Source organism: Populus trichocarpa, chromosome 1, assembly GCF_000002775.5.
Source record: "Populus trichocarpa isolate Nisqually-1 chromosome 1, P.trichocarpa_v4.1, whole genome shotgun sequence".
Lineage (NCBI taxonomy): Eukaryota > Viridiplantae > Streptophyta > Magnoliopsida > Malpighiales > Salicaceae > Populus > Populus trichocarpa.
The window spans coordinates 41,935,559-42,079,737 of record NC_037285.2 but is presented as its reverse complement, the minus strand read 5'-3'; the positions used below and the strand labels follow the sequence as shown (position 1 = coordinate 42,079,737).

Genomic DNA, 144,179 nt, shown 5'->3' with positions numbered 1-144,179 from the left:
AATTCTGCTTTTAATTTATCCCATGTTTCCTTGGCAGATTTACACGCCATGATCCTTGTGAAAATGTCTTCACTAACAGCATTATGAAGACAGGTAAGAGCTTTGAATCGCTTTGCCTTTTCTTCATTAAAAAACTTCATCTGTGCGATCGTAGGATTGTTTCCTAGTGGAGTTGGTTGCTTATGGCTCTCCATTATCTCCTACAAGTCAAAAGCTTTGAGATAAATTTCCATTTTCACAGCCCACACACCAAAATTCTACCCTGTGAACACTGGTGTTTTTGCTGGAAAATTTGCAGAATCCATTTCTTAAAAAAAATAATCACTTAATCTCTCGTGTTTCACTCACAATCCCTTCAAAGAAAAATGCTTTGATTAAGCCTCACTAATCTCTCGTGTTTCACTCATAATCCCTTCAAAGATCAAAGAATGCTCTGATACCAATTGTTGATAATCGGTATATAAAGAACTGAATGTTGATGATAACCAGAAAAACAAAGAACAAAGAACTTGCAACAAAGAACAAAGAGCAGAATGTTTTTCATGTAGGTTACTGCCATCCCTTAGCTTTTATTTATAGATGAAATCAATCACAACACAATTAAGAAACATAACTAACATAAACTCCTTCATTTATGGAGCTATGTAACTTATCTTAAATAAGTTTCATATCTAAAGAAGTAAAAACTGACTAAACAACATTAAGATAATGATGTTACTAATAGATAAACATTAATGAAAGATAACATATGGCTGAGACATTAATTTCAGCTTTGGTGCCATAACTTCAACAACCTCAACATTGATGTGTGCATTGTATCTCAATAATAACTCTCTATTATATAAGACAACATATTCATTGTATAGTTGTATTCCATCTTTAAGGATGAAATTATCGTGCTGATGACAACCCTTGCAGTATACAAAACCATTATCTTCAAAGGTTGTTGCTCTCTTGAATAGCTTTGGGAAAGATTTTGAGCATTTACCTTTTTTCATACACTTAAATTTTTAGTTTGCTAGACCACTTACCCATGCATCATAAACTTTGATATAATATCATAACAAATGAGATCATCATTCTTGTTAGGAATTTCTGCTGAAACAATATAATCCATATCTTTTGCATTCCGAAATTTAAATTCAGCATCTAGCCAAATAAGAAGGTGGGTGTGCGGAAGTCTCCTTTTTTTAAAAAAACTCAACTGCACAAACATCTTTTTTTAAAGTAAAAAAAGAAAGATAAGAAAGGCTAAAAATGACATTCAATGTATAATCTACTAACTCGAGGAACAACAAACAACAAAGTTATAAGCACCTGTAATTGTTCTACCAAATGGTTTGCTTGATTTTATATAGGCAATCATACCAGTTACTTTTATTTGAAAAATTCTTGTGACAATGTCAGGCTTGTCTTCTTGCTTGTAAAGCCTATTTTTTTAAGATCTCTCTGAATTTCCGACCAATTTATATTGCATGTAAATGTAATGAAAAGATCTGGGTTTCTATAAGCTCTTTAAATAGCTATTGCATCTTGATAATTATTTATCATATAACTTGGGCTACTTGCAGCATTACTTTCAACATCTCTGAGTATTACTTTATGTATACCTTTATAGACTCCTGATATTAGATCACCTTGATTAGGCCTTATATAATCAAGCCGATCTTCTTCTACATTGACAAATGCATCAACCAAAAACTATTGATACAAACGACCAACTTTTATAATGGTGTTTTCAATTCCTACCCTTTTATTAATCAGATAAGCATAATATGCTCTCATTGGAACTTGTGAATGTTTTCCCTGTGGCTGGTGATCTTGGTCAGCAAACATTATGTTACATTGATATCCATCATCACCGTAAGGAAAAAGCAAGGGATATTGTAAGGACATAAATTTTGGGTGTAGCTTAGAAATTCTTTGTAAAGAACCAGAGCTATGTTCAATGATAATATCATGTTCAGAGTGAAAGTTACCAATATCTCCAACAACCAACCCGCCAATGTCATTTGATGATGGATCATGCTTGTATGGGGAAAGCATGCTCATTGATTGCATATCTATTGCTAGAGTCAAGCAAGTTGGATGTGGAAACCTCTGAAATTGAACTGTGATGTGAAGTTTAGGAAGTATTTGATTGTGGCGAACAATCAACATGTTCGTTGTCTGTATAGTTGTGCATAAATGCATAAAACATGAAAGGTTCCATTGAAATATGTTCTTGCATTGTAATAGTCTCATAATTGTTACTTCGATGGCAACCAATGTCATAAAAAGTTGTTATAGACTTGTGTGCTAAAGAGAGGCCAGTGCCAGTGTGTTGTGACGGTTAAAGCCTTTGTCGACGACTAATCATTAAACTATTTGTCTATATGTAGAAAAAAATAACGAAGGAATTGATTATTTTAAAAAAAAAAGTCTAAAAAAGGGAAATGAAAATCATATTATTAATTCAAGGGAAACAAATGAGGAGCGCGCACAATATTGTTACAACTTAAAATGAAAAAATGAAGGTTTTTTTTATTTACCATTTAAAAGTAATAGCATAGTGGTTTAAGCTGAAACAACCGCTCATAAAAAAACAACAACCATGGTTTTATCGCAACAAAACTAAACAAAAAACTATGAAAAAATGAATTGAAGAATAGTAAATGAATCCAAATGCCAGTATAAGCCATCAACAAATCAAACAATCATGAAATAAAGATACTTTAAAGTAGATGTAAGTCAAACAATCCATCAAAATACTCATCGCAAGATTATTGACTTGGGCAAAACGTTCATTGCTAGGAAATTTTAAACACTCATTGTAAACATTGGCCCATACATCACTTAAATTGCTATAAATGTGTAAGTAAAAGATCATAAAAGTGAAAAGTAATATATTTTTTTAAATATCATAAATGACCTTCCAAGGTCAAAATAAAAATATGTAGACAATTTCTAAAAAGGCAAGTAGTTGCGAAAAATCAAAAGGAAAGTGAATTATGAAAAACATGATGCTCAAATCATAAAGAATTAATGTAATTTGATTTTGGATGGAGAAAAAAATAACCCGATTTTGATGTTCAATAATATAGTGAAAAAGGTTTAATTAAAAAATCTATAAAAACATATAACTTTCCATAGCCTAATAGTAGGCTTAAAATTTAATATAAGAGTTTGTTGTATTATATAAGATCACAAAATCAGCTAAAAAAAGATTGCTTAAGTTTTATGTTCAGACCTATAAAACTATCTCAATTTATTACATAATTACATCAAACATCATATTAAAAATGTTATTTAGGCATTAGATACAAATTAAGCTAAGAGTAAGACATGCAACTAAAAACCAAACTACCAACAAAAACAAAATTCTATATAGTATGTAAAACAAATAAAACCAACTTATCCAGCAGAAAAAAAAAGTGTCTAAGACAAAAAAGTCTTTAAACAACAACAAAGAACACTGCACTGCCCAGCAAAGCAAAAGAGGTACCTTTATAAAACAAATTAAAGCAAGCAGCATAGGATAGGAAGAGCTCCAAACTCCTGAAAAGCATCACAAATCCAACACAAACAGAAAGAAAGAATCAGTAGAGAAAATATTGTTGAAAACAAAAAAAGTGCAACACAACAATTAAGGAAATGAAAGCGTACCAAACTGAAAAAATACTTCAATAATTTCATAGCCAAAGAACAACACAAATAGCATATAAAGATCAACCAACCACATAAAAACCTAAAAGACAGTTATGCAATCACAAAAGGCCACTATAAAATCTGCAAAAGTAGACATAATAATGCAATAGTAACACCATAAAATTTTCAAGCATTTGAAAAAAAAGATTCAAACAAAACAAAACATTGCCTTGCTGGAATAAAAAGCACTCTAAAAATGCTAGCCAAATTGTGTAAGCAAAGACAAACAACACAGTTGTGCCAAGCAAAGATAAACTAAAAATAAAATAAAAAAGCACGTGGCAAACCGACAAATAGGTTATACACAGTAACCAATATAAAAATCAAGACATATTATTTATTTATCTCTATAAGAGCAAAAAGAAACCAATTCTTTATTATTAATATCGACGCATAATTATCCAAACAGAACACATAAAACAATAATCATCTATTGAATTAGATATCATTATCAGCAAACTCAAAAAAAAAAACCCAACTCAATCCACTAAAACTAACAACCAATCACCAGAGTCATTAACCCATACAACAAGCTTCATCACTCAACCTAACAATTTTGAAAACCAAAAAGAAATAACAAAAACCAATCAACTAAAATCAACATCAACATAAAATGAACAGACACACACACACCCACGCCCACGCCCACACACACACATTGAGAACAAACAAAAAAACAAACACCTCAAAATAAGAGCACTCCAACCCCTATGCAAAAAAAAAAAAAAAAAAAAAAAACAAAACTAAGAACATCACAAATTAGCCTAGCAAATCAAGTCGAAGACAAACCAATGCAAATTAGAAAAAAAGACAATGACAGGGTAACAAAGCTATGAACATAGAACGTCTTCCTGCGCTAAAAAGAAAGACATAAACAACAAGCAAATGTCAAGAACAACATACTAACCTAAAACCCACTAATTCAACTCCAATAGACAACAATAAAAATTGCAAAGCTTTATATAACAAGCAGCCCAAATCACACCTAATATGTCAAAGAAAATATAAAACATGAATACTGTACAAAAGCCATTCTAACAGTACAACTGGTTTAATACAACAAGAAGAAAATGCCCTAATATTTTACCAACTACATCACAAAGCAGAAAAAAATCTCATCAAAAACAGTAAACTTATCTCGCAGCCTTCTCTGAAATGAGACATCACGAAACAAACGCAGATCCACAACAAATCAAGATATTGTACAAAAACTAATCATATATCAAATCCACAACTTCCCAGGACATGGCAAGTAATTAGCACATACACCCTTCCAAATAACAGAGACTATGAATGCTCGAACATCGACTGTGCTAAGACATGGCAGGTAGATTGTGCATTTAATGCAAATTGTTGCACACAAACCAACTCTTCCATAAAACAGACGACCAATTACACGTGCTTATTGCCATACTAAAGCAACCCTTTACTACCAAGATACACAATTGAGATGAGCCAAACACCCGAACACAACAGCTTCCAGCCACGCGAAAGGAAGCCTCCACTGCGAAGGCACCCAAGAGACAAATCCATGTCAAGTGATGCGCAAGCCAACCTCAAAAACCAAACACAAAAGTATTATCAGAGCCTAAGAAAAGAGACACCATCTATAAATCCACAACAACAAAGAAAAAAAAACAATTGAATCCAACACTCCCTCCCTTCTGGTTTTTAAATTTGTGGTTTCTCTTCAATAATAATAATAATATTTATTTAAAATTTAATAATAATAATAATAATAATAATAATAAGACCCATACCAGACCCAATAGCCTTGGGCCAGACGAGAATGCAAGACCCAAGTTACTTGGGTCAGGCGTCCATGTCAGCCTAAGCAACTTAATTCTGGAGCCCCTTTCCAGCCCCAAGTTACTTGGGTCTCGAAGGGCATCCCAAACTCAAGTTAATAACAATAATAATAATAATAATAATAAATAACAAAAATTTTCAAAAACTTTATGGTTGTTTTTCAATATTAATAATTGTTTTTCAAATGTATTAATTATTATATTAATAATATTAATTATAATAAAAATAACGATATTTATAATAATAATAATAATATATTTAATACTAATTATAATAAAAATAATAATATTTTTAATATTAATACTTTTAATTATAATAAAAATAATTATATCTATAATACAAATAATAATATTTATAAACCTAATACTCAAGAACCTTTAGTCTTGACCCCAGATCCAAGAGAATTAGGTTTTGACATAGCACCCATTAGCCTTGGATCCTAACCCAGAACCGAGAGTCTTGGGTCCTCACGCGGACCCTAGAGTCCTTGGTCTGCACGCCGGACCCAGTAGCCTTAGGTAGGACGTGGGACCCGTTAACATTGGGTCCAGATTCCTAACACAAGTGTCTTAAATCCTGACACCAGACCCACTAACACTGGACCAGGACCCCAGACCCCATTGCCTTGGGCCAGGCAGACTACAAGATCCAAGGGGCTTGGGCCTGCGCCATGCCACACCCAACAAACTTGGGTCAGACGCCCCTTTCCAGTTATAAGTTTCTTGGGCCTCAAAAAGGATGTCAGACCCAAGTTAATAATAACAACAACAACAACAACAATAATAATTGATTTTACCCTTCAAATCAAATCTATATATATTTTTTCCATAGCAATAATATTAATTTCAAATTTAATAATACAAATGAATCTTCGATAGTAATAATATTTTTTTAAAAATTTATTGATTATGATGATGATGATAATAAACTCGTCTACCCCAAATTCTTATAGTTTTTAATCACTTCAAATCAAGTTTATGGCTTTTCTTCAATAGTAATAATATTTTTCCAGCCTCAACTTACTTGAGTCTGGAAGAGGATGTCAAACCCTAGTCAATAAAAATAATAATAATAATAATAATAATAATAATAATAATAATAATAATAATAATAATAATAATAATAAATAACAACAATAATTGATTTTACCCTTTAAATCAATCACTACCAGAAATTCTCTCAATAGCAACAGATTTACTGACGGAATATTTCTGTCGGTAATTTGAGGTTGAAATTACCGACGGAAACTTTTCCGTCCGTAATTCAGTCGGTAACTACCGACTGAAAGTGTCCGTCGGTAGTTACCGATTGAATTACGGACGAAAAACGTTCCGAATTAAAAAAAAGGTTGGTCACTGACATGGAGGTTTTGGCGGGGTTATTTTTACTGATGGAATCACCGAGGGATTCGAAATGGCAGATCCATACGGTGACGTGTTGATTTTTTCGTCAAAATAGCCGACGGACTCACCGACAGAAAATCCATCGGTGAAACCGTCAGAAAAAGTTAATATATGTCCTTTTTGCCGACCCTCTCCTCCCCTATTTCTCCTTCTTCTTCCTAATCCCAACTCTCCCCATCTGCAAACAACCAGCCCCCCCTCCCCCCAAACAAAAATCTCCCTCATCTCAGCACAACAAGATATATTTCTTGAAGTTTTGTGGTCACAGCATCCGTGTTCTGATTTACCGACGGATTTTATCAATTTTTGTAAGTAATTCTATCTTTTTAAATTTTAACATTTAATTAAATGTCAATTTTATTGTTTTTTTAGTATATGTATTTTGTTAACGGGTATTTTGTCAATGGATATGTTTTCCATACTGAAGAATACGGGCAAAGAAGAAAGACATACAACAGCGGTGTTTGTGTTAAGGGATCCACTAGTAGTGAGTTAGAAGTTGACTACTATGGTAGATTAGAAGAGGTTGTCAAACTGCAATATCATAACGAGTAGAATAAAGTGTTTTTATTCAAATGCTATTGGTATGATACGACTGACAGAGGAATCAAAGTTGATTCGCACTATGGTCTGGTCGAAATCAACTCAAAAGCTAGACTCCGCAACATAAACGATGTCTTTGTTTTCGCAAAGCAATGTCAACAAGTTTATTACACATACACCCCTTCATTTAGAAAGGATCGATCAAGAGTGGATTGGTTGTCCGTTTTAAAAACGAAACCCCGGGGTCGTGTCGAGGTTGTTCAGGATGAGAACGAAGACACAAGTGTGCAAGATGAAGTCTTTCAAGTTAGTGAGTTGGTTGAACCATATCGAGTTGCTCCTTCGATTGAATTGGAAGAAAATTCAAATTTTCATGTTTTCGATGATAGTCTTGTTGATGTTGACGCAGAGGAGTTGAATGTTGTTTTGAGGTCTAGCGGACAAGCAAATGTCGATGAAGAAGATGATATCTATATTAAATATTGCGATGAAGGTGATGACTATTCAATTGATAACGAAGAAGAAGAAAATTCTGACTAACTATCAAAATGAAGCCCTGTGTAAAACCCTTTTTTTCATGTAATTTAGATTATGGATGATATATTTTGTAACATGAAATATTCATTACTTGAAATGCCACAATCACCGACGTCCATACCGACAGAATAGGTCCGTCGGCATTTCACAGAGAGTTTGAAAATAATTACTTGAAATGCCACAATCACCGATGTACATACCGACGAACTAAGTCCGTCGGCGTTTCACAGAGAATTCGAAAATAATTACTTGAAATGCCACAATCACCGACGTACATACCGACGGGCTTAGTCCATCGGCATTTCATAGAGAGTTCGAAAATAATTACTTGAAATGCCACAATCACCGACGTTTATACCGACGGATATATGTCCGTCGGTAAGTTGTCGGCGGGTCAATATTACCGACAAAATTACTGATGGACCGTGCAAATTCCAAAGGGTTGTGCATTAAATGCATCTCTGACCGCGTCATCTTGCCGACAGAATTACCGACGGACCACGAAAAATATGGAGGGTCATTAAAAATTTTGGTGCGAAATTCAAAAATTACCGATGGATTTTTGACACTTCATCGACGGAATAAATTAAAATAATAATTAATTTTATATCCGTCGGTAAAACTACCATATAAGTTCCAGCGACCGCCCCTTCAATTCATTTTTTCTTCTCCTCCGTTTTTCACCTTAAATTTGGATTCTTTTCCTCTCCATTCTTCAAAGCTTTCACCTACAATCTCTAGCAAGTTTTCTTGTGAATCTTCTTCATCAGTTTAAAAGGTATGTGTTTCTTCTATTTCATTTTACTTTCAGGGTTTTTTTTTTCCTATTTTTGTTTTGTTATGTTTTTTGTTTTGGTGTATTTTTAGTAATGTAGAAAAGTATTGAATTCAACACATTATTAAAGTAAGAATATTTCATTCCTAAAGTCTATAATTTTTTTTTTGAATTTATTGAATATTTTTTATTGTTGTATTGGCATAATTATTATTAGTTAATTTGTTGAATATTTATTGTTAATGTTGAATTTACCTTAGAGTTAGTAATTGAATATGTTGGAATAATTATTAATTTTACTCTATTATTGCATGATTTGTGTTTAATTTTGTCCATTTATTTTGATTGATAGTCTAGAGTTTTTTTTTTAATTTATTGTTTTGTTGTATTGGCATAATTATTGAATAATTTTTTGAATTGTAATTGTTAATGTGAGTTTACCTTAGTATTAGTAATTGAATATTTTGGAATAATTGTTAATTTTACTCTATTATTGCATGATTTATGTTTAATTTTTTCCATTAATTTTAATTGTTAGTCTAGAGTTTTTTTTTTTTATTGAATATATTTTATTGTTGTATTGGCATAATTATTGAATAATTTGTTGAATTGTAATTCTTAATTTGAATTTACCTTAGGATTAGTAATTGAATATGTTGGAATAATTAGTATAGATTGGGTCAATTGGTTGTGGCTATTGTTAATATGTGCATGTTTGTGAATTTAGGTAGTATCTAGTATAGGGGAGGTGCTGCAGAATTTTTTTTTAACATTTGAATTTAATTATATAATTATTTGTATAAATTTGCGTTGATGCGTAGAATGAAAACTAGAGCTGGTCGCTCATGTATGGTCGCAGCTAGTTCGTCTAGCAGCGAGGATGATATTTCATTAGGTGTCTCTCAAGAAGAGGCACCTACACCACCTGCGCCGTCAACCGATGCTGCCTCTTCCAGCGCTACTTCACAGCGCAGAGGCGGCGTGCCTTCGCAGCGGAATCAATTTACCCGCAAGTACGAGGCACAGTGGAAGGACGACCTTTCAATGTAAGTTTGTTAAGGTTTTAGTTTTTTTTTTAAATTACAACATAATTTATAAAGTAATCACTATTGAATTTATTTCATTTATTTTTAGGTTCACAAACATTGAAGCCGCCCGAGTAATATCATCGGCGTTCACAAACATAACCGTGCTCAACATTTCGTGGTATGTTTGTTCAACCATTTTATTTTTGTAAGTTATTATGTTTATTGAATTGAATATGATGATTACTTTTTTTATTTTCAGGAGACCTATAATAATCGGTTGAGGGAGAGATACGGGGACGATATTTTGACCCATCCGGAATTCGATCTGGATTTGTGGATGGAGGTTGGATCGTCAGGTGGACCCGGTAAAAATCGGGTTTACGGGCTCTCCAACACTACGGCCGACAACTTGCGGACGACCCGTAGTGTTTCAACTTGCGGAGCTCCCAATCAATATCGAGCTCCCAATCTAAGGAGTTCCTGGCCTTGCAACAACGCACAACTCATCTCACCAAAAAATACGACCACCTATCAGCGGAGTACGCACAACTCAAAGCGTCTCATGCACAACAAAGAGCGGAGTCTGCACAACAAAAAGTGGCTTATGAACAGCTTCGCGAAGTGGTCATGAACATGGCAACACAGAGTGGAACATGTGCGCCTAATCCTTTTTAGCCGTATAACCACCAGCCTCCTCCTCCAGGATCTCCTCCTCCTCCTCCAGCTCCACCTTTCTATTAATTTGTAATAAACATTATTTACCTTTAAATTTTCATTTAATATTTTTTTTGAAACACATTCAATTTGTAATGAATATTATTTAACTTTTATTTGCATAATTGGTTTTTATTACCATTAATTTATATAATTTTATATTATATATTCTAAATAATTTTTAAAAAACAAATTTAGAAAAAACTATTACAAAGGGTTTTACCGACGGAATGAATCCGTCGGTATTTGATAATAGCATTCACCGACACATTTACAGACAGATATATTCGGTTGGTATTTCAAACACTCATCGACAGCTTTACCGACGGATAGAATCCGTTGAAATTAGACAGTAGCTGCCACAATTACCGACGAATTTACAGACGGATATATTCGGTCGGTATTTCAAACACTCACCGACAAATTTACCGACAGTACGTAGCCGTCGATAAATCACGATATCACCGACGGATTTTATTCCGTCGGTATATTTCAAGCAGGAAACTTTTTTTTGGCGCGCAAATTCCGTCTGTAAAACCATCGGCAAATGATTTTTTTGTGTTTCCGACCGATATAGCGACGGAATGGGGAATCACCGACGAAGGGAAAGCCGACGGACGTAATCCGTCGGTAAAAAAATCACCGACGAACTGCTAATCACACGCCGACGGAATATTTCTGTTGGTAAAACTGTGAAATCTTGTAGTGAATTCTATGTTTTTTTTTATAGTAATAATATTTATTTCAAATTTAATAATATTAATGAATATAATAATATTTATAATATTATTAATGATATTAAATTCATCTGACCCAAGTTCTTATAGTTTTTAATCTCTTCAAATCTAATTTATGGTTTTTGTTAAATAGCAATAATATACCAAATTTATTAATGATGATGATTGTCGATGATGATGATAATAATAATTTTTAGTTTTACCCTTCAAATCAAATCTATGGTTTTTCTTTGATAGTAATAATATTTTATTTTAAATTTATTAATGATAATAACAATAATAATAAGAACAATAATTTTTAATTTTATCATTCAAATCAAATATATGGTTGTTTTTCAATATTAATAATATTTTTTCAAATTTATTAAGTATTATATTAATAATATTAACTATAATAAAAATAATAATATTATAATACAAATAATAATATTAAACTTGTTTGACCCAAGTTTTTATAATTTTTAATCTCTTGAAATAAAATTTATTGTTTTTCTTCGATAGTAATAATATTTTTTTCAAATTTATTAATTATAATAATAACAATAATTAATAATAATTGCTATTATATTTTTTTAAATTTGTTATTCTTCTCTGCGGGGGTCTGCAGACCCCAAGCGCAGATCAGGAGACCAAGGCAAACCCAGCCGCGCGGGTCAGCAGACCCAGGCGTGCAAGTTTGCACCCAACGCGCGCTTCTGCAGACTGACCGCAGGCACGTCGCTCTGGTTTGCTACCTAGGCGAGCAGGTCTGCAGACTCGTTTGCTTGAGTCTGCAGCCAGGCGTGCGGGTCTGGCCCTGGCGCTCAAGGCATGACAGCCCCAATGCCAGGTGTCTACAGCCTAGGTCCTACAGCCTCACCATGCAACGGCAAAATCAAAACTGATCATTTTCTTCTCAACCATTTCTTTAATGCCAAATATATTATAAAAAAAAGACAACCCCACCCCTATTAGTCTTTGCAAATCTTTGTGGCAAGTGTAGCTCTGTTATTATACTGCTTTAATACACAATGATTTATATCTAAGTAAATAGTGGGAGGGATAATTAATCCTTTTAGTATATTGAATAATAATTGAATGTAAAGTCTCACCCGGCTTGGTGAAGACCCCAAATCCAAATATGAAGCCCAAATGATTTGTTGATGTCACCCCAACAAGGCTCCTTGAAAGTTGTGTCTCCCTGCCTGGGTCTAGTAGAGCTTTCGATCATGTAGAGTGACTAAGCCCAAATGAAGAGTTGAGTGCACGTCCTAGCCCACTAGTTCTTAGGCTCCAGTTGCATTTCTTGTTTTGTGTCTTGGATGTGGCATGCGTTTCGTACTCTATGTCTTGTACATGGTGTTTCATTGCATTTAATTCTCCATTGATAAAGATCATCAGATCATCAGCAAAATGTAGAGTGAGAAGGATGGATCTATTAAACCCTTTTAATATATTGTTTAATAACGGAATGTAAAGTCTCATCCGGCTTGGTGAAGACCCCAAATCCAATTTGAAGCCCAGATGATTTGTTGGCGTGCAATTGGACTACTTGGAAGTCATGTCACCCCAACAAGGCTCCTTGAAAGTTGTGTCTCCCTGCCTGGGTCTAGTAGAGCTTTCGATCATGTAGAGTGACTAAGCCCAAATGAAGAGTTGAGTGCACGTCCTAGCCCACTAGTTCTTAGGCTCCAGTTGCATTTCTTGTTTTGTGTCTTGGATGTGGCATGCGTTTCGTACTCTATGTCTTGTACATGGTGTTTCATTGCATTTAATTCTCCATTGATAAAGATCATCAGATCATCAGCAAAATGTAGAGTGAGAAGGATGGATCTATTAAACCCTTTTAATATATTGTTTAATAACGGAATGTAAAGTCTCATCCGGCTTGGTGAAGACCCCAAATCCAATTTGAAGCCCAGATGATTTGTTGGCGTGCAATTGGACTACTTGGAAGTCATGTCACCCCAACAAGGCTCCTTGAAAGTTGTGTCTCCCTGCCTGGGTCTAGTAGAGCTTTCGATCATGTAGAGTGACTAAGCCCAAATGAAGAGTTGAGTGCACGTCCTAGCCCACTAGTTCTTAGGCTCCAGTTGCATTTCTTGTTTTGTGTCTTGGATGTGGCATGCGTTTCGTACTCTATGTCTTGTACATGGTGTTTCATTGCATTTAATTCTCCATTGATAAAGATCATCAGATCATCAGCAAAATGTAGAGCGAGAAAGATGGATTTATTTGCATATAGGGTGATACGTTATGGGATAGCACTCAAACCGTATTATCTATCAAACAAGTGAATACTTCCCATGGCAAAGACAAATAAGCGTGGGAAAACCCTGCTTATTCTTACAGAAAGGTCTTGTATTGCCCACGGGGACTAATTTATCAATAACTCTAAAACGCGTGGGGTATCGCTTTCCCCACATGTTTTTTTTTGTTTTCGCTTTTGTTTTTTTTTATATTTTTTTTTAAAAATTGACTTTTTTTTTTAAATTATCTTTACTAATTTTTTTAAATATTAAACTGGTTGAAGATTTAGCTTAGTTTTTTCTTTAAAATATTGTGGATTGCTACAATATTTCCCTACATAGTTTTTTTTCTTTTCTTTTTATGATTTATTTCTTTTTTTTTCAAACTGGTCTTTATCGATTTTATTTTTTTTATATCGAGCTGGTTGAGAATTTAGTTTCGTAGTTTTTTTAAAAATAACATTGTGGATTGCTACAGTGTTTCCACCACGCACAGTAGCTTTCCCCACATGTTTTTTTTTTTTGCTTTTGTTCCCCCTTTTTTTTTACATGTTTTTTTTTTTCTAAAATTGACTTCTTCTTTTTTTGTTTTTTTTAAATTATCTTTGCCAATTTTTTTAAATATTGAACTGGTTGAAAATTTAGCTATGCAGTTTTTTTTTAAAACATTGTGGATTGCTACAATATTTCCCTACATAGTTTTTTTTTCTTTTTATGATTTATTTCATTTTTTTTCAAACTAGTCTTTATCGATTTTATTTTTTTCATATTGAGCTGGTTGAGAATTGAGTTTCATAGTTTTTTAAAAAATAACACCGTGGATTGCTATAGTGTTTCCCCCACGCAATGTAGCTTTCCCCACATATTTGTTTTGTGCTTTTGTTCCCCTTTTTTTTTACATGTTTTTTGTTTTCCAAAATTGACTTCTTCTTTTTTTTTCTTTTTTTTTTAATTTTTTTTTGTTTTTGTTTAAAATTATCTTTGCCAATTTTTTTAAATATTGAACTGGTTGAAAATTTAGCTATGTAGTTTTTTTCTTTAAAACATTGTGGATTGCTACAATATTTCGCTACATAGTTTTTTTTCTTTCTTTTTATGATTTATTTCTTTTTTTTTCAAACTGGTCTTTATCGATTTTATTTTTTTCATATTGAGCTGGTTGAGGATTTATCTTTTTATTTTTTTCAAAAATAACACTGTGGATTGCTACAGTGTGTCCCCCATGCATTGTAGCTTTCCCCACATGTTTTTTTTTTTTTTTTTTACTTTTGTTCCCCTTTTTTCTTGCATGTTTTTTTTTTCAAAATTGACTTTTTATTTTTTTTTAATTTTTTTTGTTTTCGTTTTTTTTTAAATTATCTTTGCCAATTTTTTTGAAATATTGAACTGGTTGAAAATTTAGCTATGTAGTTTTTTTCTTTAAAACATTGTGGATTGTTACAATATTTCCCTACATAGTTTTTTTTTTCTTTTTATGATTTATTTCATTTTTTTTTCAAACTGGTCTTTGTCTATTTTATTTTTTTCATATTGAGCTGGTTAAGAATTTAGCTTCGTAGTTTTTTCAAAAATAACACTCTGGATTTGCTACAGTGTTTCCCCCACATGGTTTTTGTTTTGTTGCAGTGTTTTCCCACATGTTTTTTTTTTAAAATTAACTTTGTCGAATTTATTTTTTTAATATTGAGCAGGTTTAGAATTGAGCTTTAGCTTTCTCCATATGTTTTTTTTTTCTTCAAAATTGTCTCCTTTTTTTGCTTTTTATTTTCAGAATTATTTTTGTCGATTTTATTTTTTTACTATTGAGCTGGTTGAGAATTTAATTTTTTAGTTTTTTTCTTTAAAACACTATGGATTGCTACAGTGTTTCCCCACATGGTTTTTTTAAATGATTTTTTTTTTCAGAATTGTCTTTGTCGATTTTATTTTTTAGCTTTGTAGTTTTTTTCTTTAAAACACTGTGGATTACACAGTGTTTCCCCACATGGTTTTTTTCTTTTTTTTATGATTTTCTTTTTATTTCCAAAATAGTCTTTGTCGATTTTGCTTCGTAGTTTTTTTTTAAAAAAAAACACTGTGGATTGTTACAATGTTTCCCCACATGGTTTTTGTTTTGCTATAGTGTTTCCCCACATGTTTTTTTTCCAAAATTATCTTTATCAAATTTTTTTTTAATATTGAGCTGGTTGAGAATTCAGCTTTAACTTTCCCCACATGTTTTTTTAAATTTTTTTAAATTTTTTTGCTTTTTTTTCCAAAATTGTCTTCTTCTTCTTCTTTTTTCAATTTTTTGTGTTTTTTTTTTCAGAATTGTTTTTATTGATTTTTTTTTTAATATGGAGCTGGTTGAAAATTTAGCTTTGTAGTTTTTTTTCTTTAAAATACTATGGATTGCTACAGTGTTTCCCCACATGGTTTTTTTTGTTTTTTTTTTGTTTGTTTTTTTCCAGAATTGTCTTTGTCGATTTTATTTTTTTCATATTGAACTGGTTGAGAATTTAGCTTCATAGTTTTTTTCTTTAAAACACTGTGGATTGCTACAGTGTTCCCCACATGATTTTTTTTTGTTATGATTTTTTTCAAAATTATCTTTATCGATTTTAGTATTTTTAATATTGAGGTGGTTGAGAATTACAACTGTAGAATTCCTCATGAAACACTATAAATTGCTACAGTGTTTCCCTACATTTTTTTTTTCCTTTCATTATTTTTAATATTGGGCTTGTTGAGAATTACAACTGTAGATTTACTCATGAAACACTATAGATTGCTACAATGTTTCTCTTTCGTTTTTTTTTAAATTATTTTTGTCGATTTTATTTTTTTAATATTGAGCTGCTTAAGAATTTAACTTTATAGTTTTTTTAAAAAAAATATTATGAATTGCAATAATTTTTCTCTATATAATTTTTTTATTATTTTTTTCACAAATCCACAATGACACATAAACCCGCAATATCGCACGGGCACGACATCAAGTCATGTCCTAAATCTGGAAACGTCTTGTGATGCCCATGGAAGCGTACCGAGAACAACAGGAGTGCGTAATTGAACTTTGAAGAAAAGTCTCACACTCTTCAAGGAACACTCCTAAAATCCCCGTTACTCTTTGAAAAAACATTTTTTTTCTTCTATTAGGGTAGTTTTGGAAAAACAATAATCTTACAGAGCCCAAGGTTTCCGCGTGCAACCTGCACTCATTTGCATGTTACTATAAAAATAAAAATTGCTTCGGAAGATAATGATTGTAATTAACCTTTCTTGCTCTGGATCCCTTTCTCTCGCCAAACACTAAATATATCCTTGTTGGAGAAAAGGGATTTGTCCTGTGCTGTTGATACCTGAGGAAAGAAAGATAAAAGTAGACGAAAAAAAAAAGAAAAAAGAGAGAGAGAGAGAAGAGAAGATTATATATTATGGATGATTGCAGGCCTTTAGGTTTCTTGATTGGATTGCCCTTTGCTCTTATTGCTTTGGTTTTGTCTCTCATCGGAGCTGTTGTTTGGGTTATTCCCATCTGCGTTGTTAATTTTTTATTTTTTTTATGAATATACTCTGCATTTCTTGTGTACTTCATGCCAATGTATCTTTGATATATAAATAAACCATTTAAGAATACTCAAATTCTTCTTAATCTCCTCAACCCGAACAGAAAAAAAGGAATTTGCTTTCATTTCTTTTTCCTTTTAATTAGTTCGTGCTTCTTGCATTATATTTTCCTTGCTACTGATCTAGACTTGTTCCTTGTCCCCGGTTCCTTAGAACTGGATCTTATGCCAAGTTAATAAATCTCTTAATCTATTGACGATTTTTTTTTCTGTTTATTAAATAGATTTGATGAAATTATTGTTAATTAATAACCATTGAGGCAATGAATGATTTGATGATGACAGTTCTGTGCTGAGTTGCCTCAGCCCTTGTTGCGTTTGTTGTGCTGGACTCGCAAATCTTGCAGTGAGCCTGGTGAAGTTGCCTGTGAATGTCATTCGATGGTTTATTGATCTAATGTACAAATATACTTAGTTTATCATAACAAGATTGTTGTTAAAAAATAATTAGTATGAATTGATAGTTTATCATCACAAAAACATGCTAAACAAAAAATATCCTAGGAAAGACTAGTATTTATACATGTTTAAATCTACAAACTCAAGACAAAAAAGCTTAAATCAACTATATTTTAATTAAAACAAGAATAATAATTATTTGTTAAAACACTTTAAAGTAATGAATCTTTTATTGTTATAAAGGATAAATCCTTTGTCCTTATGACTTTTTCGCTTATCACTTGTGCAACTAGGATGTACGCAATACGCCTCCCAAGATTCCAATAACATCACCTTGATTTAAATGCACTTTTAAATCAAAGGTTTTTGAAAAAAAAAATTGAAACTCAAATATCTCTCAACAATATAAATATAAGCTCTAAATTTAAGAGAAAATATAAAGCATAAAATGAGAATAAAACACTAAAATATGAGGTGAGGAAGAGTGAGTAACATCTAAAAAATTCAAGTACTAAACTATTCCTCCATCCCTCATTTTTTATTTTGAATTTTAGAAGTTAAAATGTTGAAGAATTAATAAGAATTGATTACCACCATTATCAATCATTGATTAACTACCATAAATCAAGAATTAAATTAAGATAAACCAAGAGTATTTTTAGTGGGAAAACCAAGGGTTCTTTGATATTAATTTCTCATTCACCTATAATTTGTTTATTTAAAAGAAATTTCCAACAATCCCCCAGATGAAAGGAAATTGTCTAGCCAGTTTGAAAACGATTTAAAAATTAGTTAAGCGATACTGATTTGGTAGATTACTACATTAGAATATGTAGCTTTTGGCTTTGAACCTTCCTTGGTGAAATACTATCGGATTTACTTGACTAAATAGTAAATGAGATGTCTTGAACTATTCAACCTTTTATGTAAACCAAAACAATAGTACTCATATAGTTTTCTACCTATAGATTTCCTTTGTTCTTGGTGTTGTGTTCATTTTGGCCCTAAATAACTCCTGAATTTATAAGTGTTTTAGAGAATTAAGCTTTTATTAAAATTCTTAAATAAACAACCATATTTCTCATTCACACAGGTGATCTTTCATTAAAAGTATTTTGCTATACTCTATTTGGTGTACTAAGATATGAAAATCATTAAGAGCTCAGCTCACTATTTATCACGCTATAATCAACACTTATTTCATCATAAGAATAATTAGAAAATAATAATTTCTTAGCGCTACTGAGAATGTTATATAACTTAGTTTTCCATTTGAACCTAGATCATGGAATCTCTAATCAACTAGGTATGATTACTATCATTACCCTCTTTCATCTTTAAAAAACTTTAAGCTTATTCCCCTTGATGAATTATACACAAGATATCTTGACAAACCTTTGGTTAACGGATCCGCAATAATTTTATTTAAGAGCAAGTGTTTAATGATATTATGTCTACGACATATATATCTACACTTGCTATTATACATAATACTTTATGCCATTCTAATTGCTGACTGACTGTCATAATGGATATAAATAGTTGACACTAGTTTTATCCAACATGAAAAATCCTCTAAGAAATTCTAAATCCATCTGGCTTTCTTTACACCTTTATCAATTTTTATTTGATCATGGATCTAGTGATACATATTTGTTTAGGGAATTTTCATGAAACAGTTGATCCACCAAATGTGAAGACATATCCATTTGTGGATTTTGAATCCTCATTGTTAGATATCCAATTAGCATAATTATACCATTTTAACACGGCTAGGTAACCACTATAGTGTAGCCTATAGTCAACGGTATACCTGTTGCGATGTCGCGGTTGCACAAATTAATTACCCTAGCTTCAAACACAACACACAAGATAAGATAGAGCAAGCAATGGGTCGATCCCATGAGGAAGATTCAAGTCAGATTTTTATGCTAGATGATATGCAATTTAGGGGGGGTTTGGATGTTATCTAGGCTAAAGCAAAAGAAAACAGAAAACTATCAACCAAAATTTAATAAAATCAGAAAATTATCAAGAGAACAAACCTTGGTTGCAAGCACACATCCACCTATAGAAATCAGAACTGATCATGGAAACGAAACATCAATTTATATTCTGAATATTTATCTCTTCTTAACATTGATTAATTAATGGATCCGCCATATAACTAACCCTAACCATCAAACAACCACAGTGTCCGCACTAGTAATTTAATTCAATGGCAGCCTTAAGAACTAGACAAGTTGATTAATCAAGAAAACATAATTGTTTGCAGTCTATGTTTGATTTGATTGAATGTTCTCCCTAAGATTAATAACGTAGATCCGCCACAATTATTAAACTCAGTTGCTTCACAAGTTCATATACCACAACTCCGGTTTTGATATCAAACTTAGTAATAGATTGTCTATAATAATAACTTAGAGTCCGCTCTAGCAATTAAAATAAACAATAATAGGAAAATAAGCATAGGAGAACAAACATATTCATCATATAAACTGAAAAGAAAAGGTAAAATAAATCTCACAGTTCTTGAAATCCGAAGGTTTCCGTGTCCTTGCAACCAAGAAAAAGTGTTTAGCCTTACATGTTTGTTGAACAACTAATAAAAAAGAAGGAAGAATGCATAATTTAGGATTTCTTAGAGGAAGGGGGTGTTTTTATCTTCTTGGCTGGCTGCCCCCCTTCTCTTCTCTCATTCTTTTTATATCCTAGGAAACCCTAGGTCTCTATTTTACAAAATAGTCCTCCATTAAGTAGACTGTTTATATTTAAGTACTTCAATAACTATTTTCCTAAAAACGGAGAAATAGCCTTGTATGAAATCTTCAAGCTTTGACTTAGAGGAGCTAAATTTCTGAAATAAAAACTTGGATATCGGTTTAGATGCTTTGGAACGTAATTTGGACTCGTTTCTTCACGAAACCTGTTTGCTGGTAGAATTCAGATGTCATCTTTGAAAAATCATATATCCCTCATATGACATTGTTTTTGGCTGAAATTTGGAGCGTCTATAGAAATTTTAGTCATGAATCCACAACAATTGAGTTTGCATCAATTGGACTTCTGTAACTCCAGATATTCAAGTTGGAATGACCGAAGGTCAACATTGGCAGATTGCGAGATTTGACTTTGAAGGCTGTGATTTCCATGCTCTTTCTTATTTTATTTCTTGCCTTAGATTTCCAGAAAGGAATGGGTGTTATATTTTTAATACCACTGGAATCACTTCATTTCAACCTCTAGAGCTCACGCTCTGCACAAAACATCGACTAAAGGTCAAATCTGTCAATTATCTCCAATTTACTCCTTTTTGCATCTTTCATCCAAAAGTGCCTTCAAAACATAAAACAAAGAATATCAAGGCATTTTATATATAAAACATAGGCAAAACACTAGTTAAATGTAGGTGAAACTATCGAATAATATGGTTGCATCAATACCTCAAATATTTTAGTACCCTTTGTATTGCTTCCTAATGATCCTTAGTTAGATTACTTAAAAATCTACTCAGTTTGCTAACTAAGTAAACAATATCAGGTTTTGTGCAATTCATAACAGATATTAAGCTCTTAATTATCCAAGAATATTCTAATTGGTTTATTCCATTGTCTTTATTTTTGGACAGATAGACATTAAGTCCATTAGTATTTTCACAATACTATTGTCACCTTTAAAACATTTATCGAGAATTTTCTCAATATAACCAGATTAAGAAAATACCAATTCATTAGATGTCCTAAAAATATTTATTTCTAGTATGACATTTGTAACACCCAAGTTTTTCATGTCAAACTTATTTAGTCAATATTTTCTTAGTAGACTTGATAATGTGATCATTACTGCCTAAAATAAGCATATCTTTCATATAGAAATATACAATGACATAACCTATATCTGTGTTTTTCACATAAACAAATATATCAACTTTGTTGATTTTAAATTTGAGAACATAACCTTGTTAAATTTTTCATGTTATTTTTTAGGTGTTTATTTCAAACCATATAATGATTTGATATGTTTACAGACTTTCTTTTCTTGTCCATTGACAGCAAACCCCTCATATTGTTCCATGTAAATTTCTTCACAAAGGTCATTATTTTAATAAAGTTGTTTTTACATCCATTTGATATATTTCTAGTTTATTAATAGTTGTAATAGATATTAACATTTGTATGCAATTTATTTTTGACACAGGTGAATATATGTCAAAATCATTCATACCTTCTTGTTATTTAAAATCTTTAACAACAAGTGTAGCTATATATCTATCAAAATTGCCATCAGCTTTCATATTTCTTTTCAAGATCCACTTATAGCCTAATGACTTATTTCCAAGAGGAAGATCCATTAGTTCCCATGTATGATTATTTATAATGGACTCAATTTCATTGTTGAGTGCCTTTTTCCAATAAGAAGCCTCTAGACAAGACATTGTCTAGGAATAGGTTCGAAGTTCATTTTCTAACAAGTATGTTAACAAATCAAGACTAAATGCTTTGAGGACATTAAAAAATTTTAAAGCTTGTGGACAAGGGATTTTTCATCTTTTCATTATGTTTTTTTTTTGTTATTATCAAGTTGATTGAGGATAATTTAGTCTTTTATTGGCTCGTGGGATGCACACTCCAATGTATGAGAGGTGCCCATATCCTTTTGGTGGTGAGTATGGTGCCTCCTAACGACCAAAAACTCCATTTCACAGCGTCCTCTTTTTATTGGGGCAGCGTGTAGTGGTAGAAATGGCATAGTTTGTCGCCGACGGGGTTTTTCCCCCCTCTTTTCTTTTCAATCTCTCTTTTCAATAAAAGATTTGTAGTTGTACTCTGAGTTATTTTTCATTTCAGTTTTGATCGTCATTCTTTTAATTGTTATTTTTAATTTTGGATTCTTTTGTATAATTGAGTTTTTTTTTCAATTTCATTCTTTAATATTTGATTAGTTGGGGATTGAACTTTGTGGTTTTACTAGGTATAGTACTTCTGATTTAATGATCGAGGTCATGGGTTTGAAAAGTGAAGCGGGTTGACATATGTATTTCTTTTTAAAAAAACTTATTTTATTTTCTAATTTCATCATTCAACATTGTTTTTTTTTAAAATAGGCTTTGTGATTTCCTTTATTTTCTTTTCCATCAGATTATCTCAATCTCATGACTTGGACCGCTAGCTTAAGGTTAACCCGAGTTGGCTTGTCCTTTATTATCTAGGTTATAGGTTTGTCATGCTAACTCTATTTGACTCAGGTTAGTTTTTTTTTTTTTGTCATTTTTCTCAAATTTGTCCTTCCATATTTAATTGACTAATAATTAATTTGCATCGTTTTTCCTTTTTTGGTAAAAACGTTTTCTTCCCAAATTATCATGATATTGTTTTAAGAAAAACAAAATTCATTTAATACCATACCCTATTTTTTATCATTTAATTAAAATAAAAACGACTTATTTATTCCGTTCAGGTCTATAACTCGAGGCACAAATCTTCTTCTTTTTTTAAAGTGTGCTTGTGACACTTGAACATATTTTTTATGAAATACATTGGTTTTACGGTGTAGCGCGGACCCATATCTACTCGTGAACCATCACATGAAATCCTATTACTATGACTAATCTTTTATTTAGTCACATGAAAAATTGGCCCAATCTTTTATTTAAATGGTAATATAGCCAATTGCATGTTGGCTTTTTTGCCATCTCAGATACCAAGTACAAATATCTTTGTAAAACCATAAACAAGTTAAGAATACCTTACAATAATCAATCCAAAACTCATTCTTAACAGTCATGTTGAAGTTTGAACTTAGTAACATCAGTCGATGCACAACCACCATTTTTTGACCTAATTTTGTATCGAAGTAAGTTAGGGTTTTTAGAAAGAAATAAAAAGTGGTATTTGTGGAAAATAATTTTCATTGTCAGTTATAATTGAATTCTATTTTACCAGAGTTAGAATATCACTGCTACACTCTTCGATCATCTATTCACTTGCTGCTTAAACTATATTATTTTTTTCCTTCTTTCTTTCAAAGACGACAATATCTTCTGTTTTGCTACTAGAAGCACAATGTTTGGGATCAATATTTGTTTAGTTTGCTTGAATTTTATTTTCTTAAACGGGCCAAAGCCCAAACACAAAGAGTTTACACATGCATTTATAATTCATTAATGTTAATCTTGTTATTGAATATTTCAAATAACAACAAAAAAAGAGAAGGAAAGATGGAGATAAAAACATCTCATTCATTCACTCATGGAAGAGAAATCCTTAGCTTTACCCATAATTAATAAATAATTAATTATAGACATTGTAACTCATAAATCACAATAAGACATTGAGTGTGTGTTTGGTAATGCGGTACATGATACTTTTGTAAATGTACTTTTTAATTAAAAATATATTAAAATGATATATTTTTGGATATTTTATTGGGATAATTACAAAAAACCTCTATACTTTGGTCTGTTTTTCATTTTCATTCTAAGATTTGAAAAATTTTGGTTTTTCTCCGTGGTTAATGGGACAAGTTAAATTAGTTGAAAAAATATTTTTTTCCTTGTATATAATAAATATAAATTTGCACACTTTCCTCACAAACCTCATTTCTCTCTCCCGAACATGATTTTTCTCTCTAATAACCCGACACACTCATACAGAAACATTAAATCTAAAGTAAGGTCTTTATTTTTTATACTTAATCTCTTCGCATGAGTATCAAGAGCAAAAAACCTCTTGTTAATGTTATTTTTTTCAACCTTTTTTTCTTGGAAACAATGGAGAGGTAAGTTTTTTAAGTGAATCCCAATTGAATGACATGTGTGTGTGTTTATTGTATGTTAATTCAATGGGTAATGGTTATAATATTAAGTGTTGTAGTAATGTTTAAATTAGATTTTATACTTGTAATGCATGTCTTATGAAGAAAATATAAAAACTCCTAATTTGATCAATTAGGGTTACTGTAAATAATAACCTTAAAAATTATGTGCTTTAGTCTATCCAAGTTGTTGCAAGTTTTAGGCTATTAACATTTAATTAATTTTAAATGTATAAGCTATTAATTTTGGGTTGTGTTTTACCTTGTGTGTTGATAGTTTTATGGTTGTTTTTGGCGGTATGTGTATTGGATTGGTGTGTGTGTTGGATTTATATGTTAGTTGGTAATTTTAGATAATATGTGTTTGCATGACTTGTAGTGAAGAATTATTGTTGCAAAGTTTTTGATTTTTTTTTACAAATTGGTGTAAGTAATGATAGTTTCAGTGGTGTTTTTTGTTGGGCTAAAAAGGTGAACAACACTAGAGATTTATTGTATTTGGTTGAAACTGATGAATAAATCTTTTATGTGAACTTTATGTTTTTAGTTGTTTTTTCCTTGATCAAGAATTGTTGTTGGATCTATTATATTATGCATGATTTTAGTGGCATTTTTATAAATAGTAATGTAATGTGCAACAACAAGTTTTTCAATAAAAGGCCGAAGGCAACACAATCTTTTCCTCTTATTTTTTTTGTCACTAAAGACACTTTAGTCATTAATATTACTATAATGGCAAACGTATAAATAATAATTGACTTTTATTTTAGAGTCAAAATATGAGATGTAAAGTGTAATGAAGTTACTAATATTTAAGAGGAAATTGTATTCCTCAAACCATAAAAAGAAAATTGTATCCCTTAAAGTATAGGTTTTGTAATTATTATTTTAAAATTTTTAACACTGACATATAAAAAATATATCAAAGACCTAAAAAGCATCAATTTGATGTTTTTTTTTAGATGAAAAATAATTTGAAAACACTTTGAAAAACAGGTTGAACTATGGTATTAAACGGAGGTTAATTCTTCTTAATACTTAACAATAAGCCCCTAATTAAGTTATGTTCGATATGATTTTTAGATTTTGAAAGTTAAATTTTAACTTTTTATTTTGAAAAATCATCAATATATTTAATTAGAAAATAAAATTTGACATAATAAATTAAGTAAGAATTTTGATTTAATCATAAATAAAAAAATAACTTTGATTTGTGAATTATAACTTAGGTTTCTTTCTTACTTTAAAAATAAGAACTTTAAGTTTTTTCTTACTAAACATACTTCTAACATAACTCATTACTATCATAAATAATAAATGAAAACCAGTGATGAAGTCGTGAAAACTTCAGACTAGATTGGGCTTTCCATGAATGTATTTTGGACTAGAGTGTGTCGGTTTAAATGTAGGTTTTGTCCTTAAGCTCGGTTTTCATTGCACAATCAATCCCTTATCAAAATAAGAGACCATATGATGTTTAAGTCAATAAATATAGGAGAAGTAATTTACAAAAAAGAGGAGGAGAATAAAAAATATAGGCAGTGTGTGATTGTTAAAAATTGGTGGGAAGTTTTTGAATGAACTTCCAATACCTAAATGTTTACCTAGTGATTTGAGAGATTTATAACACATTAGCATGTCAGCTTACCTCGTGAAGAGAGAAGAAAATAATTGTTTTCCCTATAAGCAATTCTTTGATTGCAACATGAACAATCAAATAAAAACGATAATGTCCATGATCTTAAAACTTCATGATTTTTACATTCAAATAAATATTTAAAGAATTTGTACCTTGATTCATAGCAAACTCTTCTACATAAATTTTTGATGAAATAAAACTATAGTATATGATAGAGAGAGGACTAGTTTGAGTTTTTTTTTAATAGACTCTTTATATCACACATCTATCAAGTAAGCAATTATTTGATACAAAACAACTTTTAAAATTGACCAATACAGTTTTAATATTAATATTTATTAAACCATTTAAGAACCCATCATCTCATTGTGTGGGTCACATCTTACATTCTCTCACTTGACTTACATGACATTATCTTTTTTCATGATTTATTAAATATATTAACATAATACGCATAGCGTAATGCTAAAACGTTACATACAATGATGACATCATTTATCATAACTAAGTAAGAGAACTAATACGAGTCATGACGGTTTTATATTATTGATTTGACAAAGTCCCTTCTATGTACTACAATTTTAAGTAACAATTCATGTTATCATCATTCTAATTGATAAAAAATTAATTTATTATCAATTCAATAATTGATTGAATTATATTTGAAGATGAAATACAATGTCTAGCAACCTGTCATAATTCCCTAAATATTAATAAAATCATAAGTGATTTGACTTAATATTTTAATGACCAGTTTCTTAGTGTAATTATTATTCATTCATCAACAATGTTTCAATTTAGACAATATAACATAAAATGTGTCTACTCTGTCAAATTATATTTTTTTTTCTCAACACCATAGTCATTGATTATTTGAATAAGATTTGAAATGTTTTTCAAAGCTCTTTTTACCTTGTGCAAGGATTTATAATTAATACTATTTAAAAACAAATTGAACATTTTTATTAATTCACTTAGGGTAATGGATCCTCTATTTATTGCTCAAATACCTTTATATACTTATGTTATACTCAATATATATCTATTTGTTACCCTTAATTAGGACAACATGTAATAGGATCAAAGCATAACATTTCATATATAAGATAACTTAGTGATCTTAAATCTAAGAATTAGTTACACAATCATCATATAAGTTTTTCCATAGATACAAATGATCTCTTCATATAGAATTTTCATACGAGCGAGTTCAGTGTACATGTTATCTGATAAGCACCTATATATTAGTTTTAATTATCTCTCATACCTCAGCTTCTAAGAATAGTTGCTTCTTTTTATAAAAAAAAAAACATAATATGTATCAATATCAATAACTTTAATTAATGTTTAATCTTAGTAGAGCATTAACGTATTTATGAACAATACTTTGATGCAATAAAAATATCATGATTATAATAACTTTATAATTTCTTTTAAGTATTTTTGTCATGATATCTTTATTTTTACTCTACATTCATTAATAAAATATTTAATAAATATTAAAAATAAACAAAACTTTTAATTAAAAATTAAATTTGATTATATAAACAAAGTCAATCAATTATATAAGTAAGTCATTGGCTATAAAGTTTGTTAACCAAAGTGAGTAATCTTGTTATAATTGTTATCTTCGTAACACAAAGGTAATGTAGTGGACTGTTAGATGTAGGGGTGATCATTTTCGGTTCGGTTCGGTTTTTATCTATAATAACAATCAAATTAAAATTAAAAAAAAAACAAAAAAAATACCAAAACCGATTCAAACTAACCGGTTTCGGTTCTGTTTTTTATGTCAAAAACCCAAAAAAATCAAAACCAAGATAAGCAATGCAATATCATTAAAATATGTACTTAATCACAACACCATCTTCACTGTTGCCTTGCATCTAAAAAAACAACCAAGATATTTACAAGAAATTAACTATTTGAATAGGCTCTTAGTATAATTCACTGCAACTTTTGTAGATATACCTGCAGCCTTGGTAGCTGAGGCTAATAAAGCTTTATATGGTTGTTGCTCGACAGCTGTCTCCTTGGTAAGGATGACAACCCCGACCATGACTTGCACAGGGAGTGCTTTCCCTATTCTATGCCCACATACAGGGTAGTGAGGTGGTAGCCACACCTACCCCAGGAATATTTATTGAACTGGAGCATAACCAAAAAAGATAATCTTGTTGTTTCTGAAGCATTCTCAAGGTACGGACAAAAAACAACTGATAAACCTCATCCACAATTACAAAATAATAGAGAAAGAAATTTTATTGTGAAGAACTGAAAAAGAGCGCTTAGAGCCTTAGATGGACTCCTGCTAAGTGCTGAGGTTTGGGAGTATTGCTGAGATGCTAGATTTGAAGAGTGGAGATACAAATTGAAGAATAAAAAGTGGAAGGAGGCGTGTCTATGTGTCTTTAAGGGGGGGCGACTGCTAGGGTTATTGGGTTTAGGTTAGAATATAAATCATGTTCTTTGCTTTTCTTTTAACATGAACCTGGTTTGGATTTACCGGTTTCAACAGTACAAAATCAAAATTAAATTGAATTAAAAATTTTTTAAAAAATTTTAATTGGTTTAATCAGTTTTTTTATTGGTTAAATTTTTTCAGCTATTTATTATTTAATTTTCTCAATTTAATTAATTTATTGGTTTTTTTCTCACCCGATAGAATAAGAAAATAAAGAGTTTCTGGATGCACTTACTTTTTTGTCGGTGGATCAACACGACAGCCTAACTTTAAATGGCATGAATCAATTGACTTACAGGTACATGGATGACTGGAGAGAAGTACCAATCAGTCAAAACGAGAAGAATTATGGATGACTGGAGGTTTTGAGAAGAATTATTGGAGGTTTTGAGAATTATTGGAGGTTTTGAGAAGAATTATGGATGACTGGAGAGAAGTACCAATCATTCAAAACGAGAAGAATTATGGATGACTGGAGGTTTTGAGAAGAATTATGGATGAGGTTTTGAGAAGAATTATGGATGACTGGAGAAAAAAAAAAAAAATGATGTGACTCTATGAATTGATATTGTCTCTCCATGGCCTTGTCGTTCGAGAAATAGGATGGAGAATCTTTTATGAAAGGAGGGATGGTTGTCGGTGAAAGCTTGATTAGTAGACGAGTTCAATCTGACAACTATTGGTTGCCGAGTTCTATAGAAGGAGCAAGAGCTGAAACGAAAAAAACATATCCCACTCTCAATCTCTCTCTCTCTCTCTCTTTCACTCTAGCTATCTCTATGGCATCACCGAACCCTGTAAAGATACTTGATATCTGCGAAGTGGCTGCCGCTTATGACTCTACCAAGTCAGCCACCGAAACAATACTCTCTCCTACTTTTTTTGAACTGACATATCTCAGATTTCCCCCATCTGAGTGCCTCTGCTTCTTCAAACTTACTGATTCAAACCCTACCTTCTTTCACTCTGTAATTTTCCCCAGTCTCAAAAAATCACTTTCCCATGCACTCCTCCACTTCCTCCCTATCGTCGGCAGCCTAACATGGCCCCCTGAATCCTCCAGACCCATCTTTGTTTACCATCCTAATAACGATTCCGTTTCAGTTACACTTGCCGAGTGTAATGGTGATTTCGATCGCCTTATAGGCAATGGAATCCATGAAGCTGTTGAATCACATCCTTATGCTCCCCAATTCGTCGCAACTGAAACTAGGTCACCATTAGTGGTTTTACAAGTAACATTATTTCCTAACAAAGGCTTTTGCATTGGTATGGCTATGCACCATGCAATATTTGACGGGAAAAGCGCATCTATGTTCCTCAGAGCTTGGGCTTATACATGCAAATATATTGTCGAAAAAGGTGAAGCCCCACGTTTATTGCCAGCAGAAATCACCCCGAGTTTTGAATGGAAAAGTATCCAAGACTCCAAAGGTTTGGAGGAGGCGTACATTAACTTGTGGGCAACCATGGGGAAACGGTTAGAATCAGGTTCAGACTCGAACCCAAAAAGTGTGAAGCCGTTGACGAAACTTGAAGTGCAACCTAACTTGCTTCGAGCAACCTTTCATTTATCTAGTGAAGCCATTAAGAAGCTTAGAGAAAGTGTGTTGCGTTATCACCCGGAAGCAACAGACCCTACAGAACGACTTCATCTCTCCACTTATGTTCTGGCATGCTCTTATGTATCGATCTGTCTTGTCAAAGCAAGAGGAGGAGATGCCGACAGAGAGGTTTATTTTTCGTGGTCAGTGGATTGTAGAAGTCGTTTAGACCCTCCTCTTCCACCAAATCATTTTGGTGACACTATTGTGGCTCATCACATAGTTTCTAAAGCCGGAGATTTTATGCAGGAAAATGGATTAGCTATTATAGCCGAGAAGCTTAGCGCTTCCATAAACGGATTGGAGAAGGGACTCCTTGAAGGTTCAAGTGAGAGGTTTGAGATGTTGTTAAGTTTGGGACCAGAAGTGCGACTAATTAGTGTTGCTGGAGCGACGGGATTAAAATTTTACAACACTGATTTTGGATGGGGAAATGTCGATAAGGTGGAGCTCACATCCATAGATAGAACTGGAGCGTTTTCAGTGTTGGATATTGGAAATGGAAGTGACCGAAGAACTGAAATTGGCGTGGCTTTGAAGAGGCCTGAAATGGAATCTTTTGCTTCTTTTTTCTCTAATGGCGTAGAAGTTATGCCTCTCAAGCAAATTTAATGAAAAGAAAGAAAAGAAAGTTTTCTGTGTGAGATTGGTTTTTGTATTTTCAGTTGAAGCTCCATATCAATTACCTAGTTTGGTGTTAAATAAAGGAGACTAGTTTTGGTCAGTGGGGAGAGATGGAAAGACTGATTCATAAGTTTAAGCTTGTGATTGTTGCACGGACGTAACCAAGAATAACAAAAACAACCAAAAACATGGAGTTTGGAGTAGTTTGGAACGTCACCAAAAATGGCTTGAAAAGGGGAACGATCACTACCAGAAATTCACTTAATACTAACGGAATTACTGACGGAATAATTTTGTTGGTAATTTGAGGTCGTCATTACCGACCGAATTTAATCCGTCGGTAGATACCGACAGCCAAATTCTGTCGGTATATACTGACGGCATTATAGACGGAATGTTGAGAATATAAAAAAAAGGGTGGTTCGTTGACGTGGAGGTTATTGTGGATATTTTTTACCGACAGAATCACTAAGGGATTCAAAATGTCAGCTCCGTACGGTGACGTGACCGATTCACCGATGTAAATGCCGACGGAATCACCGAGGGATTCAAAACAGCAGCTCTGTACGGTGACGTGCCATGTTTACCGTCAGACTAGCCGACGGAATCACAGACGGAATATGACCGTCGGCAAAAGTTAATATATCCACTCGTTGTCGATCCTCTCCTCCCCTATTTCTCCTTCTTCTTCCCCATCTCAACTCTCCCCAACTGCAAACAACCAGCCCCCCCAAAAAAATCTCCCTCTTCTCAGCACAACAAGTCATATTTCTTGAAGTCTTCTCGTCACAGCATCCGTATTCTGATTTACCGACGGATTTTTATCAGTTTTTGTAAGTAATTCTATCTTTTTAAATTTTAACATTTAAATGTGAATTTTATTGATTTTTTAGTATATATATTTTGTTAGTAGATGTACATGTTTTATTGTTATTTCTCAAACAAACTTGTAGTGTATATATATATATATATATATATATATATATATATATATATGAATGTATAATTTTATACTTGTTATGGTTTGTTTTAGATTTTGTAAGATTGTATTTGTTTGTAAATTGTTGAAACTTTATTGAATTACCGAATTATATGTGTTGTTTTGAAATAATTAATAGCTTGTTTAATAGGTCCGTTTTAATTTTTATCATTAATGGTATTGCGGAGGTGTAATTTTCATAAATTGATATATATGTATTAACTTGTATGGACGTTGATAATTGATAATGAATATTTAATATTTATGAAAAGTTGTAATTGGTTTGTTGGGTAATCTCGAAGTAAACCAATATTTTTGCAAATTTATTTACCTAACATAATTAATTAATACATGTTGTCATTATACTTTTATAGAGGTTCGATAGAAGTCATGGATGATCGTTCATGGATGTATCGAGATTCACCCCAAGGATTGCGGAGGATGGATTATTGTAACGGGGTTCAGGGTTTTATTAATTTCGCAACATTTATTCCTAGAAATTTTACTAGAGGCGGTATTAGGTGTCCATGCAGGAAGTATCAAAATAAAAAGTATCTGCATCCAGATGTTGTAACGATGCATCTTCTACACAAAGGGTTTATGGAGAATTACCAGTGTTGGTATGCACACGAAGAAGTATTTGTTAGTAAGAGGAGAATGAGAGAAAGGGTGGTTGGGTCAACTTCTAGTGCTAGCAACGTGCATGAAACGGCAAATGACAACACTAATCCTTACATGAATATGGTTATGGATGCAATGAGAATGAATCAAGGTAATGTCAGTCAATGTCCAATTGTAGAAGAAGAACCTAATGTAGATACAGCTAGGTTTTTTGATTTGTTGAAAGATTCTGACGAACCATTATGGGATGGCTGCACGAACCACGGTAAATTATCGGCCGTAGCACAGGTGTTCATCATCAAGTCAGATCACGGGTTGAGTGAGGCCGGGTATGACAAGATTATTGAATGGGCGAGAAGCATTTTACCTGAAGGGAACATGCTGAAAGAGAACTTCTATGCTGCGAAGTCCATGATGAAACCCCTCGGTTTAGAATACTAGAAAATTGACATGTGCCCTAACTTCTGCATGTTATACTACCTTGAAAATGCTGAGATGACCGAGTGCATGACAGGCGGGCATTCCCGTTACAAACCCAGAACTGGTAGGGGAAAGACTCTAGTGGCATATAAAAAACTTAGATACTTCCCAATCACATCTAGACTGTAGAGGTTATTCATGTCATCAAGGACTGTTGAACACATGACATGGCACCAATCACATGATGTGGATGATGGAGTGATGGTGCATCCTTTTGACGGCGAAGCGTTGAAACACTTTAACAGTGTGCATCCTCACTTTTCAGCTGAATCAAGGAACGTGCGTCTTGGGTTGTGTACAGACGGATTCAACCCATTCGGATCATTTGCTGCTCTTTATTCTTGTTGGCCGATCATACTGACGGTTTATAACTTGCCACCGAGGATGTGTATGAGGCCGGAGTTCATGTTTTTATCTATGGTCATACCAGGTCCGAGCAGCCCGGGCCGGAATATAGATGTTTGTCTTCGACCATTGATTGATGAGTTGGCACAGTTGTGGTCCTCCAGAGCTTTGACTTATGATTTATCGAGGAAACAAAATTTCCTTATGATGGCGGCTTTGATGTGGACTATCAATGATTTTTCAACTTATGGAATGCTTTCTAGTTGGAGCACGCATGGAAAACTAGCATGTCCATACTGCATGGAAAACAACAAGGCATTCACGCTAAGAAACGGAGGTAAAGCTTCTTCTTTTTACTGTCACCGTCGTTTCTTGCCACATAATCACAGGTATAGAAAGAACAGAAAAGATTTCTTTGTTGGCAGAGTTGAAAAGGATGTTGCACCCCTGCGTCTTTCTGGTGAAGAATTGCATGATGTTGTATCAGATTACGGTGACATTGTGTTTGGTCTCCAATCAGGTAAGCAGAAGTTTCCTGGTTTTGGTTTAACCCATAATTGAGTAAAGCGAAGTATCTTTTAGGAGCTTCCTTATTGGAAGACCAATCTTCTCCGTCATAACCTTGACGTCATGCACATTGAAAAGAATGTGTTTGAGAACATTTTCAACACCGTCATGAATGTGAAGGGGAAGACAAAGGACAACATCAAGGCTAGATTGGATGTAGCTTTGTTCTGTAACCGTAAAAATATGGAGTTGGTTTGTGATGAGTCACGGGTCGCAAAACCAAGAGCAAGCTTTGTGTTAGAGAAAAATGCACAACTACTAGTCTACAAATGGCTTAAGAGTTTGCGTTTTCCGGATGGACATGCCTCGAACATATCAAGGCTGGTTAATATAGAGGAATGCAGATTGTATGGAATGAAGAGTCATGATTGCCACGTGTTTATGCAAACACTCATCCTATTAGCTTTTCGTGATTTGTTGCTGATTAGTACTTAAAAGTGCATTTTTATCATGATTTTATATCATCATTTTGCACTTGAAGTATCAATAGCTCCTTAACTAAAGTATGTTTTATAATAACAAGTCTGATACCATAAGATACCTTTAATTTATGGTAAATGTTCATCTTAAATGCAGGCCTATCACATAAATGAAAGGATTGATTGATGAGTTTAAGTACGAAAATTGAAAGGACAAAGAGAGGGCCAAACTTAGAAAAGAGATGCTGGTTCAGTCCAAACTGGAACACTGTTTCTATATGGTACAAATTTGTATTTAAATAGTAACAAGTATACTGTCAGAGCAATAGCTCTAACGAGATTAACACGATTCTTTTTCATTCTCTGTTCTCTTCATGGCCGACAACAACTCTTCCACACCAGCAACCCCTACAATCACCACCTCGTCCAATGATAATGTCATTCCTCTTGTTGCTCTTACCAGTGGCCAACTACCTCTCAAACTCACTCACTTGAATTATCCTTCCTGGCGTTCTCAATTTAATTCTCTTCTCTTTGGCTATGACTTGCACAGTTTCATTAATGGAACTCATACTTGCCCAGACCGCACCTCTGCCAACTTCTCTCCATGGATGCGCCAAGATCAGCTATTGCTACATGCCATCCGCATTTCCGTTTCTGACTCCATTGCTCCTCTCATTGCATCTAACTTCAACTTCAAAAGAGGCATGGGACAAGCTTACTCGTCTTTATGCTAGCCGATCTCGGTCACGTGTCATGAGTCTTAAGGAACGTCTTGTTCATCCTCGTGACTCCTACTCTCTCAGTGAATATCTTTGTTCTATTAAAACCACTGCTGACGAATTAGCACTCATCGATACTCATGTCTCTGATGATGATATCACCATTGCCATTCTTAATGGTGTTGGTCACGACTTCAAGGAACTTACAGCAGGTATTCGTGCTCGGGATCACCTAATCTCTTATGAAGAACTTTATGATAAATTGATTGATTACGAGGCATATCTGAAATGAGAGGATTTACGCACCACTCCATCAGTCCTTTCTGCCAATACTACTCAGCGTCACTCTTATAATTCAAATCGTGGGCATCAATCCACCTGATCCTCTACTCGCAAGGTTGTTTCACCACATCAGTTTTTTCCTCAATCCTCATGGTCATCTTCTCGTCAGCCTTTTTCTCGCTAGCAGAATTCTCCTTCGATCTTTATAACCTTTCACTTCACACCTCATATTATGGCCCTGATTCTATACTAATTGGTGATGGTACAGGACCTATGCACGGGGCAGACACTTATTCAAGGCCCGAATAAAAATGACATCTATGAATGGCCACAGACTATGCATGCTCAACCCTCTGCTATGGTTGGTGTCAAGACTTCAGTGCATGAGTGGTATAAGCGTCTCGGTCATCCTTCTTCCCGCACTCTTCAGTCCTTTCTCTAGACTTTTTCTTTCCCTGTCTCGTCCACACATGTGTGTTCAACATTGTGCTCATCTTGCCAATGCAATAAAAGTCACAAGCTTCCATTTACAGTGTCGTCTCTTAAAAGTCATAGTCCCCTTGAAATCATTTATACTGATGTCTACGGTCTTGCCCCCATTGCCTCCACTGATCAAAATAAATATTTTGTTATTTATGTGGATCATTTCACTAAATACATTTGGCTCTATCCTATTAAATACAAATTTGATGTGTACACTATTTTTCCCACCTTCAAGAATCTTGTGGAAAACTACTTCAAAACAAAAATCATTTCAATTTATTCGGATAGTGGGGGCGAGTTTCAAAAACTCAAACCTCTTTTTGCCAACTTTGGCATCTCTCATCTCATGACACCACCTTATACCCCTCAACATAATGGCACCGCCGAACGTCGTCATCACCATATCATTGAAACCGGTCTCACACTCCTTCATCAGTCTGGTCTCCCTCTTAAGTTTTGGTCCCATGCTTTCCAAACTGCCACCTACCTTATAAACCGACTTCCCACACCTATTCTAAACAATTGTTCCCCCTTTAAAGCCATTTTTGGTGACGTTCCAAACTACTCCAAACTCCGCGTTTTTTGTTGTCTTTGTTATCCTTGGTTATGTCCATACAACAATCACAAGCTTGAACCTCGTTCACGTCCCTGTATCTTCCTTGGCTACTCCCTAACCCAAAGTGCCTACAAATGTTTCGATCCATCCACAAATCGTCTCTTTATATCTCGTCATGTGGTCTTTGATGAATCAGTCTTTCCATCTCTCCCGACTGACCAAAACTAGTCTCCTTTATTTAACACCAAACTAGGTAATTGATATGGAGCTGAAACTAAAAATACAAAAACCAATCTCACACAGAAAACCTTCTCTTCTTTCTTTTCATTAAATTTGCTTAAGAGGCATAACTTCTACCCCATTAGAGAAAAAAGAAGCAAAAGATTCCATTTCAGGCCTCTTCAAAGCCACGCCAATTTCAGTCCTTCGGTCATTTCCATTTCCAATATCCAACACTGAAAACGCTCCAGTTCTATCTATGGATGTGAGCTCCACCTTCTCGACATTTCCCCATCCAAAATCCATGTTGTAAAATTTTAATCCCGTCGCTCCAGCAACACTAATTAGTCGCACTTCTGGTCCCAAACTTAACAACATCTCAAACCTCTCACTTGAACCTTCAAGGAGTCCCTTGTCCAATCCGTTTATGAAAGCGCTAAGCTTCTCGGCTATAATAGCTAATCCATTTTCCTGCATAAAATCTCCAGCTTTAGAAACTAAGTGACGAGCCACAACAGTATCACCAAAATGATTTGGTGGAAGAGGAGGGTCTAAACGACTTCTACAATCCAGGAATGAGCCATTTCTGTGCCAGGAAAAAAACAAAAGGATAGTAGGTGAGCTTGCTACTTAGCATGATGTTCTTCTTCTCGTTTTGACTGACTGGTACTTCTCTCCAGTCATCCATAATTCTTCTCAAAACCTCCAGTCATCCATAATTCATCCATGATAAAAATACTTAATAAAAAACTATATAAAATTATTATAATTATAATATTTTTATTATATTAAAGTATTGTTCATAAATATTTTTAGTTAATGTTTTATTAATATTAAATATTAATTAAAATTGTTGAAATTAGTACAAATTATATTTTTTTTTATAAGAAAAGGTTAGAGGCTTGACCTTTAGTTAACCAATCATTTTCTATTTATATGTGTAGGGCAATATATATTAGTAAAGATAAAGATTATAACACTAAAGTAGTGCCTATAATATTTCCTATATATATATTCTAATGTTTTTTATATATATACATTCTATAAATGGATAGAAGTTGCATTCAAAGTTTTTTTTTGTCCAGAAATGTATTAAAATAATATTTATTATTATTTTTTAAAAATTTTATTTTTAACATTAGCACATTAAAATCTTTAAACACTTAAAATATTAATATTAAGTAAATTTGTTTTTTAAAAAATTAGCTTTTAGCCAAACGGCCCCTTGATCCTTATCTCTACGGCTTCCCTCTATTTATATTGTTTAGATCCCTTAAAAACAAAAATATTGCTAGGAAATTTTTTATTGTTTTTTATTGATTTGTTGATTTCTAATTAATTAAATTTTTTATTTTTAATGTGCATGATATCTTTCCTATAATTTTCCAATTTTTTTTAATTTCTTATCTATTTTTCATATTTTTCTTTTTTGCATAGTCTTCCACTATTTTTTAGTCCCTAATCATTTTAGACTATTTTTTTAGTTCCTATAATTTTCCAATTTTGTTTAATTTCCTCTACTTTTTCATGCTTGACTCCAATTTGGCTCCCTAAATTATTTATATTCTGTTTCTGTTATATGTATTTACCTATTCTATTAGGCAAAGAAAGTAACAACAATCCAAAGTAACAAAATTTTTTTTTCAGGAAAAAAATTATCTTTAAAAATACATAGAAAAGCTAGAAGTAAAAAATAAATTATCACATCTTTCTTTTGTTTTCCACAATTTTATTGTGTAATAACTTTTTTGTTATTTATAAAGCAAATCTCGAATAAATGAATCATTTAATTATTATTCAAGAATATTAACAAAATGGATAATATAAATTATTAATACACGGCTCTTTATTTTTTAAAAACACAAAAAGAAATTAAATGTAATTTTTCTAATTATCATAAACGGATTTATTTTTCTTTTACTCGTAGCTTCATCCTGAAGTCTCCAGTGACACTTTCCTTGTCTATGTAATTATTAAGAATAGTAGAAAGTACACATTGATTAACACTTTTGTTTGACAACAATCGTATTAGACTTTTATTACACATTGATTGACACATTAGTCTGTCGTCTACTTATCATGCTGTCCCACTTCCATAAAAGATTCTCCATCCCACTTCGCTAGAGGAACGACAAGACCATAGTTAGTGGTGTGATTTTGTCATGTGAATTATTCACTAGATATAAACATGCCTAAAATTGTTTTGAGCATCCAATTATGATTGGAAGATATTTGAGAGTTTATTTGATTTTATATTTTAAAAATATTTTTAAAAAAGATTAATTATTATTTTTTATTTCAAATTAATTTTTTTGATGTTTTTCAATTGTTTTGATGTGTTTATGTAAAAAATAAAAAATATGTTCTAATTACGAGTAATTTTTTTTTTGAAAAGCAACCGTTATTACAGTCCTAAACACCCATTTAATGTTGATTAGTAACTTCACAGAGAGGGGGGTGAACATCTTCGGGTCAAGCTCTTATGTTCAGTAATGGACGTCTTCTAGATATGTTCTAATTACGTGGCCCCTGCTACATTGTAGGTCAACCTTTTATTTTCTTAAAAAATATCAAAAAAATCTAAGACTCAAGAGCGTTGGGTCTGGCTACAACACCAGACCCAACAGTAAATATTTATAATATTAATAATAATATTTAACTTGTCTGGCCAAGTTCTTATATTTTTTAATCTTTTTAAAAAACAATTTATGGTTTTTCTTCAATAGTAATAATAGTTTTTTTTGTTTTTTTACTAATGATAATGACGACGACGATGATGATAATAATAATAATAATAATAATAATTGATTAGTGGTGGTGGTGGTGGTGGTGGTAATAATAAAAATTGATTAGTGGTAGTAGTAGTAGTAGTAATAATAATTGATTTTAATCTTAAAATCAAATCAATGTTTTTTTAAGCGAGTCAAGTCCAAGATAGTGTGGGTCCACCACGTATGCCGAAACCACTACACTTGAACTTGGCAGCGGTCAAGTCCAAGGTAGCGTAGGTCCAATGCGCATTCTAAATCCACTACACTTAGACTCCAAGTTCACGGTACATGGACTTGGCTATTGGCCAAGTCCAAAGGACTCCTAGACTTAGTAGACAACCAAGTCCAGGGTATCGTGGGTCTAGCACGCATGCTGGACCCACTACACATGGACTTGGCAGACAGCGAAGTCGAGTTTGCAGTTGGCCAAGTCCAAGGTAGCATAATAATATTTATACCTTGGACTTGGCCAACTGCAAAGTCTTAGTACCTTGGACTTGGATGATTGCCAAGTCCATGACCACATGAGTTCAAATTTAAGTTTTTTTTCAAAGTTTTCATAGTTTTTAATTTTATCTTTGAAATCAAATTTAAGATTTTTTTTCTAATAGTAAAAATATTCTTTTAAAAAAATCATTAATAATTTTATATCTGAACGGTAAAAAGTCCCTCAACACATGCATATTCTCCCCCTTCAAGGACATGGTAGTATTTTCATTTTTTTTTTAAAAAGACAAAGAAGCCCCTAACCAAACGGTTAAGAACGGATGTGAAGAAACAACATACTCTAAGATTGAAGCATGACAAATAGGTTCTTAAGATTAAGCGCAAAGTGGACAGATCTATTGAAAGGTATATGTGACTAAGGGCTTTACATAAAAGGAGGGAATCCATTATGAGGTTCGTAGACCAGTTCTTACATTCGTCTCCATTAGGCTCATTCTAGCCATTGTCGCACATCTAGCTAGATCTAGAGCTCAACCAAATGTTAAAACTGAATTTCTTATTTTAATGGGGATCTTTATGAATAGATCTAAATGGACCAATCCGTCAGCTTATTGTTAATTCTAAAATAAGATTTACCATTTTTACTGCATGATGCAAGATTTAACATAATTAGAAGACAAAATACATAGAATAGTAATGTATGCTTGTTGCGATGTCGCGGTCGCACAAATTAATTACCCTATCTTCAAACACAACACACAAGATAGTATAGAGCAAGCAAGGGGTCGATCCCACGAGAAAGATTCAAGTCAGATTTTTATGCTAGATGATATGCAATTTGGGGGGGTTTGGACGTTATCTAGGCTAAAGCAAAAGAAAACAAAAAACTATCAAACAAAATTTAATAAAATCAGAAAATTATCAAGAGAACAAACATTGGTCACAAGCACATATCCACCTACAGAAATCAGAACTGATCATGAAAACGAAACATCAATTTATATTCTGAATATTTATCTCTTCTTAACATTGGTTAGTTAACGGATCCGCCATATAACTAACCCTAACCATCAAACAACCACAGTGTCCGCACTAGTAATTTAATTCAATGGCAACCTTAAGAACTAGATAAGTTGATTAATCAAGAAAACATAATTGTCCGCAGTCTATGTTTGATTTGATTGAATGTTCTCCCTAAGATTAATAACGTAGATCCGCCACAATTATTAAACTCAATTGCTTCACAAGTTCATATACCACAACTCCGGTTTTGATATCAAACTTAGCAATAGATTGTCTACAATAATAACTTAGAGTCCGCTCTAGCAATTAAAATAAACAATCATAGGAAAAATAAGCATAGGAGAACAAACATATTCATCATATAAACTGAAAAGAAAAGATAAAATAAATCTCACAGTTCTTGAAATCTGAAGGTTTCCGTGTCCTTGCAACCAAGAAAAAGTGTTTAGCCTTACATGTTTGTTGAACAACTAATCAAAAAGAAGGAAGAATGCATAATTTAGGGTTTCTTAGAGGAAGGGGGCGTTTTTCTCTTCTTGGCTGGCTGCCCCCTTTCTTTTCTCTATTTCTTTTTATATGTTAAGAAACCCTAGTCCCTATTTTACAAAATAGTCCTCCTTTAAGTTGACAGTTTACATTTAAGTACTTCAATAACTATTTTCCTAAAAAGAAGAAATAGCCTTGCATTAAATATTCAAGATTTGACTTAGAGGAGCTAAATTGCTGAAATAAAAACTTGGACGCTGGTTTAGATGCTTCGAAACATAATTTAGACATGTTCCTTCACGAAACCTGTTTGCTGGCAGAATTCAACTGTCATCTTTGGAAAATCATATCTCCCTCATATGACATCTTTTTTGGCTGAAAGTTTGAGCGTTTATATTACTGTTGGTTAGGAATCCAACAAAATTAAGTTTGCATCAATTTGACTTCTGTAGCTCTAGATATTCAAGTCGAAATGGCCGAAGGTCAACACTGGCAGATTGTGAGATTTGACTTTGAAAGCTGCGATTTCCATGATCTTCCTTATTTTATTTTCTTTCCTTAGATTTCCAGAAAGGTATGGATGTTAGCTTTTTAGTGCCACTAGAATCACTTCATTTTGACCTCTAGACCTCATGCTCTGCACAAAACATCGACTGAAGGTCAAATCTTCCAATTATCTCCAATTTACTCATTTTTGCATCTTTCATCCAAAAGTGCCTTCAAAACATAAAACAAAGAATATCATGGCATTTTATATATAAAACATAGGCAAAACACTAGTTAAGTGTGGGTGAAACTATCGAATAATATGGTTGCATCAATGCTACTGTTGTATACCAACACACCGAACAATAAAAACACTAATACAAAAGCCTCATGATTCAACAAATGGAAATGAATAAGCGCTTCCAAATTTTTTTTAATACAAAAGTGAGGAATAGAATGTAGCTCTTCCAGCAACTATAGCAACATGCATGTTGCCTTGGACCTGACAATCTTGCATAATAGAAAAGGTGAATGTTATTGTGTTTATAAATTGTTGGCTTAGCCAATGTTGTCATATTGGTGGAACAATACCTTTGATTTGGTTGAAGCACTTGTCTTTTGTTTCTTTGGAGGGTCATTAGCTAATTGACTTGCTTGTGCTTGGGCAACTTTGCTTAATGGCTTGCTTGGCTGTGAAATGCAGCAAAAGGACATTCCAAGCCATATTGGTGTTAGAATAATTTATGATGGACAATTAAAATGTGTAAAGTAGCAAAAAATTAATTAAAATGATGTTTTGATTTGGAGTGGAAAAGAGACAAACCTTTGTTGAACATAATTAGAATCAAAATGAAGTTTTCTTTTTATTTTCGCAACTAAACTAACATTATATGCCTGCTACATCCCAGGTGGAGTGATTGTCAATGGTGTAGTTGAGAGGCTGGATTGTTGTGCAATATTTGTTGGGGTAAGGGGATTAGATGGAGTGGTACGTGCAGTGTTTGACATAACAATCGATGTATTGGAAATTGCACCAATATTTGATGTTTGTGGTTGTTCTTGATGCATGTCTACTTGCTCAATTGGCACATCATCGAATACATTTGTCACAACAACATCACAGCAGTTTGTAGTTGATTGGAATGCTTTAAATCACAATTGAAAAATATATGTTTTGTTCAGCTTGCTTGCCATGGGTAGTGCGATAATTGAAGGGTCCCTATCATAAACATAGTGATGTGTTAATGATCCAAAAACATTTTATGCAACTTTACCAATCATGAGAAAGTTTGTAACATCCTTTTCATCAGTGACAACACAATTAAGGTGAAACCTACATAAATTGTAAAAAAGGTGTGTGAAAGTTAATACGTTTGAAAACATGCCACCGTGTGTGTATGAATCATGAATTGATTAGTACTTAAAAGTGCATTTTTATCAAGGTTTTATATCATCATTTTGCACTTGAAGTATCAATAATTCCTTAACTAAAGCATGTTTTATAATAACAAGTCTGATACCATAAGATACCTTTAATTTATGGTAAATATTCATCTTAAATGCAGGCCTATCACATAAATGAACGGATTGATTGATGAGTTTAAGTCTGGAAATTGAAAGGACAAAGAGAGGGCCAAACTTAGAAAAGAGATGTTGGTTCAGTCCAAACTGGAACACTGTTCGATCACTGGGTCATATCTGGAGCTGTAGATCTTGGATTTAGGTCTGTCTTATATGGATGGAAAGCTAAGACATAGGCCTAAAACTTTCATGGGAAGTGCAAGATTTAAAAAGGCCGTTTTTAAGTCCAAATTGTAGCAACAACGGAGAATTTCGAATCTGTCCTGCAGCCCAAACATTGTTCAGTGTTTAGGCCATATCTCGAGTTCTAGAAGTCCAAATGACCTCAACTTTTTTTTCTTGGAAAGCTGAGACAATTTCCTATAACTTTCATGATTTAAATCTATTCAAATTATGACGTTATCAATAATTTGTTTGGCAGACAAGAAGATAAGGATTGTCACCAAGTCAAGATGTGGTCACCCACTCAATAATTATTCAACAAATCAATAGTTCCGAATTTTGGCCTATAAAATGAGGCATTTGCCATGTATTTAGGCATCTTGGTTTTCAAATCAAGATCATGCTCTTGCTCTCTCTTTATATTTTGTAATGCTTAAGTTTTGCTTATATTAATCTCTTGTTTATGCTTTTCATTTCCTTTCCTTGTTTATTTATGTTTCTCTCTTTCATTATGTTTAGCTAAGTTTATCATGTCAAGGTGAAAATGTTACACTAATGGTGTAAGAATAAGTATAATATAAACTCAACATGGACCTTAATGTTTGATACTAACATGTTTTATATTTGTTATCTTGTTCACTTTTAATACTTTGCTTGTTAAATGGTTAATCTAGATTTATGTTGTATAACCCTTGGTACAACAAATACTTAGCACTTTCATAGCCCAACCGTATGGTATAACCGATACTTGTGCTATTCGAATAAGATAATTAATGTAATCATGTTAACAATTTATAATCTGATTGGAACCTCCTTTGTGTGTGGTTTCCAGTTCAATAATAAGAGTTTATGTTATACTTGTTTGAAATACCATTAGTGGATCCTCTAACCTTGACAATTGTTTTTATCATTGTTTAATCCTTATATCAATATCACATCTCAAAGCTCTCTTTATTATTATTATTAGTATTACTATTACTATTACTATTACTATTATTACTATTATTATTGTTGTTGTTGTTGTTGTTGTTTATAATTTATACAATTAACCTCCCTGTGATTCGACCCCAGTCTTGCCGGGTTATTTATTACTTCGACACTCCTGCACTTGGAAAAAGACATCAATCTTTTGGTCGTGTCATTTATCAATTAACATTAGATCGTTGCTTTATCCCGGATATGGGGATGTTACAATCTAAATAAAAAAAATAAGTGCAGATGTTAGTTTTAAATGGATATACTTGGATAATGAACAACAAAGTAAAGTTGTGTATAGGTTACATATAATATGGAAGTCTTGAACCCTTTCATAGAGAGAGAACATGTGTAAAGTCAATGAACCTGAGGTAATATCATGACACGGCAAGAGTGAGAGGATCAATGGCTTTGGTCTTGACGTTAGACTTAAGTTCGACAACCACGTCATTATCAATGACTATATTTGTTGATTTGTTTTCAGAGGTGTAAAGACCCTTAACTTCATAGTAGAGACCTTCAACTATTGCGCTAGTGAAATGAGCAACATCTCTTGCCTTTGATGATCCTTGAATAGCTCCACCTTTTAAAAAATAGTGGCAATTTAATGCAGAAAGAGATAAAAGTGCAATGAAAATTGAATTTGAAATAGATGACTGCATTTGCATTGTGAAAAAAACTAAACATGAAGTGAAAAAAAAGGAAGCATGAGTCAATATAAAACAAACAATAAAGTAAACATAACATTTAGTTTCAATGTTCATTGCACTTGAAAAAAACATGTATGTCAATTATTTTCTATTCTCTATATAAATAAATCATAGAAATATATGTTAATGGGAAGATAACAAAAAAAAAATAATCATACTTGATTGTCGATGAAAAGGCAATTAAAACTGATGACTTGTTTTTGAAATTTTGCAATCCATACACAACAAACTCGTGCTCTCATTAATGGATAAAAGGTGTAGTTCTTGATATCCTTAATCGGTTATATCACTCTCTTATGACAACGTTAATAACATCTTTTTAAACAATGTTCTTTGTATAGTTAACAGGTTTTTTTTTGTCATCAAGTGTGATTATCTTGAGTCCTTTTTTCAAAGTAACTCTTGAAAAGGCTATATAAAATTGGCCATGAGTGAAAACTTGGTCTTTAAAAAAAACCTCAGCAATTTTTAATGACTGTCCTTAGCTTTTGTTTATTATCATTGCATAGCATGGGCGAACAAAAAATTGTCTCCTCTTGATTATGTATGCACATTTCCCATCATTTACTGGGAATATAATTCTTGGAATGAACACATTGTTGCCAATTTTGGAACCTGTTATTATTTGCGCTCCAATGACTATCTCGGCTAGTTGTGTAACTAAAAGCCTAGTTCCATTGCACAAACCTGGTGACGGATTTAAATTCCGTAATAACATTATTGGCGTTCCTATTTTCAAGGAAAGTTTATGTGAAGGAGCGCCATTAAATTCAAGTTGATTGATAAATTCAACCGGGCACAGTAAATCAGCATTCTCAGCATTGCTTGATGATATGCAGACATCGTCATTATTTAGATAAACATGCTTGCTTTCTGGTGACATGTCAAGAATAAAATCATTAATCACAGAAACTGTAGCATTTTTTAGTGTGACTATTGCTCTCTTTTGAAAATAGACAGGATCTAGGTGATGGTTGTTGATGTAAGGGTAAACTGGAGAAACCATGGATGCAATGGGGTTGAAACCTATATCTAGAAGCAGTTTTGTTGGTATTTTGATCAAGGATGCATCATAGTCATCTTTAAATGGGATGTAAGATATTTCTTCATTACTAATCATAAGAATCCATTTGGCAACCAACTGCAGCTGTTTTTTCTCGTTATCACTTAGCCCATTTGATGAGAGTCGCATGTTTTCATTGAGCGTGAAAAGTTTAAATTTATTCCATAGTGGTGAACTGCTCAAATAAGCATGGATGATTTCTTCTCTTGTCCCTCCTGGAATAACCGGCAAGATTTGCCTAAAATCCCCACCTAATAAAATTGATTTGCACCAAATGGTTGATTTTGATTGTGTGGACCGTTGCATTATTTAATACCTCAAAGCAACATCAGTTATTCATTGGAGCTTCATCCCAAACAATAAGAGATGTCATTTCAAGGAGACGTACGTTAAAGGTTCATATTCTTTATTATCTCGCGTGATGAGGTTTCAGAAATAGTGAGTGGAATCTTGAAACGTGAGTCCATTGTTCGACCACCTAGCAACAATAATGATGTTATTCCAGATGAAGCAACTGTAAGGACAATTAAACCTTCAGATCGTATTTTGCTTATTATAGTATGCCATAAAAAAGTTTTTCCTATTTTTCCATGTCTATGAACAAATATTAGAGCTTGTTTTCTTTCTATGACAGCTATACCAACATATTCATAGACATTTCTCTGGCACTGGTTAAGCAATGGGAAATTTATTTAATGTTGTGATCTAAGATCGACAACATCATAATTAAGTTCCTCCTTTAGTAATCTGTTTCTTATTTCTACAAGCAATCTTTCATCAGGCATTGAAAGCTTATGTTTCTCAAGAGATGTTGATGTTGCATTGAAAAGCAATTCAAGTTTGTAAAGCACATAGTTTCTAAGTTCATCATCAGACATTAAAAGATTTGGCATGTTTAAAGTTGATCTTAAACGACATACAATATCATCATGCATGGATCTCCAAAACTGAAAAAAAAAAAATAACCATTTGGGTCACCAACTTCGCAGAAAAGAACCAAACTAACAAAAAGTTATCTAATTTGTGGAGATGTTGTTGTTGCAATTGCTTTGTATAAAGCATTTGCCCATTCTTTATCGTCTCCTAAAAGACCCAAAGACTTGCAAGCAAGCTGGAATGTAGGATGCACAATTCTAGAAACTTTTTTAAGGTCATCAAAACTTAATGCCCCCTTGACATGGTTTTTAAAAGCAATGTTAGAAAATATAACTCCTCTATTGCAGGATGAACATATGTTAGACAACCAAGACTAAACCTTTTTGGTCTTGTGGTGCACTGCTTCTGCTTGGAATCCCAAACAAATTTGTTTGGAAAATCTGTGTAATAAAGGTCTCGTGCAACTAGATCATTTTTATTGTATTCAAATCATTTTGTAAGCATTGTTTTATGAACACCAGGTCTCCTTATTACAAATATCAATGATTCACTTCTTGAGTAGACAATAGAGGATTTCTACTGTAATGGTAAATGAACCTGCAGACGTTCAATTAGAGGATTTCTTGAATGAATAGGAAATTCTAAGAGCCGCTAGACAACTTCATATAGGTAGATAAAACAACTATGAAGATAGGCCTTAATCTTATCGTTGTTCTCTTTTTCGACAAGCATTCTACACCTATCTAGTCCTTTACTAACATATTTGAAAAGATACTTGATTTGATTGACAACATACCTCAACATTGATGTGTGCATTGTATCTCAATAATAACTCTCTATTATATGGAAAATATAGTCATTGTATAGTTGTATTTCATCTTTAAGGATGAAATTATCGTGCTGATGACAACGCTTGTAGCATACAAAACCATTATCATCATAGGTTGTTGCTGTCTTGAATGGTTTTAGAAAAGATTTTGAGCATTTATTTTTTTTCATACACTTAAATTTTTGGTTTATTAGACCACATGGCTTATACATCATAAACTTTGATACAATATCATAACAAATGGGATCGTCATTCTTGTTAGGAATTTCTGATGAAACAATATAATCCATATCTTTTATATTCCGACATTTAAATTCAGCATCTAGCCAAATAAGAAGGTGGGTGTGTGGAAGTCACCTTTTTTGAAACTCAACTGCACAAACATCTTTTTCAAAGTAAAAAAAAAAGATAAAGGCTAAAAATAACATTTAATGTATAATCTACTAACTCGAGGAACAATAAACAACAAAGTTGTAAGCACCTGTGATTGTTCTGCCAAATGGTTTGCCTGATTTTATATAGGCAATCATAGCAGTTACTTTTATCCGAAAAACTCTTGTGACAATGTCAGGCTTGTCTTCTTGCTTGTGAGGCCTATTTTTTAAAGATCTCTTTGAATATCTAGTCAATTTGTATTGTATGTAAATGTAATGAAAAGATCTGGATTTTTATAAGCTCTACATATAGGCATTGCATCTCGATAATTATTTATCATATAACGTGGGCTACTAGTTAAGGAAGAGGGAACAATAATCTTTCCAACAACATTACCTTCAACATGTCTTAGTATTGCTTCATGTATATCTTTATAGACTCTTGATTAGATCCCTTGATTAGCCCTTATATAATCAAGCCAATCTTCTTCTACATTGACAAATGCATCAACTAAAAACTATTGATAGAGACAACCACCTTTTATAATGGTGTTTTCAATTCCTACCCTTTCATTAATCAGATAAGCATAATATGCTCTCATTGGGACTCGTGAATGTTTTTTCTGTGGCGGGTGATCTTGGTCAGCAAACATTATGTTACATTGATATCCATCATCGCCATAAGGAAAAAGCAAGGGATATTGTAAGGACGTAAATTTTAGGTGTATCTTGGAAATTCTTTGTAAAGAACTAGAGCTGTGTTCAATGATAATATCACGTTCAGAGTGAAAGTTACCAATATCTCCAACAACCAACCCGCCAATATCATTTGATGATGGATCATCATATTGTTGTCAGTCATTAACTCTTTGACCAATTAATCGTAATTTGTAACTTGTTTGGTTATCCTCGAAAAAGCTTTGCTTAACACATCTAAAGACTTTCACCAGTTCATTGATTTCATCTAACATATGCATTATATCACCAATAATAGTTGCATCCAAAGAACATTAACCACCATCAATTGTGAATGCATCCATTCAAGAGCCAATTTCATCTGCTATGTCGTAGACATAGAGCTATACAAATTTAAATGCATCACCCTCACCTATTAAATGATGAGAACGTCCATTAATCTTAAAGATATATGGACTGCATCCATTATTAATAGAGTGGTCAAGTTTTGCTCCCATTGATGTGCAAGCAAACATAGAGTTGTACGCTTGTATATTATCTCGAAATTTTCTTGATAAAGAGCCATTTGTTGGGTTAAGAAGTTTTGGGGTGGGTTGCACATCTGCCAATGAAACCTTGCCACCAAGACAATAGAGCAAGAAAGCTAGGTTCGTCGTTGATGAACGAGCAAGACATTCTTGGAACCAAAAAAAAGCTTTATAGTGATGACACACAAATTTCTTGTCACCAAAATCAATATAATGAAGAGAAATTCTTAAAAATGGTTAATAGTCAGAGACAATTATAAAAATTTAAACAATGGGCAAAGGTAAAGAGAAGCACCATAGAAAAAAAAAGTGATAGAAGCCAAAGCAATAACATACCTTTTCTTTTACGCTGATATTCAACTTAACCACATGACAAAAGTGATGTTGGTTAAACATTAGAGTTGTGATTGCTTGTATGGGGAAAAGCATGCTCATTGACAACATATATATTGCTAAAGTCAAGCAAGTTGGATGTTGAAGCCTCTGAAATTGAATTGTGATACGAAGTTTGGATAGTATTTGATTGTGGTGAACAATCAACATGTTCGTTGTCCATATAGTTGTGCATAGATGCATAAAACATGGAAGGTTTCATTGAAATATGCTACTGCATTGCAATAGCCTCATAATTGTTACTTCGATGGCAACCAATGTCATAAAAAGTTGCTATAGACTTGTGTGATGAAGAGAGGCCAACGCCAGTGTGTTGTGATGGTTAAAGCCTTTATCGACAGCTAGTCATTAAACTATTGTGTGTGATGAAGAGAGGCCAACGCCAGTGTGTTGTGATGGTTAAAGCCTTTATCGACAGCTAGTCATTAAACTATTTGTCTATATGTAGAAAAAAATAATGAAGGAACTGAATTTTTTTTTGTAAGAAAAAAGTCTAAAAAGAAAAAGGAAATGAAAATCATATTGTTAACTAAAGGGAAACAAATGAGGAGCGCGCACAATATCGTTACAACTTGAAAGAAAGAGGCATGTCCATCTTACAAAGGTTAACAACTTGAAAAAATGAACCTTTTTTTTTATTTACCATTTAAAAGTAATAGCATAGTGGTTCAAGCTGAAATAACCAGTCATAAAAAAAATGACAACCATGGTTTTATTGCAACAAAACTAAACAAAATGCTATGAAAAAATGAATTGAAGAATAGTAAATGGATCCAAATGCCAGCATAAGTCATCAACAAATCAAACAATCACAAAATAAAGATACTTTAAAGCAGATGTAAGTCAACAATCCATCATAATACTCATCGCAAGATTATTAACCTAGGCAAAACATTCATTGCCAGGAAATTTTAAACACTCATTGTAAACATTGGCCCCACACATCACTTAAATTGCTATAAATGTGTAAGTAAAAGATCATAAAAGTGAAAAAGTAATAATATTTTTTAAATATCATAAATGACCTTCCAAGGTCAAAAAAATGTAGACAATTTCTAAAAAGGCAAGTAGTTGCAAAAAATCAAAAGGAAAGTGAATTATGAAAAACATGATGCTAAAATCATAAAGAATTAATATAATTTGATTTTGGATGGAGAAAAAAATATCCCGATTTTAATGTTCAATAACGTAGTGAAAAAGGTTTCATTAAAAAATCTATAAAAACATATAACTTTCCATAGTCTAACAGCAAGCTTAAAATTAAATGTAAGAATTTGTTGTATTATATAAGATCACAAAATAAGCTAAAAAAAAAGATTGCATAAGTTTCATGTTCAAGCCTATAAAACTATCTCAATTTATTACACAATTACATCAAACATCGTATTTAAAAAGTTATATAGGCAATAGATACAAATTAAGCTAGGAGTAAGACATGCAACATAAACCAAACTACCAACAAAAACAAAATTCTATATATTATGTAAAACAAATAAAACCAACTTATCCAGCAGAAAAAAATCTAAGACGAAAAAAAAGGTCATTAAACAAAAACAAAGAATACTGCACTGCCCAACAAAGCAAAAGAGATACCTTAATAAAAAAAAAAAAAAGCAAGTAGGACAGGAAGACCTCCAAACTCCTAAAAAGCATCACAAACCCAACACAAACAGAAAGAAAGAATCAGTAGAGAAAACATCATTGAAAAAAAAAGTGCAACACAACAATTAAGGAAATGAAAGTGTAACCAAATTGAAAAAATACTTCAATAATTTCACCATCAAAGAACAATACAAACAACATATAAAGATCAATCAATCGTATAAAAACCTAAAAGACAGTCATGCAACCACAAAAGGCAACTATAAAATCTGCAAAAGTAAACTTAATAATGCAACAACAACACCATAAAATTTTCAAGCAATTGAAAAAAAAATCCAAACAGAACAAAACATTGCATTGCTGGAACAAAAAGCACTCCTAATAGTAGTAAAATTGCTAGCCAAATTGTGCAAACAAAGACAAACAATATCAACTGTGCCAAACAAAGATAAACTAACAAAAAACACGTGGCAAACTGACAAATAGGTCATATACAACAACCAACATAAACATCAAGACATATTATTTATTTATCTCCATCAAGAACAAAAAAAACCCAATTATTTTTTATTAATATCAACGCAGAATTATCCAAACAAAACACATAAAACAATAACTATCTATTGAATTAGATATCATTATCAACAGACTCAAAAAAAAAAAAAAAACCAACTTAATACACTGAAACCAACAACCAATCACCAAAATCATTAACCAATACAACAAGATTCATCACCTAACCTAACAATTTTGAAAACCAAAAAGAAATAACAAAACCCAATCAACTAAAATCAATAGCAACACAAAACGAATATATATAACAAAAAAAAAAAACAAACACCTCAGAATAAGAACTCTCCACCCTCTATGCAAAAAAAAAAAAAAAAATAGAAAACAAAACTAAGAACATCGCAAATCAGCCCAGCAAATTAAGTCGAAGACAAACCAATGCAAAATAGGAAAAAAGACAATGACAGGGTAACAAAGCTATAACATTGAACGTCTTCTTGCGCTAAAAAGAAAGACATAAACAGCAAGCAAAGGTCAAGAATCATATACTAACATAAAACCCACTAATTCAACTCCAACAGACAACAACAAAAATTGCAAAGCTTTATATAATATGCAGCCCAAATCATACCTAATCTGTCAGAGAAAATATAAAACATGCACACTATATAAAAAATATCATATATAATATGCAGCCCAAATCACACCTAATCTGTTAGAGAAAATATAAAACATGCACACTATATAAAAAATATCATATAGTAACAAAAGTCATTATAATAGTACAACTGGTTTGATACAGCAAGAAACAAATCCCCCAATAACTTACCAACTATATCACAAAGCAGAAAAAATAAACAAATCTTATCAAAAATAGTAAACTTATCTCGCAACCTTATCTAAAATGAGATAGCATGAAACAAACACAAATCCACAACAAATCAGGATATTGTACAAAAACTAATAATACATCAAATCCACAACTGCCCAGGACATGGCAAGTAACTGGCACATGCACCTTTCCAAATAACAGAGATTGCAAATGCTCGAACAATGACTATGCTAGTACATGGCAGGTAGATTGTGCATTTAATGCAAATCGCTACACACAAACCAACTCTTCTAGAAAATAGACAACCAGTTACACTTGATTATAGCCACGTTGAAGCAACCCTTTACTACCAAGAAACCTATTTAAGATGAGCCAAACATCCAAACATAATAGCTTCCAGCCACGTGAAAGGAAGCCTCCATTGCAAAGGCACCCAAGAGACAAATTCATATCAAGTGATGCGCAAGCCAACCCCAAAAACCAAACACAAAAGTATTATCAGAGCCTAAGAAAAGAGACACCATCTAGAATCCACAACAAACAAGAAAAAAAACAGTTGAACCCAACACTCCCTCTCTTCTGGTTTTTAAATTTGTGGTTTCTCTGCAATAATAATAATAATAATAATAATAATAATAATAATAATAATCACAGCAATAATTACAATAATAATAATAATACCCATATTGGACCTATTAGCCTAGGGTCAGACAGGGTTGCAAGACCCAACTTCCTTGGGCCTGGCACCCCTGCCAACCCAAACAACTTGGTTTTGGAGCCCCTTTCGAGCACCAAGTTACTTGGGTCTGAAAGGGTATGCTAAAACCACGTCAATAACAAAAATAACAACAACAACAACAACAACAACAAATTTCAAAAAAATTATGGTTGTTTTCCAATATTAATAATTTTTTTTTCAAATGTATTAATTATTATATTAATAATATTAATTATAATAAAAATAAAATATTTATAACATAACTAATAATATTTTTAATATTAATTATAATAAAAATAATAATATTTATAATACAAATAATAATATTTATAGCACACATAATAATATTTTTAATATTAATACTTTTAATTATAAAAAAAATAATATCTATAATACAAAAAATAATATTTATAAACCCAAGATCAAAAAACCTTGGGTCCTGATGCCAAAGTCATTAGCCTTTAATTCGAACGCCAGACCTAAGAGTCTTGAGTCCTAACCCCAGACCCAAGAGCCTTGGGTCCTCACGCGGACCATAGAGCCCTAGGTCTAGATGTCAAACCCATTAGTCTTGGGTAGAATGTCAGACTCGTTAACATTGGGTCCAAACGCCTGACCCAAGTGTCTTGGGTCAGACATCGAACCTATTAACATTGGGTCAAGATGCCGGACCCTAGTGCCATAGGTCATGCGGGCTGCAAAACCCAAGAGATTTGGGCTTGTGCCATGCCACACCTAACCAACTTAGATCAAGCGCCCCTTTCCAGCCCCAACTTTTTTGGGTCTCGAAAGGGATGCCAGACCCAAGTTAATAATAACAACAACAACAATAATAATTGATTTTTACCCTTCAAATCAAATCTATATTTTTTTATAGCAATAATATTTATTTCAAATTTAATAATACTAATGAATCTTCGATAGTAATAATATTGTTTTTGCAAATTTATTAATGATAACAACAACAACAATAATAAACTCGCTTGACCCAAGTTCTTATAGTTCCGGACCCATGTTTTTTAGGTCCGGATGTCGGACCAAAGAGCCTTGGGTCCTAACCCCAAACCCAACAACCTTGGGTCCTCACGCGGAACCTAGAGCCCTAGGGCGGGACGTTAAACCTATTAGCCTTGGGTCCTAATATCGAACCCAAGAGCCTTGGGTCCTCACGCGGACCCTAGAGCCTTGGGTCTGTATGTTGAACCTATTAGCTTTGGGTAGGACGTCGAACCCATTAACATTGGGTCTTGATGCCGGACCCCAATGCCTTGGGCCAGGCGGGCTGCAAGACCCAAAGGACTTAGGCTTGCGCCATGCCATACCCAACCAACTTGGGTTAGACGCCCCTTTCAAGACCCATCCAACCCCAAGTTTCATAGGTCTAATGAATCTTCGATAGTAATAATATTGTTTTTTAAATTTATTAATGATGATGATAATAATGAAGAATAATAATAAAAAAAAACTCGTATGACCCAAGTTCTTATAGTTTTTCACTTCAATCAAATTTATGGTTTTTCTTCAATAATAATAATACCTTTCCAGCCCCAAATTATTTGGATTTGGAAGAGGATGCCAGACCCAAGTCAATAACGAAAATAACAACAACAACAACAACAACAACAACAATAATAATAACAACAATAATAATAATTGATTTTACCCTTCAAATTAATTCTATATTTTTTTGTAATAATAATATTTATTTTAAATTTAATAATATTAATAATAATATTAAACTCATCTGACCCAAGTTCTTATAGTTTTTAATCTCTTCAAATTAAATTTATGGTTTTTCTTCAATAGCAATAATATTTTTTTTCAAATCAAATCTATAGTTTTTTTTATAGTAATAATATTTTATTTCAAATTTATTAGTGATAATAATGATAATAACAATAATTTTTAATTTTACCCTTCAAATCAAATCTATGGTTGTTTTTCAATATTAATAATATTTTTTTCAAATTTATTAATTATTATATTAATAATATTAACTATAATACAAATAATATTATTATAATACAAATAATAATATTTATAATATTAATAATAATATTAAAAAACTTGTCTGGCCCAAGTTTTTATAGTTTTAATTTCTTCAAATAAAATTTATGATTTTTCTTCGATAGTAATAATATTATTTTTAAAATTTATTAATGAAAATAATAAAAATAATAATAATTCTTATTATATATTTTTTATTTTTTTTCAAATATGTTATTCTTCTCTACGAGGGTCTGTAGACCCTAAGCACGGGTCAGCAGACCAAGGCAAACCCAGCCGCACATGTTTGCAACCCCGGGGGGGTCTGCAAACCCAAGGTGTTGGTTAGTAGACCTACACAGACCCAGGCATGCGGGTTTGCACCCAACGCGGGCTTCTACAAACCCTAGGCACGTCGCCCTGGTCTGCTGCCCAGGCGCGCAGGTGTGCTACCCAGACGCGCGGGTCTGCAGACCCTAGACGCGCAGGTCTGCAGACCTGCTCACTTGGGCCTGTAGCCAGGCGCGCGGGTCTGGCCCTAGAGTCCAAGGCATGACAGCCCGAGCACCAGGTTTCTGCAGCCTTACCATGCCCCAGCAAAATCGAAAATGACCATTTTCTCCCTAACTATATCTTCAATGCCAAATACATTCTAAGGAAAAGACAACCCCATCTCTAGTAGTCTTTGCAAATCTTTGTGGCTAGTGCAACTCTATTATTACATTACTCTAATCTATAATAATTTACGTCTAGGTAAATAGTGGCAGGCTAGTGAGCCCTTTTTAATATTATATAATAACGGAATGTAAAGTCTCATCCGGTGAAGACCCAAATCCAATATGAAGCCCAGATGATTTGTTTGCGTGCAATTGGATTACTTGGAAGTCATGTAACCCCAACAAGGCTCCTTGAAAGTCGTGTCTTCCTGCCTGGGTCTAGTAGAGCTTTGGATCATGTAGAGTGACTGAGCCCAAATGAAGAGTTGAGTGCACGTCCTAGACCCACTAGTTCTTAGGCTCGAGTTGCATTCTTGTTTTGTGTCTCGTTTCGTACTCTATGAGTGTGTTTGGCAGTGTGGTTGCGGGTGCTTTTCAAATAACTTTTCGTGCTAAAATACATGTTAATGATGTTTTTTTATTTTTTAAAAATTATTTTTTACATCAGCACATTAAATTTTAGCAAAAAAATATTAAATTTTTTGAGAAAGCAGCCACAGCCGCGTTCCCAAACATTCCTTATGTCTTGTACATGGTGTTCCATTGCATTTAATTCTCCATTGATAAAGATCATAGCAAAATGTAGAGTGAGAAAGATGGATTTATTTGCATATAGGGTGATACGTTATAGGATAGCACTCAAACCGTATTATCTATCATACAAGTGAATACTTACCATGGCAAACACAACTAAGCATGGGAAAACCATGGAAGCGTCTTGTATTGCCCATGGGGACTAATTTATCATGTCCCAAATCCCGAAAGGTCTTGTGATGCCCATAGAAGCGTACCGAGAACAACAGGAGTGCGAAATTGAACTTTGAAGAAAAGTCTCACACTCTTAAATGAACATTCCTAAAATACCCATTACTCTTTAAAATAACATTTTTTCTACTTGGGTAGTTTTGGAAAAACAGTAATCTTACAGAGCCCAAGGTTTCCGCGTGCAACCTGCACTCATTTGCATGTTACTATAAAATTAAAATTTGCTTGGGAAGATAATGATTGTAATTTGATATACATATAAACCAATTAAGGATACGCAAATTCTTCTTAATCTCCTCAACCCGAACAGAAAAAAAGGAATTTCCTTTCATTTCTTTTTCCTTTTAATTAGTTCGTGGTTCTTGCATTATATTTTCCTTGTTACTGATTTAGACATGTTCCTTTTCCCCGGTTCTTTAGAACTGGATCTTATGCCAAGTTAATAAATCTCATAATCTATTGACGATTTGTTTTTCTGTTTATTAAATAGATTTGATGAAATTATTGCTAATTGAGACAATGAATGATTTGATGATGACAGTTCTGTGCTGAGTTGCCTCTGCCCTTGTTGCATTTGTTGTGCTGGACTCGCAAATCTTGCAGTGAGCCTGGTGAAGTTGCCTGTGAATGTCATTCGATGGTTTATTGATCTGATTCCTTGTTGATTGATTTCAACAATAGCCCAGCAAGCTCGGGAGATTCAATCACTTAATTCTTTCTTTCTTTTTTGTTGGGTCCTGCCTGTGAGTGCAGGCCAGGAGTTTTAATCGAATAATTGATAGTAGTTCTGGTTAGGAGAGCTTGCAGTGATTGATTTTTTCTATTTGTATGATTAATGTGCAGATATTAGCTGTGTGCAGTTTGACGGTGTTGTCGGAAAATCCTTGTGCTCGAAGTTAATTTCCTGGTGATTTTGTGCTATATTTGCATTAATTTTCTTCACCACAGAAATCGTGTAATGCTCATCATCTGGTAAAATCTTATATTCCATTCCCTTCCATTTTATTCTGCCAAGGTCAATGCATTCTGGTAATAATTGACTAATAAATTATTCGACTCGGTTAATTTTGTTAAGATTTCCATCGCCTCTTTCATGCCCGCGCGTGTGTGTTTTGGTGTCGAGAGGAGAAAAAAAATGTAAAACTAAAGTTTGTAAATATATTAGACTAGTGTGCAAATATGTTTAGTTTATCAAAACAAGATTAAAATAATTATGTTTGAATTAAAACAAGAAGAGTAATTATTTGATAAAACACTTTAAAGTAATGAATCTTTTATTGTTGTAAAGGATAAATTATTTGTCCTTAAAACTTTTTCGCTCATCACTTGTGCAACTAGGGCTCCCATTTTACATGGACAAATGGTAATATCTGGACAAAGATAGATAGAGTTATGGCAAACAACCAATGGTTCAATTTACAGCAACGGGCTCATGTACACTTTGGAAACCCGGGAGCCTTCTCAGACCACTCACCTTCTACTGTCCAGTTGGGTTTACGTGAACTTTGTGGAAAAAAAAACTTCAAATTCTTTAACATGTGGGCTGCTCATCCACAGTTCTTGGAAACCATCTCCCAGCATTGGTCACTGGATATTTACGGGTCTCACATGTATATTCTATGCAATAAACTCAAGCACTTAAAGGGAAGGCTGAAAACCTTGAACAATCTCCACTTTAGTCACATTTCAGAGAGAGTTGCAAGAGCAGGGAAAGAACTGGATGCTACTCAGCTTCTCCTTCAGAATGACAGAGACAATGGTAATCTTCTTGAGCTGGAAAAACAGCAGAGGCTAAACCTTGTTAATCTCAAATCAGCTGAGAAGATGTTCTTCGGTCAAAAGCTGAAATGCTCCTTCTTCAAAGACTGTGATAAGGGAACAAGGTTCTTCCACTCTTTGATGAGTCAACGGCATAGAAGGCACCACATTTCAGCCATTGTTCGAAGTGATGGCATGCTAACTTCATCGGCTGAAGAGGTTGGTAGAGTGTTTGCCACTTACTATAAAGAGCTCCTTGGGACTTCCAAGCATACTATTCCCCCGCGTGTTGATATAGTTCAAAACGGCACCTGCATTAATTATGATTCCCATGATTTCCTCCTTGCCCCAGTTTTGGCTGATGACATCAAACGGGTTCTCTTCAGTATGGATGATAATAAAGCGCCGGGGCCAGATGGTTACACCACTGCTTTCTTTAAAAAGGCTTGGAGCATAGTTGGTGAAGATTTTTGTTCAGCTATAAAAGATTTCTTTGCTTTCGGTGAGATGCTCAAGCAGATTAATCACTCTACCATAGCCCTTGTTCCTAAGTCAATCAATGCCAACTCTGCTGTAGATTACAGACCTATCTCTTGCTGCAACGTCACTTACAAAGTTATTTCCAAGCTTCTTGCAGAGAGGCTAGCTCATGTATTAAACGATATCATCAGCCCTTCCCAAAATGCTTTTCTTGGTGGGAGATTAATGGTTGACAATATTAATCTCATGCAAGAGCTGCTGAGGATGTATGGAAGGAAACGTGTATCGCCCCGCTGCACCATCAAGATTGACTTCAGGAAAGCTTTTGATACAGTTCAATGGTCATTTCTTCGCGATCTCCTCCACCTTTTGGGGTTCCCTGCTAGGTTCGTTCATCTGGTTATGAAATGTGTGGAAACTGCCTCTTTCTCTGTTTGTGTCAATGGCAATCTATTTGGGTTCTTCCAAGGCAAGTGTGGTGTTCGGCAAGGAGATCCATTGTCTCCCTATCTCTTCATTATCTGCATGGAGTACCTCTCTAGACTTCTAAAAAGCACCACCCAGCATTCGAGTTTCAATTTCCATCCTAAATGTCAAGCTTTGGGAATCAGTCATCTTTGTTTTGCTGATGACATTCTCCTGCTTTGCCGTTGTGACATGACCTCTGTTAACATCCTCCTCCAGCAGCTTACAATTTTTGGGGAGTCTTCTGGCCTTGAAATTAATACATCCAAATCCTCTATCTTCTTTGCTGGGGTATCGGAGGATACGAAGCAGGCCATCCTTAGCCTCTCCCAGTACACTGAAGGAAGCTTTCCCTTTAAGTACCTCGGTGTCCCTCTCAGCCCCCACAGGCTTCTTGCCAGCCAATTCTCCCCTCTCATCCACAGGTTAGAATCTGCTATTCAAAATTGGATGGGAAAGTACCTCTCTTATACAGGTCGGCTGGAGTTAATTAAGTCTGTCCTGCATGGCATGGTGCAGTTTTGGATTAGTATCTTCCCTATCCCAGCTGTTGTTATCAGCAAGATTACTAGTTTGTGCAGGAATTTTTTATGGACTGGCACTATGATTAGAAGTAAATCGGCTCTTGTAGCTTGGAAACAGGTGTGTCTGCCAAAAGATGAAGGGGGTCTGGGGATTCATGATATCAAAGCTAGAAATGACAGTTTCTTTGCAAAGCATCTTTGGAATATTCATTTGAAGGCGGATTCCCTCTGGATTAGATGGGTTTGCCATTACTACATAGCCCACGCCTCTATTTGGTCCTTGGATGCCAAGAAAACTGACTCTCCTCTGTTTAAGTCAATCTTCTACCTTCGTAACAGAATGCTAAGCCTTTGTGGAGGGGTAGCTCAATTGCAACAGCTGCTCTCAAGATGGTACTCAGATCAATGTCCTTTTGCAGCCAATGCATATGATTTTTTCAGACATAAAGCTGAGCCTGTCCACTGGGCAAATGTAGTTTGGGAGCAGTGGTCCCTTCCAAGACATAGTTTCTCCCTATGGCTGGCAATGCTGGGCAAGCTGCGAACGAGAGATCGTCTTCCGTTTCTATCCCCTGATCCTAAATGCCCTCTTTGTCAGAATGCTGATGAGTCTCATGCTCACCTCTTCTTCAATTGTGACTGGTCGTCTTCTCTTTGGAGAAAGACCAGACTCTGGCTCAAGATTCATCACAATATGCCTTCCTTAAGCAGAGCTACCCAGGTTTTACAACACACCAAAAAAGGGCTACAACCAAAAATGAGAAGAGTATCTCTTGCTGTTCTTGTGTATTTGATCTGGGAGGAAAGAAACAGGAGAATTTTTGACAACACTAGCAAATCGGTTGAGGCTGTTTTCAGAAAATTTCAGATTCTATTTTACACTATATTGTATTTTCATGAAAAAAATCCCCTGGCTTACAATGTTGCATTCTGATTGGATTGGTTGGGGTAGTTTAATGTGAATGCACGTTTATCTTGCCCCTGCATGGTCTATCCTCTGTTGGCTTCGCATAGTTAGCGGGTCCTTATTTCAGGGGGAGTTTTTGATGGGCCCTTGGGGTTGAGTTCTTTGCAGCTGTGGTTTGTTGAATTATGATGGCTTCATGTTGTTGACTTGGTTCGGCATGGGAGAGGAGCAGCTGGATGTTTTTGTTGGATTTCGGCTGCTTGTTTTTGGCTCTGCTGGCAGTAGATTGACTTGCCTGGCAGTACATTGGATTGGCTGGTTCAGTCCCTCATGTTTGTTATATGTGTGGCTACTTCTGGCCTTAGGGATGTTTGTTTTATGTTTCTTTTCAATGGGAGCATGTTCCCGGTTTTGTTTAGGGTACTGGTTACCCTCATCTCTGTATATACTTTTTCTGTTTGCTACTTTTGTGGCTTTGTTACCTTTGATCTTAATATATTCTTACATTTGATAAAAAAAAAAAAAAGATGTATGCAATATACCTCTCAAGATTCCAACAATACCACCATGGTTTAAATACACTTTTAAATTAAGGTCTTTAAACCAAAGAATATGAAACTCAAATATTTCTCAACAATATGAATATAAGCTCTAGATTTGAGAGGAAAATTAAAGTATAAAATGAGAAAACAAAAACTAAAATATAAGGTGAGGAAGAGTGTGTAACATCTAAAAAAATTCAAGTACTAAACTATTCCTCCATTTCTTCTTTTTTATAGTGAATTTTAGAAGCTAAATGTTGAAGAATTAATAAGAATTGATTCTCACCATTATCAACCATTGATTAACTACCATAAATCAAGAATTAAATTAAGACAAACCAAGAGTTTTTTTAGTGGGAAAACCAAGGGTTATTTGAGATTAATTTCTCATTCACCCATAATTTGTTTATTTAAAACAAATTTCAAACAATCCCCAGATGAATGGAAATTGTCTCGCCAGTTTGAAAACGACTCAAAAATTAGTTGAGAGATACTGATTTGGTAGATTACTACATTAGGATAAGTAGCTTTTGGCTTTGAACCTTACTTGGTGAAATACTATTGGATTTACTTGGCTAAATAGTAAATGTGATGTCTTGAACTATTCAACCTTTTGTGTAAACCAAAACAATAGTACTCATATAGTTTTCTACCTAGAGATTTCATTTGTTCTCGGTATTGTGTTCATTTTGGCCTTGAACAACTCTTGAATTCATAAGTGCTTTAGAAAATTAAGCTTTTATTGAAATTCTTAAAGAAACAACCATATTTCTCATTCATATAGGTAATCTTTCATTGAGAGTATTCCGTTGTACTTTATTTGGTGTACCAAGATATGAAAATCATTAAGAGCTCAGCTCACCATTTATCACGCTATAATCAACACTTATTTCATCATAAGAATAATTAGGAAATAATAATTTCTTAGTGCTACTGAAAATGTTATATAACTTAGTTTTTCATTTGAACCTAGATCTTGGAATCTCTAATCAACTAGGTATGGTTACTATAATTACACTCTTTCATCTTTTAAAAACTTTAAGCTTATTCCCCTTGATAAATTATACACAAGCTCTCTTGACAAACCTTTGGTTAACGGATTCACAATAATTTCCTTTGACTTTACAAAGTCGGAAATAATTTTATTTAAGAGCAAGTGTTTAATGGTATTATGTCTACGACGTATATTTCTAGACTTACTATTATACATAATACTTTATGCCCTTCTAATTGTTGACTGACTGTCGCAATGGATATAAATAGCTGACACTAGTTTTATCCAACATGGAATATCCTCTAAGAAATTCCAAATCCATATGGCTTCCTTAACACCTTTATCAATTTTTTTTTATCATGAATCTAGTGATACATATTTGTTTGGGGGATTTCCATAAATTGATCCACCAAGCGTGAAGACATATCTATTTATGGATTTTGAATCCTCATTGTTAGATATTCAATTAGCATAATTATACCATTTTAGCATTGTTAGGTAACCAATATAGTGTAGCCTATAGTCAATGGTGTACCTTAAATATTTTAGTACTCTTCGTATTGCTTCCTAATGATTCATAGTTAGATTACATAAAAATCTACTCAATTTAAGACATTGTTTAGGAGTAGGTTCGAAGTTTATTTTCTAACAAGTATGTTAAAAAATCAAGACTGAATGCTTTGAGAACATTAAAAAATTTTAAAGCTTGTGTCCAGGGGATTTTTCATCTTTTCATTATGTTTTTTTTTTTTTTGTTATTATGAAGTTGATTGAGGACAATTTAGTCGTTTATAGGCCCGTAGGATGCACACGCCAATGTATGAGAGGCGCCCATATTCTTTTGGTGGTGAGTATGACGCCTCGTATCGAGTAAAAACTCCATTTCACAGCGTCTTCTTTTTATTGGGGTGGCATGTGGTGATAGAAATGGCACGGTTTGTCGTCGATGGTGTTTTTTCCCCTTTTTTCTTTTCAATTTCTTTTTTCAATAAAAGATTTGTAGTTGTACTCTTAGTTATTTTTTATTTCAGTTTTGATTGTCGTTCTTTTAATTGCTATTTTTAATTCTGAATTGTTTTATATAATTGAGTTTTTTTTTTAATTTCATTCTTTAACATTTGATTAGTTGGGGATTGGACTTTATGGTTTTACTAGGTATGGTGCTTCCGGTTTACTGATTGGGGTCATGGGTTTGAAAAGTGAAGCGGGTTGACATATTTTGGTTTTTTAAAAAAACTTATTTTCTTTTCTGATTTCATCATTCGACATTGTTTTTTTTTTTAAATAAGCTTTGTGATTTCCTTCATTTTCTTTTCCATTAGGTTATCCCAACCTCATGACCTAGGCCGCTAGCTTAGAGTTAACCTGAGTTGACTTGTTGTCCTTTATTATCTAGGTTACAGGTTTATCATGCTAACTCTATTTGACTAAAGTTAAGTTTTTTTTGTAATTTTTCCCAATTTTGTCCTTTCATATTTAATTGACTAATAATTAATTTGTATCGTTTTTCCAAAAAAAAATTTCCCTTTTTGAAAAAAAATTTTCTTCCCAAATTATCATGATATTTTTTTGAAGAAAAAATCGGTTCATTTAATACCACACCCTATTTTTTATCATTTAATTAAAATAAAAATGACATATTTAATCCATTTAGGTCTATAACTCGAGGCACAAATCTTCTTTTTTTTTAAAAGTGTGCTTGTGACACTGTAACATATTTTTTATGAAAAAAATTGGCTTTACGATGTAGCGCAAACCTATATCTACTCGTGAGCTATCATATGAAATCCTATTAGTATGACTAATGTTTTATTTAGTCACATAAAAAATTGGCCCAATCTTTTATTTAAATGGGAATATAGCCGATTGCATGTTGGCTTTTTTGCCATCTCAGATTCCAGGTAAAAAGATCTTTGTAAAACCATAAAAAAGTTAAGAATACCTTACAATATCTAACCAAAACTCATTCTTAACAGTCATGTTGAAGTTTGAACTTAGTAACATCAGTCGGTGCACAACCACCATTTTTTGACCCAATTTTCTATCAAAGTAAGTTAGGGTTTTTAGAAAGAAATAAAAGGGGGTATTTGTGGAAAATAATTTTCATTGTCAATTATAATTGAATTCTATTGTACCAAAGTTTGAATATCATTGCTACACTCTCCGATCATCTTTTCACTTGTTGTTTAAACTATAGCATTTTTTTCCTTTTTTTCTTTCAAAGATGACAATGTCCTTTGTTTTGCTGCTAAAAACACAATGTTTGGGATAACATTTATTTAGTTTGCTTGAATTTTGTTTTTTTAAATTGGCCATAGCCCAAACACAGAGAGTTTACATATGCATTCATAATTCATTAATGTTAATCTTGTTATTGAATATTTCAAAGGACAACAAAAAAAGAGAAGGAAAGATGGAGATAAAAACATTCCATTCATTCACTCATAGAAGGGAAATCCTTAGCTTTAGTCATAATTAATAAATAAATAAATAATTATAGAAATTGTAACTCATAAATCATAATAAGGCATTGAGTGTGTGTTTGGTAATGTGGTACATGATATTTTTGTAAAATTACTTTTTTATTAAAAATATATTAAAATGATATTTTTTGGATATTTTATTAGGATAATTACAAAAAAAAACCTCTATATTTTGGTCTGTTTTTCGTTTTCATTCTAAGATTTGAAAAATTACGGTTTTTCTCTGTGATTAATGGAACAAGTCAAATTAGTCAAAAATATATTTTTATCCCCGTATATAATAAATATAAATTTGCACACTTTTCTCACAAACCCCGTTTCTCTCTCCCAAACATGATTTCTCTCTCCAGTCTCTCTCCCTCTCTAATAACACAACACACTCACACAGAAACATTAAACTTGAAGCAAGGTCTTTATTTTTTTTATACTTAATCTCTTCGCACTCTTCGCACGAGTATCAAGAGCCTTGTTAGTGTTATTTTATTCAACCTGTTTTTCTTGGGAACAATGGATAACAGTGGAGACGTGAGTTTTTTAAGTGAATCCCGATTGAATGACTTGTGTGTGTGTGTGTGTGTGTGTTTATTTTATGTTAAATCAATGAGTAATGGTTATAATATTAAGTGTTGTAGTAATGTTTAAATTGAATTTTATACTTTTAATGCGTGTCTTGTGAAGCAAATATCAAAACTCCTAATTTGATCAATTAAGGTTACTGTAAACAGTGACCTTAATGTTTAAAATTAAGGGTTTAAAATTGTGTGCTTTAGTCTATCCAAGTTGTTGTAAGTTTGTAGGCTATTAACATTTGATGAATCTGACGATATTATTTCAAATGTATAAGCTACTAATTTTGGGTTGTGTTTTACATTGTGTGTTAGTAGTTTTATAGCTGTTTTGTACAGTGTGTGTATTGGATTGGTTAGTGGTGGGTTGGTAATTTTAAGCAATGTGTATTTGCATGATTTGTAGTGAAGAATTATTGCTAGAAGTGAAGAATTGTTGTTGCAAAATTTTGCAATTTTTTTACAAATTGGTGCAAGTAATGTTAGTTTCAGTGGTGTTTTTTGTTAGGTTAAAATGGTGAACAACATTAAAGAATTGTTGCTTTTGGTTGAAATTAATGAATAAATCTTTTATGTGAGCTTTTATGTTTTTAGTTGTCTTCAACTTGATCAAGAATTGTTATTGGATCTATTATATTATGCATGATTTTAGTGGCATTTTTATAAATAGTAAAGTAATACGCAACAATTAGTTTTCAGGAAAAAAAAAACCAAAGGCAACACAATCTTTTTCTCTTATTTTTAGTCACCAAAGACATTTTAGTCATTAATATTACTATAATGGCAAACCTATAAATAATAATTGACTTTATTTTAGAGCCAAAATGTGGGATGCAAAGTGTAATGAAGTTACTAATATTTAAGAGGAAAATTATATTTCTCAAACTTTAGATGGAAAATGAAAAACAAACCAAACTATAGGTTTTGTAATTATCTTTTTTTATTTATTTTTGACACTGGTATATAAAAAATATATAAAAGACCTAAAAAGCATTAATTTGATGTTGTTTTTTAGGAAAAAATATATTTGAAAAGCAGGTTGAACCATGGTATTAAACAGAGGTTAATTCTTCTCAATACTTAACAATAAGCCCCTCATTAAGTTATGTTCGATATGATTTTTAGATTTTGATTTTAACTTTTGTTTAAAAAATTCATCAATATATTTAATTAGAAAATAAAATTTGACATAATAAATTAAGTCAGAATTTTGATTTAATCATAAAAAAAAAGTAACTTTGATTTATGAATTATAACTTAGGTTTCTTTCTCACTTTAAAAATAAGAACCTATAGTTTGGTTTGTTTTTCATTTTCCTACTAAACATACTTCTAACATAACTCATTTCTGTCATAAATTATAAATGAAAACTAGTGCTGAAGTGGTGAAAACTTCAAACTAGATTTGGCTTTTCATGAATGTGTATTTTGGACTGAAGTGTGTTGGTTTAAATATAGGTTTTGTCCTTAAGCTTGGTTTTCATTGCAAAATAAACTCCTTATCAAAATAAAAAACCATATGATGTTTAAGTCAATAAATGTAGGAAAAGTAAAGTATAAAAAAGAGGAGGAGAATGAAAAATGTAGGGAGTGTGTGATTGTTAAATGAATAGGGGTTTTTTAATGAACTTCCAATGCTTGAATGGTTACCTAATAACCCAAGATATTTATAACACATTAGCACGTGAGCTTACCTCGTCAAGAGAGAAAAGAATAATTGTTTTCCCTATTAGCAATTCTTTGATGGCAAACATGAACAATCAAATAAAAACCATAATGTTCATGATCTTAAAACTTCATGATTTTCACATTCAAATAAATATTTAAAGAATGTGTATCTTGATTCATAGCAAATCTTCTACATAAGTTTTTGATGGAATAAAACTTACAGTATAGGATAGAGAGAGGACTAGTTTGATTTTTTTTTTAATAGACTCCTTACATCACACATCTACCAAGTAAGCAATTATTAGATGCAAAACAATTTTTAAAATTAATCAATACAATTTTAACATTAATATTTATTAAATCATTTAAGAACCCATCATCTCATTGTGTGGGTCATATCTTACATTCTCTCACTTGACTCATATGACATTATTTTTCTTCATGATTTATTAAATATATTAACATAATATGCATAGAGTAATGTTAAATCGTTATATACATTGATCACATCATTTATCATAACTAAGTAAGAGAACTAATACAAGTCATGACGGTTGTATATTATCGATTTGACATAGTCCCTTCTATGTACTACAATTTTAGTTTTACTTAACATGAGTTGTAAATGAGAAGCACAAAATTGGTCAATCAATAATGTCTTTGTCAAAGACAATTCATGTTATCATCATTCTAAATTAATCATGTATATCAAATATAAAACAAGAAATATCATAAACATATTCATAAATGAGCTTAAAGTGTCAAATACATAATCATCATATAGTCATGATATAATATCAATAATCATGTCCCATGATACCCATTCTTTCAACATAATCGACAAATGTTTTGAGTGACTATTTTTTGGTTAATGAATCAACAATTATAAGAATTGTGCTAATATATTCAATTGACACTCTATTTTGAGTCAAAACTTAAATACATAATACAAATTCATAAAAATAATTCACATAAACATTGAATATACATCGATGATCTCCTTTGGGCGATGCAACAATATAATAATAATAATAGGAAATTTTGATTTAATTTGAAGATTATATATTCACTAATTAGATGCATTTACTATCTTTGGATATGAAAACAACTAAAAGAACATTTTAATTACTAACAATTATGCTCATTAATCATATAGCAACTAATCAATATTTGAGTGATCCGGAAATGTCTTATACCTATGAACTTCAATTTATTCATAAATAAATAATCATCATGATATTTATATAAGCATTGAAAATAATGGGTAATTGAAAAATGAAAAACATTATACAATTCAAAATTTATTTGTCTTAAGGATTTGATCACTTTGGTGATTAACAAATCATTCATAATATAAATTTCAAATTGTAAATATAATACCCATACATAAAAATTTTAACATATAGTTATAAATACTTCATGTTCTTAACTTTAATTTTATTATGCTTAACACATAAATAATAATTATTTTCATGTTAGAAATATGATAAAATGCTAATCATTGCAAAGACTCTAATGCATGAGCTTTTTAGAAAAATATATTTTTTCCTTAGTTAATTTTATTTCCTTTTATTTTCTATTTTCTTATTCTTCATTATAAAGCTTTTCTAGTTTTTTTTTTCCTATTTGAATAAAAAAATTTTTCTAGTTTAATTTTCCTATTCAATATTATTAGTGTTTTCTAGTTTTTTCTATATAAAAGGTTGCATTAGCCTTTTAACAAGTGGATATATGAATGGATAAAATTAAGTATTTTGAGAGTCTTTCTATATTTATAATGTTCTTGATTTTTTCAGGGTTTTGACTTAAAATAAACCCATTATCCTTTGTTCTTGTCTATGTTAGACTCTATCCTTGTACAAATGCTCCTTATTATTATAGAGGACTTAAGATAATTCTTTAAACCAACAATTTAGTTTGGATAAATAAAATAAAAGTATGGAAGCCTAATATAGAAAACTTGTTCTAGATGTAGTGGTTAGGTTTTTAAACTTTCATCCTAACCAACCATTGCCCTCTTATAATTCTAGTTCGAGTAAAAACTAGTCTTGTGGCTCATATTACGCCGAGGACAAAAACAAATCTTAGTGATAAAAAAATATCAAAACATCATAAGTGTGTTTCAAAAAAGTTAGAAAACGTCGTGATTTAGGTCATAGACCTACCTGAGTCAAATAAGCTTGTCTTATCTATCGATATCATATGCATCTAATTAAGAAAGAAAAAAGAGTGCTCATGATAAAAATAAAAATAAACATTCAAAATACATTTCAATCTAATTGAGTGTTGCACGAAGAAAAGAAAAAAAATGACAAGGAAACACATGCAAGTACACTTGCCGAACACGAAACCTGTTCATGAGGCCATGATAATTTTTAAAGAAACTAGAAAAAAAGATAGAATGTAAAGTGTCGACGTATAAAATTGAAAAATAAAATCAGTGTAAAAAAAGAAAGAAAGCTGATATTATCCAATTTAACCTTTCAAATTTGTGATCTCAATTATAAGCTTGGTGTAACCTAACTGGAAAAAACAACAACCCTCAATTCCCAACCAACCTAAGGTTAGAGAATAAAATTGAAAACAAAAAATCAATTTGACAAAAGATTAAAAAAAATAGTAATATAAAAGAATGATGACCAAATGTTAAACAAAAACATTTGGGGAAAATAACATTGATTGATTTAAAGGTGAAATTGAAAGAAATCAAAACTCAAAATAAAAAAAGGATCAAATCTAAAACCAAAAGAAATAAAAATAAGAAGAAAAATAATATTTCAAGGAAAGATGAAATAGAAAATAAATTTAAAGTTTATAAAAAGGAATCACGACGAAAATAAGACAACAAAAAACAAGAGAACCAAATCAGAAACCTAAACAAAATAAGAGGATAACATGGATTTTTTGGTTGGGCAAAACGCTTTTCAAGGGAAAGAAAGAGAAAGAGAGAAGACAAGTAAGGCGAGACTTATTGCAAAATGCTACTTACAACAGCCTATAGTATACTTTATAGAAACTTATATTTTATAGAAACTTTTGCACCTGTTGCTTGGATAGAAACTATTAGAATTATTCTTGCTTTGGCAGTTTAGTTGCAATTATAGGCTTTTCAACCTAATATGAAATCAAATTTTCTTAATGAAGAATTGGAGAAAGAGGTTTATGTAGATCAAGCTCCAAGTAATGTGATGAAAGAAAAAGAAGACAAGGTTTGTTAACCTCGTAAGGCTCTTTATGGTTTAAAATAAGCATTATGAGCATGAAACATCAAGATTAATTAATATTTTCATCAAATGGTTTTGACAGATGTCAATGTAAGCCATCACTTTATATGAAGAAAATAGTAGCAAATTTTTTTTATGGTTCACCTTTATGTTGATATTATGATATATGCAGATTCTAATGCAAACATGGTCAAGGAATTCAAGAATGTTATGATGAAAGAATATGATATGATAGATTTTGGGCTTATGAGGCATTTTCTCACTACCAGAAAATCGGATAACACCAACGGCATTACCGACAGAATTATTTCCGTCGGTAAACATTGCCGACAGAAACACTCCGTCGGCGATGCCGCCGGTATATACCCACGAAATAATTCCGTCGGTATATACCGGTGGCGAGAAATTTTTTTTGAAAATTGCAATGGCGGGATGACGTGGATTTTTTTCAGACGAATTTACAAATGAAAATACCGAGGGATTCAAACCCGGACAGCCAAACGCTAACACCGGCGGAATCACCGACGGTGTTACCGACAGAACATTCCGTCGGCAAATCCAGTATATATTGCCTCTGCCGACACTCTCTCTTCCTCTCTTCCTCTCTTCCTCTGTTTCTCCTTCTTCTTCCCCTTCTTCTTCCCCATCCCACCTCTCCCCTCCCAAACTGCAGCCAACCACCCATCTCAACTCTCCCCTCTTCTCAACACAAGCTAGCACTCAAGTTTCTTATACTTTTATACGTGGTCACAACATCCGTTAATTCTTGTGGATTTTATCATTTTTTGTAAGTAAATGTTTCCTTTTTAGTCTTAACTTTTAAATGTGAATTTTATTGTTTTTTTAGTATATGTATTTTGTTAAAGAAACTTGTTGTATGAATGTATAATTTTGTAGTTGTTATAGTTTGTTTTAGATTTTATCAAATTATATATATTTGTTTGTAAATTGTTGAAATTTTGTTTGAATTACGTACACCGAATTATATTATAGCTTGTTTAACGGGTATGTTTTAATTGTTATCAATTCTATTGCGAAGTTGTGATTTCTGTAAATTTATATATGTATAAGTTTGTATGTATGAACGTTGATAGTTGATAATTGATAATGAATATTTAACATAAGTGTTTTTTTAGTTTGTTGGATAATTGATAGTGAATATTTAACATAAGAAACCAATAATTTTTTTTTATGTTTTATAGAGATTCAATAGAAGTCATGGATGATCGTTCATGGATGTATCGGGACTCACCCCAAGGATTGCGGAGGATGGATTATTGTAACGGTGTTCAGGGTTTTATTAATTTCGCAATATCTATCCCAAGGAATTTTACTAATGGCGGTATTAGGTGTCCATGCAGGAAGTGTAAAAATTTAAAGTTTCTGCATCAAGATGTTGTAACGATGCATCTTCTAACCAAAGGGTTCATGGAGGATTACCTGTGTTGGTATGCACACGGAGAACTATTTGTTCTTGATGAGAGCATGGAAGAACATGTGGTTGGGTCAACTTCTAGTGCTAGCAACATGCATGAAGTTGGAAATGAGAACAGTAATCCTTACAGGAATATGGTTATAGATGCAATGAGAATGAGTGAAGGTAATGTTAGGGAATGTCCAATCATAGAAGAAGAACCTAATGAAGATGCAGCAAGGTTTTTTGATCTGTTGAAAGATTCTGACGAGCCATTATGGGATGGCTGCACGAACCATAGTAAATTATCAGCCGTAGCACAGGTGTTCACCATCAAGTCAGATCACGGGTTGAGTGAGGCCGGTTATGACAAGATTATCGAATGGGCGAGAAGCATTTTACCTGAGGGGAACAGGCTTAAAGAGAACTTCTATGCTGCCAAGTCCATGATGAAACCCCTCGGTTTAGGATACCAGAAAATTGACATGTGCCCTAACTTCTGCATGTTATACTACCTTGAAAATGCTGAGCTGACCGAGTGCATGACATGTGGGCATTCCCGTTACAAACCCAGAACTGGAAGACTAAAGACTCTCGTGGCATATAAAAAACTTAGATACTTCCCAATCACACCTAGACTGCAGAGGTTATTCATGTCACCAAGGACTGCTGAGCACATGACATGGCACCAATCACATCATGCGGTTGATGGAGTGATGGTGCATCCTTCTGACGGTGAAGCCTGGAAACACTTTAACAGTGTGCATCCTCACTTTTCAGCTGAATTAAGGAACGTGCGTCTTGGGTTGTGTACAGACGGAATTCAACCCATTCGGGTCATTTGCTGCTCCTTAATTCTTGTTGGCCGGTCATACTGACGGTTTATAACTTGCCACTGGGGATGTGTATGAGGCCGGAGTTCATGTTTCTATCTATGGTCATACCAGGTCCGAGCAGTCCGGGTCGGAATATAGATGTTTGTCTTTGTCCGTTGATTGATGAGTTGACGCAATTGTGGTCCTCTGGAGCTTTGACTTATGACATCTCGAGGAAACATAATTTTGTTATGAGAGCAGCTTTGATGTGGACTATCAATGATTTCCCAGCTTATGGAATGGTTTCTGGTTGGAGCACGCATGGAAAGCTAGCATGTCCATACTGTATGGAGAACAACAAGACATTCACCCTAACAAACGGGGGTAAAGCTTCTTTTTTTGACTGTCACCGTCGCTTCTTGCCGCCGAATCACAGGTACAGAAAGAACATGAAGGATTTCTTTGTTGGCATAGTTGAAAAGGATGTTGCACCCCCGCGTCTTTCCGGTGAAGAATTGCTTGATGTTGTTTCACAGTATGATGACATTGTGTTTGGTCTCCAATCAGGTAAGCAGAAGTTTCCTGGTTTTGGTTTGACCCATAAGTGGGTGAAGCGAAGTATATTTTGGGAGCTTCCTTATTGGAAGACCAATCTTCTTCGTCATAACCTTGACGTCATGCACATTGAAAAGAACGTGTTTGAGAACATTTTCAACACCGTCATGGATGTGAAGGGGAAGACAAAGGACAACATCAAGGCTAGATTGGATGTAGCGTTGTTCTGTAACCGTAAAAATATGGAGTTGGTTTGTGATGGGTCACGGGTCTCAAAACCAAGAGCAAGCTTTGTGTTAGAGAAAAACGCACAACTACTAGTCTACAAATGGCTTAAGAGTCTGCGTTTTCCCGATGGACATGCCTCGAACATATCAAGGCTGGTTAATACCGAGGAATGCAGATTATATGGAATGAAGAGTCATGACTGCCATGTGTTTATGCAAACACTCATCCCATTAGCTTTTCGTGATTTGTTGCCAAAGGGGATATGGGATGCACTAACGGAGATCAGTCATTTTTTTAGAGATATATGCTCCAGCAAGTTGAATGTTGATCACATTGAGAGGCTTGAAACGAATATCGTGGAGACAATATGCAAACTTGAGATGATATTCCCTCCATCATTTTTTGATTCAATGGAGCATCTACCCGTACATTTACCGTTTGAGGTAAAAGTTGGAGGACCGGTCCAGTACAGATGGATGTATCCATTCGAGAGGTTAGATATTACAGTTGCTATGTAATTCATAATTAAATGTTTTTTTTTGTTTTTTTATTTATAATTTTGATTATATATATATATATATATATATATATATATATATATATATATGCAGGTACTTGTTCAATCTTAAAAAAAAGGTTAAGAACAAGGCGCATGTTGAGGCGTCAATATGTGAGGCCTATATTGTTGAGGAGATCTCAACATTTATCTCATACTATTTCGAACCTCATTTGAGAACGAGGATCAACCGTGTTCCACGACATGATGATGGTGGTGAAGTGCCTTCAAGTGGGAACTTGTCAATATTCTCTAATCCTGGACGACCCACACCTAAAAATGCCGTGAGGGGAAGATATTTGTCTGAAATAGAGTTCAGACAAGCACATAATTATATCTTTTTTAACTGTGATGAGCTGAGACCTTTTATTAAGTAAGTAGATGTTCGACATAAACTTTGTCAAGAGTGTACTATTTATGTTTTGTGATACCATAAACTCATATAATCCTGACTAAACCTTGCAGGCAACATCGACGATACTTACTGTCCAATAACTCACAGCTGACGGAATCCCAGATCTTTCAATTACAAGATGAACAATTTGCCATATGGTTTAGAACACATGTAAGTCCTATCACAAACTCATAATCTCTTGCAATGTAATTCACTGTACGTAAATATATATTACATAATATCTGTTTATTGATTATTGTTGTATTTAATATACAAGGTTTATCAAATAGGAGTTAGTGCTACTATTTCACTGTCTTTACTAAGCCTGGGCCCTGAAAGAAAAGTTAAGTGCTATAACGGGTATTTTGTCAATGGATATATCTTTCATACTGAAGAATATGGGCATGGAAGAAAGACATACAACAACGGTGTTTGTATTAAGGGATCGACTTCTAGTGAGTTTGAAGTTGACTACTACGGTAGATTGGAAGAGGTCATGGAATTGCAATATCATAGCGAGCAGAATAGAGTGTTTTTATTCAAATGCTATTGGTATGACACAACTGACAGAGGAATCAGAGTTTATCCTCACTATGGTCTCGTTGAAATCAACTCAAAAGCTAGACACCGCAACGTAAACGACGTCTTTGTTTTCGCAAAGCAATGCCAACAAGTTTATTACACATACACCCCTTCCTTTAGAAGGGACCGATCAAGAGTTGATTGGTTATCCGTTTTAAAAACAAAACCCAGGGGTCGTGTCGAGGTTGTTCAGGATGAGAACGAAGATACAAGTGTGATAGATGAAGTCTTTCAAGCTAGTGAGTTGGTTGAACCATACCGAGTTGCTCCTTCGATTGACTTAGAAGAAAATTCGAATTTTCGTGTTTTCGACGATAGTCTTGTTGATGTTGATGTAGAGGAGTTGAATGCCGTTTTGAGCTCTACTAGTGTAGTACAAAATGTTGATGAAGAAGATGATAACCACATTGAAGAGCGCGATGAAGCGGATGATAACAATTCAATTGAGGACGAAGATGAAAATTCTGACTAAACATGTTGTAAAACCTTATTTTTATAACGTAATATTTTGGAACATGAAATATTTATTCTTTTTTAATTGTCAGCTCCTGTTATTGTGCTGTGTGCGATCTAAGTGTGCAGGAGGATAGAAGAAAATTTATGTAGAAGCCGCATAAATATTGACTGTTTTACCGACGACATTTACCGACGGAATAGTGCCGTCGGTATTTCACAGAGAGTTGGAAACAAATTACGGGCTTGTGCCATAATTTCCGACGGACTCACCGACTGACGGAATAGTTCCGTCGGTATTTCACAGAGAGTTTGAAAAAAATTACGGGCTTGTGCCACTATTTCCGACAGAATCACCGACGAAAATCATCGATGAAACTTACACATCCCGAAGCGCACGCCTGTCAGATCCACTATTACCGACGGACATTCCATCGGTAATTTCCGATTGGTAATTACCGACGGATAAAAACAAAAGGCGGCATTTTCGAAAATTTTGGTGCGCATTTCAATTTATTTCCCGTCGGAATTACCGACGGAAATAAATGCCACCGACAACATTTAATGTTCCGTCGGTAATTCCGACGGAAAACTTGGCATATAAAACCGCCCCCCTCCCCCCCCCCCCCCCATTTCATTTTTTCTCTTGGCTCTCATCTCTATTTCTTCTCCTCCCGGTTTGTAGTTTAAGTTTTGGAAGAGATTTAATTGTTTTGGTGATAGTTTTCAACATATTAAAAGGTATGTAATGGTTTTTTCTTTATCTTTGTATTTTTTTATTTTAATTATCATTATTTTTTTGGTGTTCTTTGTTTTGTGTATTTTTATAGATAAAATCTAAAAATCAACACTATTAAGGTAAGCATTTTTTATTCCAAAATTTATTTTGAATTAATGTATTGTTTGTTTTGTATTTAGGATGTTTTGTTTAGTGTTATTGAAATATAGAATTAAATTTAATTAGTTTATATTAATTTTAGGATATTATTGTTTGTATTGGAATAATTGTTCTTGTTGAATTTATGTTATACCTGTGCATTGACATATCGCATTACATTTACTTCATTTATATTAATTTTCGGCTATGCTTGTTTGTCTTGGCCTCCTTGTTCTTGTTGCCTTTCTGTTCTCCCTGTGCCTTGCCCTCTCGCCTTCCCTTTCCTTCCTTTCTCTTCCTTTTCGGCTCTGCTTGTTCTTGTTTTCGGCTCTTCTTGTTTGTCTTTTCGGCTCTGCTTGTTCTTGTTTTCGGCTCTTCTTGTTTGTCTTGGCCTCCTTGTTCTTGTTGCCTTTCTGTTCTCCCTGTGCCTTGCCCTCTCGCCTTCCCTTTCCTTCCTTTCTCTTCCTTTTCGGCTCTGCTTGTTTGTCTTGGCCTCCTTGTTCTTGTTGCCTTTCTGTTCTCCCTGTGCCTTGCCCTCTCGCCTTCCCTTTCCTTCCTTTCTCTTCCTTTTCGGCTCTTCTTGTTTGTCTTGGCCTCCTTGTTCTTGTTGCCTTTCTGTTCTGCCTGTGCCTTGCCCTCTCGCCTTCCCTTTCCTTCCTTTCTCTTCCTTTTCGGCTCTTCTTGTTTGTCTTGGCCTCCTTGTTCTTGTTGCCTTGGTCTCGCTCTTCGGTTGTCTCTCTGCTGTTGCTGGCGCTTATCTGGATTGTGGTTATTGTAAAGATTGCAGGTTTGAAAACTGTGGGTAGTCTCCAATATAGGGGAGGTGCTGCCAAATTTTTATTAATGATTGAATTCCTAATGATATTAGGTTGTATATATGATGTTGATGGAGATTATATGGATTGTGGTTATTGTAAATATTGCAGGTTTGAAAACTGTGGGTAGTCTCTAGTATAAAGGAGGTGCTGCTGAATTTTTTTTAAAATAATTAAAGTTAATTTATGTAATAATTCATATACATTTGTGTAGATGCGTCGAATGAAATGTACATCACGTCGTCAGCAGATGGTTGCACATAGTTCTTCTAGCAGCAAGGAGGACATCTCCTTAGGTGCTGATCACGGCAATGCATCTGCGCCACTGTGTGATGCTTCCTCTTCTACCACGGTTTCACAGCGCAGAAGCGGCGTGCCTTCACAGCGGGGTCCATTCACCCGCAAGTACCAGGCACAATGGAAGGATGACCTCTCAATGTAAGTTTGTTTAGGTTTTAGTTTTTTTTTTAATACTTATAACATAATTTATGAACAAATAATTAATTTTTTATTATTTAATTTCAGGTTCACAAACATTGAGGCTGCCAGGACAATTACAATGGCGATGAAATCGTCGATGGAGATTCCATTGTTTCAATGGAGTCAGGTCTCCAGACATCCTGAGTGGAGACCTAATATCGATGCCTGGTTTCGGCGATTTCAGGTAGGTGTTAATTTTTAATTTCCAGTTTATTTTTAATAAATAATTTTTGTAATTTTATATCTTGTACTATTTTTATTTTCAATGAATTATTTATATATACATAATAAATTTGAGTGGGATAGCACGGACAACAATGTTGTCAGGAGAGTATGAGAGAATCACGCGGCAACTAGGTAACATCGAAAATAATATTTATTTTTGATTTATAATTTTATGTTCTAAATTCTAATTAGTTACTATGGATGTAGGTTGCGTGATTTTTGGTATGACACTCAAAAAAAGGCGAAAAGATATGCGAGGGACAATAGGTCTTGAAGGCTGGAATGAGGTGGCAGTTTGGCGGGAATTTAAACCGCCATTCATCTCGGGAGATATATGGGCGGCATATATTGAGCACGTGACGTCTGAGCGGTTCTCACGGCGCTCACAATCCGGAGCCGTCAACCGAAACCGGGAAATTCATGGTTCGGTGACCACGCACACCGGCGGCTCCGTCCCGTTCAGCGCACATGCGAAGCGGATGGTAAGATTATTTTGAATGAAATATATCGTTAATTAATTTGTTGTTGCTTATAAATATATTTCACTTGCAATCTTTTTTTTCCTTACAGGCTACGTCTCTTGGACGTGAGCCGAGTCCAATGGAGCTATTTCTAGAGACGCACATGCGGAGTCTAGAAGGGGGTGCAGCAGTACGTGGACAACCGTGCTCAACATTTTGTGGTATGTTCGATCAATCAAATTATTTTGTAAGTTATTATTTTCTTGAATTGAATATGATGATTTTTTAAAAAAAAAATTCAGGAGACCTATAATAGTCGGTTGAGAGAGAGATATGGGGACGATCCTTTGACCCAACCAGATTTCGATCCGGATTTGTGGATGGAGGTCGGATCGTCTGGTGGACCCGATAAAAATCGGGTCTACGGGCTCTCCAACACGACGGCCGAAAAATTACGGTCGGCCCGTAGTGTCTCAACCGTTGGGAGCTCTCCATCAGTATCGAGCACCAAGTCAGAGGAGTTTTTAGCCTTGAAACAACAATATGAACGCCTCTCGACGGATTATGCTCAGCTCCATCAAATGGTCATGGAGATTAGATCAAAGATGGGTGATGATCCATGTGCTCCTTCTTTTTGGCCGTACGGTCCCGGCAACAACCAGCCTCCTCCTCCTCCTCCTCCAGCTCCGCCGCTATTTTAATTAGTTTAATTTGTTTTAAAAAAACATTAAATTTGTAATGAATATTTCGATGAATATTATTTAACATTAATTTTACATTTTTAATGTCTAGTGAAAATTTATTTGGTTATAAGTTTTTAACTGTTAATTAAGAATTTTTTTTTAAATATTTTAAATTTATACCGACGGATTTACAGAGAGAATTTGTCCGTCGGTATTGTAGTATCGTTTACAAAATTTACGGTCGTGCCCCAATCACCGACGGAAATGCCGTCGGAATTACCGTGTCTTTTACCGACGGAATATCCGTCGGTAATTACTTGAATTTTACCGACGGATATTCCGGCGGAATTACCGTTAAATTTTACCGACGGAATATCCGTCGGTAACTTTGGCGTGCATATCCGTCTGTAATGCCGTCTTCATTTCCGTCGGTATTGTTTTTTTTATTACCGACAGAAATGGCGACGGAATTATAATTACCGACGCTCATGACGTCGACGGAATAAATCAGACGGAGATACCGTCGGTAATAATTTTACCGACGGTTTTTGTTCCTTATACCGATGGAATGAATCCGTAGGCAAAACTGTATAATGGCGTAGTGTCTTGGAATTCAGATGAAGTAATCAATCAGGGTTATTTTTGTTTCTCAAGAGAAATGTGCTATAGACTTGCTTAAAAAGTATGATATGACAAGCTGCAAACGAGTAGCAGTTCCTATGGAAATCAATGAAGAAATCAATGAAAAGTTACAGCATGATAATGGTGTAGAGAAGGCAGATTCAAAAAGTTTTAAGATCCTTGTTAGTTCCTTAACTTATCTCACAAACACTAGGCTATATAAAGTTTATTCCGTGAGTTTGATTTCTAGATTCATAAAAGAACTAACTAAACTTCATTTTGTAGCAGCAAAAAAGATTCTATGTTATTTTCAAATTATAAAGAATCTTAGGAGCAAATATAAGAAACAAGAAGATAAAAACTAACTAGTTTTGCAAATAGTGATTGGGTTGATATTCTTGATTACAAAAAAAAAATTTCAGGATATGTTTTTTTTTTTCTTAGGCTCAAATGTGATTTCATAGAGTTCAAGAAAGCAAACTTCAGTTGCATTGTCACCAGCTAAAGCTGAATATATTGCAGCTAATGAAGTTGTTTATAAAGCAATTTAGTTGAGAAGGATTCTAACTTATTTACGCCAGAAACCTTTAGAATCTACTGTCATTTTATGTGATAATATGTACTTGGTTTTTCATGCAAGATCAAAGAATATTGAATTGCATCATCATTTTATTCATGAAATGGTTAATTAAAAGTAGCTTTCTTTGGACTTCATCAATATAAGTGATCAACCAGGAGATGCTCTCATAAAAGCTATATCTTTAGAAAAGTTTCAGCAGTTCAAGAAGTTTTTAAAAATTACAAATTAAAAGGGAGAGTTGAAAAGTAATTTGTATTTTTTTATATCTATATTAATTATTATCAGTCAAAGGTATTTATGTATTTTGATTTTCCTAAACTTTAGGGCAATTGTATCTCAAGATTTCTTAATCTACAATTATTTTTTAATGTCTTTAAATAGAGTTTTAAAATTAAATATAAAACTTTATAAAATACAAATAAAATACTTGTTGAATTTTGGATGAATAGAAGAAAAATAAAAATCATTGCTCTCCAGGATTATATCTTTTATGCTTAATATTTAATTATCTGTCACTTCTTTTAAGATTTTAAAAGCACTATCTTAAAAAATACAACACTAAAAAAATTACACTAACAATCTAGAAGACTAACTCGTTTGCCCAATATAAACCTTTTGCTTTGTAGTCATGTTGAATAAGAGAATAATTAATTAGTTTAATCACGTAATTACTTGAGATATGGAACCTAATACCATAGTTAGATCATTTATTATTAGTTTCCCAAATGGTTCTTTCATTTCACAAAGCTGCTATAACTTGGATGAGAAGAGAATCAATCATTGAACATATAATAAATTAAAGAGAAAAGGGTTATACAATTATGATTCAAAAGAAGAAAAAGAACAAGAAACCTTTCCAATATCTTCTCCCATAAAATGAGAATCCACAGCAAGAGCAAACTATAAACAAAAAAGCAGAGTACAATAAAGAAATAACAAGTAAGAAAAGGGAGAGAAACTTATAATATTTAAATCCAAGCATAAACAAATTGATTGGTAGAAATGAGCCAAAGCCAAGAGAACATATAAACATGGAAAACTCTCGAATATTAGTGAAAGAAAACAAATTCCAAGCCCTGAAGAGGGAAGACGCGGCTGTGAATTCAACTATTCATCTTAAACAATTGGATCCACAGTTCAGACGGAAAAGAATGCACAATGAATCTCCCATCTGCTTTAGCAAAACCATGCCACCACATCAACCAAAAGTTTATGGGTTTCCTTTTCTGTTTCTTTTTTCCCCTTAATCTCCTCAACCCTGATCCTCCAACCCCATTCACAGCTGTATCATGTCTGTCCACAACACCCATCTCTCTGCGCTACTCATGGTGAAGAAACTCAGATAGTAAAACACACCAAGAAAAAAAAGGGCAGAAGCAAGAGGATGTGTTGACGGTGAGTGATTTGAGAGATGAAAACACTCTCCCTCACCCACATCAAATGAGAACTAATGTGGGGGGGAAAAGATGATGGCAGAAGACAAAGAGGAGAAAAAGCCATGGTGGCCATATGACCACTTTTCAACTTTTTTCTGGTAGAAGATATTTTAGAAAACTTAAATTTCAAGTGAAAAGGGGAGGAAGTGCACTTTACTATCTTTTGACTTCATAATTCATTGAAAATAATGCAAATATTATTGGCTGGGATTTAATGATAGTTCTAAAGAGTTCTTCACGATAATGCATAAACAATGTAATATTATTGTATTTTTTATTACATTTGCATTAAAATCATTACACTCTTATATTTTGAGAATTGAAATTTTTTTTTGAAATGATGATAGAATATTGTTTAAAAAATAAACTTTTAGTGAAGATTTTCAAAATAAAAAAATTGAGTATATTAACGAGATAAAAAGCTTTTAATTCGTGATGTATATTTTTTATCTTTATTTAATCATTTGTATTTTTTTTGGGTATATCTTCATAATGTTTTTAGTTTTTATTAAATAAATGACATAGAAAAAATATTAGATTTTTTAACATTAAATATATTAATAACAAAATGAAAACATTTACTGGAAAATCATTTTGTTTCAATAAAAATTAAATTATTATTTTTTAAAAAAGAAAATATAAGTTCCATGGAAATCATCTTTAGCAATGCTTGAACATAACGTTACATTTCATCTAGGATAATTTCCTTTATTTAACACCAAACTAGGTAATTGATATGGAGCTTGAAGTGAAAATACAAAAACCAAACTCACACAGAAAACCTTCTATTCTTTCTTTTCATTGAATTTGCTTGAATGGCATTCATCGGTCATGGTTTTTTAAAAACCTCTATCATTTAAAGTTCATCACACAAAAATCATAATCTAAAATAGAGTTATATTTTGTAATGCCTCATATTTTCATATACATTTATAGTTATTTTCCTACTATTTAATACGTAAAAATATGAATATTTTTTTTTTATACAGTTCTCATATAAAAATCTACTGAAAATTTCAGTAGAGTCTCTCCTATACCGGGAGGTCCCAAGCACTGTTATTAAACCCGGACTAGCCCGGTGGGTCGACTCGGGACCCAGTTGACCCGGCGATCGGACCTGTCCGGGTTTGTCAAAAGACCAGCTGGTGCAACGACCCGGCCAAACCTGGTCGACCCGGTAGGTCAACCCGTGACCCGGGCGAGACCCGGTGTTTTTTTTCAAATGTGGGATTTGAAACCCATTAGTATATATACTCTATGTTCCCAAGAAAAAAAGTTATGTTTTTTCAATGTGGGATAAAAAACCTTTTGATTTAAATACTTCAACTTAAAAGGATAACATAATATCTTTTTAATATGGGATTTGAAACCTATTAGTATATATACTCTATGTTCACAAGAAAAAAGTTATGTTTTTTCAATGTGGGATTTGAAACCCATTAATATATATACTCTATGTTCCCAAGAAAAAAAGGTATCTTTATTCAATGAGACAAGAAAAAAGCTATGTTTTTTCAATGTGGGATTTGAAACCCATTAGTATATATACTCTATGTTCAAAAGAAAAAAAGCTATGTTTTTTTAATGTGGGATTTGAAACCCATTAGTATATATACTTTATGTTCCCAAGAAAAAAATTATCTTTTTTCAATGTGGGATAAAAAACTTTTTTGGTTTAAATACTTCAACTTAAAAGCTTAACATAATATCTTTTTAATGTGAGATAAAAAACTATTTAAAATATTCTTTTAAACTTCATTATTTATACTATATATAGCCTATATTTACATATAAAATATTAAAACTTTAATTTTTTTTTTTGTAATTTTTCCGGGTTGATCCGGGATGACCCATGAAACCCGGGACCCAGCTCCACCCGGGCTGGGTCAACCCCCGGGTCGGGTTTAATAACTATGGTCCCGAGTTATCGACATTTACCGTGTTTACACTTCTAATATCTCATATTTCATAACTCAATCACAACCCAATTGTCCTAGATCTCAATCCCACAAACATCATCATCATCACAACTATAATATTTATAACATACATTGAACAACAAATATCATTAGAGAAGAATAAATGAGATAAACACGCATTCATGGAACATGATTATATGAATTTCAGAGTTAAATTCATCTATTCAAGTTTAAACATCAATTATACAAATTAAGTTATATAAATGTTCTAATATTTCAAAATACAAGGATATACTCCCTAGAACTAGATAACAAAAAGTGAACAAAAGCTAGGATCTACTCCTGTCATGCATGCGATGGTCCTGAAACAAAATACATATTATTAAAACATGAATATCACAATAAGTATAGTAACACAAATATCCAAAAATTTAAAAAAAGCAAACATGTATTACTTCATATTTGTTTCCATTGGAACTCTTTCTCATTCAACTACTAAAATCGTTTCATCTTCATTTTCAACTTCCATTCAAGATTCCATAAGATCAGCCATAATTATCTCTGCCTAATTTACTGTCAATACCAATTTCACTGGTATCATCATCACCTCGTAGGTGTTAATGCATAGCGATCCCCTTACCCAGGACCATAACATATACTAAATGTATACTAGTCGATGCTTAGTGATCCCCTTACTCGGGATCCTAACATACACTAAATGTATGCTAGTCCATGCCAATTTCACCCATTAATATTGTCATTCTTTGTTTGACCATAGTTATCATTACAAATTTCCATTTCAAACATGACTCGTTTCTTTTAGAAGCTAAGATATAATATCACATGTTCCCCAAAGGGAAAGGACCCAAATTTTCACCCTTCAACGTGTCTAAATAGTCACTTTAGGGACTTTTCGAATCTACCGGCAGAGATCGTATTCCGACCCCTTCTTAGATTGTTGACTATATCTAGAGTTCTAGAACTCCGTTTCAAGCAAGGTTGGTCTCTTTAGAAAGCTAAGACACGGGGCTACAAGTCCCATGAAAGGAGGAGACCTAGTTTTCCTCCCAAGACACTCGAAATTATTCATCAACAAATCAGACCTATTGCCCTATAGGGTCTGTCATGACACAGTCTTGGTTGGTGACCCATAACTGGAGTTCTATAACTCCAAATTGAGTAAGACTAGTTTCTTTAGTTACTAAACATCCAAAACTACAATTACTATGAAGGAACCTGATTATAATTCCCTTATCCTTCTACTCGAATTCTCTCTGAAAGTTAGGAGACAAATCTGTCCAGATTCATCAATGACACGATCAAAGAGTTGATGTCTTCTGCCAAGTGCAGGAGTGTCAAAGTAATAAATAACCCGGCAAGACTAGGGTCGAACCACATAAAGGTTAACTATATAAATTATAAATAACAACAACAACAACAACAACAACAACGATGATGATGATGGTGATGATGAGTTAAAGAGGACTTTGAGATGTAAGATTATTGTGAAGATTAAACAATGATAAAAACAGTTCTCAACGTTAGAGGATCCACTAATGGTATTAGAGATAAGTAAAATATAAATTCTTTATAAATTATCAACATGATCATATTAATCATCTTATTTACGTAACACTATACTTTTAAATATTGTCAGGAATTCATGATACTAACTTATGTTGACAACAAATCAAGTTCCCCTCATAACAACGATGTCGGCCGAAGACTATGAAAGATCAAGCATTTGATGTATCAAGTGTTATACAACACAAATCTAGATTAACCATTTAACAAGCAAGGTATTAAGAATTGATAAGATAAAAAGATAAGACATGTTAATATCAAACTTTCTTGGATATAAATATTAAAGTCCATGTTGAGTTTATATTATACATATTATAACACCATTAGTGAAACCTTTTCACCTTGACATAATTAACTTAGCTAGACATTATAAAGAGGAAGAACATAAATAAACAAAATAAGAACATAATTATATAAGTATAGTAAAGGAAATGAAAAGCATAAATAAGAGATTAAGGAAAATATAACATGGAATAAAACTTGAACATTACAAAATACAAAGAAAGCAAGAACATGATCTTGATCTAAAAAATAAGATGCCTAAATGAATGGCAAATACCTCCTTTTATAGGCTAAAATTCAGAACTATTCATTTGGTAATTGATTATTGATTTAGTGGACTTGGTGGACAGCAACACTTAAGCATTTTGGCTGGATGAAATGACATTGATGCAATTAGAATTTGGCAAAGTGTTCTTCATGAAAGTTGTTGGAAATCATCTCCTCTTTCAACTCAAAAACGTGCAAAGCATTTGGATCACTACAGCTCGAGATATGTCTAAAATACTGAGTAGTGCTTCTGGTGGACGTAGTGGATAGCCCTCAAGCTCTTATCTGGATGAAATGTCATTGATAACATCAGAATTTGAATAAGTTATCTCATGAAAGTTGTTGGAAATTGTCTGATCTTTCTGCCCACCAAATTGGATGTCTTTTTGCCTTCTAGAACTCCATCTATGGGTAAACTTCTGAGGAGTGTTTGGGCTGGATTGCAAGATAGATTTTGACTTCTCTTTTGTGTACAAATTTTGAATTTGAAAATGGTAGATTTGGGTCTTCCATTCTTCATGAACGTTGTAGGCCTATTTCGTAGCTTTCTATCCATATAAACCAAACTGAAATCCAAGATCTACAGCTCCAGATATGACTCAATGACTGAATAATGTTCCAATTGGAATTGAATCAGCATCTCCTTTCTAAGCTTAGCCTTTTCTTTGTCCTTTCACTTTCAATAGTTAATCACAACAATCAATCCTTTGAATTGTGAGATATGCTTGCATTTAAAATGAGCATTTACCATAAATTAAAGCTATCTTATATTATCAGACTTGTTATTATAAAACATGATTTAGTTAGGGAATTTAATGATACTTTAGGTGCAATATGATGATATAAAGCCTTAATGAGAATGCACTTTTAAGTACTAATCACACCCTCCAACCAGCTTATTACTAGTCCCTAGTAATCAAAGCGTTAAAATAGAAAAACAATTTGCAAGTTCCATAAAGCAAGACATTCATCATTCAACTTCCATTAATATATTCAAATAAACAAACTCTCATTAAATTTATATATCTGCTTCATACTATTGAAACAAGATATTAATAAACCTTCTTTTTATGTGCTCAATGTATGAAAACATAGATTATGGGGCTTTTATTGAAAGAAAACAACATTTTGTTCTAATGTTTTTCTAAAGTTAACTTCGTTGGGTTGGGATTATTATCTTTTTTTTTATTTTATTTTTTTATATATATAAATATAACTTAAAACATAATGCATCTTTAACCCATGTAACGAGCTTTCGGCTAATGACTCCAAGATCAGTTGGTCTTAGGGCATTAGGTGTTGAGACACCCCTACGAGCTTAGTAACTCAGGTTGCAGATACTGATACGTGGATAGTGCAATGTTTGATTTCCTTAAGCTTTTCTCCTTAACCCATGTAACAAATACTGGGCCAATAGCTCCCAAGTCAGTTGACTTTAGGGTATTAGGTGTTAAAACACCCTTTTAGGCTTAATTGCTTAGGTTATGGAGGCTACGAAACCAAACTTATCTACGTTTTTATTATCATCAATTATTTTTATTTTTATTTATTTATTATTTTTTTTGCAAATTATATACTATCCTTTTCCCTTAGTTGTTACCTTTCACAAAAGAACATAATGTAATAATTCAATGTGCGACCCACAATTATATGTTAAAGTGTGTGTGTGAAAATGAAGGTTTAAGAATACTTGTTAAATTAGTATATGAGTGATTAATATTTTAAAGTGCATTCTCATAAAGGCTTTATATCATCATATTGCACCTAAAGTATCATTAAATTCCCTAACTAAAGCATGTTTTATAATAACAAGTCTGATAATATAATATATCTTTAATTTATGGTAAATGCTTGTTTTGAATACAAGTATATCTCACAATTCAAAGGATTGAATGATGTGATTAACTATTGAAATTAAGAAGACAAAGAAAGGGCTAATAGAAGAGATGTTGGTTCAAACTGGAACACCATTCGGTTATTGGATCATAACTGGAGTTGTAGACCTTGGATTTAGGTCTGCTTTATATGGATGGAAAGCTAAGACATAGACCTAAAACTTTCATGCGGAGTTCAAGACTCAATTCTACCGTTTTCAAGTTCAAATCTTAGCAACAACAGAGAAGTAAGAATTTGTTCTGCAACTCAGACACTGTTCGGTTTTTAGCTTATATCTTGAGTTTTAGAAGTCCAAATGAGCTCTATTTATTTTTTGTTGGAAAGCTGAGACAATTGCCCACAACTTTCATAAGCTCAAGGGGCTCTAATTCTGATGTTAGCAATGATGTTTTGGCCAGCCAACAATATCAATAACCAGCCAACAATGTCAATAACCACCAGCCAACAATGTCAAAAACTAGCCACCAAGTCAATGGTTGGCCACCAACTAAATAGTTTGTCAACCAATCAATAGTTCCAAATTTTAGCCTGTAAAATGAGGCATTTGCCATGTATTTAGTCATCTTGGTTTTCAGATCAAGATCATGTTCTTGCTTTCTTTCTTTATATCTTTGTAATGTTCAAGTTTTCTTTCATCCTATATTAATCTCTTGTTTATGCTTTTTCATTTCCTTTCCTATATTTAGTTAACTTATATCATGTTTATGTTCTTATATTGTTTATTTATGTTTTTCTTCTTCATTATGTTTAGCTAAGTTAATTATGCCAAGGTGAAAAGGTTTCATTAATGGTGTTAGAATAGGTATATTATAAACTCAACATGGACTTTAATGTTTATATCCAAGAAAGTTTGCTATTAACATGTCTTATCTTTTCATCTTACTAATTATTAATACCTTGCTTGTTAAATGGTTAACTAGATTTGTGTTGTATAACACTTGGTACATCAAATGATTGATCCTTCATAGTCTTCGGCCGACATCGTTGTTATGCGAGGAACTTGATTTGTTGTTAACATAAGCTAGCAACATGAATGCTTGATGATATATATAAGTATGGTGTTACTTAGATAAGATGATTAATATGATCATGTTAATAATTTATAATGAGCTAATAACGATAAATCATCCGATTGGAACCTCCTTTGTGTGTGGTTTCCAATTGAGTAATAAAAAGAGTTTATATTATATTTATTTGAAATACCATTAGTGAATCCTCTAACCCTGACATCTGTTTTATCATTGTTTAATCCTTACATCAATATCACATCCTAAAACTCTCTTCAACTCCTTTTCTGTTATTATTCTCTTCAAATATTTTTTCTTTATTTGTAATTTATATAGTTGACATCCATGTGGTTCGACCCCGGTCTTGCTGGGTTATTTATTACTTTGACACTCCTGCACTTGGGATAAGACATCAACTCTTTGATCGTGTCAAGTTTTTGGCGCCGTTGCCTAGGAGGTAAGTTATTGTATAAATTATATATTTTCTTTTATTTTCTTTTCTTTTCACGTTTATTTGTTTTTTTAATTTTTGTTTCTTCCTTTTCTTCTTTCTTTCTGAACTTGCATGAGAGTTTGGACACGCACATTAAGTGGTAGACTTTCTAGGAATCCTCATTTTCTTCATAAAACATGGCCGACGAAGATAACCAGTCAATTCATAATGAGAATAATGAAAATAATCGTGTTAGAACACTTAGAGACTATATGAATCCAACATGAACAAGTGTACGATCATGTATAATTTTTCCTCCTGATGCATCTTATTTTAATTTTAAGCCAGGTATTATTCAACCTTTACACACTTTTTATGGCTTAGAATTAGAAAATCCATATTTGCATTTAAAAGAATTTGAAGAAGTTTGTAACACCTATAATGACTTAAATTGTAGCATCAACACCATTAGATTAAAGCTTTTTCCTTTTTCATTAAAAGATAAAGCTAAAACATGGCTACAAAATCTTAGGTCAGGATCCATTCGTGCTTCGGATGAAATACAACAACAATTTTTAAAGAAGTTTTTCCATTCTCATAGAACAAACTCTTTCAAAAGACAAATCACCATTTTCACTCAAAAATCAGGAGAAACATTTTACAAGTGTTGGGATAGATATAAAGACTTGCTTAATACATGTCCTCATAATGGTTTTGAAACATGGAGATTGGTTTCACAATTTTATGAAGGGTTAACACCTAAAGATAGGCAAATGGTGGAATTGATGTGCAATGGAACTTTTAAAAATAAAGACCCTGATGAAGCAATGGAGTACTTAGACTTGTTAGCTGAAAATGCTCAAAATTGGGGCACTACAGGCACTTGTGAGGCACCAGGTAAAACTCAACCTCATACATCTAGTGGAGGCATGTACAACCTTAGGGAAGATCATGACCTCCAAGCTAAATTTACATCTTTAGCTAGAAAAGTTGAGGCACTAGAATTAAAAAAGAGTGGTCAATTAAAATCTGTTCAAGAAATTGTGTGTCAAATTTTTGAAACTAATGAACACTCAACCAATGATTGTCCAACTTTTCCTTCTTTTAATCACCCAAATTTCAGTTGGAAGAGTGGTAACAATAATGCACAAACTTCACAGCCACCATTTCAAGCACATCATAATTTTCAAAGTTCTCATAGGTATGCATCTCCTTATGTTCCCCCTTCTGGAAGAAATCTTGAGGACACTTTATATGCATTCATTGAACAGCAAGAGACAATCAACACTCAACTTGTTCAAAGCATGACAGATTTTAAAGATACTCTTGCAAAATTCACATATGCTTTAAGTTTTCAGGAGAAAGGTAAGTTCTCATCTCAACCACAACAAAATCCCAATAGGCAATACAATGCAAATGCAAGTAGTTCTTGAAGCCAACACATAGATCAAGTCAAATCAGTCATTACTCTCCATGGTGGTAAGGTTATTGAAAAACCAATTCTTGAACCTTGTGAGAAAGATGATGAGTCAATCTCTGAGGGTAAGGAAGGGGTTAAACCTGAACATTGCAAAGAAAAGAATGATTCCCCACCAATACTTCCATTTCCTCATGCTATGACCAAACAAAGGGAAGTCAATCATGATTTTGAAATCTTTGAAACTTTCAAAGAAGAAGGAATCGAGGATGAAAAAGGCACCGAAAATGTCGTCACGGATCATTTGTCAAAATTGACAATAGATTCGACATCTGACATCACACCAATTGACGATTACTTTCTTGGTCAATCTTCACTTTCTATTGCTTCGATACCTTGGTCTGCTAATATTGATAATTTTCTTGCTTCAGGATTTTTGCCAGCTCACTTGGATACCCAAGATAAAAGAAAGTTTTTGAGCGACGTGTAGAACTTTTATTGGGATAACCCTTACTTATTCAAATATTGTCCTAATCAAATATATCAAAGATGCATTCCTGATAATGAGGTAAGTAGTGTCATTAAATTTTATCATTTTGAGGCATTTGGGGGTCATTTCTCATAAAAAAAACAGCTGAAAAAATCTTACAAAGTGGATTTTATTGGCCCACCATGTTCAAGGACTCACATGCATTCTGAAAAACCTGTGAAAAATGTCAAAAGGTGGGATTTATTTCAAAGTATAGAGAGTCTTTAGATAATCTTCTATTGACTCTTAAGTCTCATCATAGTGGAGATATGCATCGTGTGATTCATGATTTATGGCCCAATTGTCATAAAGAACATGCTCGACATAGTCTTGGGAATTTGACTATAAAAGACCTGTTTGCCAGTTTTTAAGAAAATTGGATGGGAAGCCTATCCCCGACCCATAAAGGGCGTTTAAGTCGTTCTTAGACGTAAAACCAAGGGAAGATGTAAGCCACAATCACAACTACGATTTAAGCCTTAGCTTGTAAAAATTTGTGTATTCTATTTTTATTAATAACATATTATTTGTGTGTGGTTCTTTCTTATATTTGTTTAAGTGTGTTTCAGGTTTGTCAGTAATTGTTGTTTTAGGTGATGTCTTCTATACTCTATCTTTCTGTCTTAGAACATTAAGGACAATGTCTCGTTTTGGTTGGGGGGAGAGGGTAGTAGTTGATATTAAAAAAACTTAACTAACCATGTTTTCTATTATTAAAACCATTTGCAAAACTATTGTTACTAGGATGACAGAGTAAAGGAGGAATTTTAATGACTCTTGAGACGCATCTTAGTAAACATTCTTAACAAGGTCTATCAGAATACTTCTTGAAATATTCAGGTTTACAAACTCTCGCATTGTTATCACTTGATTCTGCTCATATACTCATTTAACAAGTATTCCTAAACTTTCATTTTCACACACACACTTTAACATATGATTATGGGTTGCACATTGGATTATTATATTATTCATGTTCTTTTGTTAAAGGTAACAACTAAGAGAAAGGGTAGTATATAATATGCAAAAAAACAAAAAACAAAAAAAACAATAATAATAATAATAATAATAATAATAATAATAATAATAATAAATTGAATAAATAAAAAAAGTAGATAAGTTTGGTTTCGTAGCCTCCTCGACTTAAGCAATTAAGCCCGAAGGGGTATTTTAACACCTACTACCCTAAAGTCAACTGACTTGGGAGCTATTGGCCCAGTGCTTGTTACATGGGTTGAGGAGAAAGTTTAAGGGAATCAAATATTGCACTATCTACATTTTAGTATCTGCAACCCGAGTTACTAAGCTTGAAGGGGTGTTTCAACACCTGATGCCATAAGACCAACTGATCTGGGAGTCATTAGCTAAAATCTCGTTACATGGGTTCAAGATACATTGTGTTATAAATTCTTGCTTTCAAAAAAAAAAAGATAATAATCCCAACCCAAGGAAGTTAACCTTAAACATTAGAACAAAATATTGTTTTCTTCCAATAAAAGCCTCATCATCTATGTTTTCATATATTGAGCACATAAAACAAGGTTTATTAATATCTTGTTTCAACAGTATGAAGCAGATGTATAAAATTAATGAGAGTTTGTTTATTTGGATAGATTAATGGAAGTTAAATGATGAATACCTTGCTTTGTAGAACTTGCAAATTGTTTTTCTATTTTAACGCTTTGATTACTAGGAACTAGTAATAAGCTGGTTGGGGGATGTGATTAGTACTTAAAAGTGCATTCTCATTAAGGCTTTATATCATCATATTGCACCTAAAGTATCATTAAATTCCCTAACTAAAGCATGTTTTATAATAACAAGTCTGATAATATAATATATCTTTAATTTATGGTAAAAGCTTGTTTTGAATGCACGTATATCTCATAATTCAAAGGATTGATTGATGTGATTCACTATTGAAATTAAGAAGACAAAAAAAGGGCTAATAGAAGAGATGCTGGTTCAAACTGGAACACCATTCTGTTATTGGATCATAACTGGAGTTGTAAACCTTGGATTTAGGTCTGCTTTATATGGATGGAAAGCTAAGACATAGACCTAAAACTTTCATGCGGAGTCCAAGACTCAATTCTACCGTTTTCAAGTTCAAATCTTAGTAACAACGAAGAAGTCGGAATTTGTCCTGCAACTCAAACACTGTTCGGTTTTTAGCTTATATCTTGAGTTTTAGAAGTCCAAATGAGCTCTATTTATTTTTTGTTGGAAAGCTGAGACAATTGCTCACAACTTTCATAAGCTCAAAGGGCTCTAATTCTGATGTTAGCAATGATGTTTTAGCCAACCAACAATATCAATAATCAGCCAACAATATCAATAACCAGCAGCCAACAATGTCAAAAACTAGCCACCAAGTCAATGGTTAGCCACCAACTAAATAGTTTGTCAACCAATCAATAGTTCTAAATTTTAGCCTATAAAATGAGGCATTTGCCATGTATTTAGTCATCTTGGTTTTCAGATCAAGATTATGTTCTTGCTTTCTTTCTTTATATCTTTGTAATGTTCAAGTTTTCTTTCATCCTATATTAATCTCTTGTTTATGCTTTTTCATTTCCTTTCCTATATTTAGTTAACTTATATCATGTTTATGTTCTTATATTGTTTATTTATGTTTTTCTTCTTCATTATGTTTAGCTAAGTTAATTATGCCAAGGTGAAAAGGTTTCATTAATGGTGTTAGAATAGGTATATTATAAACTCAACATGGACTTTAATGTTTATATCCAAGAAAGTTTGCTATTAACATGTCTTATCTTTTTATCTTACTAATTATTAATACCTTGCTTGTTAAATGGTTAACTAGATTTGTGTTGTATAACACTTGGTACATCAAATGATTGATCCTTCATAGTCTTCGGCCGACATCGTTGTTATGCGAGGAACTTGATTTGTTGTTAACATAAGCTAGCAACATGAATGCTTGATGATATATATAAGTATGGTGTTACTTAGATAAGATGATTAATATGATCATGTTAATAATTTATAATGAGCTAATAACGATAAATCATCCGATTGGAACCTCCTTTGTGTGTGGTTTCCAATTGAGTAATAAAAAGAGTTTATATTATATTTATTTGAAATACCATTAGTGAATCCTCTAACCCTGACATCTGTTTTATCATTGTTTAATCCTTACATCAATATCACATCCTAAAACTCTCTTCAACTCCTTTTCTGTTATTATTCTTTTCAAATCTTTTTTCTTTATTTGTAATTTATATAGTTGACCTCCATGTGGTTCGACCCCGGTCTTGCTGGGTTATTTATTGCTTTGACACTCCTGCACTTGGGATAAGACATCAACTCTTTGATCGTGTCAAGTTTTTGGCGCCGTTGCCGAGGAGGTAGGATATTGTATAAATTATATATTTTCTTTTATTTTCTTTTCTTTTCACTTTTATTTGTTTTTCTAATTTTTGTTTCTTCCTTTTCTTCTTTCTTTCTGCACTTGCATGAGAGTTTGGACATGCACATTAAGTGGTAGACTTTCTAGGAATCCTTATTTTCTTCATAAAACATGGTCGACGAAGATAACCAGTCAATTCATAATGAGAATAATGAGAATAATCGTGTCAGAACACTTAGAGACTATATGAATCCAAAAGGAACATGTAGTTGTGAAGTCATTTCTACACATTTCGATATTTCTTATTTGATGACTAGATCCACCGAAAACACAAATATTTCTTATTTGATGACTTGAGGAACCTGCCATTTCTACACACTTCGATATCTGTTGAATGTGTGGGTTGAGTAGAAATGAAGGAAAGGAAGAGAAGATTTTATAGATGAGAAATTGAAAATGCAATCATACCACCTATATGGAGGCCAGTTGGAGTCTCTCTCTCTCTCTTTTTTGTTTTTTTTTTTAAAACATATGTATGTACAATTAGTTGTGATTGTGGCTCACATCTTCCCTTGGTTTTACGTCCAAGAATGGCTTAAACGCCCTCTATGGGTCGGGAATAGGCTTTCCATTCAATTTTCTTAAAAACTGACAAACATGGTCTTTTTTAGTCAGATTCCTAAGACTATGATGAGCATGTTCTTTATGAAAATGGGGCCATAAATCATGAATTGCACGATGCATATCTCCACTATGATGAGACTTAAGAGTCAATAGAAGATTATCTAAAGACTCTTTATGTTTTGAAATAAATCCCACCTTTTGATAATTTTCAGAGGTTTTGCAGAATGCATGTGAGTCCTTGAACATGGTGGGCCCAAAAAATCCACTTTGTAAGATTTTTACAATCGTCTTTTTTGAAGAGAAATGATCCCCACATGCCTCAGAGTGACAAAATTTACTGACACTACTTAACTCATTGTCGGGAATACATTTTTGAAATATTTGATCTGAACAATATTTAAATAAGTAAGGGTCATCCCAATAAAAGTCCTTCACTTCGTTCAAGAATTTTCTTTTGTCTTAGGTGCTCCAGTGAGCTGGCAAATATCCTACAGCAAGAAAATCGACATAATTAGCAAACCAAGGCAGTGATCTAAGAAAAAGTAAGGATTCGTCAGGAAAGTAATCATCGATAGGTGTGATGTTGGATGTCGAATCTATTGTCACTCGTGACAAAAGATTCGCATCAACATTTTTGGTGCCTTTCTTATTCGTGATTTCTTTTTGAAAATAAATCATTTGCAAATCTTCAGATTCACCAAACTCAATTTTACTCAAAGTAGATTCAAGTTGATGATAAACTAATTCTTCAACAAGATCTACTTCTTGTAAATCATTATCATCTTTAGGTTGCTTGCAAATGTTGAAAATATTCATCTCCAATGTCATGTTTCCAAATGATAACTTCATCAGCCCATTCCTACAATTAATCAATGCATTAGAAGTTGCAAGAAATGAACGTCCTAAAATAACAGGAAATGAATTACATGCTTCAACAGGTTGTGTATCCAAGACAATAAAATCCACAGGAAAAATGAATTTATTAACTTATACTAACACATCTTCAACTATTCCTCTAGGCATTTTTACAGATCTATCAGCAAGTAAAAGAGTTACAGAAGTTGGTTTTAACTCACCTAGATTGAGACACTGAAAGACTAAATATGGAAGTAAATTCACACTAGCTCCAAGATCAAGTAAAGCTATTTCAATTTTATGTTCTCCAATAAAGCAAGAAATTGTAGGACAACCAGGATCTTTATATTTCAAAGCATAATTGTTCTGAAGAATGGTACTTACTTGTTCGGCTAAAAAGGCTTTCTTTTTCACATCCAGTTTTCTCTTCACTGTGCACAGATCTTTTAAAAATTTAGCATAAGAAGGTACCTGTTTAATAGCATCCAACAAAGGTATATTGATGCTTACCTGTTTGAAAGTTTCAAAGATTTCAGAGTTGTGATTGACTTTCCGTTGTTTGGTCATGGCATGAGGAAATGGAAGTGCTGGCGGGGAATCAGTCTTTTCTTTGCAATGTTCAGATTCAACCCCTTCCTTACCCTCGGGGATTAACTCATCATCTTTCTCACAAGGTTCAAGAGTGGGTTTTTCAATAACCTTACCACTGCGAAGAGTGATGAATGATTTGATTTGATCTATGTGATGGCTTCCGGAACTACTTGCATTTGCGTTGTATTGCCCCTTGGGATTTTGCTGTGGTTGAGATGGAAACTTACATTTCTCTTGAAAACTGAGAGTAGATGTGAATTTTGCAAGAGCATCTTTTAGATCGGCCATGGTTTGAGCATTTTGAGTGTTGATTGTCTCTTGCTTTTCAATGAATGCATGCAATGTTTCCTCAAGATTTCTTCTAGGAGGTGGAGCATAAGGAGGTGCATATCCATGAGAATTTTGGAAATTATAGTGTGCTTAAAATGGTGGTTGTGAAGTTTGTGCATTATTGTTACCACTCTTCCAACTGAAATTTCGGTGATTTCTCCAACCAAGGTTGTATGTTTGCGAGTATGGGTTATGATTGGGCCTTTGAAACCTGTTTAAAGCATGGGCTTGTTCATGTAGGCATTCCTCAAAAAAAGGCAAAGTTGGACAGTCATTGGTTGAGTGTTCATTGGTTTCATAGATTTGACACACAATGTCTTGAACAAATTTTAGTTGACCACTCTTTTTTAATTCTAGTGCCTCGACTTTTCTAGCTAAAGATGCAAATTTAGCTTGGAGGTCATGATCTTCCCTAAGGTTGTACATACCTCCACTAGATGTATGAGGTTGAGTTTTACCTGATGCCTCATAAGTACCTCTAGTGCCCTAATTTTGAGCATTTTCAGCTAGCAAGTCTAGGTACTCCATTGCTTCATCAGGGTCTTTATTTTTAAAAGTTCCATTGCACATCAATTCCACCATTTGTCTATCTTTAGGTGTTAACCCTTCATAAAAAAGTGAAACCAATCTACATATTTCAAAACCATGATGAGGGCAAGTATTAAGCAAGTCTCGATACCTATCCCAACATTGATAAAATGTTTCTCTTGATTTTTGAGTGAAAGTAGTGATTTGTCTTTTGAAAGAGTTTGTTCTGTTAGATGAAAAAAACTTCTTTAAAAATTGTTGTTGCATTTCATCCCAAGCACGAATGGATCCTGACCTAAAATTTTGTAGCCATGTTTTAGCTTTATCTTTTAATGAAAAAGGAAAAAGCTTTAATCTGATGGTATTCATGCTACAATTTAAGTCATTATAGGTGTTACAGACTTCTTCAAATTCTCTCAAATGCAAGTATGGATTTTCTAGATCTAAGCCATGAAAAGAAGGTAAAAGTTGAATAATGCCTGGCTTAAAATTAAAGTAAGATGCATCAGGAGGGAAAACTATACATGAGGGTGCACTTGTTCTTGTAGGATTTATGTGGTCTCTAAGTGTTCTAACTCGGTTATTCTCATTATGAAGCGACTCCTTATCTTCTTCGGCCATATTTTCTGAAAATGATGAGGATACCCCACAAAGTCTACCACTTAATATATGTGACCAAACTCTCATGCGCGTGTAGAAAGAGAATAAAAGGAAGAAGAAAACAAAAGAAAAAGAAACAAAACAAAAGAAACAAAAGTTAGACACAAGAAAAGTGAAAAGTGAAAATAAAATAAATATTATAATTTATACAAGAATTTACCTCCCCGGCAACGGCGCCAAAAACTTGACACGAACAAATAGTTGATGTCTTCTCCCAAGTGCAAGAGTGTCAAAGTAATAAAAAACCCGGCAAGACTGGGGTCGAACCACATAAAGGTTAACTATATAAATTATAAATAATAATAATAATAATAATAATAATAACAACAACAATACTAATAAGAACAACAACAACAACAATGATGATGATGGTGGTGGTGGTGATGATGAGTTAAAAAGGACTTTGAGATGTAAGATTAATGTGAAGATTAAACAATGATAAAAACAGTTGTCAAGGTTAGAGGATCCACTAATGGTATTAGAGATAAGTAAAGTATAAATTCTTTATAAATTATCAACATGATCATATTTGTCACACCTGGACATCGCGGCGACTGATTAAAAATTAATCTCTCGATTGAAAAAGGAACAGATATCTGGCATCTTATTTTTTTAGGGGAAAATGTCTTGTTTAAGGAGTCGCCACCTAGTATTATGGTCACTAGAAACCCTAACTGGTCAACAGAGATTCTATGGTCTGGGACTGGTTACGCAAAAGGGAAGATGCTATCACCCCTTAAGCATCCTGCCTGAGGCAGGTTGCATTGCTGATTTTGTTTAAAATTGCTAAAGGTTTGTTTGTGTTCTGTTCTTATGGTCATCCTATAATATTCCTGACTCTGGCGTCAGTGAATATTCACCTATGAATATTTCCAACTCTGGCGTTGGTAAATATTATGCAATCCATAAAATACGGTATAATTCCTGACTCTTGTGCCAATGAACTATGAATATTTCCAACTCTGGCGCTGGTAAATATTGTGCAATCCATAAAATACGGTGTAATTCCCGACTCGGCGCCAATGAATAAACCCACAAAAAATCTAAATAAAAAAAAACTATTTTTTTATTATGTGTTTTTTTTAATTATTTTTGGGTGGGTCTGACCCAGCCTGCATGGCTGGGTAGACCCAATCTCTCCGGTCTGGTCACTGGCCTAAGCCAGTAACCTGGTTGAGACAAGTGAATTATAATTCACTTGCTATAGTAGCAAGTGAATTATAATTCACAGCTACTAACATGAATTATAATACAGGAAGGGAAGCGACTCACTGGCACTGGCGATGGCTGGAGCCACGGCTGGAAGAAACAAGAGAAAGCTGACCACGGTGGAGCAGGATCTTCTCCCGATCGAGGAACTAATGGACGGTGGCAGGAAGAGCACGGTGGGGAGAGAGGAGTGTTGTTGGAGCTTGTAGTCTGCGGCTGTTCACAGCTGGTGCAAGGGCTGGCGAGAAGAGTTTTGCTGGCGTTGCTGCTGTTGCCGACTGAAAGCTGGTGCTCGGCTGGGATGATGAAGACTCTATTATTGCCGTTACATGTAAGTGACCACGCCCTATTGCTGCTACTGAGGGGTGCTGTTGTCTTAAGTTCAGACTGTGGAGAAGGAGTGCTGGTGCAGGGGTCAGCGAGAAGAGTTTCTAAACGTTGCTTTAATGGAGGCTGGGACAGTCCATGACTGCCATGCTGCTCCTGCTACTGTTGTTCCCAGTGTTGTCATCTCCTTCATGGTCGAAACAGGAAACCACGATGGGGCAGCTGAAGACTTTGTTGATGCAGCTCTCGTCCACCATGCTGGTGCAGAGTTGCTGTTGGAGGACAATCTTTCACTTATGTCACTATTTTGTGATGTTGTGTTGCTGAGGTTGCTCTGGGTGCTGGACTAAGAAGAAGAGGCTGCTGGCGGCTTACCCGTCTATGGTGGCTGAAGAAGTGCGACTGTTGGTGATTGCTGCGTGCCGGTGCAGACGGTTGAGAAGGAGGAAATCCCCTGCTGGCGAGGAGATAAACTCTGTTATGGTTGAGACTTCAGTTGGCAGGGAGGGAAGGAAGTGAGGCGGAAGATGGTGGTGAAGAGGAAACAGAGAAACGGGCTGAGGAGGAGGGTCTAGTTCCAGAGAGAGAGACCAGAGGGTGGTCTTTTAAAAGTAAGGGTGAGGGAGCAGTTCCTGTGAGAAGGCAATGCTTTGGCTGGTTTAGGGAGAAGGGGAAGAATGGCTGGGACAAAGAAGCTGGGGGGAGGGGGCAACGGCTGCTAGTCTTGGATTCGGCCGCGCCCCCTCTCTTTTTTTTATGTCTGTTTTTACTTTTATTTTTTATAGGGTTTTCTGGTAATGGTCTTCTCCTAGGGTTTCCTCCTTTTAGGATTTATTTTTTCTAATCGTCCTTCTAAGATCTGTATTTATAGTGCTAAAGTGCCTTCACGTGTGAGAAACCAAGTTTCAATCAAACTAACTCTCTTTTTTGAAGTTTGAATTTGATTAAGAATCAAATTTGAAAGCGGATAACTATCATTATCTTGAAGACAAGGATTATCTTGAAGATAGGGATTATCTTGAAGATAAAGATAGAATGACAAAAGCACATTGTAGTCCTTAATTTTCACGGAAGTTGACAAATCACACTTTTCATTGAAATAAATCTCTCATCTTTTAATTTTTCATTTTAAACCCTGTAAAAATTAAATTAAAAGCCAATGGGCCAAAAGTGGGTTACAACAGTTGCCCCCTCTTTACAATGCTTACGGTGCAAATGCATTAGAAAATTTATTTTCTTTCGACTTTGTATAGTAAGTTTTGTAAAGAAGAATAATTGTGAAAAACCTTCCTCTTTTCCTTTTTCTTGTTTTTTTTATTGATTTTTTTTGGTTTTTTTTTAAATGGTCTAATTATTCCAAGCGACCTGCCCGATGAAGAATGAAATGCAAAAAGGGTTTCGCTAGTGGTCTAATTGTTCCAGGCAACCTGCCCAATAGAAAGAAGCAACGCGAAGGCTTTCGCGAGTGGTCTCATTTTTCCAGGTGACCTGCCCGATGAAGAATAAAACGTGAAAAGGGTTTCACGAGTGGTCTAATTGTTCCAGGCGACCAGCTCGATAGGAAGAAGCAACGCGAAGGATTTCGTGAGTGGTCCAATTGTTCCAGGCGACCTGCCCGACGAAGAATAAAACGCGAAAAGGGTTTCGCGAGTGGTCTAATTGTTATAGGCGACCAGCCCGATAGGAAGAAGCAACGCGAAGGATTTCGCGAGTGGTCTCATTTTTCTAGGTGACCTGCCCGATGAAGAATACAACGCGAAAAGGGTTTCACGAGTGGTTTAATTATTCCAGGCGACCAGCCTGATAGGAAGAAGCAACGCGAAGGATTTCGCGAGTGGTCTCATTATTCCAGGTGACCTGCCCGATGAAGAATAAAACGCGAAAAGGGTTTCACGAGTGGTCTAATTATTCCAGGCGACCTGCCCGATAGGAAGAAGCAACGAGAAGGATTTCGCGAGTGGTCTCATTTTTCCAGGGACTTGCCCGATGAAGAATAAAACGCGAAAAGTGTTTCGCGAGTCGTCTAATTGTTCCAGGCGACCAGCCCGATAGGAAGAAGCAACGCAAAGGATTTCACGAGTGGTCTAATTGTTCCAGGCGACCTGCCCGATAGGAAGAAGCAACGCGAAGGATTTCACGAGTGGTCTCATTTTTCCAGGTGACCTGCCCGATGAAGAATAAAACGCGAAAAGAGTTTCGTGAGTGGTCTCATTGTTCCAGGCGACCTGCCCGATGGTGAAAATACAGAGAGAGAATTGTTTTTTAAGTGGTCTCATTGTAATGAGTGACCTACCCAGGTGGAAAAAATACAAAGAAAGGGTCTCATTGTAATGGGTGACCTACCCAAGTAAAAATAGAAAGGAAAATGAGGGCTCAAAGGTGCACTCAAAAGGATGGTTGAGGGCTCGAAGGCGCACTCGAAGGAGGTGAGGGCTCGAAGGCGCACTCAAAAGGATGGTCGAGGGCTCGAAGGCGCACTCGAAGGAGGTGAGGGCTCGAAGGTGCACTCAAAAGGATGGTCGAGGGCTCGAAGGCGCACTCGAAGGAGGTGAGGGCTCGAAGGTGCACTAAAAGGATGGTCGAGGGCTCGAAGGCACGCTCGAAAGAGGTGAGGGCTTGAAGGCGCACTCAAAAGGATGGTCGAAGGCGCACTCGAAAGGAAACGAGGGCTCAAAGGCACGCTCGAAAAGGAAGCGAGGGCTCAAAGGCACACTCGAAAGGAAGCGAGGACTTAAAGGCGCGCTTGAAAGGAGGTAGGGTTAGGAAACGCACTACCTTGGATGGTTGAGAAAAGGTGGTGGAAAAATAGAGATTTTTTTTTGCGGCCTAATTCTCGTGGGTGACCTACCCAGGTTAAAATTTCTCAAAGGTGAAAAATTTCCAAAAGCAATTTCAAACTTGGCCCTTTCAAGGTGGCCTTCCATTTGATGGATCTCGTCAGAGATTTTTCTTGCGAAGTTTGCAAAACTCGTTGTCCAATGTCTTAAAGTTTAGATGATATGCATGCATCTTTACCTGATTTTAAATATAGGCCCCCATTTCTTCTTAATCTTTTTGCTTGATTGATGACGACTTGCTATCTCTGATTCGGGTCATCTTCGTCGTTTAACTTCTAGCCTACTCGAGTTGGCCCATGTAAGTCTCTTCCCAGATTCATTTACACAGCTTAGCCGTTATGGTGCCCATTGTGACCCATTTGCTTGCTAGAGATTTTTCATCTCGTCAAATAATTTGAGAGGATCATTCATTAATCCCCGTCTCACTTTTAAAAACATTCGTTGTCACTTGTTTGAAAAGATCAAGCTGCCTTTTATAAACCAAGATGCCCCATTGTCTTGTTATAGGAAATGTTCATCTTTTTTCTAGAAGGAATCGATTTTTCCTTCTAAACATAATGTTGCCCCCTTGTACTGGTCATTGCCCTTAGGTGTGCTTTGTCAACAACTCTGCCAAATAATGGTTTTTAAGCGACCATTTTCTCATTTCTCCCATTTTCAGTTTGGTGAAAGAATATTTGTCCAGAATAAATCTTGGAATCTTAATCTTGCATTTTGAAAACAATAATTGTTTCGATGTAAGTTTAAAAGCATTTGCTTTTGAAATCTTGCAACTCCTTGGGTTTTTCTTGGAAAAGAGATTATTTACTCTTGTATTTGGCGATATAGTATTTGGTGAAAGTACATCATGAGGTGACCTTCTGTTTCTTATGGGTTTCCAAAGTAAAGGGCTCAAGAAACAGCTCGAGGTATTGTTTGAGAAAAACTTGTCTCTTTTTGAACACTTATTTTATCAGCATGAATAATAATGAATAACTTGTTCTCAATGTCATGACTCTAATAAAGAAGTACTTTTTGCATTTTGAGAGCATTGGTTATTAACCCATGTTGCTTGCTTGCTCGATTAGAAAGGACTTCTACAGGTACGTAATGTAGGCTGAGGTTTTTGGTTATGAAAGAAAAGATCATAAGGCTCAAAGAGTGTTTCAGGGTTTCAAAGACTGAGGATCACTATCAGCAGTTCGACTCTTTGTGTCGTTCATCTTTTCTTTCGCCGCTTTTCTTTGATTTGCTTTTTCATTGCTATGCTAGGGCATACTCACTTTATCTTGGTTATCACTCTTTCTTGTGATTTGGGCATGCCCCCTAGTCATTGAGTTTCTTGGGCTCTTTTGCCTTTTTGGCTTTCTCGCAGTTTTTTTCATCTTTTTTCCTTGAAATTTTCACTTGCCCCAAGTGTAGGGTGTGATCCTAGTCGGGTTTTTTCATGAATGAAAAATTATTCGGGCTCAAAAAGGGACTGCAAGGGATATACTTTTTAGAATGTGAAAGAAATAACAAAGATAGCCTTTCCTCATTTCAAACGCAAGCAATTAAGATCAATAAACTTTGGCCTCGTCCAATGTGATGGTTTGGTCTTTACAAAGAGATGCATTTCGTGAGTCTATGAGCAATGAGTTCACTACATACCATTATTCATACATTTAAAACAACATGTCTCAAGAGTCATGGTGTGAGGATGACAGTTCATTTTATATTCGTGAATTTTGGTTCAGAGTTTAGTCACCTCAATGAAGGAGTTGTTTGATTCATGTGTCATTGTACAAGTAGAATGTCAAAAATATCATTTTAAGTAAACATCAAATTATTTTTGAAATCAAAATGCAAGTTTAATTTTCAAAATTCCAATGGGGAAACTGATTTTGGTAAAAGATATGAATTGAGTCTATGAGATCATGCGAGGCTTCAAAAGTGTATTTGTGAGTTCTTTAGAGAGAATCCCTTTCAGGATATTTTGGTTGTAAATCAAAGGAAGAGACACAATTGAAGGACGAACTCATTATTTCATTGAAATCCTAAAAAAGCAACAAAGACCTTATACTAGCAAGGTGACACATAAAAGGGCTAAACATTTAGCAATCATCAATTAGAATTTCTGGAATCTTCCAATCGTCCCTCTCCTATGAATTCCTTGATAGGGGCACCTTTCCAATAGTCAGTTAAGGTTACATGCAAACCAGTCTTGGCCTAATGACACTGTGGCTTCGTATTCAGGATAAGTGACCTCTAGATGTCTTTATTTTGGTAGCTCTTTCTCTCACTTTTATAATCACCTTCGATATTGTGAACCTTGATTTCTTTCCTTTCTCAAGTGAAACTTTTCACCTCAGAAGAGTCAACAATATTTCCTAAATGGATGGCTTGTTCGATCCTCTCGGCTATAGTAACCAAATCAGAAAAATATTGTGTAGAGCTTCCAACCAGGTATTCAAAGTATGGGGCCTTGAAAGTGTTGACAAACAAATTGATCATTTCTTTTTCCAATAAAGGAGGATTAACTTGTGTGGCAGTCTCACGCCACCTTTGAGTGTATTCTCTTATGGACTCCTTGTTCTTTTCCATAGCTTGCAAGCTTGACTTATCAGGACCCATATCTTTATTGAACTTATATTGCCTAATGAAGGCATCAACTAAGTCCTTCCACTTTTTATCTTGGTATTGTCCAATAGTATATACCAAGTAAGGGCAACGTCACTCAAACTGTCTTGAAAGAAGTGAATCAACAGTTTCTCGTCATAGACTACCTCAACCATTTTGTTGCAGTATGCCTTGAGATGAGTTACAGGGCATTGAGTTCTTGTATATTTGACGAATTCTGGCACCCTAAACTTCCTAGGAATGACTACGTTAGGTACCAAACACATCTCAGCAGCTTTTATATGGTCATGTAGGCTAGTTCCCTCGAATGCCCTCAGCCTTTGTTCCAGGGCAGCCCATTTATCCAGGCCATCTTCTTTTACTATCTTGTTCTTTTGAGATTCCTTTATTGTAAGGTCAATGGTAGATGACATTCTTATGGGATATGCTGGTTGAGCAAATTGGGAATACATAGCCTGTTGAGACACCTCATTTGCCCCTAGATTCTGTGGATTTACGAGCATAGGTTCAGGCTGAGCTGTAGATTTTGCTTCTTCAGGTTTAGATCTCAAGGCCTATTCGAGTAGGCTAGTAAGCTTTGTGACTTCTTCTCTAAGACTTTCCGTCTCTTTTCGGTGTTGGGCTTCCAACTGGGCTTTTTCTTCGTTTTCCATTTGTCTTTTTCACAGTCGAGTGTTATAAGTGTGTTTCAATGGGGAACCTATATTTCACCTGGAGTGCGGTATTATAACAGTTCATAAGTGTATGTTCAAACATGCATGAAGATGAACACAACATATTGGATATGAATTCACTTTTTTTAGGGGGTGACATAACGATCGTTATTCTTTGGATGTGTGGTCAGATTCAAATCCGATATTCATTGCAATGCCGAGAGCAGATCTGTTTAGCCTTTTATCATCTGAGCTTTCAGTCATATTCTTGGTGTCTTTTATTATGCATCTAATGTCTTAGCGTAACGGTATCTCACCGACATCCAGTCTAAGGCATTCTCCCTCGGTCATTTGTAAAGATTCAGACTCGAGTCCATACTCATCAGTTGTGATCTTAGAAATAACGGTCATTACGTCACCCAAAAGCACATTTAAGCTTATCTCAATGAATTTACGCAGGGATTAACCTAAAGGATAGGTTCTAGTCATTAAATGCATCGGGGTAGTTTTGCTATCTAGTCTCAACAGTCTTTCGCATGCTCAGTGATCGCCCTCGAAAGGTTGATATGAGGTTTATAAGCAGCGTGAAGATAGAGGCCCTGAATAATATCAGTTTGGCATATCGACCACTGTCGAGCAAACAATCATGTGAGAGTTGGATAGTTTCGCGAGCCTTACCCAGGCTAAAGCCATTGAGTTGCCGTTACTCCTCCACTTATCTTAAAGTTGATACCACACGTATTAAAAATGAGATAAGTGATGGGTGAAAACCTTAGATCCATATCCAATGCATGATAAACACGAAAAACAATGCATGCTAAAACAGTAAAAAGAGTAAAAATAAATAAATAAATAAAACTTGATAAACTCAACATAGCCACAACAAGGAGAAAAAAACAGTACGACAAATATAGTTTAGCAATAAAAAGGAAAAAAAGCAAAGCTTAGTCCTAAAGTCCCCAGCGGCGTCGCCATTCTGTCACACCCGGACATCGCGGCGACCGGTTAAAAATTAATCTCTCGATTGGAAAAGGAACAGATATCTTGCATCTTGTTCTTTTAGGGGAAAATGTCTTGTTTAAGGAGTCACCACCTAGTATTATGGTCACTAGGAACCCTAACTGGTCAACAGAGATTCTATGATCCGGGACTGGTTACGCAAAAGGGAAGATGCTATCACCCCTTAAGCGTCATGCCTGAGGCAGGCTGCATTGCTGATTTTGTCTAAAATTGCTAAAGGTTTGTTTGTGTTCTGTTCTTATGGTCATCCTATAATATTCCTGACTCTGGCGTCAGTGAATATTCACCTATGAATATTTCCAACTCTGGCGTTGGTAAATATTATGCAATCCATAAAATATGGTATAATTCCTGACTCTGGTGCTAGTGAACTATGAATATTTCCAACTCTAGCGTTGGTAAATATTGTGCAATCCACAAAATACGGTATAATTCTCGACTCTGGCGCCAGTGAATAAACCCACAAAAAATCTGAATAAAAAAAACTATTTTTTTATTATGTGTTTTATTTATTTATTTTTGGGTGGGTTTGACCTAGCCTGCATGGTTGGGTAGACCCAACCTCTCCGGTCTGAGGCCAGTGACCCGGTTGAGACAAGTGATTTATAATTCACTTGCTTTAGTAGAAAGTGAATTATAATTCACAGCTACTAATGTGAATTATAATACAGGAGGGGAAGCGACTCACTGGCACTGGCGATGGCTGGAGCCACGGCCGGAAGAAACAAGAGGAAGCTAACCACGGTGGAGCAGGATCTTCTCCCGATCGAGGAACTAATGGACGGTGGCAGGAAGAGCACGGTGGGGAGAGAGGAGTGTTGTTGGAGCTTGTAGTCTGCGGCTGTTCACAGCTGGTGCAAGGGCTGGCGAGAAGAGTTTTGCTGGCGTTGCTGCTGTCGCCGGCTGAAAGCTGGTGCTCGGCTGGGACGATGAAGACTTCATTGTTGCTGTTACATGTAAGTGACCACGCCCTATTGCTGCTACTAAGGGGTGTTGTTGTCTTGAGTTCAGACTGTGGAGAAGGAGTGCTGGTGCAGGGGCCAGAGAGAAAAGTTTCTAAACGTTGCTTCAATGGAGGCTGGGACAGTCGATGACTACCATGCTGCTCCTGCTACTGTTGTTCCCAGTGTTGTCATCTCCTTCATGGTCGAAACAGGAAACCACGATGGGGCAGCTGAAGACTTTGTTGATGTAGCTCTCGTCCACCATGCTGGTGCAGAGTTGTTGTTTGAGGACAATCTTTCACTTATGTCACTATTTTTTGATGTTGTGTTACTGAGGTTGCTCTGGGTGCTGGACTAAGAAAAAGAGGCTGCTGGCGGCTTGCCCGTCTATGGTGGCTGAAGAAGTGCGACTGTTGGTGATTGCTGTGTGCCGGTGCAGACGGTTGAGAAGGAGGAAATCCCCTGCTGGCGAGGAGATAAACTCTGTTATGGTTGAGGCTTCAGTTGGCAGGGAGGGAAGGAAGTGAGGCGGAAGATGGTGGTGAAGAGGAAACAGAGAAACGGGCTGAGGGGGAGGGTCTAGTTTCGGAGAGAGAGACCAGAGGGTGGTCTTTTAAAAGTAAGGGTGAGGGAGCAGTTCCTGTGAGAAGGCAATGCTTTGGCTGGTTTAGGGAGAAGGGGAAGAACGGCTGGGACAAAGAAGCTGGGGGGAGGGGACAGCGGCTGCTAGTCTAGGATTCGGCCGCGCCCCCTCTTTTTTTTATGTCTTTTTTTACTTTTATTTTTTTGTAGGGTTTTCTGGTAATGGCCTTCTCCTAGGGTTTCCTCCTTTTAGGATTTTTTTTCTAATCGTCCTTCTAAGATCTGTATTTATAGTGCTAGAGTCCCTTCACGTGTGAGAAACCAAGTTTCAATCAAACTCATTCTCTTTTTTGAAGTTTGAATTTGATTAAGAATCAAATTTGAAAGCGGATAACTATCATTATCTTGAAGACAAGGATTATCTTGAGGATAGGGATTATCTTGAAGATAAAGATAGAATGACAAAAGCACATTGTAGTCCTTAATTTTCACGGAAGTTGACAAATCTCACTTTTCATCGAAATAAATCTCTGATCTTTTAATTTTTCATTTTAAACCCTGTAAAAATTAAATTAAAAGCCAATGGGCCAAAATTGGGTTACAACAATATTAATCATCTTATTTACGTAACACCATACTTTTAAATATTGTCAGGAATTCATTACGCTAACTTATGTTGACAAGAAATTAAGTTCCTCTCATAACAACGATGTCGGCCGAAGACTATGAAGGATCAAGCATTTGATGTACCAAGTGTTATATAACACAAATCTAGATTAACCATTTAACAAGCAAGGTATTAAGAATTGATAAGATAAAAAGATAAGACATGTTAATATCAAAATTTCTTGGATATAAACATTAAAGTCCATGTTGAGTTTATATTATACATATTCTAACACCATTAGTGAAACCTTTTCACCTTTACATAATTAACTTAGCTAGACATTATAAAGAGGAAGAATATAAATAAACAAAATAAGAACATAATTATATAAGTATAGTAAAGGAAATGAAAAGCATAAACAAGAGATTAAGGAAAATATAACATGGAATAAAACTTGAACATTACAAAATACAAAGAAAGCAAGAACATGATCTTGATCTAAAAAACAAGATGCCTAAATAAATGGCAAATGCCTCCTTTTATAGGCTAAAATTTAGAACTATTCATTTGGTAATTGATTATTGATGTAATGGCCAACTATTGATTTAGTGAACTTGATGAACAGTAACACTCAAGCATTTTGGTTGGATGAAATGACATTGATGCGATTAGAATTTGGCAAAGTGTTCCCATGAAAGTTGTTGGAAATCATCTCCTCTTTCCACCCATAAAATTGCAGAGCATTTGGATCACTACAGCTCGAGATATGTCTAAAATACTGAGTAGTGCTTCTGGTGGACGTAGTGGATAGCTCTCAAGCTCTTGTCTGGATGAAATGCCATTGCTAACATCAGAATTTGAAGAGGTAATCTCATGAAAGTTGTTGGAAATTGTCTGATCTTTCCGCCCACCAAATTGGACGTCTTTTTGCCTTCTAGAACTCCAGCTATGGGTAAACTTCTGAGCAGTGTTTGGGCTGGATTGCAAGATAGATTTTGACTTCTCTTTTGTGGCCAAACTTTGAATTTGAAAATGGTAGATTTGGGTCTTCCATTCTTCATGAACGTTGTACACTACCAGAAATTCGCTAAATAGCAACGGATTTACCGACAGAATTGTCGGTAATTTGAGGTCGAAATTACCGATGAAAACTTTGTCGTCCGTAATTCAGTCGGTAACTACCAACGGAAAGTGTCCGTCGGTAGTTACCGACTGAATTACGGATGAAAAAGTTTACGAATTAAAAAAAGGCGTGTCGCTGACGTGGAGGTTTTTGCGGGGTTATTTTACGAACAGATTCAAAACGACAGCCCGTACAGTGACGTGATCGGTTCGCAGTTTAAAATGCCGACGGAATCACCGACGGATTTGAAATGGTAGATCCGTACGGTGACGTGTCGATTTTTCCGTCAGGACATCATCGACGGAAAATCCGTCGGTGAAACCGTCGGAAAAGTTTAATATATGTCATGTCTGTCAACCCTCTCCTCCCCTATTTCTCCTTCTTCTTCCTAATCTCAACTCTCCTCATCTGCGAACAACCAGCCCTCCCTCCCCCCCCAAACAAAAATCTCCCTCATCTCAGCACAACAAGTTATATTTTTTGAAGTTTTGTGGTCACAGCATCCGTGTTCTGTTTTACCGACGGATTTTATCAATTTTTGTAAGTAATTCTATCTTTTTAAATTTTAACGTTTAATTAAATGTCAATTTTATTGTTTTTTTAGTATATGTATTTTGTTAGTAGATGTACATGTTTTATTGTTATTTCTCAAACAAACTTGTAGTATATGAATGTATAATTCTATACCTATTATGGTTTGTTTTAAATTTTGTAAGATTGTATTTGTTTGTAAATTGTTAAAACTTTATGGAACTACCGAATTACATGTTCTGTTTTGAAATAATTAATAGCTTGTTTAATGTGTCCGTTTAAAGTTTTATCAATGGTATTGCTGAGTGGTAATTTCCGTAAATTTATATATATTAATTTGTATGGACGTTGATAAATGATAATGAATATTTAATATTTATGAGAAGTTGTGATTGTTTTGTTGGATAATCTCGAGGTAAAATAATATTTTTGCAAGTTTATTTACCTAACTTAGTTAATTAATACATGATGTCATCATAATTTTATAGAGGTTTGATATAAGTCATGCATGATCATTCATGGATGTATCGAGATTCACCCCAAGGATTGCGAAGGATTGATTATTGTAACGGGGTTCAGGGTTTTATTAATTTCACAACATCTATTCCCAGAAATTTTACTAGAGGCGGTATTAGGTGTCCATGCAGGAAGTGTCAAAATAAAAAATATCTGCATCCAAATATTGTAATGATGCATCTTCTACATAAAGGGTTTATGGAGAATTACCAGTGTTGGTATGCACATGGAGAAGTATTTGTTAGTAAGAGGAGAATGGGAGAAACGGTGGTTGGGTCTACTTTTAGTGCTAGCAACGTGCATGAATCGGCAAATGACAACACTAATCCTTACAGAAATATGGTTATGGATGCAATGAGAATGAATCAAGGTAATGTCAGTCAATGTCCAATCGTAGAAGAAGAACCTAATGCAGATGCAACTAGGTTTTTTGATTTGTTGAAAGATTCTGACGAACCATTATGGGATGGCTGCACAAACCACAGTAAATTATCGGTCGTAGCACAGGTGTTCACCTTCAAGTCAGATCACGGGTTGAGTGAGGCCAGGTAGGTATGACAAGATTATTGAATGGGCGAGAAGCATTTTACCTGAAGGGAACAAGCTGAAAGAGAACTTCTATGCTGCGAAGTCCATGATGAAACCCCTCGGTTTAGGATACCAGAAAATTGACATGTGCACTAACTTTTGCATGTTATACTATCTTGAAAATGCTGAGATGACCGAGTGCATAACATGCGGGCATTCCCGTTACAAACCTAGAACTGGCAGAGGAAAGACTCTAGTGGCACATATAAAACTTAGATACTTCTCGATCACACCAAGACTACAGAGGTTATTCATGTCACCAAGGACTGCTGAGCACATGACATGGCACCAAGCACATGATGCGGTTGATGGAGTGATGGTGCATCCTTCTGACGGCAAAGTGTGGAAACTCTTTAACAGTGTGCATCCTCACTTTTCAGCTGAATCAAGAAATGTGCGTCTTGGGTTGTGTAGTCTGGATTCAACCCATTTGGGTCATTTGCTGCTCCTTATTCTTGTTGGCCGGTCATACTCACAGTTTATAACTTGCCACCGGAAATGTGTATGAGGCCGGAGTTCATGTTTTTATCTACTGTCATACCCGGTCCAAGCAGCCCGGGGCGGAATATAGATGTTTGTCTTCGACCGTTGATTGATGAGTTGGCACAGTTGTGGTCCTCCGGAGCTCTGACTTATGATATATCGAGGAAACAAAATTTCCTTATGAGGGCGGCTTTGATGTGGACTATCAATGATTTTCTAGCTTATGAAATGCTTTCTGGTTGGAGCACGCATGGGAAACTTACATGTTCATACTACATGGAAAACAACAAGGCATTCACGTTAGCAAACAGAGGTAAAGCTTCTTTTTTTTACTGTTATCGTCGCTTCTTGCCACTTAATTACAGGTACAAAAAGAACATAAAAGATTTCTTTGTTGGCAGAGTTGAAAAAGATGTTGCATCTCAGCGTCTTTCTGGTGAAGAATTGCATGATGTTGTATCAGAGTACGGTGACAATGTGTTTGGCCTTCAATCAGGTAAGCAAAAGTTTTCTGGTTTTGGTTTGACCCATAATTGGGTAAAGCGAAGTATCTTTTGAGAGCTTCCTTATTGGAAGACCAATCTGCTCTTCCATAACCTTGACATCATGCACATCAAAAAGAACATGTTTGAGAACATTTTCAACACCGTCATGGATGTGAAGGGGAAGACAAAGGACAACATCAAGGCTAGACTGGATATAGCTTTATACTGTAACCGTAAAAATATGGAGTTGGTTTATGGTGAGTCACGGGTCGCAAAACCAAGAGCAAGCTTCGTGTTAGAGAAAAACGCACAACTGCTAGTCTACAAATGGTTTAAGAGTATGCGTTTTCTAGATGGACATGCATCGAACATATCAAGGCTGGTTAATATAGAGGACTGCAGATTGTATGGAATGAAGAGTCATGAGTGCCACGTGTTTATGCAAACACTCATCCCATTAGCTTTTCCTGATTTGTTGCCAAAGGGAATATAGGATGCACTCATTGAGATCAGTCATTTCTTCAGAGATATATGCTCCAGCAAATTGAATGTTGAGCACATTGAGAGGCTTCAAACGAATATCGTCGAGACACTATGCAAACTTGAGATGATATTCCCTCCATTATTTTTTGACTCAATGGAGCATCTCCCTATACATTTACTGTTCGAGACAAAAGCTGAAGGACTGGTCCAATATAGATCTCAAGAAAAAGGTTAAGAACAAGGCGCATGTTGAGGCTTCGATATGTGAGGCCTATATTGTTGAGGAGATCTCAACATTTATCTCGTACTATTTCGAACCTCATCTAAGAACGAGAATCAATTGCGTTCCACGGCACGATGATGGCGGTGAAGTGCCTTCTAGTGGGAACTTGTCAATATTCTCCAATACTGGACGACCCACACCTAAACATGCCGTAAGAGGAAGATATTTGTCGGAAATAGATTCAAACAAGCACACAACTATGTTCTATTTAACTGTGATGAGCTGAGACCTTTTATTCAGTAAGTTTATATATGTGTAATACTAATTAAATTAACTTTGTTAGTAATATACTGTTAATTATATATTGTAATATCATACACTCACTATCACTTGCAGGCAACATCGACAATATTTGCTCTCCAATAACTCACAGGTGACCGAATCCCAGATCTTTCAATTACAAGATGAACAATTTGCCACGTGGTTCAGAACACATATAAGCACTATCACAAACTCATTCTAACTTGTAAAATTACTGTACGTATGCATGTCATTACGAGATTCTCGTTCATTTACTGTTTATTGATATACATTACATACAAGGTTTATCAAATGGGAAGGAGTGCGCCTAAGTCATTGTCTTCACTAAGCCTGGGGCCTGAAAGAAAATGTAAGTGCTACAACGGGTATTTTGTCAATGGATATGTTCTCCATACTGAAGAATACGGGCAAGGAAGAAAGACATACAACAGCGGTGTTTGTGTTAAGGGATCCACTAGTAGTGAGTTAAAAGTTGACTACTATGGTAGATTAGAAGAGGTCGTCGAACTGCAATATCATAAAGAGCAGAATATAGTGTTTTTATTCAAATGCCATTGGTATGACATGACTTACAGAGGAATCAGAGTTGATCTGCACTATGGTCTAGTCGAAATCAACTCAAAAGCTAGACTCCGCAACATAAACGATGTCTTTGTTTTCGCAAAGTAATGTCAACAAGTTTATTACACATACACCCCTTCATTTAGAAAGGATCGATCAAGAGTGGATTGGTTGTCCGTTTTAAAAATAAAACCTCGGGGTCGTGTTGAGGTTGTTCAGGATGAGAACGAAGACACAAGTGTGCGAGATGAAGTCTTTCAAGTTAGTGAGTTGGTTGAACCATATCGAGTTGCTCCTTCGATTGAATTGGAAGAAAATTCAAATTTTCATGTTTTCGATGATAGTGTTGTTGATGTTGACGCAGAGGAGTTGAATTTTGTTTTGAGCTCTAGCGGACAAGCAAATGTCGATGAAGAAGATGATATCCATATTGAAGATTGCGATGAAGGTGATGACAATTCAATTGATGACGAAGAAGAAGAAAATTCTGACTAACTACCAAAATGAAGCCCTGTGTAAAACCCTTTTTTCATGTAATTTAGATTATGGATGATATATTTTGTAACACGAAATATTTATTACTTGAAATAATTACTTGAAATGCCACAATCACGAAATAATTACTTGAAATAATTATAGATCATGGATGATATATTTTGTAACATGAAATAATTACTTGAAATGCCACAATCACCGACGTCCATACCGATGGATACATATCCGCCGGCATTTCACAGAGAGTTCGGAAAATAATTACTTGAAATGCCACAATCACCGACATCCATACCGATGGATTAAGTCCATCGACATTTCACAGAGAGTTCGAAAATAATTACTTGAAATGCCACAATCACCGACGCCCATACCGACATAATAAGTCTGTTGGCATTTCACAGAGAGTTCGGGAAATAATTACTTGTAATGCCACAATCAACGACGTCCATACCGACGGCTACATATCCATCGGTAAGTTGTCGACGGGTCAATATTACCGACAAAATTACCGACGGACTATGCGAATTCCAAAGGGGTGTGCATTAAATGCATCTCTGACCGCGTCATATTTCCGACGGAATTACCGACGGACCACGAAAAATATGGACGGTCATTAAAAATTTTGGTGCGAAATTCAAAAAATACCGACGGATTTTTGACACTTTACCGATGGAATAAATTAAAATAATAATTAATTTTATATCCGTCGGTGAATCCGTCGGTAAAACTGCCATATAAGTTCCAGCGACCGCCCCTTCAGTTCATTTTTTCTTCTCCTCAGTTTTTCACCTTAAATTTCAATTCTTTTCCTCTCCGTTCTTCAAAGTTTTCACCTGCAATCTCTAGCAAGTTTTCTTGTGAATCTTCATCAGTTTAAAAAGTATGTGTTTCTTCTATTTCATTTTACTTTAAGGGTTTTTTTTTGTTATGTTTTTTGTTTTGGTGTATTTTTTGTAATGTAGATAAAGTATTGAATTCAACACATTATTAAAGTAAGCATATTTCATTCCTAAAGTCTATAGTTTTTTTTTTTTTGAATTTATTGAATATTTTTTATTATTGTATTGGCATAATTATTATTAGTTAATTTGTTGAATATTTATTGTTAATGTTGAATTTTACTCTATTATTGCGTGATTTGTGTTTAATTTTTTCCATTTATTTTGATTGTTATTCTAGAGTTTTTTTTAATTTATTGTTTTGTTGTATTGGCATAATTATTGAATAATTTTTTGAATAGTAATTGTTAATGTTGAATTTACCTTAGTATTAGTAATTGAATATTTTGGAATAATTGTTAATTTTACTATATTATTGCATGATTTATGTTTAATTTTTTCCATTAATTTTAATTGTTAGTCTACAATTGTTTTTATTTATTGAATATATTTTATTGTTGTATTGGCATAATTATTGAATAATTTGTTGAATTGTAATTCTTAATGTTGAATTTACCTTAGGATTAGTAATTGAATATGTTGGAAAAATTAGTATAGATTGGTTCAATTGGTTGTGGCTTTTGTTAATATGTGCAGGTTTGTGGATTTGGGTAGTATCCAGTATAGGGGAGGTGCTGTCGAATTTTTTTTTAACATTTGAATTTAATTATATAATTGTTTGTATAAAATTGTGGAAATGCATAGAATAAAAACCAGAGTTGGTCGCTCACGTACGGTCGCAGCTAGTTCGTCTAGCAGCGATGATGATATTTCCTTAGGTGCCTCTCAAGAAGAGGCACCTATACCACCTGCGCCGTCAACCGATGTTGCCTCTTCCAGCGCTACTTCACAGCGCAGAGGCGGGGTGCCTTCGCAGCGGAATCAATTTACCCGCAAGTACGAGGCACAGTGGAAGGACGACCTTTTAATGTAAGTTTGTTAAGGTTTTATTTTTTTAAAAAAAAATTACAACATAATTTATGAAGTAATCACTATTTAATTTATTTCATTTATTTTCAGGTTCACAAACATTGAGGCCGCCCGAGTAATATCATCGGTGTTTAAATCGTCGATGGAGATTCCATTGTTTCAATGGAGTCAGATATCCAAGCATCCTGAATGGATGCCTCAAATCAATGCATGGTTTGACAGATTTCAGGTTGGTGTTAATTTATAATTTTCAGCTTATTTCTAATAACTTATTAATATAATTGTAAATAAATTATTATTTTTATTTAAACTTGTTTATTTATACATAGCACAAATTTTGCTGGGACAGTGAGCATAACACTGTTGTGAGGAGGGTGTGGGAAAATCACGCGGCAACTAGGTAAGATCGAAAACAATACAATATTTTTTTTAGACAAAAATTTATGTTTCGAAATGTAATTTTTGGTTGCATGAAGTAGGTTGCGTGATTTTTTGTATGAAGCACAAAAGGGGCAACAAAAACCGCGAGGGATAGGGGTTTCCAAGGCTGGAACGATGTTGCAGTTTGGAGGGATTTCAAACCGATATACATCCCGGAAAATACATGGCTGCACTATCTTGAGCACGTGACGTATAAGCGGTTCACAAGACGCTCACAGTCCGGTGCTAGCAACCGGAATCGGCCAATTCATGGCTCGGTGACAACGCACACTGGTGGCTCCATTCCGTTTGCTGCACATGCAAAACGGATGGTAAGAATAATTTAAATGAAATATATCGTCAAATTAAGTTGTTGTTAATATATCTTTTTTCATTATAGGCTGTGTCTCTTGGACGTGAGTCGAGCCCAACGGAGCTGTTTGTGGAGACACACGTGTGGAGTCAAGACCGCCAAAAGGGGGCACAACAGTTCGTTGACAACCGTGCTCAACATTTTGTGGTATGTTTGTTCAACCATTTTATTTTGTAAGTTATTATATTTATTGAATTGAATATGATGATATTTATTTAATTTTCAGGAGACTTATAATAATCGGTTGAGGGAGAGATACGGGGATGATACATTGACCCATCCAGAATTCGATCCGGATTTGTGGATGGAGGTTGGATCATTAGGTGGACCCGATAAAAATCGGGTTTACAGGCTCTCCAACACTATGGCCGAGAACTTGCGGTCGACCCGTAGTGTTTCAACCGTTGGGAGCTCCCAATCAATATCGAGCTCCCAATCTAAGGAGTTCGTGGCCTTGCAGCAACACATGGCTCAGCTCACCAAAAAATACGACCACCTATCAGCGGAGTACGCGCAACTCAAAGCGTCTCATGCAGAACAAAGAGCGGAGTCTGCACAACAAAAAGCGGCTTATGAACAGCTTCGCGAAATGGTCATGAACACGGCAACACAGAGTGGAACATGTGCGCCTAATCCTTTTTGGCCGTATAACCACCAGCCTCCTCCTCCAGGATCTCCTCCTCCTCCTTCAGCTTCACCTTTATATTAATTTGTCATAAACATTATTTACCTTTAAAAATTCATTTAATATTTTTTTTGAAACACATTCAGTTTGTAATGAATATTATTTAACTTTGATTTTTTGTTTTTGATGTTTAATATAAATTTTATTTGCATAATTGGTTTTTATTACCATTAATTTAAATAATTTTATATTATATATTCTAAATAATTTTTAAAAAACAAATTTAGAAAAAACTATTACAAAGGGTTTTACCGACGGAATGAATCCGTCTGTATTTGACAGTAGCATTCACCGACGCCTTTACAGACGGATATATTCGGTCGGTATTTCAAACACTCACCGACAACTTTACCGACGGACTTAATCCGTCGGCATTTGACAGTAGCTGCCACACTTACCGACGAATTTACAGACGAATATATTCGGTCGGTATCTCAAACACTCACCGACAAATGTACCGACGGTACGTATCCGTCGGTAAATCACGATATCACTGACGGAATAAAATCCATCGGTATATTTCAAGCGGGAAACTTTTTTTTTGGCGCGCAAATTCCGTCTGTAAAACCATCGGCAACTGGTTTTTTTGTTTTTCCGATCGATATAGCGACGGAATGGGGAATCACCGATGAAAGGAAAGCCGACGAACTTTATCCGTCAGTGAAGACGTCGGTAAATAAATCACCGATAAACTTCTAATCACACACCGACAAAATATTTCCGTTGGTAAAACTGTGAAATCTTATAGTGGTAGGCCTATTTCGTAGCTTTCTATCCATATAAACAAACTGAAATCCAAGATCTACAGCTCCAGGTATGACTCAATGACTGAACAATGTTCCAATTTGAGTTGAATCAGCATCTTCTTTCTAAGCTTAGCCTTTTCTTTGTCCTTTCACTTTCAATAGTTAATCACAGTAATCAATCCTTTGAATTGTGAGATATGTCTGCATTTAAAATGAGCATTTACCATAAATTAAAGTTATCTTATATTATCATACTTGTTATTATAAAACATGCTCTAGTTAAGGAGTTTTTGATACTTCAAGTGCAAAATGATGATATAAAACCTTGATAAAAATACATTTTTAAGTACTAATCAATCAACCTTTCTATTTACACACAACATCCATAATTCAACATTTTCTCTTTTATCTCAACCCCTAGCCATAACACATACCATATAAGTGTGTCAAAAATATCTTTTTAAGAACCAATTTATCCTATTTATTTCAATCTTCACTCTTAACGTTAAAATAGAACATTCTTATCGATTTTATGAACTTTTCGAACAATATTCTTCTAAACATAATCCTTGACATTTCAACATGCATTTTTTTTCTTATTTTGACACAATTAAACAAACATCATCAAGCTAAATATATCAAATTAAACATCCTTTCCCTTTGATGCATAATTGACCGAAAGCATGGCCTTAAGGAACTAAGAGTTCCCTCATTCTTTTCATGCTAATTTCATTCAATTCACACACACATGCACATAAAGCAAACAACCTATTATAATAAATTCATTAAGGAAAACCATAATTTCCCCCTTTTCCTCTTTGCTTTTCATTGGTCGGTTAACTTTCCTTGCCCCCACTCATGTGGCCGTCTTTTTATATCAATCTGAGTTGTCCTTAGAAATTAGGATAACAACCACAATAACCTTATAAAAAAAAATTTTCCCGGCAACACTCATAACACCAGCCGTCATGTTTAATCTTGTTTCCACTATCAAATTTCTCATCATTTACTATCGTAAATCAACATGCAGCATATACAAATAAAATTTTAGAATGTATTAAACTCTTTAAAATATAAAGAGGTGAGGTGGTAAACACCTACATGTTCCTCTTAGTGGTCCCGTTCTGCTAGCTTGAGGTTCTACAGTCGATATGTCTCCTGCTTCATACAAGACCAACATTTAATATCATTCATTCCCTTTTTCAATGTTTTCTTATCAACTAGCAAGCATCATTATATGATTTCATACAAAATTTTCATATCTAAATTAGATTATTATTTCACGCTCACATAGTCATTCGTTAACCTGAACCATGCATACTTTTCTAAGCTAATTTCTTAACCCAAACTTACCTCACCTTAATCACTTTCTATAAGACTCCAACTTTCCATAAGTTTTTGTTCTTGGGCCTGTCCAAATCAGCCCCTTAACACCTATTAGTAGGGTTGTGACAGCAGCCTTGCTTTAGTTTCTTGGAGACATTTTTTATCTCTAACAACTCTACACTTAAGGTTGTCGTTCCAACCCCCATTTTTTTTTTTTTAATTTTGGAGAGATATTTAGCCCCCCCCCTAAACATAGACTTTCAGGGCTGTCACAGCAGCCCTAAAGTCTCCTAAAAATTAAGTTTCTCTATTGCTCCATTTCCTTTTAATTTTGGGGCTGTTTCAGCTTACACAAAACTAATTTTGGCAACAGTTTCAATCAACCATAAATACCAAATGAATAATATTACAATCAATCCATACAGTCAAGTTATAATTCATTATTATAAGTATCACATATCCAAATATCAACTCCATCCAATGGTGAAATTTCCAGACACATAGGTTTAATCAAACTGACCTAAAACTTGTAGACTTACTGTGCAAGAAGCATAACTTCTTTTTGGAGTAGATGGTTATGATCTCCACCATTCAGAATCTATACAGCATTCAGACGAACAACATATCCAAATTATAGTCCGATCCAATAGTGGACGGTGGAGAAAATGGTTGGTGATTGAGACTGTCCAAAAGTGTATTTTTCAAGAACTTTACCTCCTGCGATATCTCTCAAACAGGGATTGATATTGAAGATCCCTCCGATGACAATGTACAAGATATGGAGGAGAACAACATATCCAAATATCGTTCTAATCCAATGGTGGAAGGTGGAGTTATAGCAGTCGGAATTTCTGCCATCAATATGTCTTCTCTTTGTCTTCTAAATTCCCTTGTTCCTTCATTTCTCTCTTGTTTCTTGTTGATTTCTAGCTAAAAAATACTTTTCCTAACACAATTTTTGGGTTCCTCCTTGCCTTTTTCTCTCTTTCTCTCCCAAGCTCTCTTTTCTCTCTTTTTTTTCCTCTTATTTTTCTATCCAGCCATGGTTTAATGAAGAATAGAGCTGCTACAATTTTCCAACTGATCAAGCATATTTATGAAACTGCCATTAATGATTTTCATGCTATTTTTAAGTCTAATTGTCGACATTATTTGACAACCTTGCCAAACTCCGATCGCTCTAAAAGTTTACCTGTATATGACACTATATGTGAAGGAGGCCCTCGTAAATGTATAGTCCAATCCGACGGTTGGATTAAGCGTTATGCTTAATATCACTAAATTGGTCAGTAGATGATTTTTACACAAGAAAAATCCAAATTTTCATGTTTAACCCTTTTATAAAACATATACATTAATCCTCTAAACCCTAGGGGTTATTTTATCATTTGTACATAAACCTCTAACCTTCTGTTACTTGAACATTGACCACTCTTGGTCTTACGTATTTATTTTTTCCCTATAATTTTTTATTTCTAACAATTTAACACTATATTCACTTTTCATTTCATTAATTTCACTTTTTTTTAATCTTAATTTAGGTTTCTTTAATTTAATTTAACTTATTTTACTATCAGTTAAATTTCTCATATTTTAATACCCTAGAAAAATTATAACCGGGGGTTTACATGTTTTATATACGCCCAACCCCACGTTAGGCCAGGACCCGTCCGTGCCTAACCATTCTTAAGTACAGTCATAAGCTGAACCCAACTCCTCTCAGGTTTAACGTATAGCTAAAAGATCACCCCATACTAAACCTTCCATACTCCAGGCCTAGGCTAGTAATTATGATACCTATCACATCCCATTAATTATGAACAAATAGTCTATGCTAATATTAATTAGATATGATGACGTGAGCGGTAGAATAATATTATTTTACCATTACAAGATTACATCTTTACCCCTTTTATGTTGTATGAAGTAAGTTAAGTCAGGTAATATAAAAGGAAGCTTAAGTACACATTAAAAAAAAAAAAAGTTTGAAACCTTATGCTCTTAGACAAAAACACATTCCTTCTTTTTTCTTCCTTAACTTCTACATTTTCTTCTCCTTCTTCTTCTCTATCTTCATAAAAGCTCATCAATACCTTCATTAATGTCTTTTTGCCATAAAAAAATACCTCGTAATGACTTGATCTTCGGAGAGTCTCCCATCAACATCCCTAGGGGTTTCTAAGGGACATTGTGCAGGTATTCACTGAAGAGAAGATTTACAACCTTTGAAGAAATTCATTAAAAAAAAAAAGTCAATATAGTCTAGAAATAAAAGTCGTAGAATACACTATAAATTATCAACAAAGATCTTAAAAATTAATTCTTTTCAGAATATTTCCTGTTATTTTTATAGCCTAGACATAACTTCTACGCCATTAGAGAAAAAAGAAGCAAAAGATTCCATTTCAGGCCTCTTCAAAGCCACGCCAATTTCAATCCTTCGGTCACTTCCATTTCCAATATCCAACACTGAAAACGCTCCAGTTCTATCTATGGATGTGAGCTCCACCTTCTCGACATTTCCCCATCCAAAATCCGTGTTGTAAAATTTTAATCCGGTCGCTCCAGCAGCACTAATTAGTCGCACTTCTGCTCCCAAACCTAACAACATCTCAAACCTCTCACTTGAACCTTCAAGGAGTCCCTTGTCCAATCCGTTTATGGAAGCGCTAAGCTTCTCGGCTATAATAGCTAATCCATTTTCCTGCAAAAAATCTCCGGCTTTAGAAACTATGTGACGAGCCACAACAGTGTCACCAAAATGATTTGGTGGAAGAGGAGGGTCTAAACGACTTCTACAATCCACTGACCACGCAAAATAAACCTCTCTGTCGGCATCTCCTCCTCTTGCTTTGACAAGACAGATCAATACATAAGAGCATGCCAGAAGATAAGTGGAGAGATGAAGTCGTTTTGTAGGGTCTGTTGCTTCCGGGTGATAACGCAACACACTTTCTCTAAGCTTCTTAATGGCTTCACTAGATAAATGAAAGGTTGCTCGAAGCAAGTTAGGTTGCACTTCAAGTTTCGTCAACGGCTTCACACTTTTTGGGTTCGAGTCTGAACCTGATTCTAACCGTTTCCCCATGGTTGCCCACAAGTTAATGTACGCCTCCTCCAAACCTTTGGAGTCTTGGATACTTTTCCATTCAAAACTCGGGGTGATTTCTGCTGGCAATATACGTGGGGCTTCACCTTTTTCGACAATATATTTGCATGTATAAGCCCAAGCTCTGAGGAACATAGATACGCTTTTCCCGTCAAATATTGCATGGTGCGTTGCCATACCAATGCAAAAGCCTTTGTTAGGAAATAATGTTACTTGTAAAACCACTAATGGTGACCTAGTTTCAGTTGCGACGAATTGGGGAGCATAAGGATGTGATTCAACAGCTTCATGGATTCCATTGCCTATAAGGCGATCGAAATCACCATTACACTCGGCAAGTGTAACTTTAACGGAATCGTTATTAGGATGGTAAACAAAGATGGGTCTGGAGGATTCAGGGGGCCATGTTAGGCTGCCGACGATAGGGAGGAAGTGGAGGAGTGCATTGGAAAGTGATTTTTTGAGACTGGGGAAAATTACAGAGTGAAAGAAGGTAGGGTTTGAATCAGTAAGTTTGAAGAAGAAGAGGCACTCAGTTGGAGGAAATCTGAGACCTGACAGTTCAAAAAAAGTAGGAGAGAGTATTGTTTCGGTGGCTGACTTGGTAGAGTCATAAGCGGCAGCCACTTCGCAGATATCAAGTATCTTTACAGAGTTCGGTGATGCCATAGAGATAGCTAGAGTGAAAAAGAGAGAGAGATTGAGAGTGGGATATGTTTTTTTCGTTTCAGCTCTTGCTCCTTTAATAGAACTCGGCAACCAATAGTTTTCAGATTGATCGAAATGAGCCATTTCTGTGCCAAGAAAAAAACAAAAGGAAAATAGCTGAGCCTGCTCCTTATCATGATGTTCTTCTTCTCGTTTTGACTGATGGGTACGTACTTCTCTCCAATCATCCATAATAGCTGAGCTTGCTCCTTATCATGATGTTCTTCTCGTTTTGACTGATTGGTAATAGCTGATGTTCTTCTTGGTGGTGATGCATGTAACTAGTTTTTGTTTTTACATAAATTCTTGAAATGATGTTTGATATTTGGTAATTTCATAAAAATTAAGTGGAAAAATATTTTTTAGTATTTAGTTATATTATGAAAAATAATTTGAAAAATAACTTATTAATATTTTTTTTTCAAGTTTATTAAAATAACGAGAAACAAATTACAAATTAAAAAGTTGAATGAGAATAAAATTAAAAAAATATAATTTCATAAATTATCTCAAATAAAATAAATAACAATAAAAATAATAAAGATCAAATCTAACAGATAAAAAAAATTTAAAATGATGAAATTAAAATAATAATAATAATAATTTTATAAATTATTCCAAATAAAATAAGTAACAATCAAAAGAATTAGGACCAAAATTGATAGATAAAAAATTTTAATTAAAAAAATAATAAAAGAAAAGTAAATAACAATCATAAAAATAAGGAACAAAGTTAATATAAAAATCAAATTAAATCAAATTCTAATGGATAAAATTAAAAAAAATATTCAAAACAAAATATATAACAATAAAAAGTTTGAGGACCAAATTTTATATAATCAGCAAATAATATGATATTTCTAAATTTTTCACAACTTCTGGAAAGTGTTTTCCGCCCAAAATAAAATGAAAACATTTTTCTAGAAACCAAGCCAAATTCCCTTTTGACTGGAAAGTGTTTTCCGTTGACCAATTTTCTTAATGGTAAACAAATATAGGAAAGTTTGAAAAGTAGTTTCGAAAAAACTACTTTCTATGAAACAAATGGCACCTTAAAGTTGGGCTATTGTGTTGATTGACAGATACAACGATGTGAGACAGCAACAAAAAAAGTAAGTGTATCTAGAAACTCTTTATTTTTTATACCTCATCAAACTGTCCACTACATTACCTTTACGGTATTTTTTCATGATAAAAATACTTTAAAAAAATTATAAAGTTATTATAATTATAATATTTTTATTGCATTAAAGTATTGTTTATAAGTACTCATAGTTAATGCTTTACTTAGATTAAATATTAATTAAAGTTATTGAGATGAATACAAATTATATTTTTTCCTTTATGAGAAAAAGGAAGAGGCTTGACCTTTAGTTAGTCAATCCTTCTCTATTTATATGTGTAGAGCAATATACAATAATAAAGATAGAGATTACAACACTAGAGTAGTGCTTCTAATATTTTCTATATATACATTCTATAATATGATAAAAGTTGCATTTCCAAGTTCTTTTTTACTCAGAAATATATTAAAATAATATTTTTATCATTATTTTTTAAAAATCTATTTTTGATATCAATACATCAAAACAATCCCAAAACACTTAAAAAATTAGTTTTAAGTAAATTAGTTTTTTTTTAATTTTAGTTTTTAGTGAAACGACCCTTGATATCTACCAATAGTTTGACAACAATCGTATTAGACTTTTATTACACATTGATTGACACATTAGTCTGTCGTCTACTAATCATGCTTTCACCGACAATCGTCCCTCCTTCCATAAAAGATTCTCCATCCCATATCAATTCATAGAGTCACATTATCTCTTTTTTTTTTTTTTTATATAGGAATGTTTAGAAATGCAGTAATAATTATTTTTTAAAGTATTTTTATTTGAAAATATATTAAAATAATATTTTTTATTTTAAAAAAATTATTTTTGAATAAATTTAAACAATTTATTTTTAAAATTTAGTAGAATACAGTTTGGACAACGTTTTCAAATGAAATTTTAGTGCGGTACAACTGTAATGTCATAAAATTAAAAAAAAATTAATTTAAATTACTTTTTTTCATAAAAATTTAGATTTTTTTTAAATTTAGCTTTTTATTAATTTTTAAATTATTTTGATATAATAATATTAAAAATAAATTTTATAAAATAAAATAAAAATTATTTTCAAACACCGCCTTTGCCTTCGTATGATGGAAGAAGATAATATATATATATATAAAAAAGGTGAGAGATAGTTGGTGTTAAGGTTTGTGGATGCTTGCACTGTGTAATTGATTTTGAAGAAAAAAGGGCTATTTAAAAAATATATGGCTTCTTTTAGAACCCGCTCGAGAAAACATTAGTCTCCATGGCTACTTTCAGAGAGTGCTAGACTTTTTTCTTTTTTTTTTCTTAAGGGTGCTAGAGAAATAGACGAACCACAAATCCTAACATTCTATAAAATTTTAAATATGACATGGTTAAAAAATAATATTTAAAAGTATAGTTATAATTACTTTTTAAAGCATTTTTTATTTGAAAGAACATTAAAATATTAAAATATTTTTTAAAAAAAATTATTTTTAATATAAGCATATCAAAACGATCTGAAAATATCCAAAACGAATAATTTGAAACAAATAAAAAAAAATTCAAATATTTTTAAAAATAATTTTGAAATACAAAAACAAACGAGCTCTAAATCTTAAGACTTCACAAAGCTTAAAAAAAAACATCATTTCTACTGTAAAAGGCATCATATTTTAGTTTCTTTGTTAATGGTTGGTGGTGTGATTTTGTCATGTGAATCATCCACTAGATATAAACATGCATAAAAATGATGTGAGCATCCAATTATGATTCGAAGATATTTGAGAGCCTGTTTGTTTTTGTGTTTTAAAAATATTTTTTTAAAAAAATAAATTATTTTTATTTTTTTCTTTGTTGAAAATTAATTTTTTTGTGTTTTCCAATTATTTTGATGTGTTTATGTAAAAAATAATTTTTTAAAAATAAAAAAATATTATTTTAATGTATTTCTGAATAAAAAGTACTTTAAAAAGTAACCGTTTTTATACTCTCAAACATCTTTTGGTTAAGCTCTTATGTTCGGTATTGGACGTCTTTTAGATATGTATTAGTTAGGTGGCCCGCGCTACGCTGCGAGCCAACCTTTTATTTTCATAAAAAATATTAAAAAAATCTAAGACTCAAGAGTATTGGATTTCGGTGTAACACTAGACCCAATAGTAATATTTATAATATTAAGAATAATATTTAACTTTTTTTCTCAAGTTCTTATATTTTTTTAATCTTTTCAAAAAACAATTTACGGTTTTTTTTATAGTAATAATGTTTTTTTTTTAAAAAAATATTTCTTATAATATTTACTATAATATTTCCTATATATACATTCTAATATTTTCTATATATACATTCTATAATATGCCACCTCAAGCCGAGGGTGGAGGATCAATCCGAAACTTGAAGCGAAAAGTAGTAAAAGAAATAGTAGAAAGTGGCTTAATGAAGACATTTACAAGTTTATCCTAGGAAGAAATAAAACGAATTTGAATCTCCTTCTTCGCAACCCTATCTCGTACAAAATGATAATCAACCTCAATGTGTTTTGTGCGAGCATGAAAAACATGATTCGTAGATAAGTAAGTGGCACCGAGATTATCACACCAAATTATAGGAGTAGAAATAAAAGGAATTTGGAGACATGTCAATAAATATTGAAGCCAGATAACCTCAGCAGTGTCATCTGCTAAGACTTTATACTTAGTTTCAGTAGAGGAGTGAGCAACTGTACATTGCTTACCTGATTTTCATAAAATTGACGTCTGATCAAAGAAATCAAGATAATCACTTGTAGATTTGTGATTATTAATACTATCTGCTAAATTTATATCCATAAAATCATGGAACACAAAAAAAGAACTATGAGTAGAATGGAGGCCATATGTCATCATACCTCGAAGGTAACGCAAAATGAGAACCCCATTTCTGTTTCTTTTTTCCCCTTAATCTCCCCAACCCCAATCCTCCAACCCCATCTACAGCTGTATCATGTCTGTCCGCAACACCCGTCTCTCTGTGCTACTCACGATGAAGAAACTCATATATATAGTAAAACACATTAGAAAAAAAAAGGGCAGAAGCAAGAGGATGTGTTGACGGTGACTAATTTGAGAGATGAAAGGACTCTCTCTCACACACATCAAATGAGAACTAATGTGGGGGAAAAAAAAGATGATGGCAGGAGACAGAGGAGAAAAAGCCATGGTGGCCAAATGACCAATTTTCAACTTTTTTCTGGTAGAAGATATTTTAGAAAACTTAAATTTCATGGGAAGAGGGGAGGAACTGCACTTTACTATCTTTCGACTTCATAATTCGTTGAAAAAAAATGCAAATATTATTGGCTGGGATTTAATGATAGTTCTAAAGAGTTCTCACGAGAATGCATAAACAATATTGTAATATTATTGTATTTTTTTTATTGCATTTGCATTAAAATCATTAGGGTGTTATATTTTGAGAATTGAAATTTTCTTTTGAAATGATGATAGAATGTTGTTTAAAAAATAAAACTTTGAGTGAAGATTTTTTTAAAAAAAAATTGAGTATATTAACTAGATAAAAAGATTTTAATTAGTGATGAATATTTTTTATCTTTATTTAATCATTTTCATTTTTTTGGGTACATCCATTTTTATAATAATGTTATTGGTTTTTATTAAATAAATGACATAGAAAAAATATTATATTTTTTTAAATTAAATATATTAATAACAAAATGAAAACATTTACTGGAAAATCCATTTCTGAACCAGGAAAAAAACAAAAGGATAGTAGGCGAGCTTGCTCCTTATCATGATGTTCTTCTTCTCGTTTTGACTGATTGGTACTTCTCTCCGGTCATCCATAATTCTTCTCAAAACCTCTAGTCATCCATAATTCATCCATGATAAAAATACTTAATAAAAAACTATATAAAATTATTACTTGTAAAACCAATCATGGTGACCTAGTTTCAGTTGCCACGAATTGGGGAGCATAAGGATGCGATTCAACAGCTTCATGGATTCCATTATTGCCTATAAGGCGATCGAAATCACCATTACACTCGGCAAGGGTAACTGAAACGGAATCGTTTTTAGGATGGTAAACAAAGATGGGTCTGGAGGATTCAGGGGGCCATGTTAGGCTGCCGACGATAGGGAGGAAGTGGAGGAGTGCATGGGAAAGTGATTGTTTGAGACTGGGGAAAATTACAGAGTGAAAGAAGGTAGGGTTTGAATCAGTAAGTTTGAAGAAGCAGAGGCAGTCAGATGGAGGAAATCTGAGACCTGACAGTTCAAAAAAAGTAGGAGAGAGTATTGTTTCGGTGGCTGACTTGGTAGAGTCATAAGCGGCAGCCACTTCGCAGATATCAAGTATCTTTACAGAGTTCGGTGATGCCATAGAGATAGCTAGAGAGAGAGAGAGAGAGATTGAGGGTGGGATATGTTTTTTTCGTTTCAGCTCTTGCTCCTTTAATAGAACTCGGCAACCAATAGTTTTCAGATTGATCGAAATGAGCCATTTCTGTGCCAGGAAAAAAACAGAAGGAAAATAGCTGAGCCTGCTCCTTATCATGATGTTCTTCTTCTCGTTTTGACTGATTGGTACTTCTCTCCAGTCATCCATAATTCTTCTCGTTTTGACTGATTGGTAAGTCAATTGATTGTTGCCATTTGAAGTTAGGCTGTCGTGTTGATACACCGAAAAAAAAAAACAAGAAGAAGAAGAAGTACATCAAGAAATTTTTTTTTTTTCTTACTATGTGGAGGTGAGAAAAAAACTAATAAACTAATTAAATTTAAAAAATTAAAAAACATTAATTGTAAAAACTAAATGAAGAAAAAAAATTGATTAAACTAATTAAAATTTTTAGAAAAACTTTCAGTTCAGTTTGATTTTGATTTTGTACTATTAAAATCAGTAAACCCAAACCGAACCGAACCGGTTCATGTTAAAAAAGGTACTATAAATTAAAATAAAATGCTTTATATTCTAACCTAAACCCAGTAACCCTAGTAGCCACCCCCCTTTAAAGATACACAGACACGCCTCTTTCCAATCTTTATTCTTTAATTTGTATCTCCATTATTCAGATCTAGCACCCCATCAACACTCCCAAACCTCAGCACTTAGCAGTAGTCCATCTAAGGCTCTAAGCGCTCTTTTTTAGTTCTTTACAATAAGATTTCTTTCTCTGTTATTTTGTAATTGTGGATGGGTTTTATCGGTTGTTTTTTATCCATACCTTGAGAATACTTCAGAAACAACAAGATTATCTTTTCGTTTATGCTCCAGTTCAATAAATATTCCTGGGGTGGGTGTGGCTACCACTGATTAGTACTTAAAAGTACATTTTTATCAATGTTTTATATTATCTTTTTGCACTTGAAGTATCAATAACTCTTTAACTAGATCATGTTTTATAATAACATGTCTAATAATATAAGATACCTATAATTTATGGTAAATGTTCATCTTAAATGCAGACCTATTACATAAATGAATGGATTGATTGATGAGTTCAACTATTGAAATTAAAAAAACAAAGAGATGGCTATGCTTAGAAAAGAGATGTTGGTTCAGTCCAAACTGGAACACTATTCAGTCATTGGGTCATATCTGAAGCTGTAGATCTTGGATTTCAGTTTGGTTTATATGGCAAGAAAGCTAAGACATAGGGCTAAAACATTCATGAAAGTCCAAGACTCATTTTTATCATTTGGAAGTCCAAATCTTAGCATCAAAAGAGAAGCCTGAATCTGTCCTGTAGCCTAGACACTGTTCAGTGTTCAGCCCATATCTCGAGTTCTAGAAGTCCAAATGCACCAATTCTTTTTTTGTTGGAAAGGTGAGACAATTTCCTAGAACTTTCTTACGGACAATCTGCTCAAATTCTGATGTTAGCAATGATGTTTTGTACAGACAAGAAGATAGGGATTGTCACCAAGTCAAGATGTGGTCACCCACTCAATAATTAGTCATCAAATCAATAGTTCCAAATTTTGGCATATAAAAGGAGGCATTTGCCATGCATTTAGACATCTTGGTTTTCAGATCAAGATCATGTTCTTGCTCTCTTTCTTTATATTTTTGTAATGCTTAAGTTTTGCTTTCATTAATCTCTTGTTTATGTTTTTCATTTCCTTTCCTTTACTTAGTTAACTTATATCTTATTTATGTTCTTATCTTTTGTATTTATGTTTCTCTCATTCATAATGTTCAGCTAAGTTTATTATGTCAAAGTGAAAAGGTTACACTAATGGTGTAAGAATAAGTATAGTATAAACTCAACATATGGTCGAAGAAGATAACCAGTCGCTTCATAATGAGTGTTGTAACCCATTTTTGGGTCCCCACAAATAAAAAATATATATATAATAATAATAATAATAAAAAAAGAAAAAAAAAAGAATTTGAACAGTGTCGTTTTGACACTGTTCCTCAACCCGAGGCCCCATGCCGTTGGAGTCGAACCTCGACAGTAGCACCCAATGGCCGACCAGCCGCCGCTTGCCCTGCTCCCATGCGCAACGGTAAGAAGCCCCACTCACTTGGCTCTATAAATAGCACCCAACACAGCAGTACAAAGGGGGGGGGGAACGAAAAAAAAAACAGAGGAGAGGGGGATTTTGGAGGGATGAGAGAGGGCTCTTTTGAAACTGAAAAGGGAGGGAGAGTTTGAACGAAAGAGAAAGGAGGAGGAAGGAAACACAGGAGGACAAGACAGATAGAAGAGGGGAGAGACGATAGAGGCAGGAGGGAAAGGAAAGCACAAAAAAAAAATAAACAGAGAAAGACACAGAAGAAGGAACGAAAGCAGGGGAACCTTTGGAAAGTTGAACAAGAGAAAAGTGAATGGAGAGCAGAGAAGGAAAGGATTTCTGAAACAGAGGGAGGAAAAATACAAACGCACCAACACTGCTAGGGATCTTCGTTTTCTTGCTCACCTGCTTCTCCCTCCCGCTGCAGCACCACAACACCACTGGAAAAAAAAGCAGCAACAGCACCTCTGCAAGGAGAAGAAGAACTGAGCCTCACTCCTGGAACCGCTGCCATTCCTCTTCATCAACACTGCCCACCTCCTTCCTCAGCTCATCATCTTCATCCCAACCGGCGCTGCACCATTGGAAGAAAAGGCGGCACTTGCTCTGCACGGGGAAGAAGAAGGAGTAAACAGCTGTTGTCCTCAACCTTCCCAGCCACTGTCATCTTCCTCCCACCCGTTGCTGCGCCATTTGAAGAAGGGCAGCGACCTGCACCTCTACTCAGACGAAGATAGCAGCAGCAAGACACTGCCAGACACCAACTCACCAAGGATAGCTCACCATCTTCATCCCAGCCATTCCCTACCACCTGCACCTCCATGAAGCTGCTGTAGAGAGGGAAGAACAGCGTTGACAGAGGGAACAAAGGAAACTAAGAGAAGGAGCAACGCCTCTGCAGAGGGGAAGAGAAAACAGCTGCTGTTCCCGGCTTCCACAGCCACCGACCAACATCCAAGCCACCCCCGGTTGGCCACCATCATCACCACCTCCAGCTGCCACCATTCTCTCAGTCGGCAACAACACCATGAGAAATAGAAGGAGAAGACAGAAACAGAGGGAAATAGAGTAGAAAAAAAACACAGAGAAGAAAGGCCGACCACCCTCCCGGTCATCCTCCGGTCAGCAACCGCCAGCAGCACCGCCTTCAGAGCCACCACAGGTCAGCCCTCTGACCCTTATCTCGTTTTACTGTTCATCTTCTTGCATGCGGAACGTGCACTGTGCACGTTCTGCAAGCAAGAAAATAATTAGCCGGTTACTGTATGTGCACAGTAACCAGCTAATTAATTAACGGGTTGCTATGCGTGTACAGTACCCCCGGTTACTATGCGTGTACAGTACCCCCGATGTACAGTGACCCCGTTTACTGTTGTTTTGGGCTGGAACCCCAGCCCAGCCCATGCTGCTGAGCTGAGTCCAGCCCTGTAGAAAGTAGACCCGTTTTATTTTGGGCCGATTTCGGCCCAGTCTCCTTTCGGGCCGGGTCTGGCCCATTCGAACAAAAAATTCTTTAAAAAATTATTTCAAAAAAATATGTGATTTAGTTGTAATTTTATTACTGTATTTTGATCAATACCGGTTTGTATTTTTATACTGTAACGATACAAATCCGGTATTAAAATACCCGGTTTTCGTCAAGACATAAAAAATAAAATAAGTTAAAAATGTTTTGTTTTCGTGCATACGGCCTAGTCTCTCCAATATATATATATAAATATTATAACATCATATTTTCACACAACAAAAGAAATTTCAAAACGATATATGTATTAGCATGCATTTTGGCTTTAATAACCAGTTTATTCAAGCCATGAGAACTAGGCCAATATTTCAAAAATTCTAAAAAAATCTTTTTGTCTTCTTTTAGTATTTGGGATTACGAATTTATACGTAAAACGTATTCCTGAAATTAAAAATATGTTTTTTTACATAGACGCTAGACCGGTTAGGTTTTACCCGATAAGATAAGGACCTCCTTATTGAGGAGGACTTTTCTTGAACCATAGACGGACCCACAACTAGAAATACAATAACACCTTAAGCTTTTTTATCAGACAATCAAGCAATGCAGCTTACCTTAGGTAGGGCGTATTTGGGGTGCTAATACCTTCCCTTTACGCAACCAGTCCCCGTGCCCGATCTCTGAGACCAGTTAGGGTTCCTAGTGACCAAAATACTAGGTGGCGACTCCCACACCTTTTTTCACCGCTAAGAGACAAAGAATTCCTTGTCTCCCCACATTGACTAGATATATATCCCCCCATTAAATTTACATTTATATTTTGTGGGTGGACGATCGCCGCGACGTCGCTCACGTGCGACAGAATGGCGACTCCACTGGGGACCTTGTGGACTAAGCTTTGTTTTTGTCTGATTTGTTTTTTTTGTTTTCGTGTGTTTTTAATATACCTTTCCTTTTGTTATCTGCTATATGCTTTAAATATTTTTACACATATTGTTCATGCATTTGTATAGAACTGTCTCATGCATCTTATATAAATGTCACATGCATCACATACTTTGATTTTGAGAAGCACACACAAGCTTTAAGCTAGGAGGGGGATTAGCGATCTGCCCTATGACTATTGGTCAGGGTTCAGATGCGTGAAACACCCAACTCATATCTGAGTGCCTGCTTGGTAATGGTGGGTATACGTACTTTAACTGTTCCTTGCAACGCCCCCATACTGTCTTTACGAAGAACGTCACTGGGCAGATATGAGACCCTTTTAAAGACCAGATAGAAAACCTACCCATTCTCACCTAATAAATAGAACTTGTCCTTAGGATATCTATCTTACGTTCATTTGCATCATGATTAATAATTCATCAATCCAGGTTTTTAAGCCGAAATCTTGCCTAAAGGATTACGAAAGTCATGAATCGACTTTAAGATATACATTTGCACGAGCATCATATTTTCATCACGCATTTATTTTTTAAATTATCATATGCATTCCAGATCGTGAAACATAGGTCCCACATCCATAGTCCACCAAACCCAGTCCAGATCAAGAATGGAAAACGAAGAAAGAGCTCACTTAGAGTCGCACTACCAGACCGAGTTGGAATCAGTGAAAAATGAAGTTTCTCGACTGACCAATCTGCTTGAGCAACTCTTAAGAGCCAAGAACGGGGAAGGAACGTCTACCCAACCACCTATAGGAGCACCGTCAGTTCATGTCCCGGGGGTATCTCAGAACTTGGGGGCAGATTCAGTGACGGGGCAGCAATTTGCGCCTGCCATTCCCATTCAGCCCCCTCAAGCTCACATCACTGTAGATGGGCCTTCCGATAATAGGTCCACTGGATTTATGAACAATGACAAGATATCAGCCTTGGAAGAAAGGTTAAGAGCAGTCGAGGGAAATGACTGGTTTGACCCCATGCGAGCGTCTGAAATATGCTTGGTGCCAAACATCACGGTACCAAAAGATTTTAGGATACCGGAGTTTATAAGGTACACTGGGTTGGAATGCCCAAACACTCACCTTCGATCTTATTGCAATAAGATGGCTGAGGTGATTCATGACGATAAGTTACTGATCTACTTTTTCCAAGACAGTCTATCGGGGTCGGCGCTAAGTTGGTACATGAGGCTGGATAATACCAGGATTAAGAAATGGAAGGATTTAGTGGAGGCTTTCCTTAAGCAATACAAGTTCAATTTGGAAATTGCTCCAGATCGAACAAGCCTTATGTCAATGGAAAAGAGAAGCCAAGAGTCAGTAAAGGTTTATGCGCAAAGATGGAGGGACGAGGCCACTCATGTGCAACCTCCTTTGATAGAAACGGAGATGGTGACTTTGTTCGCCAATACATTCAAGGCACCCTACTATGAGCATTTAATGGGTAGTTCAGCTCAGCATTTCTATGATGTTGTACGCATAGCTGAAAGAATAGAGCAAGGGATTAAAGTTGGACGTATAGTTGAGCCATTGGAGGCGAAGGGTTTTATTGGAAGAAAAATGGAAGGTCACATTTACGACTTTGAAGGTGGGTCCAAGGATTCACTCAACCCACAAATACCTACCTCTCATGTTGCCCACATAAACTTTAACAAACCATTTTCCTCTAATCGAGCAAATAACCAGTCAAACAACCAAAACAACTACCAAAGACCAAATACAAGGTACATCTCAGAACAACTACCGCCATTACCCATGCCTTTGAAGGAAATGTATGCCAAACTACTGAGCATTGGACAAATAGCTCATATCCCTACATTACCACTACAACCACCATTCCCCATCTGGTATAAGCCCGAGTTGACTTGCGAGTACCATGCTGGTATTCCCGGACATTGTCTTGAAACGTGCTACGCTTTCAAGAACATGTTGTTGAAGCTCATCAAGATAGGATGGGTGTCGTTTGAAGACACACCCAATATCAATTCAAATCCATTGCCTGGTCATGACAAAAGTAATAGGGGATAAAGGGTTGGAAAACCTTGGTCAAGAATCGTCAATAATGAAGAAGGCGAGATCGAAGGAGAAGACAAGGAAACACAAGTGGGGAAGGAAGATGAAGCATTGCCTCGGTTGACTTTCCGGAACGGGTTGACCCAAGAACTTCTCGTAGTTTTCAAAATGTAAAACAACTTTATTTGCCTTAGCATGTTTTTGTCATTTGCTTTTGTCATTGCTTTTATTTTCTCTATTGGGCAATCAGGGCTCATGTTTTCAGCCATATTTTATGTTTGTCTTTGAGCCTACCTTTTTTAATAAATGATGAGATTATGCACTTTTTGAACAAGTTTGAGTGGTTATATCATAAAATGGTTTAATATGAAATTTAAGAAAAGCTAACCCTAAAGTACATCCCTACCTTTGATAGCGTAATGAATGGATAAATGATTAAGTGGTCACTTTATAATCATCTGTAATTGTCTTTATCAACCATAACAATGTGCATTTTTTTAAAAAAAAAAATAAATCATCATCCCTTCACGCACTAAAAAAGTTTATCATTGGCTGAATGAATTTATTCTCTATAAAAGCCCAGACTAGGATCACACCCCTACACTGGGGGCAAAACGAGTTGTTTTTTTTGAAAAGTTTTACGTGTTTAAAATTGGTTGGAAGCCCATAGATTTGAAAACCAAGCTAAAGCATTTGACAAAAGCATGACAAAGAGGCAAATACAAGTCATACATTTTGAGAAAAAGACTACTTGAAGAAAGTCAAAGACTTCTTCTCCAAGAATATGATAGGAGGCAACACGAGATATGAATCCAGCATACGACTTCAAAAGCAAGCTCATGTTAAGAGGGAGTCTCATGAACTGGAAGAAGAGGATGGGGCCTATGTTTCAAAACCAGGTACGAATGCATGCATGGCATCTAATCATAAATCATTGTATATATGTTTTTTTGGATCGTTACAGGAGGAGACCTTAGTGCATTCCAAACAAGATTGTGGACGAATCATTGAGTTGATTCTAGAACAACGAGAAGAGAAATACTAATTTTCAAACCCTGCCATCAGGAGGAACGACATCGAGCAATCGGTTAAAGGGAATCGCCAGATGGGATTCCAGGTTGACCGATTTACAAAATAGATTTTTTGGTTTTTGATCAAAGAAGATCGCCAGAAGGGATCTCATTATTTCAGCTTCGAAAAAAGGAATCGCCAGATGGGATTCCAAGTTGTTTGAGATCGCCAGAAGGGATCTCGTATTTCGATATTGGTCAAAGGAGGTCACCAGAAGGGACCTCGTATTTCAGCTTTGAATAAAAGGAATCGCCAGATGGGATTCCAAGTTGATGAAGGTCGCCAGATGGGACCTCATATTTCATGTTGGTTAAAAGGAATCGCCAGATTGGGATTCCAAGTTGATTAAAGGAGATCGCCAGAAGGGATCTCGTGTTTCGCTATTTGGAGGTCGCCAGATGGGACCTCGGTTTTTGAATAAAAGGAATCGCCAGATGGGATTCCAAGTTCTTGAGATCGCCAGAAGGAATCTCGTATTTCGATGGAGGTCGCCAGAAGGGACCTTAAATTTCAGCTTTTGTATAAAAGGAATCGCTAGATGGGATTCCAAGTTGTTTGGATAAAGGAGATCGCCAGAAGGGATCTTGTATTTCGATGAAGGTCGCCAGAAGGAACTTCATGTTTTAGCTTTGGTAAAAGGAATTGCCCGATGGGATTCCAAGTTATTTGAGATCGCCAGAAAGGATCTCGTACTTCGACATTCATCAAGGAAGGTCGCTAGAAGGGACCTCGTATTGAAACTATTTCTTAGAAAAGCATGGAGTTTACTAAGAATTCTTCCCCTGGGTTAGTCACCCATACAATGAGACCATTATTTTTCCTGGGTTAGTCACCCATACAATGAGACCATCATTTTTCCTGGGTTCGTCACCCATACAATGAGACCATCATTTTTCCTGGGTTCGTCACCCATACAATGAGACCATCATTTTTCTTGGGTTCGTCACCCATACAATGAGACCATTATTTTTCTTGGGTTAGTCACCCATACAATGAGACCATCATTTTTCTTGGGTTCGTCACCCATACAATGAGACCATCATTTTTCCTGGGTAGGTCACCCATACAATGAGACCATTCTTCATCTTTTTTTTACCTGGGTAGGTCACCCATAATAATGAGGCCATTCTTCCCCCTGGGTAGGTCACCCATAATAATGAGACCACTCTTTCCTTTTCCCATTCGGGCAGGTCACCCGTCATAATGAGACCACATACGTGTTTTTGTATTTAGGTTATGGGTAAAGGAATCGCCAGATGGGATCTCAGGTTAGCCCAACCACACACAGAATAATGGTTCTGGTTAAAGGGGATTGCCAGATGGGATCTCAGGTTAGCCCAACCACACACAGGATTTTGGTTCTGGTTAAAGGGGATCGCCAGATGGGATCTCAGGTTAGCCCAACCACACACAGAATAATGGTTCTGGTTAAAGGGGATCGCCGGAAGAAATCTCAGGTTAGCCCAACCGTAACATCGATATTAGCTAAGGGAAATCGTCAGATGGGATTTCAGTTTGGCCCAACTACAAATATGGATTTTTAGTTAAAAGAGATCGCCAGAATGGATCTCGGATGGAATGCCAGGTTAATCTAATCCAAGTTAGAGGTCAGGGGATTGCCGGATTGGGATCTCAAGAGGACTAAGTTTTGATCATTTTTTTCGGGTTGAAGGCGAGCTGCTGTAAAGACAGTTCCAGATAGATCAAGCTTCGACAATATCAGTTTCAGAAGTTCAGTTTTGTTTATCTTTATAAAACTTACTACGCAAAACCCATGCTGCTCCGTAAGCATTATAAAGAGGGGGCATCTGTTGTAACCCATTTTTGGGTCCCCACAAATAAAAAAAATATATATAATAATAATAATAAAAAAAAAAGAAAAAAAAAAGAATTTGAACAGTGTCGTTTTGACACTGTTCCTCAACCCGAGGCCCCATGCCGTTGGAGTCGAACCTCGACAGTAGCACCCAATGGCCGACCAGCCGCCGCTTGCCCTGCTCCCATGCGCAACGGTAAGAAGCCCCACTCACTTGGCTCTATAAATAGCACCCAACACAGCAGTACAAAGGGGGGGGGGAACGAAAAAAAAAACAGAGGAGAGGGGGATTTTGGAGGGATGAGAGAGGGCTCTTTTGTAACTGAAAAGGGAGGGAGAGTTTGAACGAAAGAGAAAGGAGGAGGAAGGAAACACAGGAGGACAAGACAGATAGAAGAGGGGAGAGACGATAGAGGCAGGAGGGAAAGGAAAGCACAAAAAAAAAATAAACAGAGAAAGACACAGAAGAAGGAACGAAAGCAGGGGAACCTTTGGAAAGTTGAACAAGAGAAAAGTGAATGGAGAGCAGAGAAGGAAAGGATTTCTGAAACAGAGGGAGGAAAAATACAAACGCACCAACACTGCTAGGGATCTTCGTTTTCTTGCTCACCTGCTTCTCCCTCCCGCTGCAGCACCACAACACCACTGGAAAAAAAAGCAGCAACAGCACCTCTGCAAGGAGAAGAAGAACTGAGCCTCACTCCTGGAACCGCTGCCATTCCTCTTCATCAACACTGCCCACCTCCTTCCTCAGCTCATCATCTTCATCCCAACCGGCGCTGCACCATTGGAAGAAAAGGCGGCACTTGCTCTGCACGGGGAAGAAGAAGGAGTAAACAGCTGTTGTCCTCAACCTTCCCAGCCACTGTCATCTTCCTCCCACCCGTTGCTGCGCCATTTGAAGAAGGGCAGCGACCTGCACCTCTACTCAGACGAAGATAGCAGCAGCAAGACACTGCCAGACACCAACTCACCAAGGATAGCTCACCATCTTCATCCCAGCCATTCCCTACCACCTGCACCTCCATGAAGCTGCTGTAGAGAGGGAAGAACAGCGTTGACAGAGGGAACAAAGGAAACTAAGAGAAGGAGCAACGCCTCTGCAGAGGGGAAGAGAAAACAGCTGCTGTTCCCGGCTTCCACAGCCACCGACCAACATCCAAGCCACCCCCGGTTGGCCACCATCATCACCACCTCCAGCTGCCACCATTCTCTCAGTCGGCAACAACACCATGAGAAATAGAAGGAGAAGACAGAAACAGAGGGAAATAGAGTAGAAAAAAAACACAGAGAAGAAAGGCCGACCACCCTCCCGGTCATCCTCCGGTCAGCAACCGCCAGCAGCACCGCCTTCAGAGCCACCACAGGTCAGCCCTCTGACCCTTATCTCGTTTTACTGTTCATCTTCTTGCATGCGGAACGTGCACTGTGCACGTTCTGCAAGCAAGAAAATAATTAGCCGGTTACTGTATGTGCACAGTAACCAGCTAATTAATTAACGGGTTGCTATGCGTGTACAGTACCCCCGGTTACTATGCGTGTACAGTACCCCCGATGTACAGTGACCCCGTTTACTGTTGTTTTGGGCTGGAACCCCAGCCCAGCCCATGCTGCTGAGCTGAGTCCAGCCCTGTAGAAAGTAGACCCGTTTTATTTTGGGCCGATTTCGGCCCAGTCTCCTTTCGGGCCGGGTCTGGCCCATTCGAACAAAAAATTCTTTAAAAAATTATTTCAAAAAAATATGTGATTTAGTTGTAATTTTATTACTGTATTTTGATCAATACCGGTTTGTATTTTTATACTGTAACGATACAAATCCGGTATTAAAATACCCGGTTTTCGTCAAGACATAAAAAATAAAATAAGTTAAAAATGTTTTGTTTTCGTGCATACGGCCTAGTCTCTCCAATATATATATATAAATATTATAACATCATATTTTCACACAACAAAAGAAATTTCAAAACGATATATGTATTAGCATGCATTTTGGCTTTAATAACCAGTTTATTCAAGCCATGAGAACTAGGCCAATATTTCAAAAATTCTAAAAAAATCTTTTTGTCTTCTTTTAGTATTTGGGATTACGAATTTATACGTAAAACGTATTCCTGAAATTAAAAATATGTTTTTTTACATAGACGCTAGACCGGTTAGGTTTTACCCGATAAGATAAGGACCTCCTTATTGAGGAGGACTTTTCTTGAACCATAGACGGACCCACAACTAGAAATACAATAACACCTTAAGCTTTTTTATCAGACAATCAAGCAATGCAGCTTACCTTAGGTAGGGCGTATTTGGGGTGCTAATACCTTCCCTTTACGCAACCAGTCCCCGTGCCCGATCTCTGAGACCAGTTAGGGTTCCTAGTGACCAAAATACTAGGTGGCGACTCCCACACCTTTTTTCACCGCTAAGAGACAAAGAATTCCTTGTCTCCCCACATTGACTAGATATATATCCCCCCATTAAATTTACATTTATATTTTGTGGGTGGACGATCGCCGCGACGTCGCTCACGTGCGACAATGAGAATAATGAGAATAACCGTGTTAGAACACTTAGAGACCACATGAATCCCACAAGAACAAGTACACCCTTATGCATAGTTTTCCCCTCTTATGCATCTCATTTTCATTTTAAGCGACATTATTCAACTTTTACCTTCTTTTCATGGCTTAGATTTAGAAAATTCATACTTGCATTTAAGAGAATTTGAGGAGGTCTGTAACACCTATAATGACTCAAATTATAGCATGAACACCATTAGATTAAAGCCTTTTCCTTTTTCATTAAAAGATAAAGCTAAAACATGGCTATAAAATTTGAGACCAAGATCCATTCGTGCTTGGAATGAAATGCAACAACAATTTTTAAAGAAGTTTTTTTCCGCCTCACAGAACAAACTCTTTCAACAGACAAATCATAACTTTCACTCAAAAACCAGGAGAAACATTTTACCAATGTTGGGATAGGTATCGAGACTTGCTTAATACTTGCCCTCATCATGGTTTTGAAATATGGAGATTGGTTTCACATTTTTATGAAGGGTTAATACCTAGAGATAGGCACATGGTTGAATTGATGTGCAATGGAACTTTTAAAGATAAAGATCCTAATGAAACAATGGAGTACCTAGACTTGCTAGCTGAAAATGCTCAAAATTAGGACACTATAGGCACTTATAAGGCACCAAGTAGAACCCAATCTCATACATCTAGTGAAGAAATGTACAACCTTAGGGAAGATCATGACCTCCAAGCTAAATTTGCATCTTTAGCTAGAAAAGTGGAGGCACTAGAATTGAAAAATAGTGGTCAATTAAAATTTGTTCAAGACATTGTGTGTCAAATATGTGAAACCAATGAACAATCAACCAATGACTATCCAACTTTGCCTTCTTTTAAGGAATGTCTCCATAAACAAGCCCATGCTTTAAACAGTTTCCAAAGGCCCAATCATAACCCATACTCGCACACAAACAACCTTGGTTGGAGAAATCACCCAAATTTCAGTTGGAAGAGTGATAACAATAATGCACAAACTTCACATCCACCATTTCAAGCACACCAAAATTCTCATGGATATGCACCTCTTTATGCTTCACCTCCTAGAAGAAATCTTGAGGAAACATTGCATGCATTCATTGAAAAGCAGGAGACAAACAACACTCAAAATGCTCAAACCATGGCTCTTGTAAAATTCACATTTGCTTTCAGTTTTCAAGAGAAAGGTAAGTTTTCATCTCAACCACAGCAAAATCCTAGGGGGCAATACAATGCAAATGCAAGTAGTTCTGGAAGCCAACACATGGATCAAGTCAAATCAGTCATAACTCTTCGCAATGGTAAGGTTATTGAAAAGCACATTCTTGAACCTTGTAAGAAAGATGATGAGTCAATCTCTGAGGGTAAGGAAGGGGTTGAATCTGAACATTGCAAAGAAAAGACTGATTCCCCGCCAGCACTTCCACTTCCTCATGCCATGACCAAACAAAGAAAAGTCAATCACAACTCTGAAATCTTTGAAACTTTCAAACAGGTAAGGATCAATATACCTTTGTTGGATGCTATTAAACAGGTACCTTTTTATGCTAAATTTTTGAAAGATTTGTGTCCTGTGAAGAGAAAACTGAATGTGAAAAAGAAAGCCTTTTTAGCCGAACAAGTAGGTGTCATTCTTCAGAACAATAATGCTTTGAAATATAAAGACCCTAGTTGTCTTACAATTTCTTGCTTTATTAAAGAACATAAAATTGAAAGAGCTTTACTTGATCTTGGAGCTATTGTGAATTTACTTCCATATTCAGTTTTTCAAAGTCTCAAACTAGGTGAGTTAAAACCAACTTTTGTAACTCTTTTACTTACTAATAGATCTGTGAAAGTGCCTAGAGGAATAATTGAAGATGTGTTAGTACAAGTTGATAAATTCATTTATCCTGTGGATTTTATTGTATTGAACACACAACCTGTTGAAGCATGTAATTCATTTCCTGTTATTTTAGGACGTCCATTTCTTGCAACTTCTAATGCATTGATTAATTGTAGGAATGGACTGATGAAGTTATCTTTTGGAAACATGACATAGGAGATGAATATTTTCAATATTTTCAAGAAGTAGATTTTATTGAAGAATTAGTTTATGGTCAACTTGAATCTACTTTGAGTAAAATTAAGTTTGATGAATATAAAGATTTGCAAATGATTTATTCTCAAGAAGAAATCACGGATGAAAAGGCACCGAAAATGTTGATGCAGATCTTTTGTCAAGAGTGACAACAGATTCGACATCCGACATCACACCAATCGATGATTACTTTCCTAACGAATCCTTATTTTCTCTTAGTTCAATGCCTTGGTTTGCTAAAAATATCTATTTTCTTACTTCAGGATTTTTGCCAGCTCACTAGAGTACCGAAGATAAAAGAAAGTTTTTGAGTGACGTACAAAACTTTTATTGGGATGACCCTTACTTATTCAAATATTGTCCTGATCAAATATTTCAAATATGCATTCCCAACGATGAGGTAAGTAGTGTCATTAAATTTTGTCACTCTAAGGCATGTGGGGATCATTTATCGTAAAAAAAGACGACTGCAAAAATCTTACAAAGTGGATTTTACTGGCCCACCATGTTCAAGGACTCACATGCATTCTGCAAAACCTGTGAAAATTGTCAAAAGGTGGGATTTATTTCAAAACATAGAGAGTCTTTAGATAATCTTCTATTGACTCTTAAGTCTCATCATAGTGGAGATGTGCATCATGCAATTCATGATTTATGACCATATTTTCATAAAGAACATGATCGGCATAGTCTTGGGAATCTAACTATAAAATTGTAACGGCCTGGCCCAGCATGCTGTATATTGTCCGCTTTGGGCCTCCCAGTCCACCCATTACCAAGGCTTCCACCCAGGTCCCCCTCACGGTTTTGTTCTTGGCAGCCACGCATGGCCCCAAAACGCGTACAACATGTTAGCAACCAGCACCACTAATAAGGCCCTGGTTTTGGACGCTCGCTTTCGATGTGGGATATCACAATC

At 34.7% G+C, this 144,179-nt stretch overlaps 4 protein-coding genes and 2 pseudogenes across 5 annotated transcripts in view; 3 read left to right on the top strand and 3 right to left on the bottom strand.

Moving 5' to 3' along the window:
- LOC127904376 (uncharacterized) overlaps positions 1 to 194 on the bottom strand; it is a 1,538-nt gene extending 1,344 nt beyond the window's left edge. The window contains exon 1 of the mRNA XM_052447641.1: positions 1 to 194. This exon is cut by the window's left edge and continues 361 nt beyond it. Within this exon, the coding sequence (XP_052303601.1) occupies positions 1 to 194 (194 nt within the window).
- A 28,969-nt stretch (positions 195 to 29,163) lies between these two features.
- On the top strand, positions 29,164 to 30,600 carry LOC18095534 (phenolic glucoside malonyltransferase 1). The gene has a single exon (XM_006370141.2). The coding sequence runs from the start codon at positions 29,164 to 29,166 to the stop codon at positions 30,598 to 30,600; it is 1,437 nt and encodes a 478-aa protein (XP_006370203.2).
- A 636-nt stretch (positions 30,601 to 31,236) lies between these two features.
- LOC127904786 (uncharacterized) lies at positions 31,237 to 34,168 on the top strand. The gene is made up of 2 exons (XM_052449632.1): positions 31,237 to 31,445; positions 31,966 to 34,168. Exon 2 carries the CDS (start codon positions 31,982 to 31,984, stop codon positions 32,651 to 32,653), a length of 672 nt encoding a protein of 223 aa, XP_052305592.1. The 5' UTR covers positions 31,237 to 31,445; positions 31,966 to 31,981; the 3' UTR covers positions 32,654 to 34,168.
- A 2,113-nt stretch (positions 34,169 to 36,281) lies between these two features.
- Positions 36,282 to 129,360, bottom strand: LOC18095531 (phenolic glucoside malonyltransferase 1). 2 transcript variants are annotated; one of them, XM_052449628.1, is made up of 3 exons: positions 128,820 to 129,360; positions 122,529 to 123,315; positions 36,282 to 36,683 (listed from the first exon to the last, which is right to left on the bottom strand). In XM_052449628.1, exons 1-3 carry the CDS (start codon positions 129,351 to 129,353, stop codon positions 36,394 to 36,396), a joined length of 1,611 nt encoding a protein of 536 aa, XP_052305588.1. In that variant the 5' UTR covers positions 129,354 to 129,360; the 3' UTR covers positions 36,282 to 36,393. The 2 variants fall into 2 exon arrangements, with proteins under 2 accessions (XP_052305588.1, XP_006370200.3); XM_006370138.3 differs by lacking the exon at positions 128,820 to 129,360 and having other exon boundaries at positions 122,529 to 123,836.
- On the bottom strand, positions 89,591 to 89,701 carry LOC112326330 (small nucleolar RNA R71; annotated as a pseudogene).
- LOC112326320 (small nucleolar RNA R71) lies at positions 97,346 to 97,456 on the top strand (annotated as a pseudogene).
- Positions 129,361 to 144,179: the final 14,819 nt, after the last annotated feature.

Bases quoted from the DNA above. Each gene is read 5' to 3' on its own strand.
- LOC18095534 (XM_006370141.2), top strand. From the start codon at position 29,164: ATGGCATCACCGAACCCTGTAAAGATACTTGATATCTGCGAAGTGGCT.
- LOC127904786 (XM_052449632.1), top strand. From the start codon at position 31,982: ATGGATGATCGTTCATGGATGTATCGAGATTCACCCCAAGGATTGCGG.
- LOC18095531 (XM_052449628.1), bottom strand. From the start codon at position 129,353: ATGATAAGGAGCAGGCTCAGCTATTTTCCTTCTGTTTTTTTCCTGGCA. The intron at 123,316-128,819 runs CTTATAGGCAAT...GATTTCGATCGC, and splicing joins GTAATGGTGATTTCGATCGC to CTTATAGGCAATGGAATCCA. The intron at 36,684-122,528 runs GTTCAAGTGAGA...GACTCCTTGAAG, and splicing joins GGACAAGGGACTCCTTGAAG to GTTCAAGTGAGAGGTTTGAG.